This window comes from Phocoena sinus, chromosome 10 (genome assembly GCF_008692025.1).
Source record: "Phocoena sinus isolate mPhoSin1 chromosome 10, mPhoSin1.pri, whole genome shotgun sequence".
NCBI classification, from domain to species: Eukaryota; Metazoa; Chordata; class Mammalia; order Artiodactyla; family Phocoenidae; genus Phocoena; species Phocoena sinus.
Genome location: NC_045772.1, coordinates 60320646 through 60460580, shown reverse-complemented (window position 1 = coordinate 60460580; position 139935 = coordinate 60320646). Strand labels below are relative to the sequence as shown.

At 48.2% G+C, this 139935-nt stretch overlaps 5 protein-coding genes, 1 long non-coding RNA gene and 1 other non-coding gene across 30 annotated transcripts; 4 read left to right on the top strand and 3 right to left on the bottom strand.

Annotated features, from left to right (window-relative positions):
• Window positions 1-329: 329 nt before the first annotated feature.
• On the bottom strand, window positions 330-6721 carry SMUG1 (single-strand-selective monofunctional uracil-DNA glycosylase 1). 10 transcript variants are annotated; one of them, XM_032646119.1, is made up of 5 exons: window positions 6683-6716; window positions 5953-6028; window positions 4571-4809; window positions 2815-3113; window positions 330-1781 (listed from the first exon to the last, which is right to left on the bottom strand). In XM_032646119.1, the coding sequence occupies exons 4-5, from the start codon at window positions 3100-3102 to the stop codon at window positions 1254-1256; spliced, it is 816 nt and encodes a 271-aa protein (XP_032502010.1). In that variant the 5' UTR covers window positions 3103-3113; window positions 4571-4809; window positions 5953-6028; window positions 6683-6716; the 3' UTR covers window positions 330-1253. The 10 variants fall into 10 exon arrangements, with proteins under 10 accessions (XP_032502010.1, XP_032502011.1, XP_032502006.1 ...); XM_032646120.1 differs by lacking the exon at window positions 6683-6716 and adding an exon at window positions 6232-6676; XM_032646115.1 differs by having other exon boundaries at window positions 4571-6028; window positions 6683-6721.
• Window positions 6722-8764: 2043 nt separating this feature from the next.
• Window positions 8765-8837, top strand: TRNAE-UUC. The gene has a single exon. It is a non-coding gene; the product is annotated as a tRNA-Glu (tRNA).
• Window positions 8838-41678: 32841 nt separating this feature from the next.
• CBX5 (chromobox 5) lies at window positions 41679-77219 on the bottom strand. 9 transcript variants are annotated; one of them, XM_032646583.1, is made up of 6 exons: window positions 77077-77187; window positions 62040-62140; window positions 60287-60465; window positions 55442-55628; window positions 52045-52145; window positions 41679-50387 (listed from the first exon to the last, which is right to left on the bottom strand). In XM_032646583.1, the coding sequence occupies exons 3-6, from the start codon at window positions 60421-60423 to the stop codon at window positions 50237-50239; spliced, it is 576 nt and encodes a 191-aa protein (XP_032502474.1). In that variant the 5' UTR covers window positions 60424-60465; window positions 62040-62140; window positions 77077-77187; the 3' UTR covers window positions 41679-50236. The 9 variants fall into 9 exon arrangements, with proteins under 9 accessions (XP_032502474.1, XP_032502471.1, XP_032502473.1 ...); XM_032646580.1 differs by having other exon boundaries at window positions 62040-62144; window positions 77077-77182; XM_032646582.1 differs by lacking the exon at window positions 77077-77187 and adding an exon at window positions 62281-62345 and having other exon boundaries at window positions 62040-62144.
• Window positions 77220-77778: 559 nt separating this feature from the next.
• Window positions 77779-84251, top strand: HNRNPA1 (heterogeneous nuclear ribonucleoprotein A1). Of its 6 annotated transcripts, none has more exons than XR_004351895.1 (12): window positions 77779-77903; window positions 78463-78579; window positions 78848-78994; window positions 79140-79350; window positions 79448-79540; window positions 79627-79719; window positions 79974-80048; window positions 80252-80401; window positions 80940-81095; window positions 81367-81432; window positions 83832-83899; window positions 84110-84251. XR_004351895.1 is itself a non-coding variant. In XM_032646576.1 (12 exons), exons 4-11 carry the CDS (start codon window positions 78851-78853, stop codon window positions 81420-81422), a joined length of 978 nt encoding a protein of 325 aa, XP_032502467.1. In that variant the 5' UTR covers window positions 77801-77903; window positions 78167-78368; window positions 78463-78579; window positions 78848-78850; the 3' UTR covers window positions 81423-81432; window positions 81667-82376. The 6 variants fall into 6 exon arrangements, 4 of the variants coding, with proteins under 4 accessions (XP_032502465.1, XP_032502468.1, XP_032502467.1 ...); XM_032646576.1 differs by lacking the exons at window positions 83832-83899; window positions 84110-84251 and adding exons at window positions 78167-78368; window positions 81667-82376 and having other exon boundaries at window positions 77801-77903; XR_004351897.1 differs by lacking the exon at window positions 80252-80401.
• Window positions 81920-93778, bottom strand: NFE2 (nuclear factor, erythroid 2). 2 transcript variants are annotated; one of them, XM_032646573.1, is made up of 4 exons: window positions 93484-93778; window positions 89118-89224; window positions 88739-88907; window positions 81920-87577 (listed from the first exon to the last, which is right to left on the bottom strand). In XM_032646573.1, exons 3-4 carry the CDS (start codon window positions 88850-88852, stop codon window positions 86576-86578), a joined length of 1116 nt encoding a protein of 371 aa, XP_032502464.1. In that variant the 5' UTR covers window positions 88853-88907; window positions 89118-89224; window positions 93484-93778; the 3' UTR covers window positions 81920-86575. The 2 variants fall into 2 exon arrangements, with proteins under 2 accessions (XP_032502464.1, XP_032502463.1); XM_032646572.1 differs by lacking the exon at window positions 89118-89224 and having other exon boundaries at window positions 93484-93777.
• A 120-nt stretch (window positions 93779-93898) lies between these two features.
• Window positions 93899-94486, top strand: LOC116761356. The gene is made up of 3 exons (XR_004351949.1): window positions 93899-94103; window positions 94240-94278; window positions 94387-94486. It is a non-coding gene; the product is annotated as an uncharacterized LOC116761356 (long non-coding RNA).
• A 16585-nt stretch (window positions 94487-111071) lies between these two features.
• Window positions 111072-131366, top strand: COPZ1 (COPI coat complex subunit zeta 1). The gene is made up of 9 exons (XM_032646099.1): window positions 111072-111130; window positions 122436-122504; window positions 123795-123876; window positions 124504-124595; window positions 125777-125832; window positions 127348-127425; window positions 127582-127633; window positions 129095-129133; window positions 129946-131366. The coding sequence occupies exons 1-9, from the start codon at window positions 111113-111115 to the stop codon at window positions 129991-129993; spliced, it is 534 nt and encodes a 177-aa protein (XP_032501990.1). The 5' UTR covers window positions 111072-111112; the 3' UTR covers window positions 129994-131366.
• Window positions 131367-139935: the final 8569 nt, after the last annotated feature.

Below are 139935 nucleotides of genomic sequence, written 5' to 3'. Positions count from 1 at the left end.
ATGTGTTCCTTATTAAGCTGGTCTCTGCCCCCAACTGAATTCACTCTCCCAGTTCTTACTAAAGGGGCAGCCATTCAGCAGACGTAAGAAATGAGTCAGCTGGAGATACCAGGCTCCCATCCACCCATCACAGTGCCCCAAGTAGCAGACAAACCACTGGACAGGGCCCTAACAGAGACCCTGCAGCTTTGGTAAGGCAATTAGAGACTGTTCATACCACCCCGAGCTACCCAAGAGAACCCTTTGCAAACAGGAAGAGGTAAGAGATGGGAAAACATAAACCACCACCTTCTACACCTGACACGCAGGAGGGAAAAAGAGCCAACACAAAAGGGTTTAGGAGCTTTTAATGCTTAGACGGAAAAATCACAGGCTGGGTTTGTCATAAACTCATTAGTCCATCTCTGGTGGGGCAAGAATCTGCCCATCACTCAGGCTACAGGTGGAGGCCCAGACCCCTACCCCCACCCGGGTCTTTGGGTCAGAGGGGCTTCCTGTGTAGTGCAGTGCAGTGCCGTGCCTCCCCAGCGTGAGGGCAAGAAAGCTAGAAAAGGTGTAATGCGCACCCACGTGCCAGGCATTACGCAAGGCACTTTTAAGGGTTATCTCAGTCAATCCCCACACCAGCCCCACGAGGCAGGGACCCATTTTATAGATGAGGATCCTGAGGCTTGGAGAGGTCAAGCAACTTGTCCAAAGTCATAAAGTTCACAAGTCTCAAAGCTGGGATGGAAATCCAGGTCTTCTGGCCGTTCCCACGCTGCCACACTGAACTGTCTCTCTCTGACGCAGCCTCAGTCTCCCATCAGAAGTTGACTCTCAGCAGCCATGACCCACGCTTTGTCCTGGTCCCTGTGAGGCAAGGGGTGAGCTGAAGGAAGCCGTTCTAGGACGGGTGGGGATCCTGGCAGAATCTTTTCTCTAAAACGGCAAATATGACCTCGGAAGTCACTGTTCAGGTCACTCTCCGCCGAAGAGAGGCTCCAGGGAAACACTGAGGTGGAGCAGTTTGCAGGTGCTGGCTCTCTGTGGAGCTGGGTACCACAGACCAAAGAAGCAACTCTCAAAGGAAGGTGAGGCGGGCAGGAATCGGGAGGGCAAGCAGGAGTAGTGTCCGAACTGCCGCGGCAGGTCCCAGCAACCAGGGAGCCGAGGGGGACCTTGTCGCTCCAGTCCAGGAGGCACGCGGCCATCTGCTTGCCCCGAAGGACCCAGGGGACCTTGAACACATCCTGTGCAGGCCGCAGGGGCGCTCACTTCGTTAACAGCGGCAGCAGCCCCAGCTCGTTCAGTCTCTCCTTGGCCACCACCTCCCAGCCCTTGTTGGCCTGCGGGTTGCGAGGGGAGGGGTGCAGAAGCCCCTCCACCTGGACCTCGGGCATCAGGCCGGCCAGAGCTCGCCGCGCCCGCTGCTCGGCCAGGCGGCCCACGCCCACCACCAGCCTCACCCCCAGCAGCTGCACCTGCCGGCACAGGGCCGCATCACAGACCCCAAGGAGCTGTTCTCGCTGCTTGGCCGGCAGCTCGGCGGGGGTGAGGTTGCGGCCGCTGGGAGCCAGGAGGAGCAGAGGACACAGGTTGTGGACGAAACAGTGACGAAAGAAGACCTCGGGCTGTCCACAGAGGTTCCGGAAAAAGCCCCAGAACCGGGCACCACTCACCTCGGACTGAGGGCACTGCAGTCCCAGCACTGGTCGCTTGGGGTGCTCTTGGGGAGGGGTCTGCACAGGCCCCCCAACGCCCAACCAGTCCCGGACTACACTCACTTCCCCAAAGGGCACCTGTGGGGAAGGAGAGACACACCAGGGCTTCAGACTGGAGACCTGACGCCTGGGCTCTGAACCAACCAGCCCCTCTCCACCCTCCAAGAGGATCTAGCTGCACCCCACTCACCCCCCACTCCAACCACCTTCACCCAAGGGCCTGAGACAAGGATTCCTGGCCCTTGGTTTGAGCCTGTCCCTCTTTCTCCTATTGTTCGTGTGGCTTGCAGTCCAGGAGGATCTATTTGTTTGCCTCTACCCCACGAGCCTTTGGACCAGGTACAGGAAGCGCATGGGGGATATGTGGTCCCACACAGGGCGTGGTGGGTAGCAAGGGGGACAGACAGATGGCCCGAGACAGAAAGGCGGCCAGAGCTAGAGGAGGCACAAGGACAGGGCTGACCACTGCTCTCTGGGTGCCCTCTCAGCCCCAAGCCTCAAGCTGTCGTTTCCATCGATCATCATGGATCACCTTTCAGCCCCCAGTTGGGATCAATAAAAGCGATTGAGCCTCCTGCCCTGAAGCCTCTTCCCCTCCCCCACCTGCCGAGCACCCGCACGGAGGGGCAGTCACTCATCTGGAGGTCTGAAAGGGAAGCAGGCAGGCCCTGGAGTCTGCTCTGTTCCGAAGCTCTCCTCAAGCTAAGAAGCAGAACCCGGGTTGCCGGGAAGTCCTGCATCTCTTCCCTACCCACCCCGGTCAACCAGTCTCCCCACGGACCCCATAAGTCCCGGTCCCTCTCCTGAACTCAAGCACGCTCTAGGGAGAGGGGAGATCCGGCAGGGTAAGGAAAGGATGGGGCTGGCGGAAGGAAGGGCTCTCAGAGGCAATTAGTGGACAGCTCACAGGGGAAGCGGAACTACCATTAATGTGCTTGGTTAACTAGGGGCAGCGAGGCCGGGAGAGTGTCTGAGACCACAGGAGCCAGTGTGCGGGGCGGGGGGGCCCACACACGTCCACAGCAGCGCACAGGCTCCCCACAGCACGGGCAGCCAAGCACCCACCCTGAAGCCTCCCCCTCCACCCAGCAGAGGAAGCCGACCTCTTTACCCCAGTCTGGGCCATGCCAAAGGGTCCTGGGTTCATGCCCAAGAAGAGCACTTGCTTGGGCCCCCGGCAGTAGCGGGTCACGTAGCTGCGATGCGGCTCCCACGCATACTCCACAGGATTGTAGACGATGCCCACAGGCTCAGAAAACTGCAGCTGCTTCAGCTCAGCGTTAAGCCGGAGCTCCTCCTCCAAGAAGCCCTCGGCCGAGCTTCGAGGGGAGGGCTGGGGCTCCACCAGAGCACCCCCCTCATGGAGGGGCCCCGGCGGGAAAGCCTGGGGCACAGCCATGACACTGTCACCTGGAAAAGAGATGGACAGAGGCCCCAACAGCCCCAGTCATAGCGTGGGAGGGATCCAGGCTGGCCAGGGCCCCTACTACCACTTCCTGGGCTCAGAAGAGACTGTCGGGCTTCCCTGGTGGCGCAGTGGTTGGGAGTCCGCCTGCCGATGCAGGGGACACGGGTTCGTGCCGCAGTCCGGGAAGATCCCACGTGCCGCGGAGCGGCTGGGCCCGTGAGCCATGGCCACTGAGCCTGCGCGTCCGGAGCCTGTGCTCCACAACGGGAGAGGCCACAACAGTGAGAGGCCCGCGTACCGCAAAAAAAAACAAAAAAAAAGTAAAAAAAGAAGAGACTGTCAGTCACCCCCAACCTCCAGGCAAGCCCTCGCTCATCTCAGCTCCTGGCAATGAAGGGCCCTTCCTCTTCTGGATTCAAGTATCCTCCCTCTTTATATATTACCTGGTGAGCACAACCCATAACCGCCAACCACCCCCCACTGCAAACCTCCTTTCCATCAGGCACAGGTTTTGAGTCACTGGTTCCTAGGCCACACCTAGGTTTTCAATAAATATTTACATGGCAAACTTTCAGCACCTAAAACAAGCCCAGCCAGGAGGGGCTGTGTCCTGGAAACCAACGTGCTAAAGGGTGGGATACAGGTGCACAGCCACAGCCCAGAGACTAATTACGGAGCTGATTACAACAGCTTCCAGGTGGTGAGCAACTGCTCCGTGCCAGGTACCCCTCACTGATGTGCACAACAGCCCCACGAGGTGGGTATTACTGTTCCCACGTTACAGGCGAGAGAACTGAGGCTTAGCAAGGTCAAGCAACTTGCCCAGGGTCACGCACTCAGCAAATGAAGCCGGGATTTGAACCCAAACCATCTGACTCAAGGCTGTGCGCGTCACCATCCACACCCATCTCGCTTTCGACGGTTCGATCGGCCACCCTGCTAATTCTACAACCCCCCAACCCCAGCCCAGCTTCTTGCCCACGTTCAAGAATCCTCAGTGGTGAGTGAGACGATTACCAGATTCACACTAGACTCCTACAAGCTAGGTAACCCTGGCCAGAGCCTCAAGTCTCCTCACCCAAATACTAAGAAAAACAATATCCACTTAACAACATTGATATAAGAAATGGAATGAGATATTGTGTGTAAAGGGTGGCCTGGGGGAGGTAAATGGGGAAGGGAAGAGGACGAGAAAGAGGGAAGGGGGGAAGCAGGAAGAGGGAGCACCCCAGCGAGCTCTGTAACCCACAGAGGCCATTCCTTCCAATCTTCCTTCTAATCACTCCCATGCAAACCCAGTGGTCCAAACTGACCTTTCCATTCACACTTTCAAAACGCCCTTCCTACCTCAACTCCGCAAACCTTGCACATGCTATTTCTACAAACCCAATTTTTCACAGACTCCTTGAGTGAAGCACGACTGTGAGTCCCTTACCCCCCCCACACATCCAAATCATACCTCCCCTTCCAGATGCAGCTCGAACTATCCCTTTGGTAAAGCCGTCCCTCTTCAGGACGCTGCACCATTTGCTGTACCTTCCCAGCCTCGCCCAACCCAAGTGCGGCTGGTGTGAGGCCTGGGAATCTGTATTTTAAACAGGCTTCTTCAAGTGATGCTGATTGTTGGTGACGGCTGAGAACCACTGCACGTCACCATGGTTAGCTGCTTCTTCGTGAATTCACACCTGGCCTCTCAGACTAGATTTAAGGCAGATCAGAGAGGAGACCCTGTTTAATTTTCCTCCATAGCTCCAAGGTCCTAGCTTTTATTAGGCAGTCAACAAACACCTGCTCAGCTGTATCCATACCATCTTTTTTCAATCCTGTTTAAAACTACCTTCTGGGAGTTCCTGGTGGCCTAGTGGTTAGGATTCCGGGCTTTCATTGCCATGGACCAGGTTCAATCCCTGATTGGGGAACTGAGATCCTGCAAGCTGTGCAACACGGCCAAAATAAATTTAAAAATAAATAAAACTACCTTCTACCCAGGAGCCTTTCCTGATGGACTCCTCTCCACTTCTACATCCTGAGTCCACTCAAGGCTCAGCTGCCTGCTTTGCCCTCTGCTTGCTTCTGAGGGCTTGCCAGGCTCTGGCATGTTTCCATCATATCTGGGCCTCCCACAGGGCAGGGACCATGGTTCTTCTCCCTCTCAACCCCTTGCCCAGGTCAAGAGTAACCTCTTCCCCGAGATGGGACCTCAAGGTTGACACAACAGCTTGACCCATCAACCTGTTCTCTGACCCTAGCCTAGAGAAAGTGGGAGAGAGAAAAAAAAAAAAAATCTTAAATCAACTATACCCCAATATAAAATAAAAATTAAAAAAAAAATCAGGGCCAAACTTAGGAAATCCTTCCCTAGACTGATCTCAGAAGTCTTTAACTGATCTGTCTGGGTGGCTACCCACGGCCAATTGAACTCAAACAAAAGCTGAGAAGGGAGCTGCGGAGAACTCAATAGTCTCAGGGGCCCTTGATTTGCATCTCCCTACACAGTGCCAACAGTAGGAGGTTGGCTACTCCAAGTCTGGGACCTCTCTCAGGCCTTAAGTTGAGCCTACCTCTGATCTTTAGGGACCCATGCTGAAGACAGCAAGGCTGGGGGTACACAAAAGAGTGACAAGGTCTTATTTTCAGTGTTCCAGAATTTCAAAGCCTGACCGGACGGCAAGAGCTGCAGGCTATGTGTCAACTGACTCAAATTCTAGTCCTGGTTTTATCTCCTAAGGTTCTCTTAAGTCATTTACCTCTCTTCTCTATGAAATAAAAATCACAAATTCCATCCAACCTACCACCAGCTGTTAACTCATTTATACTTTTCAATATTTATGAGTCTCTTACATGAGAGGCACTGTGGTAGTCTCCTGGTGGGGAAGAAGTCCAAAATGAATAAAATGTAAGCCAGGTTCATAAATGACTGTGACAAGAGAGATAAACAATTGTTATACACTGTGATTCCAGCTTTAATGTCCTGAACAAAACACCATGAAAGCCCACCAAAGGAGAAACCTGGATGTCCTATCGAAAGTCACCCAGGGCCACAGACTTAAGAAAGGCAGATACTTTCTAAATGACAGTGTCATATTACATTAAGTGCGAAGGAAATGGAGGGTGACCCACCGATAAGTCTGGCCACCCAGGCTCTCTGACACTAAACCCAGCAAGTGCAGAAGGAATCCAAGACACTATCCACTCCCCTGTCCCTTGGGGGCACTCCAGGAATCCACAGGGACAATCAGCAAATCCTTAAACCAATAATGATAACAATAATAATAATGGAGCATGGACCCCGAAACAGTTCATCTCTTCTAGTTCCGAGGGGGCTGACGGCTAAGCTCCACAAGAAATCTCGACCTCCGCCCGTGGGCTCCGCCCGACGGGAAAGCCTCGTCTCCGCAGGCCTTCCGGGCGGCTCCATGGGCTCGGCTCTCCCTGCGCCGGGCGAGCCCCTGACGGAGCGAGGGGCCCCGAAACACAGACACCGCGACTCCCCGCCTGCCACCCACGTGGAGCCCGTTGGGCTCCCAGCCCGCCCCCAAAGCCCCAAGTTGCCAGACTCCCACTTCCCTACCTGGTCCAGCGCCCCATCCGGTTTCCGGTTCCTTTCCCCCGCCCCTGAGCGCGGAGGACTGTGGGAATTGTAGTCTAATTTGTTTAGGGAAGGCGATTGGCGTAGCTGCGGCCACTTCCGCCGGAAATACTAAAATTCCCGGAAGGTGTGCTAATTAGCCCTAAGTGACTCTGGGGATTGTAGTTTATTTATTTATTTATTTATTTATTTATTTTTTTTTTTTTTTTTTTTTTTTTTTTTTTTTTGCGGTACGCGGGCCTCTCACTGCTGTGGCCTCTCCCGCTGCGGAGCACAGGCTCCGGACACGCAGGTTCAGTGGCCATGGCTCACGGGCCCAGCCGCTCCGTGGCATGTGGGATCTTCCCGGACTAGGGCACGAACCCATGTCCCCTGCATCGGCAGGCGGACTCTCAACCACTGCGCCACCAGGGAAGGCCTGTAGTTTATTCTTTACAGCGGGGCTAAATCCTGCAGACTTAAGAAGTGAGAAGCCAAGCTCTGTAAGGATCTTGGAGATCCTGGATTCTAGCCGTAAAGGGCATCACCTTTCCAAAAGTTCATCCACAACACTTTTCCCAAAGGGATTGTCAATCAAGGAGCTTCAACTCTCCGCAGTCTCTCAACTCACCTGAGGGTATTAACAGTGGCTACAGACCATTTCTAGCCCTCCTTCTGCCCCAGGTATAAGAGACCTCTCCTTTGCAGCTCTCCAAGGACTGTATATAGAACATCCACGGAGGCACTTCTGGCATCTCTAACAACTCCTTAGTAATGACTTTGAGACTCTTGCATCCCCCATTACTGTCCAAACCCCTGTCTCCATGGCTTTACCATTTCAGTTCTCTCCCTACTCTGCTCTGCTGTCTACCCAGCTCTATGACCTCCCATCCTTCCCAATCCTCCCCCTCGAATACTCTGTCCAGCACACCTTCCTAGACCAATATCATGGCCTCATCTAACTTCATTCCATCCCACCTCCCCAACCCAATACTAATATTCAAAGCTGTCCCACTCCTAGCTTTGTTCTTGTCCTGTCTCTGGATCTGTTTCTGTGTCTTGACTATAATATTTTCATTAGACTGTAAACACCATAAGGCCTGTTATCTTGTAGATTCCTCCCATCCCCCTGCCCTGAATACTCCAGTACAGCCATGACTGAGACCAGGGAAAGTAGTCTTCCTGCAGGTGGAGACCAGTGAATCCCAGAACAGGAAGAGGTGAGAGAACAAGGATGCTACCCCTTTCCCTAGCCTCCCCTGCTCTCCTACCAGCAGACAAAAACTTAAAGGATGCAGGAGGAGCTTCAGGGAACTGTGAGCAGTGAGCCTCTGAACCACAGGTGAGAAACCACCCCTACCCTGGCAAGACTTCGGAAACTGAATTAATCATCCACCTCAACAAATTCCATTATTTCCTGAGCTTTCATTTGTGCCAGATTCTCCCTCTCTGTGTCTTTGACTCTCTCTGCCTATGTAAATGTATCTCTATCCCTAGTCTCTTGTATAGCTGTGTATCTGTGTGTCTCTCTCTCCCTCTGTGTACATCTACCTCCCTATCTCTGCTTTTTTCTCTGGAATGAGTGAAATAAGAATATCCTGGGGACTTCCCTCGTGGCGCAGCGGTAAAGAATCTGCCTGCCAATGCAGGGGACACAGGTTCGATCCCTGGTCTGGGAAGATCCCACATGCCGCGGAGGAGCCAAGCCCATGCGCCACAACAACTGAAGCCTGCGCTCTGGAGCCCGCACGCCGCAACTCCTGAGCCCGCGTACTGCAACTACTGAAGCCCGCGCGCCTAGAGCCCGTGCTTTGCAACAAGAGAAGCCACCGCAATGAGAAGCCTGTGCACCGCAACGAAGAGTAGCCCCCCGCTCGCTCGCCGCAACTAGAGAAAGCACGCGCACAGCAATGAAGACCCAACGCAGAAAAAAAATAAAAGAATATCCTGAACTAGCCAGGTCCCTGCTCAGGCTCCTCTATCTCCATAGATCTATGCGTTTGTGTGTTTCTAAACAAAAATTAGGAGGGAAGGGGAACCACACCGGTGGTGTTATCTCATTGCTTAGGAATTCTAGGAGGGAATTCCCTGGTGGTCCAGTGGTTAGGACTTGGCGCTTTCACTGCTGTGGTCCCAGGTTCAATCCCTGGTCAGGGAACTAAGATCCCTCAAGCTGTGTGGTGCAGCCAAAAAAAAAAAAAAAAAAAAAATTCTAGGAGCCTCACCAACCCTTTGACAACCCTCCTGCCACCCCAGCCTTTGTCCCTTGCTGCCAAGCATTATCAGGTTATCATCATGGCAGTCCCCCCCCCACACTCCAAGTCTGTTTACAGGACAGTAATGAGTGAAGTGAGTGACAGGCAAGCAGAGATCCCCAGGACCCCCACCCCCAATTCCAACTTCCTGGAAGTGTTGGATAAATGTTTCTGTCCCTGTAAGACAGGGACCCCAGAGATAGGGAGTCCCAACATGGGAGAAACTGAATCTTGGGCAACCCCCAGTGAGTGCCTGTAGCTGATCCCGCAGGGGCCTGGGGGCCTTCTCTGTCTCTAGTCCATGCTACTCCTCCCCACTTGGTGAGTCCCTCTCAGGGAAGATGGAGGTGAGGAGTTCTCCCGAAGTGGAGGTGATTAGAGAGAGATCCATAGACTTTCAAGAGATGGAGCCTGAGAGATGAAACTTTGGCTGGGATGGAGCCTCCCAGCCTGCCTTGTCCATGTCTTAGTCTCCTAGCCCTCTGGGAAGTCTCCAGGGGGCTGGCTGACTGGGATTTACAGATAAAGCTTGTGGGGAAGCGGCAGAAGCAGACCCAGGCTGTGGCCTGGACAGAGCCTAGAGAGTTGGGTCACTCCCTAGGGGCCAGCCAGGTCTGCGGCAGCGCCCTCAGCTGCCCACCAGCCTGCTTCTGGGGCTGGAGCCCAGGCGGGAAGGGGTTAACCTGCTGGCTTGTTTTCCTTTGGTTTCCTTGGGCTGCCTGGGCTGTATTGGGCCACGAGCGCCATCTATCGGCCTCTGGAGGTCCTAGCCCAGACTCCCAGATCACTTGGGCTTCTAGGCTGATCTGTAGCCCTTCCCCTGCCTCCAGGCTCCTAGGGGAGGGAAGGGGAGCTGTCTAGCACAGGGCTCCAGTGCAGAAAATAGATATGTGGATTGGAGAAGGTGAGGGCCATGTTTCCCACTCCCCAAGTAACAGGTATCACCCTGTTGGCTCCTGCCACCTTTGGACACCCCAAAGGGCTTCAGGTGTTTGTCTGTCAGTGTAGCCGTGTCCCTCTGCCCCACCACAGTGGGCGCTGTCTCACTTGTCCTCTCTCAGTCAGCCCAATAAACATTCAAAGAGCATTGGAGAGGAGAGGCGATGTAGCAGAGGCCTTTAGAGTGTGATCTCTGGACTCTGACCACCTGCATTTGAATCCCAGCTCTGCCATTTACTAGTGGTGACCTGAGGCAAGTTATTTAACTTCTCTGTGCCTCAGTTAACTCAACTGTAAAATGGGATAATCATCGTAATCCAAGTCTTCTTTTGTGATAATTAAGTGACTTAATTACGTAAGGTGCTTAGTACAGGATTGGTGCTCCGTAAAGGTTAATTGTATCGCTGTTATGGCCATGTGCCAGGGTCTCAGGCAGACGCTAGTCTGAGGACCCCAGATCCAGGCCATAGAGCCACATCAGACACACAAGCATGAGGACAAGACTGGGCAACTCGTCCCTGGAGATTTCCACAAAAACAGTGACCCATATGAGCTAGGTTTGGGGGCTGGAAGCTCAGGATTGCGAGGAAAGTGGTTTCAGGCCTCCAAGGTCAGCTGGAGATGGGATGAGGGGAAGCTGTAGGAAGGAAGGGCATTAAGGAAGAGACATTAACAAGCCCTTAAAAGGACCTTGAATTAGGGAAGTGGCGAGGAGTCCCTGATGCATGGGGCAAGCAAGAACCACTGCATCCCAAAGACATGTCCTCCTTGGTAAAGTCTCAGAAGTCTCAGATTTGATCAGGCTCCCCACGCCTCCAAAGATACATCATATCACAGCCGCAGCCCAGAGCTCCGTGGGGACTTAACCCTCAATGTCTCTCCCCCAGGCTGGTGGGGAGGGGATTCATAAATGGAGAAAGCTATCTGTAAGTCCTGCAGGTCCCGCTCCCACCTCCTTCCTATACCTGGAGAACCAGGGGAGGTAGGCTGTGAATTCATGCATTTGTTTCTTTCTTTTTTTAAAAAAAATAAATTTATTTATTTATCTATTTTTGGCTGCATTGGGTCTTCGTTACTGCGCGCGGGCTTTTCTCTAGTTGTGGCAAACGGGGGCTACTCTTTGTTGCGGTGTGCGGGATTCCCACTGCGGTGGCTTCTCTTGTTGCGGAGCACGGGCTCTAGGCGTGTGGGCTTCAGTAGTTGTGGCACGTGGGCTCCAGAGCACAGGCTCAGTAGTTGTGGTGCATGGGCTTAGTTGCTCCGCAGCATGTGGGATCTTCTCTGACCAGGGCTTGAACCCGTGTCCCCTGCATTGGCAGGCGGATTCTCAACCACCATGCCACCAGGGAAGCCCCATTCCATTTATTTCTTAACAGGTTCAGGCATCTCCCTGTCTCTGTCTTCTGTATCTCTGCCTTCATCTACCTTACCGGGAAATGGGTACGTAGGATTCTTCTCCAAGGGGCAAGAGTGAGGTGCAGAATGACGCCTTCTCAGTTAAGGCAGAAATGCAGAGCCAGCGGGGCCCCCGTCCCAGCCTTACCACCCCACTGCCGCCTCCTCAGCCCAGAGGCAGCACAGACCAGCTTTATGGATTGGTGGCCTTTACTTAGCTGGAGGCAGGCGACAGCTTCCAAAGTCTCTCCAACTCAGGTGTTCTCCCTCTCCTGGGGCCTGGACGCCTGGGTCCCCAGGAGAGGAGCGGGGACTGGCTGGATGGGCTGATTTGCATCGCTTGCTTGGGAAGCAATTATCGGAGGAGCTGTCAGCTCAGCGAAGCGCTCTCCTCGCTAATCGGATTTCACCAGAGCCTGGGGCTTGGGGGGGCTGAGTAATTTGGCTTGATGCAGTGGTGGGAGATGTCGGGGCCAGGAGGCCGGACAATCTGTCTGAGTGGTGTTAGAGTTGTCCAGAGCAATTATCCTGAAGGGACCACACAGATATCAGACAGACAGACAGCCAAGTGGACTCGTCTGATAGCTAGGTCCTGCAGCAGGAGGATGAAAGTTACACTTCGGGCCGAGTGGGAGGTGCATCTCCCACAGATGGAGCCAAGTTAAGCAACTGAAAAGTCAAGATGAGTCTGGAAGAGGGTCCAAGGAGCCAAGTGGGAAGAGGACCCAAGAACCCCAGCCTCCAGCCTACCCACCACCCAGGCCCTCCCCTTCCCTGCCCCGCTCTGCCAGCAAACCGGCCCCAGAGCAGGGACCTGACCAAGGCTGAGTCTTCCCAGCCCAGCTCCTCCCCCTACAGTGTTTCCAGACCACACTTTCCCTGCCCCTGCCTCTGCCTCTGGCTCTGTCACTTGTCTTCTCTGGTCCCTGCAGCCTTCTACCTGCCCCCTCCTTCCCACCCACGCTGCCACACTCCATCTCTCCCCACGTTTTGCAGTGGACTGCTGACCCCTCTACCTGCCTCTGTCCTCCATCCCATACCTTTCAGAGTAGCGACGAGGCTGATAACAAGAACGAACCTTTACTGAGCGTTCCTTCTAGATGAGACGGCACCCTAAGAACTTCATGTGGAGTCTCCCGTCTAATCTTCACACTAACACCGCGAGGGACATGCTCTCGTGTCTGCGTGTAGTGACGAGGACACTGCCGCTGACCCAACTTCCTAAAGGAGGGACCTCACCTGAGCTTGGCATCCCAAGCTACCAGGGCAGCCCTGGCATGTGGTTCATGTACAATAAATCTCTATTTACTGAATTCATGATTGAATGAATGATTTACCCTCTCCTCTACTTCCGGCTGACCTCCAGCCGGGTAACATCCACATCCCGGGAGTGGCCTCTCAGCTCTCTTGTGTCCTGACCCCCCCCTTCCCTCACCATCACAGCCTAACCTCCCTCACACCTCTCCACACATTCTGTGCTCCCACACGTCAGAGAGCTTGACTCCCTCATCCTCTCCTGCCTTTGCGCCATGGCCCATCTTGCCCCCCTCACCTGGAACATTCTTCCCTCCCCATCTCTGTCACTGAATACATTCTACCCATTCCCCAAGGCTCACATCAGATGCCACCTCCCCCTGCAAGCATTCCCTGATCCTCCCTTTGTTTGTACCTCCCTGGTGACCCTTGTCACCAGCTGTTCAGTTTCACTTATTGCTAAAATACTTATGAACCTTGCTAGACTGTATATTTTGAGAGATCAATCTTTAGTCTTCTCTCTTCTGAGCACAGGCCCACTGCCTTGTACCAAGTAAGTATTCAATAAATACCTACTGAAAAGATGAATATCTGTTCTCTATTTTTATCTCATTCAGAGATGCTCTTACGGTGGGCTGAAAGCATCACCAAGCTTTCAAAGAACCTCGGAGTTGAGGGTCTGGCACTTACCAGCAGTGTGACCTTAGGAAGTTCATCACCTCTCTGAACCTTGGGCCGGCCATTTCGTTCTTCACCTAGAAGAGAGGATGCCAATGCCTTACCTCGCAGGACGTGTGAGGCATCCTCATCTTATCCACGTACCTGTCTCTGAGCTGTGGGGATCTGTCTCTTTCCATCTTTCTGCCTCACTGCTGAGCCTCTGCCTCTCAGACTCCCATCAATTCGGGTGCATAGCCCAGGAGTCCTACCACTCAGCTCCCTCACTGTCACTCAGGCATGTCGATTTTCCTGATGCTACCATTCCCAACGGGGAGAGGGAGTGGTCTCGCCTTTTCCCAGGGAGCCCAGAGGGACCAGCCTCACCTTGGCTTCCTCTCCCGCTTAGCAAGCGAGACCTTGTGTTCTCCCTCTGAAAATATTAATAATAAAGAAACAAGGCACTGGGCATGGAACTGGATGCAAATTGGCCCCAATTCTCAGTCCAAGGAAGAGAATGCCAGAGCTATGGACTCAGAGAAATCCTGTGCTCATTTGCATGTCATTTGCATTGTATTTACATGTGATCAATTTCATGTTCAAATGCGCAATCCTCCCTCCCCAGTTTTCCCCACCCAGGGTCCCCTCAGCTGCTGCCCCCATCATTCCCCCCAGCCCCTGGCCCCTACCACAAACCTCTCCATCCTTTTCCTCCTTCCTACCGGGGTCCCCCGCTCCCCCACCTTTACCCCCTCAAGGACCCACTTGCCCAACACCCAAAATAGATTCCTCGGGTCTTATCCCCCAGTTCAGGAGGGCCATCCCTGCCTGTCCCCTCCCGCCCTGAGCCGGGCGGGCACAGCAGACAGCAAGCGCGCCTCTCAGCAAATCCCAGCCCCATTCAGCCTCGTGATTAATGGTGCTGCCCTCCCCATGAACCTGCCTTTAATACTGAGGAAGTTATGAAACCGCTATACATCAGCAGCTCCGGCCCCGCTGCCCCCGCCCGCCTCCTCCTCTCCTCCACCCCCCACCCTCCAGCTCCCTCTTCAAAATCTCATTTGGGCTCCTGCTGCCTGGGCCCACCCCTCCTCCGGCCTTTGCTGGGAGGAGGGGGTGTCTGCCCCTGCCGCCATCCTGGTGAAGACCCACATCTAATTTTCCCTTCCTCTCTCCCCCCTGCTCCGCCCTCTCTCCCTCCCCGCCCCCCAACCGCCCCCCACCCCCACCCCATGGCTGCATCTCCGGACCCATTTAGAATTGCTGACATTTTATCTGCATTACATACATCACTCCGTCCCCAGCAGCCATCTCTCATGGATTGTCGGGGGTGCTGGGGGTGGCGGGGGGCGGGGTGGTCCTGAGCTTGGGAAGATGGTGGGGAAACAGGGTAGAGGTGGGGAGATAGATAGATAGCACTTCCTCTATGCCACTTTCCCCTCGGGCCCTCTCCCCCGGCCACCTGGGAAGTTGCGCAGGTGGGACCCTAGGGTAAGTTGGTACCCTAGCCTCCTCGTGTGAGTGCCTGCTACGTCACAACAGCAAAAGACCTTTTCTTAGACTGCACAGACTAGGGAAGGCCATGTTGCCCAACACCCCCTCCCATGGGGCTCCTCCACAGGAGATTATGAAGGTGGTTGTTTAATCTCTTTTAGCTGACCTGTCATAATATTTCCCATACCTGTCTATTGGGAAGTCCCTCTGAATGTCTAACCACTGTGCCTCATGCTGCAATCGTTATTTTCTTCTTGCTTTGTCCTTAGAAGTTTGAAAAGCAGTATTACGTCTCAAGTGAATTAAACCTTTTGTTCCAGTGGCTGAGCAATCATAAATACAGTCACTGGCCCGCACCTCTGAGTCTTATAAGCAAAATAAGAGGCAGAGGGTGGGGCCGCCCTAGAAAGGAGGAAATTGAAACCCAAATTCAAGAAGAGGAAAGGCGAGAACCTGTCTGAGACCAGGAGGCAAGGACCCAGGGACAGTCCCAGTGAGCAGTTTTCTCTCCATAGAGAGATGGACGAGGCAGAGGACAGCAACAGATAGAGAGACAGACAGACCGACAGACAGACAGCAGAGGGGAAAAAAGGGGGAGCTGGGAGAGAGACAGGTAAAAAAAGAGACAAACAAAGAAAGAGCTAGACAGACAAAGGGGCCATCCGCCTGGAACAGGCAGACAGGTGAGAGGAAGCCAACAGAGGCACTGGTGCAGCGTGTCCCAGGCTGGATACATGAGAAGGGCTCTCTCCGTCTGCCTCTGTCAGTCAGGGTCTCTGGGGCTTTTCGCCCACTGGGTCCGCATCTATCCATTTTCCTAGGAATGTGTGTTCTTCTCAGGCCTCTCCACGCCCTGTCCCTTACCCTTCAGTCTCCCCAGCCGTGCTCCATCCCTGTCACTCCTTCTGTCCCAGGTCATCTCTCTGACCTGCCCTTCACTCACCCTCTCAGAGAGATTCAGACACTTCCTGTGGGCTTTGGGAGGCTCCCACAGGAACCAGGCCAATCCTCCAGGGATGGACAGGATGGGCAAGGGCTCCAGCTTGGCGGGGGACAGCTCCCAGGCCTGCAGAAGGGAAAGAACAGCATAGCATGTGTCCCCATGTCTGGCCAGGCTTAGCCAGTGAGGCAGGAGGAGCCCTGGCAGGGAAGGTGAAAAGACCCTCTGCCCCCACCACCTCCCGTGACTCAACCTCAGACCAAACAGACCTAAGGCAGTGGGTCTAGGGGAGAGTGGCTGATTTACATGCTGTTTGCATCGCGTTTGCGTGTCCCTGATTCCCAGTCATCCCGCAGACCCTGTCTCTCCAATTCAAGGCTGCCTCCAGCTCAGTCTGGTCCCTAGGAGGGCCGGGGGCAGAGAGAGTGTGGGCAGGAGTGAGGGTGGGGCTCACACGCTGGTGCCCGTGAGTCTTTCTCCAACACCCCCTGCCAGCACAAGTCACATTCCTGCCCTGCCAACAGGCAACTTCCCTCCTACCTTAGAGCTAGCCTCTCAACCCCATTCGCCAGCCACACATTGTCTTCCAGACATGACTTTCACTGTCCTGCCTCTGACCTTTGCCCCCACATTTCCCCCAGCCTTCCCACTCCTGTCTGTTTAGCTCAATATTAGCATCCTTTAAGAGCAGGCACTAAGCCCTCCTCTTCCATGAAGACCTCCCTGGTCACACAGCCCAGAGTGATCATAATACTACAGTTCTCCGTACTGGAAGGCACCTCAAGCAACCCCACTGATTGTCTTACCCGTCTTCAGGTAGATGATGTGTCACTATCCCCATTTTATAGATGAGGCAACTGAGGCCCAGAATCAGTTAAGTAGTTTCCCCAGGGTAGTATAGGCAGCAAGTAGGGAGGAAGTTCAAGCCCAGGACACTCTTCTCAATGTCCCTTGTGCTACCCTCTCCTTGTCATTCATTTATCGGGGAGCCACGCCCTGTTCTGGAAGAACCCCCCTGTCTGGCCGGTGAGCAAACCTTTAGATCTTGTTGCTTAACTTCTCCTGGATTGGGATTTTAGTCTCCCAAAAGCTCCCTGAGAACTACTACAACAGTCTCCTGAATTCTCCTTTCCCCTTCCTAGCAACATGTCTTTGCCCATGGTGGATCTCTCTGAAAGGTCTGTCTTTCTTCCCACCCCCTTATGAATGAGGAAGACTCCAGCTCATCCCTCAAAACCCAGCTCAACTATCACCTCCTCGGTGAAGCCTTCCCTGATTTTCCTCCATGGCTCCCCAGCACCACATTTAAGCCTTTGAGGAAACACTTGTCACCTGCTGCTGACGCCCCAGCCTCACTCCTTAACTGAGAGTCCTTCAGGGGCAGGGATCACCACACCTGTTCAGCTCTTTCCTTGTCACCTGCTGCTGACGCCCCAGCCTCACTCCTTAACTGAGAGTCCTTCAGGGCAGGGATCACCACACCTGTTCAGCTCTTTCCTCAGAGCACACATTGTTTAACTGGACCGGATTTCATTACCACCTTCCTTCCCCAGCCCAGCCCATGAACAGAAGCATCAACCTCTTGGGGAGGTCAAGAAAAAAACCCAAGAATTCGGAACCATATGCAAGAGAAGTCCCAGGAGATGGTCCAGGGGCACAGGATGTGCACTTCTTGGTTTTCTAAATAATCCCTTTCACCTAATTCAATGCTGCATGGAGAGATGAAGTTGGAAGAACAGAGGAATAGAGCTGAGGGGAAAAGGGGGAACAGGAAGAAAAGAGGTGGGGCAAGGGACAGAGGGAAGAAGGGTCAGAGAAGGGCAGTGAGGAAAGTGGGGAAGAGAAGCGGGGAGACCAAGCCTTTGAGCCTCAGGCACATCCAGCAGAGACCCCGAGCTTTGGGCCCTAGTATCATTTTGGGTCCCTTTCTCCCATCCGGGCACTCCTCTCCTTCTCCAAGAACAAGTGAGCCTGGAGTGGGGGTGCGGGTGGGGGATAGAAGCACTTGCTGTGCTGTGAACCCTGAGGCCCTTCACACACAGTCTCACAAATCTCGCCTGAGATGCAGGAGTGCTTTTTCTCACCCTACAGATGGAGGCACTGAGGCAGAGAGGTATGCCACTTGCCTCCATGCTCTGGGGTCAGACTCCAAAACTCTGCTTTCCCCACAACCCCAGGGCCCTCTTGGCATTGAAGACACACAAGAAAGAGGGGCAGGGCTTCTCTGGTGGCACAATGGTTGAGTGTCCGCCTGCCAATACAGGGGACACAGTTTCGATCCCTGGTCCGGGAAGATCCCACATGCTGCAGAGCAACTAAGCCCGTGCTCTAAAGCCCGTGAGCCACAACTCCTGAGCCCGCGTGCCGCAACTGTTGAAGCCTGTGCGCCTAGAGCCCATGCTCCACAGCAAGAGAAGCCACCACAATGAGAAGCCCGCCACACTGCAACAAAGAGTATCCCCCGCTCGCCACAACTAGAGAAAGCCCACGCGCAGCAACAAAGACCCAACACAGCCAAAAATAAATAAATAAAATAAATAAATGTTTTAAAAAATAAGAAAGAAAGAGGGGCAGATGACATTTCACACCCCATTTGGAAAGTCGAGGTGCTGAGGACAGAAGGGTACCAGTCACCTCCACACCCCACGGAGGAGTGTGAAGTGCAGGCCGTCTCCCACTCCAGGAAGGGCCCCCCCACCCCGCATCAATGGAGTCTTTGCCTAGTAGGTTGATGACGTTCAATCTGCTCTGTCATTTTATCCTTCCCTCTGCCAGTGATCACCAGCCAGTGGAAGGAGGGAGTCAGGTGTTTTCCTTTGAATGACCCCTCACAGGTCTCTTCCCATCCCCAAAGCCCAAGGATCCGGCAACATCCATGGTTCTCTGAGGCTCGGAGATGCCCAGGGGCAAGCAACTGTACCCAGCGCTCCTCTCTAACCCACACAAGGGAAGTAGAGCTGGGAATGTTGGATCACAGAGGACTCTCCCCAACCCCACAGAACCAGAGCCTCACCCCAGATGAACAGGCAACTTCCCTGTGTTTAGCCTGCCTCAGATACCAAGCCCAGTGGCTCTTGCCCCGCTTGGTTGGGAAGTCCCTCCTGATGTCTAGCTTACGTATTTCCTGCTGCTGCCTATCCTGTCCTTGGCTGTGACAGAGCAGAATCTGCACTCTGATGGTCAGGCGGTGTGGAAGAAAATAACTTCTTTACTTTAAGCCTGGCAAAGGGAAGAGTAGTAATGCAAAAAAAAGGAGAAGGAGGGGGGAAGGGTAGCTCACTCAGCCCCGTCTCTTCTCCCTAGTAGCAATAGAAATGGAGGGTAGACAGCTGAAGACTTCCTGACAGAATAGGATTATGAAGGCAAAGGCAGTGTCCCCCTCCGGTGGCCTCTCAGCCTGGCAGAGACCCTTTAGTGGCAGCTGCAGGAAGATGGCCCGCGCTCCCAGAAAAGCTCGGGGTGCCTGCCCTGCTGGGAATCGCTGCAGCTCCGGAGGAAAGGAGGAAAACTTGGTCCCAGAGCCCCCTTGTGGCCACATGCAGGCAGGACCGGCAGCTCTGCCTCCTGCTGCCCCAAAGGAGGGCGGGGTTGGAGACCCCGAGCCCTGATCCAGGGAAGCAGCCCCCAGTGCCCCACCTTTGGAGAGAGGCCCAATCTGCAGCCCTGAGCTCATCACACCCACCAGCTAACCCCAGGGACAAGGTGGGGACAGAGACCAAAGGGTCTCCACAGCTCTGGGACAAGGGCTGATGCAAAACCACAGGGGGACAGCCAGGCATACACACATATCCACGCACGGCCATGCGCACCCCTGGCTCCACAGATGTAACAGCACACACACACAGATCTCCTGAGAGGCAGCTCCTGCAGACTCTCCGTTGCTCCCATCCTGAGAAGGTGAGGGAGGTTGCAGTGGGTGGTGAGAGCACAGGTCCCAGAGCAGGGACGATGGCCAGGGCCAGGGTGGAAGTGTGCCCCAGCCCATCCTTCAGCATCAGTGGAGCCCTGAGGAGCGCATGACCACTTACCCCCCGACACACCAGTGTCCATTAAGAGGTCAGAGGATGGGTACACAGTCACCCCAACAGGGGCTTGGGGGTGTGCAGAAGAGGGAGTGGGGAGAGGGAGAGGGTCATAAGCCCAGATAGAGACCAGGCTTCCCCCATGGATCCACGGCCTCCTTTCAGGACTGTTCCCTTTAGCTAGCTGGAAGTCCTTCCAAGCATCTGACCTCGATCCTTCCTTCTGGGATCAAAGAGGATTCCTTCCTGAGGATTACTCTGGCTTTTTGCCCCTGTTACGAACGAAACAAACACTTCTGAAACCTGAAGAGGAAGCGGGGCGGGGGGCGGGGGCACTGGCAATGGACGAGAGGGAGGGCGCAGGAGGCCAGGGGGAGTCAGGTGGGGCAGGTGACGGTCAGGACGGTGATGTTTAGGACTCTCTCTCCTCCCCATCCGTGAGGAAGGAATGGGAATTATGAGCTTCCCTTGGAGGAGGGACTCGGGGCAGATGACAGGGAGGACTTCCGAGAAAAGGATTGATGAAGTTATTTTAGATTATTACAAACTGGAGATGACAGGGAGAGAGAGGAAAGATAGAGGAAGGGAAGAGGTGAGGAGATGGAAAAGGGAAGCATCTCTTCCATAAAAAAGAAGAGAAACCAACACGGAGTGGAGACGAGTGCCACAGCCCTGCAGTGATGGGGACGTATGATAGGACTGTTGCCCTTAACCACTCTGGGCTTCCGTCTACTCCCCTCTCACCAAGATGGGAGCAACAGTACCTGCCTGTGCTCTAAATGAACGCAGCCCAGTGCCTGGCACGGTGGCTTCCTCCCAAGTGCAGGCTGGCGACTGGATCAGAGCAGGAGACAGGAGGGGGCCCTGGGAGGCCCCGCCGCCTTCCAGCTCCACTCCCATCACCTGGCCATCAAACCATGGCGAGCTCAGGGGAGCAACGTAGGTCCTGACCCAGAGCTCCTGGGTCAGAGGGACTCAGGAATGTGAATTCTAACCAGCCCACAGGTGATTCTGAGTTGGCACCTGAGAACCATTGACTTAGCCTCAGGCTGTCATTTTTCAGGGGAGGGAAATGAGGCCCGGAGAGACGGAGCAAACTGTCCAGGTCGCCATCTGCACACCGGTCCCCCACACGTTCAGGCAGGGAGAGCTTCTCTCTTCTGTTCAGGCTGCAGACTCCAGGAAAGGTCTTCCTGGCCTTGCCTCTCAGTCCTGATGCATGGGGTCCTCCGTCCCTCTCTCTGGTCCGTGGCCAGGGCCTCTTGCTTCACCAGGACCTGAGCTGGGCCCGAGTCTCTGATGTCCACCCCAGCACCTAACACATGGGAAGTGTTCAGTAGACATCTGTAGAATGAATGACTCCATCAGTTAGCCCCTCCCGGCCTCCACCCGGGGGTCAGGAATTTCCTTGGAGTCCCTGGGAAAAGGCCAGGAGGAAAGCTGCTGGCATCTCTTGCCTCCAGTCTAAGTCCTGGAGGGAGGTGGGACCAGCTCCCTCGACCCCCAGTCCTTTCTCAGCCAGCCCCACCTGGGGCAGGGAGCAGCTGGTCTACTCATCCTCTAGCTAAACACGTGAGGTCAGGAGACCGCTCGGGAGACCAGGCCGGGCTGGTGGCATGAAAAGACCAAGGGTTATGCGTGCTCCACCACCCCCCGAGCCAAAGGCCAAGAGAGAGACCAACCTGAATGCCACCGCTCGGGGCAGGGGTGAGGTGCCGGCGGCCCTGTTCAGCCAGCCTCTGCAGGAGGTCCACCCGCAGCCAGGAGGGGACCACCTTCTTGTTCTAGCCGCCCCCTCAGATAGGCAGGTCCCGCACTGTCAACCTCAGGGGGTCTGTCCACCCCAAAAGTCTCCTGCTGCAGAAGGCCAGGTGGGCACAGACCGTGGGAAGATCCGACTGAGCAGGAGAAACAGAGTGGGGCGGTCCAGGCCAATGGTCAGAGCCATCCACAGTCACCCCTGTAACCACGTGCTGGCAGGCTGGGAACAGGTGGGAGAGAGTCAACTAGAGATAGGGTGAGCTTAGGGACACCCAGGGCTTAGCAACAGCAAAAACAACAAGGGACAGAGACGGGGAGAGAGGAGAGAAAAAGCAAAAGAGACGTGACGGCACCAATGCAAGGAGGGCAATCTGCTTCCAGCTGCCTCAGTTTCCCCTTTGACGCCATTACCCGTAACAAGGACTCATCACGCAGCCTTGCAAGGGACCCCCCAGCCCTGCCAGTGTCCAGTGGCTGGGCCTCCCTGTGGATTCCTAGAGCACCCAACACCCTTTCCAGGAAGAGTACAGGCCACCTGACAGAGGCAGGAATATGGGTTCTAGTTCAGGATCTGCCATGAATGTGCTTTGTGACTTTGAGAAAGAACCCACCCCCACAAGGGCCTTAGTTTTCCCAGCTGTTAAAAAGCAGGGAGGGACTTCCCTGGTGGCGCAGTGGTTAAGAATCCGCTTGCAAATGCAGTGGACATGGGTTTGAGCCCTGGTGCAGGAAGATCCCACATGCCGCAGAGCAACTAAGCCCGTGCGCCACAACTACCGAGCCTGTGCTCTAGAGCCTGCGAGCCACAGCTATTGAGCCCAGGTGCCACAACTACGGAAGCCCGCGTGCCTAGAGCCCGTGCTCCACAACGAGAGAAGCCACTGCAGTGAGAAGCCCACGCACCACAACGAAGAGTAGGCCCCGCTCAACGCAACGAGAGAAAGCCTGTGTGCAGCAACGAAGACCCTATGCACCCCAAAATAAATAATAAATAAATAAATATTTTTTTAAAAAGACTGGGCTTCCCTGGTAGTGCAGTGGCTAAGAATCCACCTGCCAATGCAGGGGACACGGGTTTGAGCCCTGGTCCGGGAAGATCCCACTTGCCGCGGAGCAACTGAGCCCGTGTGCCACAACTACTGAGCCCACGTGCCACAACTACTGAAGCCTGCGTGCCTAGAGCCCGTGCTCCGCAACAAGAGAAGCCACTGCAATGAGAAGCCCGCGCACAGCAACAAAGAGTGGCCCCCACTCGCCGCAACTAGAGAAAACCCGTGTGCATCAACAAAGACCCAACGCAGCCCAAAATAACTAAATTAATTAATTAAATAATTTTTTTTAAAAAAGACTGATTTAAAAAAAATAGCGGGCACACCAGGAGGTCTTTAAGATCACCTCCACCGCCACTCCAAGAGACAGTGATGCCAAGTGCTTAGAGATGGTATAATGCAGTGGTGAGGGAGAGAAAGAGCCTAAACTGAGAATCCAGATTCATACAAGCCTCTTCTTCTCAGATGGCGACACTGAGGTCCAGAGAAAGTCCATCATGCCAGGACCAGGCCTAGCCATAGACCCTCAGTGATCGACGTACGATCTGTGCACCACTGTAAAGAGCTTATAGACTTGCAGCATCTCAGGCCTGGCCCCAGACCGACTGGACCAGAATCTGCATTTTTTTTTTTTTTGGCCGTGCCAAGTGGCTTGTGGGATCTTTTGTTCCCCAACCAGGGATTGAACCTGGGCCCTCGGCAGTGAAAACGTGGGGTCCTAACCACTGGACAGCCAGGGAATTCCCTAGAATCTGCATTTTAACAAGATCCCCAGGTGATATAAAGTTTGAGAGCACTGCACCAGCGGATGGCCAAGTGCATGGGTTTCATGGAGCCACACAGGCCTGGCTCCTCTGCTTACTGACTGAGCTTCCATTCCCTCCTCTGCAAAGTGATGATAAAACCTGCTTCGCAGGGTCATCGTGAGGACTGGAGCCCACCTGGAATGAGAAGTGTTTGGCACGGTGCTTGGCCCATGGTGAGCCCTCAGTAAGCAGTCGGGTTACTGGAACTTGGGCTCGCACCATCATATGACACATTATCCTTAGCGCTTGGAGCTTCCTTGGGACAGCTTGGTTACCTGCTGGCTGTGTCATCTCAGGCAAGGCACTCAACCTTTCTGTGCCTCCGTTGCCGCACGTGTAGATTGAAAGCAGTCAGAGTGCTTCCCTTGTAAAGTTATTGAAGGATTAAGTAATTGAATGATCTGACGCATGTGGCAATAACTACTCAACGATTTTTTTTCATTTTTTTATTCGATAATTCTTTTTTTGGCCACCGTACGGCATGCAGGATCTTAGTTCCCCAACCAGGATTTGAACCCGTGGGCCCTGCACTGAGAGCGCAATGTCTTAACCACTGGACCGCTAGGAAAGTCCCTTGACATATTTTTACTGTTATTATTGCGAGAGCTCTGATGTCCAGAAACCTAGCTTTCTTCACCCAGCTGGGTCATGAGGAAGAGGCTGGGGCAGAACCTCTTGGAAGGGGAGCCAGGAAGAGGAGGACAGGACCACTTCCAGCAGGCAGCCACCGTGCCTGGGGACCGAGCAGGCACTTGTTCTGAAGCCCCGTTTCTGAATGAGACTGTATGTGCACCTAGATCACGCTGGTACACCCACTAGTAATAGCAATGGGGTAAGAGTCCGAAAGCTCTGCAGCAAACTTGCTGCGCAAACCTTAACAAGCAGCTTGCTCTCTCTGTGCCTTAAGCCTCCTCATCTGAAGAAGAGGATTGGACCATTACACAATCTCTGAGTCCCTTTTGATTGTAACATTCTGATTCGGTGGTTCTGGTACATTGAAAAACATACACCTGCCCCTGTGCGATGTCACAACATGGGTAACCACAGAGCAGGACACTGCCCTCCCCACCTCACTCTCACACACACACAGAGGACCAGGGGCGCGAAGGAGACACTCTGGAATCAGCCTGGCGGTGCCACAGACACACAACCTCTGGGCTCTCCTCGTGGCCCTCCTTGGCCCCTGCCCTCAGCAGGGCCAGGTGAGCTGGGCACACCCCTTCCCAGGCAGCACAGTCAAGCGTCTGCTGCCCCCTGCTGGCTAGAGAAGGTATGGCTGCCTGGCCCGCAGAGCCGCCCTGGGGGCCTGCAGGAAGGGGAGATAGAACGTCCAGCAGGCACCCTTCCTTTAGAGTCAACTCCCCCTCAGTTGCTTCCATTCCAGGATCCAGGTGAAGGCTGTGAGAAAAGATGAGGACAAGAAAACCCACTGGCTAATTCGGATCCCTCGGCAGGGAACAGAAATAGGAAATAAATACCAGACACACTAATATTTATTATATTAACAGACAATTAGATAACACTTCATATGAGCCAGGCACTGTCCTAAGAGCTTTACAGATATTACCTCATCTAGTTTCTGAGATAGGCACTAGCGTGATTCCCCATTTTACAGATGGGGTATCAAGGCAAAGGAGTCCCATGGTTACACAGCCACCAGGCTCACACAGAGGTTGAACCACCCCTCAGAGGAAGGAGCTGAGGAGCAAGTCGAGGTAAAGACACATGGACACAGCTACAGAAACGTAGGCGAGGAGGCGGGGAGGGGAAAGGAAAGAGCAGCAGGATGGCCGGGAGAGGGAGGGGAGGGAGGCGGGCTCCCTTTGACCCCAGGGCCCCAAAGATGCTATCAGGTCAGACCAGGCCGGAAAATCCTTCCTGGATCCCTCCACATTCCAGCCTCTGCGGGCTGGTTTTACAGCCTTGCGGTGCTGCCGGACACTGTTTATGGCAGCCCCATTCTCCAGCCCTTGTCTCCAGGCCCCAAAGGCATCTGGCCAGGCTGAGGGAGGCTCGTGGGGGCAGGGGTCCCCCCCCCCGCCCCCGCCCAGCCTCCCAACCCCTCCTTTGAACCCTGCTGGGCGCCGGAAGGAGGGGACTGGGTGGGCGCCACAAGGGCCCCTTCCAGGCCCCTTCCAAGCTCCTTACTGAGTGTCTGGGGGGAGGATGCAGACTCCCAGGCATGGGCCACCCCACAGGGACCGAATCCCAGGACCGAATCCCAGCTCTGCCCAGTTCCTCCCTGTGTGACCTTGGGCACATGATTTAACATGATTTAACCTTCCCCAGCCTCAGTTTACCATTATGTAAAATGAAAATAATAGTACCTCACGGTTATTTTGAGAATTTGACATATTATATATAAAGTGTCTGCCCCAAATTGTAGCTATTATTAGCTATTACAGAATTTGTAAATAAGGCAAAGAACTAGAGATTCCCACTCCATTTAGTGGTCCTAGAAATTTTCCACTAATTCTACCCTCAAGCCAGTCCCTATGCTACAAGCTGCCTCTGTCCCACCTCTCACCGAGGTGGGCCCCACCCCAGACCCTTCAGCCTCCACACCCTCTGCCTGGGCTTGGGTGTGTTGCCCTTGCCCTCTGCTGGCAGTGGGCAGAACTGCAGCCTCCTCTCCCCTCTGGGGCCTAGAAACCTGAGGCTTAGGAATGAAAGAGCCAGGGAGGTGCAGAGGTTCTCCCCAGTGCTCCAAGTATCAGGGAAAACGTCTGTGGAACCCAGAAAAGGACCAAGAGCAATAGGGCTCAGAGAGGTTTCTCAGTACGAGTCAAGGACTAGAACGTCTGTGTTCTAGGGAAAAGTTTGGGTAGATGAAACTGAATGGAAGAGGAGGGAGGAAGGAAAGTCTTCTAGAAGGGCTTCCCAGTGATGCAGGGAGAGAGGGTTTAGGGGAAGGGAATGAGAGAAAATGTAAGACAGCTCCTTTCCAGCGACGCGCCCACCTGACAAAGACAGGGCCGGTGGGGGGGGACATGGATTGGGAGGGATGTATGATGCCCCCAGAGACGCTAGGAAAGGCGGGCACTAGGGTTGGGAGGAGGACGCCCTCGCGCACTCTCCAAGGATGGGAAGAGGTTAATTGAGTCTGTCTGCAGACAAGATAAAGACACCGGCAGAGCTGGAGCTGGTTCCCTGGAGTGTCTTCCAGATAACGCTCAGAACCTGGCCGAAGATGAACAACTCCCGGGGAGGGTTGGGAGAGAAGAGCCAGGAACTTGGCCTCCTCCACTCTCCCTCCCCCCTCACCACGCCCCCCAGTCCCCTACCGAGGGAAACGAGGAAGTCGGACAAGAGGAAAAACTTGTAACCTCGGCTGATCGCGCTGCATTTCCCTTCCTGGCCCCCAGGCACTGCGAATCCACGGATCTCCCCATCCTCTGCTCACCCACCCGTGCCCACCACTGGGCAATTTCATAAGAAGGGAGGTCAACCTTCGGGGACTCTAAGTGCTAGACCTTTCCTCAAAGTCATCAGCAACGAATCCTTGAGCAATGTCAAGGGCTGCAGGGCCGCAGTCCCTTTGGTCTGCATCCCCAGACCCTCCAGGAGGTCTGCTCTCCCCCCTCCAATTCCTTTCCCGCCAACTAGCCCCTCCCCACCCCACCACCATCCCAGCTGTCAAGAATTCCAAACAAGAGGCTGGGTGCCAGGCCCTGTGTTTGTGTTTATCTCAGGACAGGCTCTGTCTTGTCAGAAGCTGTCCCTGTGGCTGACCTCCTGCCCTGCCCCCACAGCCCTGCTAAGAGGATACACTGAACAGGGATGCCCCGCAGGCAGGCCCTCCCCGGGCCGGGGCCTCAAGAGTGTGGGGCTCATATCCTCACAGCAGCCTGAGCCCCAAACAGGTGGAGCTGGACCTGTGAGAGGCCCCGCCTCACCCCTTTCAGAGGAGGGTCTTGAGGAAGGGCCTACAAAGAGGGCAGGCGTCAAGAACGGGAATAAACACAGTGCATGGGAGAGAAACTGGAGATACAGAACCGAAACTGACCCTAAGCAGGTCATAAACAAAGCAGGACTATGGCAAATAAAGAGTGAAATTCACCATAAACAGAAGGTGAAATGGACAATGACAGAGGGGCCTGGGGTAGCTAAAAACATGATCACTGACCCCTTCCCAAGTGAGCCATGATGGGAAGGGGACCCGAGACCACCTGGCCCAGGGAGAAGGAGGCCCAGAGAAGGGACAGCACGAGGGATGAAAGCTTACTGCTACCTGACGGGGCACCACACAAGGATGTGAGATGATGGAGCAAGAAGGATGGAGGTGAGACTTACAGAATGATTTCCTGGTGTCAAGGGCAAGAGTCATCTGCCACCACTTCACCTTTTCTGTTTGTCCTCACATCTCCCTTCCCTCCAACCCCACAGGGCAGTGGGCAGAGTCCCAGGAAGTAGCCAAGGGGAAAGATTCAGAAGCTGAGGCCTACTCCAAACCTCAGGAGACACAAGGTCCTGAGTAGGGTGGGTGGTATGGAAAGGAAGGTACAAAAGGAATCATCAGACACCCCGGCAAGAACAAAACACGGACTGCTGGAGCCAGCAGAGTTCCAAAGCCAAAGGTAAAGAACCAGCCATTCACCTTCCCTTCCTCCCTCCTCCCTTCTCCTGACTGTCTCACCTTCCCTTCCTCCCTCCTCTGGTCTCTACCTCCTCTACTTCTCCTCCTCTCCGGTGGCATCCACCCCGTTCCAAAGCATCAGGTTCAAAGGCAAAACTCTGAGTCCATCCCAGCATCGTTCTTCTATATCAACTGACCAGTCAGACTGAGATTGTGGGGACATCTGGCACATTTAGGACTTGCCTCTGTCTCTCTGTGTCTCCACGCCAGGTCCCTCTCTCTTTTCACCCTGTCCCCCCTCCACACACACACACACACACACACACACACACACAAAGTGCAAGTTGTCTTCATTTTCCTTTCACCTCTGTGTGCATATCCCCAGCAGCCAAGTCCTGCATCCATCTGAACTCTGGAAATCAGGAAGAGAAGGATGAAGTTGGTACCTGCCCTTGGAAAGGCATCCAGGTAGACCCCATTTGGTTCCTAATCTCTAAGCATGAGTCTGAGGGTGGGGGGAATGATGGGGCCTTATAAACCTTCCCAAATCTTCCTAGGACCAGGAGAAGGTCCAGACACTGCCAGACCTTAGAGCCATAACCTGCTCCACTGCTGCTCCCACCACCAGGGCACAATTACTATTCATAGTGCACAGCTGGGTGATTAATGACCTGATTAATAATTACTCAGGCTAATAAAATAATTAATTAATTTGGCAAGCCATTATTTATCTGTTCATCCTCAACCTGAAACTCTGCAACTAGGAGTTTGGGAATCTCCCCTCCAGGCTCTTTCAGAAATGTGATCATTAATGTGAGTAAGGAAGGATGGGGGATGGGACATCTCCATCCTGAGACCCTCCCAAGGTAGAAGAGAAGAGAGCCTGAGGGCTTTCTGAGAATGCAGATGGAAAGGGCTGAAAGGAACCGACCTGGCAACTTCAAGCCCTGGAAGGAGCTGATGGGGTGGGGGGGGAGCACATTTTTTGCGGGGAGGAGAGGAAACCGTAACCGGGAATTGGGGGTGGGTAGCTGAACACCCAGCTTTGGGGAAATCTTGGATGTGTTCTCTCCAGCACATGACTGATGACACCATTTTCAACAAATGATCTTTATCTCGCCTCTTGTCTCCCAAATTTATGATTTCGCCCCCAAGCCCCAGGCTAAACAAGCAAGGACCAGGTGAGTCCTGGGGTGGGGAGGGGGCTGACTTGGGGTGGGGTCCAAGAATCAGTGGGGTGTCTCCAGGACTCTGCAGAGGGGAGAAGCCTCCCCCTATCATCTGTTTCTGGGCTCTTGAGAAATAAATCTCTGCACAGGACTTAGAATTGAGTTTCTAGAACCTACAGGGTCTGGACCACACCCCTCCCAATAGGGAGGGGAGCAAATAACAGAGAGAAAAGGGGGACAGCTGATCTCCTAGGGGCTGGGAAGGGAGGCAGAATCCAGCCCCAGGGCTGAGGGAGGGAGACGATTGGCATATCCAGCCAGTCTGTAAACGGGCAGGGTACCTCTGCTACATTTAGGCAGCGGGGCAGACACGAGACAGGGATTCTCCATGTCTGGGGCTGAGCTACGGGTCGGCCGTTCACTGTAAGTTCGGACCTATATTAGACTGCCAGTGTGTGCGAGGACAAATAACCAAACCTTGCCCTGGAGGAGCTCAAGTTCCTGTTGGGGGAAAACAGGCTTGTAAATAGATAATTCCCCCCCATAAGTGCCATAAAAAAGAGGTGTCTATAAAACCCACAGGAGCACAGAAACTTCCCACCTGGGGGTATCGGAGAAAAACAATCCGAAGAGGGGACATTTGAACTGGGCCTTGAGGAATGAGTAGGAATTTGCCAAGTGTAGATGGAAAGTATGTGCAAAGACATGGAAGACCAATATGTGCTTGGAGAGTTATGAGTAGGGAGGCAAGGAGGCAACCTATGATGAGACTGGAGGCCAGATCATCAAGGATGGAGGTGGCTTGAGCAGGAGTCTGGACCTTTTCTTGCAGGCAGTGGGGAGCTAGGAGAGTGACCTGCCCTGATTTGTGTTTTGGAAAGAGAAAATGGAAGGTGCGGAGGAGAGACGGTAGGCAGGGGGGTCCAGTCAGAAGCCTGAAGCATGTCCCGGCTGAGAGATCTCGAAGGTGGCCCGGGAGCTGGGAGCAGGCAGGTTAGGTTTCAAGCCTCCATGAGTCTGGATATAGATACTCTTAAGCCTCGAGCTGCGGCGATTTTCCTCACCACCCACAGCCATCGGACCAGCGTGGGAGCGGAGATGGGCAGGAAACCTGGGCTGAGGGATGGGGATGAACCGGACCCTCCTCCACAGAGCTGGGGAACAGGGGGATTTAGAGCCAGCCCTGGCTGGAGGGTCGGACTTCTGAGTTCAGTCCGGCTTCAGCAGGGGGCGTGGCCATGAGAACAGAGACAAGCAGAAACCCGCCCAATGGGTGGGCACAGGGGAGGGGCCGCGCGGCGGTGCCCCCAGTCGCCAGCAGAGGGCGCACGGGAGGCAGGCCGTATCTGGAGAGGACAGTATTGAGGTGGCCGCGCGGGCCGGGGCGCCCTCTGCTGGGGGTCTGTCCCGGAGGCCCGGACTCGCGGCTCCCACAGTGGGGTCTCCCATCTCTGGTTTCCGGGGCCGCGCCCGCTGGGTTACACCCAGAATCCCTCAGGGAACTGGGGTCCTGCCCTAGAATATTGGATCCTAGATCTAAGACAGCCAGTTCTGGCTTGAACTCCCATATTTACGTAAAATAATACTTTCTCATCCATTTTTCTTTCCAACCGCCTGGAAGGTGAACAAGACGGGGGTACATCGCCATTTCACAGATGGGGAAATGGAGGCTTCAAACCGAGGTCACACAGTTAGTAAGAACAAAATTTTAAAACCAGGCCTCCACCCCAAGGCTATATTTGATGTCCCTACTATGTGCTTATCAAGGTGTGGTCACTGTTCGCAGATGAAGGGTCACAAGGCAACCTAGAGTGCGAAGCGGAATACCGGCCCGGCTGGCGCTAGCAAGGCAAGCTTCCCGAAGGAGCCCTTTCCCAAGGGTACAGAGAGGACATTTAAGGAAGTGCTCTGAACGCGCCAAAGGAGGGGGTGCGGGGGGCCGAGGTGCAGCGGGAGCCAGTGTGCAGACCTTCGTGGAGATCTGTGCGGCCAGCGTGCGGTCCGAGACTCGAAACCTGAGCTCATCCAGACACAGCTCGCCGCATCCGGCTGGGGATGGGCCCCCAGCAAGCCCTAGGTGGGGACGGGTCGCAGGACCACCCTGAGTCTGTCCCAGTGGGTAGTCAGAGTGAGAGCACCTGGTCGGACGCCGCCTACCCTTCGGATCCTGCTGCCTCTTCCGTCGGGGAAGGTTGGCCACCTCCACCTAGGCTTCTGCCAACTGTGTCTCTTAAACTATATTACCTCTCGCATGCCAACAACCCCTGACGGGCTTCCATGATTTCGGGTAACTTGCCTCCAGCCCCTGGGTACGGGGTATCATCATCCCCTTACACCATACAGCACAGGTCTGACTCCAACAGGGAAGTCCTTCCTGGTGTCTGACCACCATTCCTCCTGCTGCAGCTAAACCTAACAAGTTAAAGTGGGTGCTTTAACTTTCCTTCTTTTAGCTAAACAATCCAAGCCTCCAGCCCCTTTTCCACATCCTATTTCCCCATCCTGACGAGGCCTCCCTTTAGCGATCGTCGCGATCTTCGTTTCTCCTGCCTTTCGTGGTCAAAGTAATCCAAGGTGTTTTCTGATTGGTTGCCCCTCCCTTCTAATATCCCGTCTCAGTACAGGACCTCCCCAGCTGTACTGATATCCAAGTCCCCACTCGCCAGGGTCCATAGATGGCCTCAGTTTCCCCGGTAGGGAGTTGCGCTGCCTCTGTGGCGCCCTCGTGTTTTGTGAGGGTCCCTCCGCCAGCTTCTGAACAGGACACCGCCACGTTCTTTCGTTCATCTCGAAAGCATTTATTGAGCGCCTACTCTGTGTCCGGCCCGAGTTCCTCGCCTCGACTCACTTGCAGCCCTCCGCTGCTCCTTAGGCTTAGAGGAAGGAGCGGGAGATCCAAGAGTGCCCATCTCCAGTCTGGAGCTCGAGGTGAGAGAGCTGGAGGTTATCTTCAGCCGAGTGAAGCCACCGGGGTAGGGCGGGGCTGGTCGGACGCCTGCGGGTCTGAGTGCTCCGGGACCGCAGAGAAGACACTGCGCCAGGCGCCCCAGCCGCTGGATTTCCCATTCTTAGCGCAAGGAAGACCCCATGTGGCTGCTGTGGGAAGAGCGGCTGTTCCCAGCAATCCTTCATCCCATTTCCACACCGTAAAGACTCAACAACTGGCACTTCGGGAATAGTTTTCTTACCAAATCACAGGAAAGATAAGACAGAAACAGTAGCACGTGTGACCGTGGTTAGACTTCTGGAAGGACTTCTCTAGAAGCGGTTGGGAGGACATCGCAATGAAAGGATGAAAGGAAACATGCCTTCCGACCTTCCCCTTCCCAGGCGTTGAGGACAGAAACATTTAGGAGGCTGGGGCGGGTGTGGGATTATCAGCCCCTGCCCCGCGGCTGCTTCCGCACTAAGGAAGCTCTCTCCAGCAAGGAAGCTCTGATAGCGTCGCCTCCGGGGACGGTCCCTCTGCCCACGCCCTAGGGGTGGGGGGGCACAAGGTCGTCGGGGACAGGGAGGGGACTCCACGTTCGTCACAATAGATTGTCACGGCCCTGAGGGGGGACCGTCAGGGCAGGGAAGATGCACCCCGCACACACCCTCTCTGAATTCCTTTAGAGAGCGGAAGAGCACTCACAAGGCTGCGCCTCTCCCCCCCCATGGACGCTGCTGGCGACCAAACCCGGGTCCGGGCAGTGTTAATTTGCATACATTTGCATACCCAGCTGCGCACAGCTGCATCCGGTTTTGGGCCATAAATTCGTGGCGGGTGGCTCCGGGCGAGCGGGCCCCACGCTGGGCGGGCCCTCTCTCCTTGCATCTCGGCCGTGCCGGTTCACGCCTCGGGCGCTAGCGGGTTCTCACGCCTCCCCGAGCCACCTCCCCCAGTTCGCGCCACCTTCCGGGCATCTGTCTGCCCCCGCCAGGCGCAGGCCAGGCCTAAAACCCCAAATCCCCGTTCTTCGTCTCTCTGGGACGCGACCCGGTCAAGCAACGAATTCACGTTGCTCTGATGCCTCGGGCCAGGGGCTTCTGGGCGGATTTTCCTGCCAGGACTAGTGCGTAGCCTCCTAGGTGGTAGTCCGGCCTCCTGAGGCACCTTGCCAAAAAACAGGTCTAATCATGGTCAGCAGCTTAAAACTCTGTGGACTCCCTAGGCTTGCAAAATAAAGCGTATATTGTTTCCTCTCACCAAGGAAAGCCCCTCACATCCTACCGGCATCTCTCTTCTTTACCTTTAGCCTTGTCTCCTGCATCGTAACCAGACCCAGGCACACAACAGCGTGTGCTTCGGTTACACAAAACCGCAGGAGAGTCATTCAACTCCTCAGGAGCTCTCCTCCTCTGCCTGGCCTTTACCTGCTCCTCGTTTCCACCTAGACTGCCCCTCCCTCTTGTCTGCTTGACTAACACATCCTTAAATCGGTGCTAAAACGTCCCCTCGTCTGGGAGAAATCAGTTCCCTCCCTAATTTCTCTCACCTTTGGCAATTTGTAATGACATCTGTTAACACTTACAGTATAAACGTTTGGTCACTTGCACCCACCAGATTGCTAAGACACGGACTATGTTCGTTGCTGTGTCCCAGTTCCCACGTTCCTGGCCCTCCTGCCCAGGAGATGTTCAGAAATACTGAATGAATGAATGAAGCTGCAATTGCCCCAGGCACTCAGAGTAGGACACAGCTGAGACACTGTGCTGGTCCCAAGCATCCTTTACATGACATCTGTGAGCCCACAGGAGAGCTCCTGCTCCCACCCCATCCCCTTTTGGTCCAAGCACCTCTCCAAGCAACAGAAAGATTGTGGGGAGTGAGAAACCAGGATTATGAGAGGAGAGCCAGTGCAGTGAAAGAGCAGTGGACTCAGAGTCATGGGGCCTAGGGTCAAACTCTAGGGCTGCAAGGCCTCAGCAAAGTAACTTCCTCCCACTGAGGCTGTTTCCTTAACTGGGAATAATAGGAATAATATTGACCACTTAATAGAGACTTCATAATGATTGAATGAAATAGTTCATGAAATGCTTACTCTGTGTTAAAAAGTGTTGGATTCCTTGATATTCCAGGCAGATGACGCGAGGATCCATCTTGTCCCTTCCCTGGAGAAGAGAGCACATCCGCTAACAATCCAAGCCAAGAAGCTTAAGGGATTGAGGTTTCCAGAGCCTCTGATTTCACCAGTGTGCATTCTGCAGGAACGTTTGGGACAGCAAGACATTCCGCGAAGTAGGGTGGAGGTCATACCAACGTGTCTGATGAGGGCCGTCCTCACTGCTGTTCCCCTAATGGCTACCAGGGGGCAGCACAAACCCCCAAATCACATCAGGCTGCCTGACCGCTAGAGGCAAGTACCCTCCCTGGCTATCCTCAGAACTGAGTCCTGGTCCCTGACTCTCTTGTCTGTTCTTACCATCCCCTCTCCTGTCTCCCCCACCCCTCTCCCGGTGCCTCCTGTCTTTTTTGGTGGTTTCATGCTCTCTTGGTCAACTTACAGCAGGCTCCCAGGCCCCCTAATTGCCCGGCCTCCCCTTGATCATGGCCAATCTTGCCCTAAGTAGGCATCCCAGGACTGGGGAGGGCACAACTAAAAGCTCTGGGAACAAAACACAGCATGAAGTACTGGGGAAGACAGACCTGGGTTCCAGGCCTGACTCTATCACTAATCAACTGTGACACCTCAGGCAATTCACAAAGGGCTTGGTCTCCTCTCAGAGTTGTGAGGTGTCAATGCATTTGTTGCGTGGAAAGCTCTACTTTGCTCTGTGGGTATCTTGTTCAACATTGATCCTTCTGACTCTGCCCAGGGTTCACCCTACCCCTGCTCAGGCCAGAGCCTCCCTCATACCAGCCCTATTTCCTGTCTGGTCTCAACTTCCTTGAACTGGTGACAAGACCCATCATCTTTCTGACATCGTCTTGGATACACATACCCCTCCCCCACCCCATTCCACAGACAGGACATTTGGTGAAGTTGTCCCCATCAAGACTCTCATCAACTTTCTTTTATGGCGATGGTGTCCAGGAGGTGTCCAGGAGGGGCACAACTCATGTGCCCCTCCCTCATGTGGTGCCTTTCCTTCGCTCTCCACCGTACCTCATCCTTCTCACCTTTCTTTTTACTCTTTTCTTTTCCTCTCCTTTTATACACCCACTTTTCTATTTCCTCTCTCCTCTTTCTTCTGGGACTCAGTTTCGACTTAGTTTCTTCCCATCCTCTCATCCTCTAGAAAGCCTATCCTCTCTCCATCCCAGTGTTTCCCCTGCTCTCCTAGGGGAGCTCTCCATTGTCTCCCTCCAATACCCACCTCTGTCCTCTGTGCTTCCCTCCCAGGCCTGAGACACCACCAGGGCACTAAGGATTTAGGAGCCATTTTTGGAGACCCAAACTCAGAAACCAACATTTTCTGGTGCTTCAAGGGACATAATGTGCAATCTCACTGCTGGGACAGCATCACTGATAAGGGTATTGAGACCGAGTCAGTCCCATGCAGAAAGCAGCAGGGCAGGAAGGAGGACTGGAGCTGGGGCCAGACAGTCCAGGCAGTGAGGGTCTTGCAAACCACGCTGGTGTTCTTGGTGAGTTTCACACTTGCTGGTGATGATGGAGACAAATCCAACCCACCTCAATGTCATATCATGTCATTCGTTAAATTATGTTCACATCCTGTTCACTGTCCATCTTTCAGAAAGTCAGTGTGTGATGACCATCCTCCAGCACCAGCTGTGTCCTGGACTGTGAAGTCAGAAGGCAGGGACGACATGTACTCCACCCGTAGAGCTCTTTGCTTTGAGAAGCCTCCAGGATACTCAGGAGGAGGCAGCAGGAGGCACGTGGACACAGAGGGGACAGAGAAACAGTTGAGGCCCAGACTTATAGGTCTGGGACTCACGAGCCTTGTCATAAGTAATGGTTGAAATTATGAGAGTGCTTGAGCTCTCTCAGGAGGAGGAAACAGATGAGAACAAGTATTGAGGGTGGAACACGGGAACCACCACTAGTTCGAAGGTACGAAGCTGAGTTGAAGCAGCCAGAGAGGTAGAAAGGGGCCTTCCAGACCCCAGGTCCTGATAGAATTCATATGTAATACATTCATAATCATTTTATTTTTATTTATTTTTAATTAATTTATTTATTTTTGGCTGAGTTGGGTCTTCGTTGCTGCATGCGGGCTTTCCCTAGTTGCGGCGAGTGGGGGCTACTCTTTGTGGCAGCGCGCGGGCTTCTCATTGTGCTGGTTTCTCTTGTTGCAGAGCACGGGCTTTAGGTGCACGGGATTCAGTAGTTGTGGCATGTGGGCTTCAGTAGTTGTGGCTCGCAGGCTCAGTAGTTGTGGCGCACGGGCTTAGTTTCTCTCATAATAATTTTAAACAATAATTGTTAAGAATACATAGTGCTATTTGCATCCCACCTGGGCTACCGAAAACAAAAAAGAAAAAGAAAGAATACATAGTGCTATGGAACTATTTTATGATAAGTGAAAACATACAAAATGGTACACAATGTAAAAATAGGAATTTGTCTCCTATGGACAAAAATCTGATCAAGCGCACAAACACAGAAATATGTATTGTATTAACGTGATAGGATTATGCTTTTTCCACTTTTTTCTTTTATCAACTTTCTGTTATGATTATAAGAAAAGATAAACTATTTAGTGAAAAATGAAATAATTATTCAACATTTCAGCTGACTCTTCTCAGGAAACTGACACCTAGAAGGGAAAATTAACTTAACCAATATCACACAGCCTGTGAAAGACAAAGCCTGATAGAACTCTCACCTAATGATTTTTTTCCAGTGCCCGGGGTGTTCCTAGGCTGGTGCTTTGGCCCCAGAGCAAGGTCAGTTGTGAGCTTCTATTTGCTTCCTAACCTCTCTCAATCCACACTTTATCCTGCCACTCTCTGTGCCCTTACTGGCCTCCTTGCCTTTCCACCTGAACAGACTCAGTGCCTGCCATTTTCTGCCTCTGATCTGTATGGCTGTCCTGGTGCAGAGCTAAAAGCAGCTTTCCTTTGCCGCGATTAATGACTTCCTCCTCTTGGCCCACGAGGCACCTTCCAAAGCCCATCCCTAGCACAGTCCAAAGCACATTTCAATCATATTCATAAATGGTTTGGGGGTTATCTGTTGCCTGGAATTACCTAGGCCATTGCTTCCCCGCCGTTAGAGTGACTGAAGTTGGACGCCATGGAATTTAACACCTTCAGATGAGCAAAAACATATATTCAGAGAGTTATAATCAAATTAACACATCCCTCCAACTCTCATACACACACAAACCTGCCATTTCCTTGGGGGCAAAATTGGAGCTGTTTGCCCCATCCCTTCTTTGGAGGTGATAGCAATAGCTATTCAGTTCTGAATCTCTAATGAACATTAGTGCACCCCTATCTGCGGCCAATGGGGCCCCTGTGTGGCCAACCCCCGCCCCCCCACCAGCGCACTCTCCTCTCAGACCCTTCCTGGGACCGTCTGAAGCAGGATCGGGGATTGAAGGGAGGAATACCAGGATTGCAGGCCCTCCACCTCCCATGCCAGTGTGGAAACAGAAGTCATTCGGGGTGCAGAAGGGCCTTCCGAAGTAACTGAAAACATTTCTTAGATTTTCTGGGTGGTCATCCAGTCTAGAGCAAAGACTGTTCTAACTCAGAACACATGAGGGTAAACACTACATTGATTCACTGCCCAGAGCTCTTCAGAAGTGAAGTTCCAGCCAGCTGCGTCAGAGCGAAGAAGACAATATGCCTGGACACAGGAGATGCAGCTTCGGAGGGCCTTGCAGGCCCCTCTGTGAGCGTCCACATTCCTCGCATCTGTTCTGGCACATGGCACATGCGCCCCCTGCACATCATGTTTTTCCAAGCCTCTCATCTCCCATCCTTCCTCATTTCATTCCAGTCTCCCAGTTTTTCACGAGGACAGCCTTGTACCCGCTTCTCTCCCTCCCTCCCTCTCTCTCTCCCACCTCCTCCATCCAAGCTTGCAATTTCACCCCCAACCATCCCTCCTAGCCCAGCTCCTTAATCCAAACCAGAAACCCTCTTCTCTGATCCAAACCCTCAAATTCTCAATGACTGAAAGAAGCGTGGGTTGAAGTAAAGGGAGGGGATGAGAGGTCAGATCACTGTTCCTCACCTCCCTCTACAGGCAGACTGGGCTGCCTTTTAGGGTGAGGAAGGGAAACTGGGAACCGATCTGGGTTTGACCTGCCCCATGATCCCCTAGGCTGAGGAATGGGGCAACGGGAGTCCCCCAGGAAGAAAGTTTTCACTCCCATGCTGAAAGGCTGCAACAAATTCACACAGAAATAAGGATCCAATTGGCTTAGCTGGACACTAAAAATCAGTGACTTCCTGCCTCTTTACAACACCCCAGATTCCAATCATCTCAACAGGGTTATGAAATTCTCAAAAGTGATCATCTTAAACATTCTAACGGAAACATATCACACAGGGAACTGACTTTGTAAGGATGGCAAGGTTTTCGCTCATCTACAAAATCATAAAGAAACAAATAAAAATAGAGACTGTTTTTCAAGGTTAGGAATCCCTGTTTTAGACATCATTGCTGAGAAAATCTTAAGGGCTGAGGGTGGAGAGATGCTTCAATGCCCAGAAAGAGAAAAATGGGCGATATTCCTCATCCCCACACCTCCAAAGGGGAAGTGGAAAAAAAAACCCTGTGTCCTTTTCTTTCCCTCTCAACCCCTTTCCTGAAGCCCCCTTACTTACTTCTACTCTTAGTAACATGGAAGTAAAAAACAGAGAAAAAAGGGAAAAGGAACTGATGATAAAAAAAGGGAAAAACAGGAACAGAGAAAGGATGAACAGGAGAAAAAGTCAGAGAGAGGCAGGTAGTTGGGGAGGGGAGAGAAGGGTAGAGAACACATGGAAAAAGAGAGTGTCCTGGTCTAGGAGCCGATGTGCCTGCACCCTCCCCATCCCCTTTGAGGAACAGGTAGCCCCAGCCCTGCTCTCTCCCAGGGCTCAAAGCAGCAGCTCCCTCCCCTCTGCCACCCAGCTTCTCCTGCAGACGGGACTGGAGTGGTAAGGCAGGAACTAGAGAAAGGGTGTGTGTGACAGAGGACAAAGGAGCACAGTCAGGCTCAGGTCTCTGAGAGCTGGCTCTCCAGGCTTTTGCCCGGAAGAGTTGAAACAGAAAGGAGCAGAGGGTTACAGCAGGGGTGAGAAGTTATGGCGGAAACAGGCTGCATAGAGAGGTGCTGCATGGTATTGGAAGTAGCAGGAAGGAGGGTCCATGCCGTTCCCACACAGCACAGGCAAGGGGCTTGGCGCCCCTGCCCTCCTCCCCTTCCCTGCAGAGCTCACCTGCCCCCACTCCCACCCTTGCCGCAGGTGTAGAAGCAGAATTTCATAAGCTGCAGCAGCTGTGGCCAATACCTCGGCTCCCCACCAGCTTCCTTCCGCAGAAGACAGCAGCGGCAGGAAGGGGGAGGGAGAGGAAAGGGTGCAATAATAACCCCAAAAACCTTTTCATCTCAGCAGCCCCCATATTTACCAGCAAGCTCAATTCTCGGCAGCTCTCTCTCTCCTTGGCTCATAACCAAATGATCGCACAAGGCTCTGCTGAGAAGGGGCGTGAGGCCGCTGAGCCAGCCTCACCTCCCCCAGTCTGGGAGGGGGCATCACATTATACGGAGAAAGAGATGCACCTGTTTCCAGAGGCGGTGTGGGGTAGAAAGAGCTCGTAGAGTCCCAGGTTGTTGCAAGAAAGATAATAATTTGATGGGGTTGAAATTAAATGTCCAAATTGAGGCTGCTTATGGACTTTGAAGGGGGTGGAGAGAACATGGGGTGCGGAGACCAGAAATGAGAAGAAAAAAAAGACAAAGGAAGAGAAAAACACACACGATGGAGTAGACAAAGGGGAGGAACCGTAAAAAGAATACAGACGCACAAATAAAGACAGAAGCTGAGAGAGGAGGGAGCTGGCACCTGGAAAGCAAGATGTTACAGCTGCAGAGGCGGTGGGGGAAGCAGGAGAGCAAGGGGGAGGATAAAACAAAGGCTGAGGAGCCACGGAGCTGAGAGCCAGACCCTTCTATTCACGTGTCTTCACCGTGTCCACGACTTTAAGCGGGGGAGTCCGTGAGGGTTCTCTCTCATCCTTTAACCCCCAGCTCTGCTGGAGTAGCAGAGGGCACCGTACCGTGTGGCACGCTCGAACACCAGTTGGCCCAGGTTTGCTTTGTTTATCCCCCATCCACCCCGCAGGTCACACCCCAGGCTCAGGGATCAGCTCGGCGTATCCACAGGCTGTAATGGGCTCCCCTCTGTGTAGCCGCTCTCAACAGTGGGGCTCTCAGCCCCCAGCTCACACTTCCTTCCAAAGGGCGGAGGCTGCCTGGGGGGCTGCTTCCTCCTAGCAGGGCGATTTCAAGCCGTGCGCTAAGCGCAGACTCCCACACTGCAGCCCTCCATTTAGGCTGTCTGGGCCTGCCTGGACTTCCATGAGCTCTGCGGCCCTTTAGCGGAGACAAAAGGGAAGGCACAACTGGACGGCGGGGGCCTGGCCCAGCACACAGAGGCAGGGTTCCCGGGAGAAGATGAACGGTGCAGAGCTCGTCTGAGTGACGGCCAGGCAGGCATACCCCCTGACACGTCAGAGGGAAACAAAAACCAAGACACAGTTGCTTAGGAGTGGGAGTGGGTGTCAAAACCCCAGAGTCGTGCTTCCTGATGAGCCCAACGCAAAATGGCACAATGGTGAGAGGACTAGAAAAAGATGGAAAGGGAAGGGGGTGAGCAGTCCCAGGCTGCAGTGTTAGGAAATAAATAACATTCTGAAAGGTCTGGCTCTGAAGTGGACCAAATGGCTCTCCTGTCCCATGTTTATGGGGTCATGGACCATTAAACTAGCCAACCTACAGATGTCTTCATAAGACTTTACGAGATTAGACTGGGGAGACCCTATAACTCAGCAGCAAGAAGGGAAAACAAGAGGGAGAATTGCAGATAAGAGATGGTGGAAAACGAGCGGAGGTGCCTCCCGGGAGGATGTCTGGGTTCTCGGATCCCTCCGTCTTCACTTCTCACTCCTCTGTGAGTTTTTGCCCACGTATCCATTAGATTCAGAATGGCATCAGGCTTGTATCACCCAATAAATGCTTGACTATCCACACACTCTTTTTCCTTCCTAATCCAACCTCCAACTGCCCCCACCATGACCCACAGTCATTAGACCCTCAGTTTCTTTGGTATTTGTGAAATCAAAATCAAATCAAAAGCGTAACAGCTCATAAATATAATTCACATGTATTGGGATTTTCAAACCTGATTCAGATTGTTTGTCCATGTGGTTTTCCACAAATTCTAATAACCAGGGGCTGACTTTTCTAGGGGTCCCCTGGGTTCCTAAGGGTTAATGTTTACTCTCTGAGCCATTTCAAGGAGACACCAGCTCCAAGACCAGGAAGGCATACAGTCTGAAGGGGTTACCGGAAGGAGCAGGGAACAGGATACACGTTCTCTTATTCCCTCAGGCTTGCGCCACCCTGTGGCTATCTGCACAAAGTCAGAGACCGACAATCCTTAGAAAAAAGCCCTTGCTCTCTAAGCCTCCCAGCTCTATCACAAACGCATGCGCAGCCACTGGATGACATTTGGGGCCCAAATTAACGAAGGAGTGTAAGACCCAGATTTTGGAAACCACCACTCAGGATCCGTATTTGAAAAGCAACCATTTATTAGAACCAATACAAGAGTATGAAAAGAGGGAAAAGAGGAGAGTGGAAGAGGGGGAGAGAATGAGGTCTGCATCAGATGTCAGTTGTGGAAACACATAAATTGCCTACTTTTAAACATTTACATTTAAAAGGCGAACATATATATATATATATATATATATCATCCTAAAAAAAAAAAAAATCAAAAGCAGACATGTTTGGCTGAAATAAAACCCAGAAACACAACCAAAACTCCCCCACAAACCAAAAAGGTCCATAGAGAATTCAATTTCCCATTTTTCCATTCAGAAATCTGGCTACAAAGTGTGATTTGTTTTGCTACTCAGGATGGTACCGACTGCTGAAAGAAACCCAGCCTCTGGAATCTCTCAGATCCCATCCTGTGGGAAGGGGTGAGAAGGCCTGTGGCCGTGGGCAAATCAACTCCTGGCTACTTGGCAGGATGGCAGACCGTGCTCTCTCCATCCTCCAGGACTCCACAGAACCGCCTGGTGCCGCCAGTGCAGTCAACAGAGGAGCAGAGTCCACTAAACACTGAGAACCAGAATGTGACTGCGGCAAGGGGCCAGGACCTTGTGCTTTTTCAGGCGTTACACATCTAGGGCCAAGGAGAGGGAAAGGAGAAAGAGCCCTGTTGGGGAGAGGAGCCAGCCGAGCCCCTGAACTGAGACGGAGAGCAAGGCTCTTGCGCCCACACCTGGGCAAATACAAAGTGTCCAAAGCTTTCCCAAACCAGAGGGAAGAAAGGTCAAAGTCAGGTTCAGACAGTGGACACCGAGAAAGAGATGACAGGTGCTGAACCCAGTGAACTGGATGAAGCTTTCAGGAGCATCACTGCCCAATTCTGAGTGTTAAGCTTATCTCTAGAAAAAAAAATTTTCCAAGATGTGGCCCTTTTTTGGTAGGGGATGGAAGAAGTGGTTATGCTTATTGAACCAGCTGGTTCCTATGGGGAGGCAAAGGCTCGGGTACAGATACCACGAAGGGCTGAAGTGACCCAGCCGTCCTGGGATCGGTTCAGGGAGCAGCAAGCCAAGATATAAATCAAACCCACTGTGTGTGCTCTGCTCCCGAGACAACCCAAGTCTGTTCCAAGCCCATGGGGTATGGGACCTTAATTCCCAACCAGCAGAGAAAGCAGCAGCAGCATCCCTGATTCCCTAATCCAATGCTCTTGGGTCTCAAACAGCCTCTCTTTGTGGATGCAAGACATAAAATATACTAAGTGCTTTCCCCCGTAACATCCTAAGTTAAGTCTGGACTATTAGGACTTCAACATTCATGGAAACACTGTCAACATCTGAACTAGCAGCTTTGATGAGGGGTGGGGGGCAGAGAATTTGCCAAGGTCACTAAGTAGTTCCAACCTTGGGACAGCTCAGTGAGGACAAAAGCCTATGGCAGGCCTAGACCTCGGCTCAGGGCATCCTCCATCGAGGACCCTAAAGTATTCTAGCAACTTTGATTTACAATGCCTCACAACACCCCTGTGAGGTAGGTCAGTATTATTATCCCCATTTGACAGATGGGGAACTGAGGCATTGAAAGGAGTGACTTGCCCAAGGTCAGCCATTATGAATCAGTTGAGGAGGTTGGCACCATAGTCAGCATCCACTCAATTCTTGTCCATCCCCGGAGCATTTTACATCTTAAGAGTGCACTTGGGAGCAAAAGGAAGCCGGTAGCACACCTCACCCTGCAAACCAGATGAACTCAATCAACCCACAAGTATTAACTGATGGCCCATTATTTATCTAGCACAATGCAAGGAACCTTGAAGGAAGAAGTTGCTTCTGAAAGTCATGTGTTAATGGGTGTCTGGAAAATAAAATTACAGTTTAAACATTAAGGACATGAATTTTTTTTTTTTTTTTGCGGTACGCGGGCCTCTCACTGCTGCGGCCCCTCCCGTCGCAGAGCACAGGCTCCAGACGCGCAGGCTCAGCGGCCATGGCCCACGGGCCCAGCCGCTCCGCGGTATGTGGGATCCTCCCAGACCGGGGCACGAACCTGCGTCCCCTGCATCGGCAGGCGGACTCCCAACCACTGCGCCACCAGGGAAGCCCAGGGCATGAAGTCTTTTGTAAAGAAATGCTCACTTTACCTTAAGAGGTGAAGGACTAAGTCACACCAATTTCTTGAAGTTCTATACTGAGTAACCCAAATTCCTAAAATTCAGAGCGAAGCAAGACCACACTCAAGCAGAAAGCTAAGAACAACTTCCTCAGTGGTGGTCTGGGTAGTGCTCTGAGCTCCAAGGTTGGTGGGGAAAGGCCAGCCACTGCGGTGGCAGCAGCAGCATTCTCTACAGGCTAAGCTAGGAACCCTAGAACCACCAAACACCCCCTGCTGCTACTCATCCCTCCCCGCAATACCCAGGGCCAGCATCTTTCCAATCTTTCTGCCTCAGCTCAACCTCAGGAATTGCAGTATCTTCAAAAACAGTTAAGGATATAGGTGGTGACACTTACTTTTCCATTCAGGGAGAGGGTATAAAGTGATCTCTATAACTAGTCAGAAGACACTTGTCATATTCTTACCTCCTGCCAGAGGCATAAATCGTTAACAAAAGAAAAAACATGTTCCCCCCTCCTTTGGATTTACACTGGATTCTGGGAGAAATCACTATGACCCTTACCCTAAAACGAAGGGGAAAAAAACTTAAAACCACAGCCAGTCCTGGTTTAGAATCAAATCCTAAAGCTCCTGGAAACTGCAAAACAGTGACTCGAGCCTTAAAAGGGCCGTGACATGATGAAACTCTATCTTCTAAGGTCTTCTGGAAGGATCTCTAGGCAGGAAGCCCCTCCTTTCCTCCATACCTACTTGCAGTAGCCAGAGCAACAGGACCCTACATACCTCAGGAGCTCGAAGAATGATTTATCAACACACACAGTATAATGTTCACCAGGGATGCTCTAGTTCCAGGAAGGACCAACCGTTCCAAGACCTAAATATAAACCTTTTTTCATTGATGGCTGATCGCATTGGGTGAGACCAGGTGATGAGAAAGTTCAAGACTGATTAAAGCAGCAGTGACAGTTCAGGTTCAGTCTGTGTTGGAATTTCTCAGAAATCATGACAAACTGGCCACTGGGGCCTGGTCAACTGTGAGGGTCACACCTGCCAATGCCAGGGGACATCGTCAAATTAAAAAAAAAAGAAAAAAGAAAAAAAGGAGAGGAGAGAGAATGGCAAGAAGTTCATTGCATTCAAGTTGGCCTAATTTCTTGATAATAGTTTCCTATTAGATTTTCTGATTAATACTGATGGCTCTTACCTAGGCAGTGATAATTAGGTTTTGATCTATTGTGACATTAATGATCACAATCAGTTGACTCTGAAATTGTTTTAATTAATGGTTCTTCCCCTGTCAGCTGCCTCCAGTGCAGGTTCTGTCCCTTCCCCCACCACCTTGCTTTAACTCCTTCTCTCACTGACCTCAGAGACAAATATAGCATTGGAGGGTCTCTTTCTTCCCATGAACCAAGATTTTAAACTATCTTAAACTATTTCTCTGACAGAGGACCAACATGTGATGATGTTAGGTGAAATGAGGACCAGGATAAAAGGCAAGAAAACACGCTCTCAACAAATAGGAAACATTCCATCTTAGAAAACCACCACAGTCAAGCATGATGTTAAAGTGGCAACAACAAACTGAAGTAACTCTAAGAAGACGAGATGAGGTAGTTTAAAATCCAAGAAATCCAGCGCAAGCAAAAAGAAACTAGAATTTTTATGAAGCTATCCAAGGAACCTTCACTCTTGAGTCAACTTTCAATTATCCAACTCTCAATTATGCAGGCAGAGAAAAGTAGCATTTTTCCTGTGGTCACATGGTCAGAACTAGGACATTTCTTAAGGTCAGACTGTTTCTTCACAGGGCTAGGCCTCACCCTGGACCCCCCTAGGCTAATTAAATCCGAAACTCTGGGTCATGTGTATTTCTGGGAGAGGTTTCCACATAAGTGCCACAAGTCTCTGCTTAGAAATCCCCATCTTGAGGGGTTAAATAAAACTACACTGCCCAGAATAGATGCCCAGGTGTTACCAGATGTGCCCCAAGCCTTTTTTTTCTTCTTGGCAAATCTTCTGTCATTGGAAAGTATGTCCCTGTTTTAGGCTTCAGGCCAGCCTCATGTTAATTCCTTCAAAAGGGATGAGAAACTGAAAAAGGTATGAGCAACACTGATGAAGTATCCATAAGGAATACATTTTACAGAACCCACAATAAAGCAACAACACGTAACTGGATCTGCAACATAGCTAATACCTTCCACAAGCAAGGATTAACTACCTTTAATTACTTTGGCAAAGAGCCTCGAATAGGGACCGAAGCCAGGGGTTCTCAACCTCCACTCACCTTTCTCTTGTAGTAGCATTTCTAACCAAACCTGTTATCTTTATTTTCTGGAATAAAACAACCCCTTGTTGTGGTCCATCTATGGCCAGTTAGTTCAATTCACCCAAGATCACGTCTTTTCTACACACGAACCAGTTGTCACCCTCCTACTTTAGGGCCACAAACTATACCAACCAGTCAGTTGTCTCTGCCCTCAAGTATAAAATGTGTGCCCATTTGTAGCATTTATTACAATGAACTGGTAGTAGTTCATCCCACACCTGTATGAAAATTCTTTGAGGTCAGGGACTGCATCTTTTTGAACTTGGTATTCCCAGGGCCAAAAAATGTCCGTTGAATGAAATGCATGTTGATGTTCACTAAGGGGGCTGGAATGTGGATGGCGCGATAGAAATCCACCATGATTAATCTGGGGGGCGGGCAATTCCGAGCATGTGTTCTTGGGGGCAAGGCTGGTAACATCTCTATTTTTGAAAACATAACTTTTATGATTAGTGGTAAAGCCAAAATGAAACAAATACACTGGGTCCAGACCTTTCCTCTCTCTGACCTGACACAGGTATGCTTGCTTGGTGGTCTAATTACAAAGGTACAGATCTCAACACTCTAAAAACCTAAACCAAAAGGATGGAGTCATGGGTGCAAAATGAGCTTTTCCTTTGACCTAATTTGTGAGAAACCATTTCCACATTTCAAATCTAATGATATAACCCTTCCTGAAGTTCTCAGGTCACTGCAAACTTATTTTAGGCCCTCAAATTTGAACCCTAAAGGCAAAAACAATCACTCCCCAGCCCAAACAGGGATCCGTCACTGTACCTTAGGTAAGCTGGGCTACACACAGATCAGACAAAACCACAAGATGAAAATCACAGGCACCCTCCCTGAGGCCAAAGGATGTGGCCTGAAGATAAGGAAATTGGATTGCAGGGAGGCTACAGCACAAGTACGAAGAGTTAAGAAGAATCTAAAACTGCAGGAACTACAGGAAAAAGACCAACTTTTCTTCAACAAAAAAAAGTAGTACGGATATACGGCTGGGGGCCAGCCAAGGACCATAGACTTTCGAGCATTAAGGAACACCACAGGTCCAAATGCTCCCTTGAGCAGATGAAAACTGGACTGCAGGAGGAAAAATGATACGGCTCTCTCCAGGTTAAAAATGGGTGCTTCCATCAGGGCTGACGTTCTCTAACAGCTGATCTTAATGTGAGGGGATCCGCCCAGCCCAGGGCTCAGAAAAGCAGCTATGCTGACCTTGGTAGACTCTGCTGGTCAAAGCTCTGCTACATTCTCTGGAAAGAGAAATCCTTGAATGCTGATTTCAAGAAAAAATTCAGCATTAGAAAGATGTTTTGAAAGAGGACTTAACATAAGAAAAATATACTTTGAGCACCTGAGACCGAGATGTTTAAGAGTGCTTAACCCAGGGCCACTGACTCTTCTGAGAGGAGAAAGCCCCAGGAAAGCAGGTTTCTCTTTGAGGCTGCAATCCTCCAAGGGCCTGGACGGCTACTCAGCACTAACAAATGCCAGAAGAACAGGCAAGCATCCGTCTCCTTTCTGCTGAGGGCTGAGATCAGTATTGGCCTCTGGCTCCCTCCGTTCCTAAAGAAGTAGCGGTGGGTAGGCAGGGAGAGAGCAAGTTGTTTGGGCAGCCCTCAGTACAAGACCATGATTCAGTAAACTGTGGACAGAAAAAGATGAATGGAGCGAAGACTGAAGTATTAAAGGGGTGATGAGTAGTAGACGATACTGGGGGTTTTTTGTTAAAAGAAATCAGATTTTGATGAATGCCTTACGTATTACCTACAACCCTGGCAACCATGTGTCCCACGTTTCTCAAGACCAGTCTTAGTACCAAATAATTCGGTTGTGTTCTTTGTCCACAGGCTAGATTTGGGCTCTAAAAATATGGTCACTGTACTTTGCTTACATACCCACTGCTCCTGGGAGACACACTCTGGCTACATGGATAAGCTGTCATTTTCTCCACCTGCCAACTTAAGAGACCCGGATCACCTCCTCAGTGGCTCTGGCCTACTTCTGTCCTATTCTGGTACACACTAATTGATATCCTTAGTTACTTGCATGAAAAATCTCTTTTCTGACTATCCTTTCTTTCAGATGCCCATCAGATTAAATACTAACAACTGTCAACTATCCAGCACTTGACCTAGGCCTTTAATTCCTTCAGAGTTAAGGAAGATGGAGATAAAACCCCTACCCACCTGAGGTACGGGTTATGCGTTCTCACCCAATCACATTACCATTCAGAAGGGTTTTCCTGGATGGCTGAAACCAAAAGCTTCATTGTTCCAGTCTGTCATGTCACTGCAGCAACAGCTGTCTTCTCAACCGTGCAGTATAATTTTTGACATAATTTATACAACCACACAGAATTCAATCAGCAGCTGAGCAGGGAAGCAATGTTAACAAATGCTATGAATGGGTATATGATTTGCATATTATTTGGCTCATCTGTGGACTGGAGCAATCTCTCCATTCCCCTCGTTACTCTGAATAATCTAGAAATGGTTGAATGCTCCTTGCCAGACAGCTATATATGTTTTAAAAATCAAAAGCAACCACAAAAACCTCAATGGCTGGTGAACTCTAGAGTTAAGGCTATTTCAAGCATTTATTCTTATCTCCTCAGCTTCGGGCTGGGACAAGGATGCTCAAAACCCTGCTATTTCTTTACTTTTAGTCTTGATTCTCTAGCCCCCTTCAACTACAAGAAAAAAAGGGTAACGGGAAGTAGGGTGTTTCTTGGGGAACAAAGGCAGAGGATATAATCAGAAAAATAATCTCTCAATATAATGGTAAAGCAGGAAGAAGCCAAAAGGGAAGTATTTTGCTGAGTAGGGAGAGGTTGTGTCAACATGCGACTGCCGGGGCCTGTCACTCTCTGAGGTTGATAGTCTTCCATGGAAATGCATTTAAAAAAAAAAAAAAGATACAACTAAGAGTCTGAGGGTGGAGAAAGGGAAGAGCATTAATACTTTGGGGACTCTTGGTGGCAAATCAAAGCAGGAGTCATCAAAGCAGGACATTTATGATTACAAACACTATGAATGCTTAAAATTGATACTGTGGCCAATGGCTCCCCTCTAAGAATTCCCCACTGAAAATAATAGCATGGAGGGAAACTTGGGTCCACTGAGAAGTGAGGGTGAGGTTTGAAGCCTCTTTGGTAACAGGAATGCTTTGGGAGGCCACAAAAGTTGGCAGGGCTGGAGGGTGCCTAGCACCTTGGCACAAGCAAGCACCAGGCAGTCACTCACACCTACATAAATAGATAATCCAAATGGGAGGGATGGAAGGAAATAATACATATATACCGTATGTGATCGTAAAGACAATTGTATCCTACCCCGTCATCCTCATGTACTAACAGCTACAAATCTCCACAGTCAATAATCTTGTCATTTTATGACAGACTACACGAACTTGCAGAAGCAGAATCAGGGATTGCTAAGAGATGAGGCCAAAAGTCCTGGGGCTAAAAGGAGTGCCTTGACAAATCGGAATGTAAAATTTCAAGCCCTCCAAAGGATGGAGCTATTCTGGGAGGATAGGTGAGGATGAACAACAGAGGGTGGTCCAGAAGACCACACGAGGAACCCTGTATTCTCCTGGGTACAGCTGAATGAGGCTGGGGAAGCCCCAACACGTAGGCAGTTGCTATTGGCTTTTTAAAAAGATGGGCAACATCTTTTCCAACCCAACATCTCAAAACAAAGCCTAGCTGATCATCAACATGTTCCAACAGCCAAAGAAAGAAACCAAAATTCATCATCATTATAGCAAAATCCCCCACTAAAAAGCGACCAACCCTGAAAAGATCAAGACTCTAAGGTGATTAAAAAGTTATAACTCATCTTGAGGTCACAGGGGAGCAGAAGGAAGAGAGCAGGGCAAAGGAAAAACTGGTGAGAATTACACACAGTATGTAAATGCCTGGTCTTCACAGAGAGACACCTATCATGAATCAGACCGTCAGTTATGTTACAAGAGAACCAATACCGACATTTCTCCTGTGGAGCACAGTGATAAGCACATTTTTTATGGATGTGTTCAGGATAGAAGGGGGTGGGTAGAGGGAGAGGAGGCAGGGAGGTGAATGTATTATGTACAAAGAGAAATGGCAGAGACCACCCCCTCCTTTAGCTTTTTGCTGTTTCTTTCTCTTTGTTTTCCGCATCCTCAGGATATGCATGCCACGTCAGTCTCTCTTCATAAAATGCTATCACAATTTGTGGACATTTAACATTAGCTTCTTTTGCAAGAACCAGGTCTGCTTCATCTGTGTCTTTCCTGGAGAGAAAGAATATGAGACTTCAGAACGAGAGGAAGAGCGAGAGTCTGTCCAAACATAGATTTATGTTATTAAATTATGATTTAGCTGACTTGATTTCCTCTCCATCTTGATTTCAAAGGGAAAAGGATCCTAACAGTTCCACACTTTCAAGGAGAAATTTAAGTAAATGAATCAAATTGTCAGTAAATATCATTTAACCACTACATCAGAAAGAAACAGAAGTCTGCAGCTAGAATAGACTGAAAACAGCAGGTTCAACAAAAGGCTGAAAACTAAACTACTATATAAATTCTGCTCCCGTAACTTTTATTTGTGTGTATGAGCATGTGAGCGCACACACAATCAAGCCTACATTCAGCCCTATTGATTATGCATAAATTGCTCAATCCAGTTTCTGGATCATCTGGATCGTGAAACGGTCCTAACCCCCATCTTGTGGCCTTTTTAAACACTCATCCTTTTGGTCAGAACTGTGGATTGGAACAATAAGAAAACAGAAATTTAAGTCATCAAAGAATGTAAAATCTAGTCACTAAAATGAAATGTAGGCATTAGCTGCAAATTTCAAGTACCCAAGTTACACATGCTCTACTCTCCGGTATAACAAAAAAATCTAGCAAATTCCTTAACTAACCAGGATTCCAAAACAAGAAAAAAAAATATTTTAAATTAAAATTCCACTGAGATGTGAGCAAAGACAACTAACTCCTTCTCTAGAAAACGGAGATGTTGAATTCATAGAGGTGAGCATTATGGATGAGAAGAGATGGGGGAAAACACACAGCTCAGAGCAGCTACCCAAATTTGGGCAGTGGTCGAAAAAGCTAGTTAATATGTGAATGTAAGTCATAAGTCCCATATATGGCTGAGCGGGAAAAGCAGTCAATACAGCTCCTTACTTCAGAGACAGTATAGTGATTCTTCAACTATAGACTTCTGGGTAATTTACCAGCAAAATTTCGATCAGATAAAATATTGAACCTCTTGACTATACAACTTTTAATGTAATTAGCTTCCTTTGTGGCACTGTAGCACGAACCCTCTATTTAGAGACCAAACTTAAATCACAAGCCCAGAACACTTGGAAACAGAGAGGTAGTGAGGGCCACACCATAAATCACTTTGTCTTTAAGAAACCAAACTGAAGGGAAGTAACCACACTTTCCTTTAAGAGCCATTCCCTCTACCGGATGAAATAACTTGTGCTTTGGCTAGTGTTATTCTTAATGCTTTTTTTTAAGATTATTTTTCTCTTTTAGACGTTATTCAGTGGTCTTGGTCTTCAACGATGGCAGAAAGCCTCACTCAACTCCTATCCCAGGGCCACAGGCTCATGGTGTGACGGTAAATGATTCAGAACTGTGTAAATAAACGGTTAGGTCACGTTTATATTGCTTCCTACCTCAATTCTACCATTCTCTGGTATGTGGGCTAATATAATTTGGCTTCATACCAAAGCTTTACAATGTCTTAAATCCATTCTGAACCATAATTCCCATTTAATACTGACAGTTGGTATCAGTTAACAATTTAGATCACTGACGATCAAAATTCTTAGTTGGGGAATACTCAGTCTTCCCTCCCTATCTTCCATACGAATTCAAGCCACTGGTAAAGAAACACAATCGCAGAGTGAGGTCCAATCTCTCTCACCATTTCATTAGGAACATTAAATCGCCACAGGAATCTGTCGCCCCAATGATCTTTTCTGGTTCCAATCCTCTCTCAAAGCCCCGAGCGATATCATTGCTCTGCTATAAACAGAAGATGAAGAAAGGTTACAGCTTGGAGATAAAGAGTAAAAAACCTCCCCATTCCTCAGCTCAACAAAGCACAACCTAAGTTAGTATCACCGGACACCATTTTTGTCACCCAATTCATAAAGTTCTTAGAACTTAAATACAATACTGGGTCAGCCAGTGACAATGATGCTAAGAGATATTTTTGCAGGAAGATGCAGTTGTCCTTCAAGTATTCCTTCAAAGGGTTAGGAGTGGTCCCTAAAACTGCATAATATCCCTTAAAATATTCTGGAGTCATCATCTAGTAACTTCTCTAATCCCCTAATCTAATCTTGATATGATAAACAGACTAGCCCTAAACTGTTGCTTCTGAGATGATAAACAAGCCCACCTGAACTAAATCCTTTTTCATTTTATAAACTTCAAATATACCACCTCTCAATCTTTATTTATTTATTTATTTATTTTTTTTGCGGTACGCGGGCCTCTCACTGCTGTGGCCTCTCCCGTTGCGGAGCACAGGCTCCGGACGCGCAGGCTCAGCGGCCATGGCTCACGGGCCCAGCCGCTCCGCGGCATGTGGGATCTTCCCTGACCGGGGCACGAACCCGTGTCCCCCCCATCGGCAGGCGGACTCTCAACCACTGCGCCACCAGGGAAGCCCCCAGGTTATTTATTTATTTATTTATTTATTTTGCGTCAATCTTTATTTTCTAGACTTTTAGTTCACCTAACACTGACAAACATTTTTAATACTTGTTTTCACATAGTCATCTATATTTATGAAAGAACAGAAATAAGAATGATTCAAGGCACTACCATAAAATAGAAAATTTCTTTCAGAGCTCACATACTGTAATACCCACACACTTGGGGAAGAGGCCCTGATCTGTGCCTATCCCCTCCTGATGGAGATAGGTCATCAGCTTTAGAGAGCAGAACCAGATAGTGATTTAAAACAAACTGATAATTCCGTAGGGGATTATCCAAACTTGGTCAAACTGCAATCTAGATAAGGAGCAGAGGGTCTGATTCAGGTGTGATGGTACTGGTGAGAGCAAAATGGTGAAATTTTATACAAACCAGGTAATTTTAAAAACCTCATTATGGAGGATAATGCCACTTATCTAGTGGCAACACAAAAAAAGATTTAGAAAGACTGCCCAAGTGAACGAAATCTCTGTCTGATTTTCATGATAAAATCTCTTTGATCTGACATTCACCTTGCTTTCTTCTGAGAGGCACATTCAGCATCCAGGTGGTCCCCAAAGATACCAGAACCCACACTGGGAAGGAAATTCCATGCATGAATCAGGGGACATACAGACGCAAAAGCATAGCCTCTTTTGGAGGGTGCTGAAAGGGAGGAGGTTCCCAGATGTGCACACAGCTGCTCACAGCTGGAATGCTGGTGCACAAACCAAGTCGTAAATCGTAGCTGGCGGCTGAAAACAGTTTGCCACGTAGGGAGGGAAGGGAAGAAAACTGTTCAAGCTGCTGAAAGGGAGCCAAGGTGAGGGAAGTGCTAAAATCATTACACAGGGGGTAATCTTACATCAGGCATAATGCCGGCTAACAAAGTTCTTCTGCAGGGGTCTGAAGAAAGAAACGAAACCCCCTCCTGCACCTTTAAGATACACAATCACCTATCTTCCCAGCTGCCTACCTAACAGCCTCCAGCACTGCTGAGAATGCTATGGGCCCCCAGATGAACATTACAATGTAAGGGACACGTGGGGTGGGTCTCAAGGTCAGCAGCAACAGAACCTGGCCTAGGAAAAAAACTCTCTGCACTGGCCAGCGTCTAAAAGCCAGGTCGCTTCTTTTGAAAAGGACAGAAGCCTTAGGTTGAGCCAATACACACTATACAATATGTCTGTATGTCATAGTTACAGAAGTCTTATGCTACGTTATTTTTTGGTCTTTTTACTTAGCTAGAAAATGAATCAAATGACAAGAGCCAGAATACAAAGGGCTAAAAAAAAAAGAAAGAAACAAGTCTTAGCTCCTTAGAGAAGGGAAGGCATTCTCAAATTATTTACTAGTACACTGTATCACAATGATATACACACCTCTCCAGAATAGGGCAGTTTTGAAAATAAGACTGTAAAACATAAAATTAACTAGGGAAACAAATAAGGAGACAAACAAAAACCTAGAGTCCACTTCCACTGGCAGCCTCCAATCTTTCACTCTTTTTTCAATTCTTTTTGGAAAGCTGGTCTCCCATTTTCTTTCCTCGGGAGACCAGGAATCACTTGTGTTAAGTCTCTAGAAAATACTGATGCCTAGGTCTGACCCACAGAAATCTGAATTTAATTGGTCTGGGGTGCATCTTGGGCACTGGAGGTTTCTGAAGCAACCCCCCAGTACCCTGCCATGATCCTAATGTGCAGCCAGGGCTGAGAACTGATGCTCTAGAAAGATGGGTATCCAAGGAGAATGAAGATAAATAAGGATGCTTACGGCAGTGATGCTAGAAGATTCAGAAGCAGACTTACGCTTTTATTTTATTAAACTTTAAGGGTACAGTACATCCTTCACCACAAAAGGCTTCACAACCTTGAAATAAATGAAAGGAGTGGAAGCTGAGGGGTGGGGTATGTGTATATGTGTGCCCAGAGGGAAAAGATAAAGACGAAAAAAGGAGAGAGGCAATAACTGCTTATGGCTAGTTACTTGAGAGCTAAAATTCAGAAGAATTAAGGCAACTGAATCAAACCAAAATTTCATAAACACACTTTTCCAAACTGAACAATAAAAAGAGTCAAAAGGAAGATGAAAATTAATTTATTTGGAGTATGTAAAAATATAATAGGATAAAAAGAGAATATACATGCCACTGAACTGTTCACTTTAAAATGGTTAATTGTATTTTATGTGGATTTCACCTTAATTAAAAAAAGAAAATATAAAAGAAGTAAGTGCTACCTTTGGAACAAAAGAAAAGTGAAGCTTTTTAAAAGCTCCTTTATATCCTTAAAAATATTCACCAAAGACTCTCCCTCTCTAAGATAATTAGCCACTTATTCATGGATAAGGCACAGAGTAGCTGAACGTTTTATGGGATTTATTTTTGCCACCCTAACGCAATTCAGCAAACACATATTACGTTTCTCACTCATCCAGGAGGGGGCGCTGTGGTCGATCAACATGTCTCCCTGGAAGCTCTTTTGTTCAACAATTTACCTTGCAGGCCATCCTTAGAACAGAAATAACCAAAAGAATGCCCTTGTTTTGGAAGGAGGGGGATTGGGGGAGGCAGAATAATAGTTTGCCGGGGGGGAAAAAGGAGAAATAAAGCTTACCTCTCTCTTTTTTTTGGATTTGATATCATCAGCACTGTTTGAGAAATTGGATTTCCTCTTGTTACCTTCTGACTTCTCCCTGGGTTTGTTATTTTCACTCTCCTTCATCTTCTTATACTTTTTCATAAACTCAGAAATTAGCTCAGGGCAATCCAAGTTTTTCTCGGGTTCCCAAGTATTGTGCTCCCTGGGCAAAAAGAATGGAGAAAAAAGGAAAGAAATGAGGGGGGCGGGGAGGAGAGGGAATCCAATGCCTTTATTTTAAAGACAACAAGTAGGCAAAAAGGAAAGAACCTTGGCTTAAAGGAGATAACAAATTTGATCCTAGGAACCTAACCAGCAGAAAAAATATATCCACAAAAAAAACTTGCACACAATTACTTATAGCAGCATTTTAACAGCCAAAGACAGAAAACAATTCAAATGTCTATCAATTGGTGAATAGATAAACAAAATGTGGTATATCCAGACAATGGAATACTATTTAGCAACAAAAAGAAACACAGTATTAATATATGCTAAAACATGGAAGAACCTCAAGAACATGCTAAGTGGGCTTCCCTAGTGGCGCAGTGGTTAGGAATATGCCTGCCAATGCAGGGGACACAGGCTAGAGCCCTGGTCTGGGAAGATCCCACATGCTGTGGAGCAACTAAGCCCGTGCGCCACAACTACTGAGCCCGCACTCTACAGCCCGTGAGTCACAACTACTGAGCCTGCGTGCCACAACTACTGAAGCCTGCACGCCTAGAGCCTGTGCTCCGCAACGAGAAGCCACAGCAATGAGAGGCCTGCGCACCACAAGGAAGAGTAGCCCCCCCTCACCGCAACTAGAGAAAGCCTGCGCATAGCAACGAAGATCCAACGCAGCCAAAAATAAATAAATTTATATATATATATGTATATATATAAAGAACATGCTAAGTGAAAGAAAACAGATGCAAAAGACTATACATTGTCTGATTCCATTTAAATGAAACCTCTAGGAAAAAGACAAATTTAAAAACAGAAAGCAGAACAGTGGTTCCCTGTAGCTAGGGCTTGAGATTACATACAAATATTTAGGTTCAAGGGAATTCTGGGAGGTTACAGAAATGTTCTAAAACTGGCGCATGCTGATGGTTGCATACTCTGTAAATTTACTAAAAATCACTGAATTTTATACTTTCAATAAATAAATCCTATGGTATATAACTTATACCTCAATAAAGCTGTTAAACACTCAAATATAAGTTCTGCTTTGTAAGTGGCAAAATAATGTGATTTCATACATATAATCATCTATGCAAATGCTGAAGAGAAGACAACCTAATTCTAAATGCACTCCAGTTTATACTGTCTTAAATATGTTACTTGTATTTTGAAGAAATGCCAACAAGTTATTAGAAGATTAAAATAATCAGAAAAGAGGTAGTAAGGGCTTAAATCATTAGAATACAGACGAACTATAAAAAGGAAAAGACTCAAAACTGGAATTTGGAGTGCATTAATTCAACGCTCTGGATTCAACCTATCGTTACTAGGTATACATTTTTCAAAATACATTTTTATATTAATAAGCAAAAACAATCCAAATTAAAAAAAATTGTGTCTAATTAAACTTGGATCGAGGGAGTCCTACTATGAGGAAAACAAATAGTTGGTATTCACAAAGCTGTTCTCTGGATCCCCAGCATAGGTTTTAGAAAAGCAAACCACCAACTACCAACTACAGTTTATGGAATCAAAGCAAGAGATGTCTCTACACGGGAGAAACTAGACCAGGCATCGTCCTCACTCCTAGCCAGCGGCAGAGGTTCTTTTGGTTATATAGTAAGAATTAGCTACATTGAGATATATCTGTAAATATATCATAGCAGTTTCTATAATCCCTTCATTGACTGAGGAAAATTTTTTTACATTTATGCACCATTCATTTTAGATCCTTCATTGTTTTTGTTTTTTGAATAAGGTATCTTTTTTTTTTTTTTTTGAATAAGGTATCTTTAAATTGGAATGGTTTGAACACATGCCATAATAACTAGGTAGCAGAATGATGGGAAAATCTGAGATATTTACTCTAGACTTCAACTTTCCACAAAAACAGCTTAAGAATGAAACAAAATTTATTTCTAAAACATTTGAGCCAAAACCGGAAAAGCCTCTTCCTCATAGCTCTTCTTTCAGCAAAAAAAAAAAAAAAAAAAAAAAAAAAAAAAACCAAAACAATTTCCTCATACAATAACTTTCTCCTAAATCCACAATATATGTAAGTTTACTATCCCAGGAGAAATTAAGGCACGGAAATCAAGAGACATGCCAACACTGTAGCATAATAAGCAAGCAGATGCAGAGGTAGGAGAGAATCTCTGTTGCTAGCAAGGAAAGCCAGTCTTCTAATGAGATTATCCCTTTTCCTACCATATTGGTATTGTTGTTTCTACATCAATCAATTTTCACCCAAAAGATAGCACGGTATTAATTTATAAAGAATCTGGGTTTTAGTGCCAAAGAAATCTGATGCTGGGTCCTTGTTTCAGCACGTACCAGTTCTGTTATCTTTGGCAAACAACTAATTTCCTCATATGTAAACTGAAAATACCTCTAAAGGCTGTTATGAGAATTAAAGAGAACACATGAAGTAGAATATAACCACTGCCTAGTAAACAGTAGGTACTTAGTTGTAGACAATGCTGAAGGGGCACAATCTGTTCCGGTCTTTAATGATAAACTCTGGATATTTCTGACAAAGTAAGGACAAATGTTTAATCTGGGACTTCCTTGGTGGTCCAGTGGTAAAGAATCTGCCTTCCAATGCAGGGACGCGTGTTCGACCCGTGGTGGTTGGGGAACTAAGATCCCACATGCTGCGGGGCAACTAAGCCCGTGCGCCACAACTACTGAGCTCGCACGCCTCAACAAGAGAGCCCACATTGCTCTGGAGCCCACGCGCCACAGCTACAGAGAAGCCCACGCACCCCAATGAAAGACCCGCATGCCCCAACTAAGACCCGACACAGCCAAAAAAAAAAAAACTAAAAAAAAAGGTTTAATCCATCTACCCTAAACCTTTTCTTTTCCTCTTTTATGTATGTAAGGTACCAGTAGCTCAATTATATAGTCTTGAAATTCTTCAAAATGCCCAACAATTTCCAGTGGTGATTCACTGGGCCAAATAAACACCCTCAAAGTCTTTAGGTGTATTTTAATTCCTTTCTCATGGTGCTCTAGGACTCTCCAATTTATAGTTCACACCTCTAGAAGATGTTGTGATGCCACGCCTCTTTAGAAATATGGAGGGAACATTCTGATTGCTGTGCTACCCACATTTAGTGCTGTGTGTGTGCTACAGATGCTAAGCATCGTGCAGTGCATACACTGCCCCACCTAAAACACCAACAGTGCTCCAGATGAGAAACTTGATTCATGTAGTAAAATAACCTTAAATATATTCTTAAGGCTCCTGTTCATAACTTTCTCCAAAGGTACTGGCAAAACATTCCATCTTTTATCGTATTTAAGTCTCACGCTTCAAAGTTGTGATGTTCAGTATGGTAACTACTAGCCACATGTGGCTAACGAGCATATGAAATGTGGCTACTATGAACTGAGACGTGCTACAAAATGTAAAATATACATCAGATCTTGAATTCTTAAGCATGAAAATGTAAAATTTTATCAATAACTTTTGTATTAATTAATTTTGAAATAGCATTTTGATGTAGTGTGCTTAATAAAATATATTATTAAAATTAATTCCACTTTTCCTTAATGTAGCCACCATAAAATTTGAAATTACGTATGTGGCTTGCATGACATTTTTATTGGACAGCGCCACTCTGAGGAGCCTAAACCAGTTCCTAAAAGCTCACTGGGGTCACAGAAACCCATTCTTTGTTATCAGGCATCCTGAGAAGAGAATTAGTGAGAAATTGAGGCAAAATGCCTAATGATCACACAGCTTCATGGATTTCACTTTTCAAGCTACCTCGCCTATGCCTGTGTGTCTAGTTCTACTTATTCCAAAGGAAAGAATAACCTACTTTAGCACTTCAACATAAAGTCAGTTACTGCCTAATTCTGAATAGTCAACACTTCAATACCATTCTTAAAGCTCATTGACCTAAAAAGAGGGGTTTTATAATAATAAAAGATAAATTGAGAGATAAAGGGATAGATTATATTAAAATGTTAACTGTAGAAACTAGGTGGTATCTGAGTGTTCACTCAATTTCTTTTGCCTCCGCTGTATGTATATTTGAAATTTTTAAAAATAAATATTGGGGGGAAAATGAGGTCTCAGATTTAAGTCTCTCATTAAGATGAGTGTTTCATCCTAGGACAATCTTGAAGTCCAAGGATCATTATCGAAAGCTATGGGCTATGGGATCAACTACGACTTCTTCTGCTTAAATGTATGTGTTTTAGCTTAGTTACATCCAAAGAATAGTAACAGCAGCAGTTTATACTTACATTGAGCTTATGTGTCAGGCTCTACACATCTCCCCAGTATCTCTATGATATATACTATTCCTAATCCCTATTTTATTGAGGAAGAAAAAAGATTAAGGAACTTCACCAAGGTCACCCAGCTCATATCATAAGTGGTAGGGCAAGAATCTGGACCCAGGCAATCTGGTCCCCAGTCTATGCTCCTAACCAGTTCATTATACTGCTTCTCAAAAGCATTCTCATTACAACATCAGCTCCAAGAAGGGGGAGATTTTGCTTAGTTTACTGCTGTGTCTTCTGACTCTTAGAAAGGAGTGCAGGTGGTGAAAGAAAAAGATGGTGATGGTTCGCAGGGAAATGTCTGTGTCTGCGTCCACCTGCGCAGAGTTCCAAAGCCTGAGAGAAGGCACTTACTCGGAAAAGCCTTTCCACTTCAGTAGATACTCCACTTGCCCCTTAACCACACGCCTGTCTAGCACCTTCTCCACGACATACTCCTCCTCATCCTCTGAAGAAGAACTGTCAGCTGTCCGCTTGGTTTTCTTTCCCATGTCTCACGCTGTTCCACCTGAAGGACTAAGGCCACCGGGTTCCTGCAAATGGGAAGGACAAAAATGGTCAGAATCCATGTAAGCAGTTAAAACTCTGTCTCTTCTGGATGGGATGCAGGGGGTATAACACAAAGTTGCCATGTACCTTTTTCTTGCATCTTAAAGCATCCTACAGATGAGGCCTAAGAGTTTAATCAAAAATGGGCAGATCCCCACTTTCCCAATTACCACTTTCTCTTCAGCTAACAAGATCAAAATTATTAGATGGCACAATTATCTAACTCCTCTAATTTCAGATTCCATAAGACAAGTAATGTGTGGGATTTTACTCCTAGCTAATTCTATAACTGTTTACAAGTCATAAACTCAAAGACAAGTATGGAAAACCTTCAGTTAAAAGAACCGTGATAGAATTAACACATTTCCCTCAAAAGTTAATAAGGTTTTTTATAAAAATGGAAAAAAAAAAAGTAATAAGAAAAGCCACCAAAATCTAACTTTCCTCTGCTCTGAGCATCCTGAACAGTCTCTTAGCAGCACAAAAAAAGTCCTGCTCAGGCATCTTTCGCCACATTTTCAGTGACTCAGTACATTTCCCTTAAACAAACTGAGCTTGTCCCTTCTGAGCATCCATCAGCTCACAAAAGCAAGGCTGACATCTCAAACACATTAAGCCTCCCCTTTCATTTGGGGATGGGAGGGAGGCAGGAAGGAGAAAAAGATTTTTTAGTCCTAAAAATCAAAATTAGTCATTGAGTTGTTCAATAATTCTTAAGGCTCAACTAATCCAACTATTAAGGAGGTACATCTCTCCTCTTAACTGGAGTTGACTTTGGGCCAAAGGAAGAGGAGGAGGAAAAAGAAGTCTGGTCCCAGACTCACATCAACATGAAGCCTCAAAACACAGAGGAACCATTCATAGGCCCAAGGAAAGCTGAAGCAAGGCAACACAAATGGAAATTGAGTTAAGCTCAGAAATATGCACAACCAGGGGTACTCAACAGAGAATCTAGTTTTTTAAATTCCCACAATCATTTTTAAGAATTCTTCCTTAACCATGTTAAATGGTGCCTAGAGTCTGGATTACAGAGTAGCAGGAATTGTTTTCTTAGCTGAACTCTATTTTTATTTTGCTGTAACCTTTAAAGCTTTCTTTCAGCGCTAAAAATATTTCCATCCTGATCAGAAGACCACCCCAGGAATAGGGAAGGTCGCTACTGATCTCAGAATTTTGTTTGAGTAGCATAAAAAGTTGCATTTATCAATTTACTTCAAATTAGCAAATTTTAGGGAATTATTCCCAGAATACATAGTTGGAAACCATACCTCCAGAACTTACTAGCAATAGGTCTGCCCACCCAAAAAACTGTTTGTACCCATTACTGCCTCGTAATAAAACTATGTCTTCATTAACATACTTTATTTGGAAGAGGGGGTGGGAGGATGGGGTAATGTAGGTGAGGGGTTTCAAAATAATTTTTCCATGAATTCAGGGGAAAGTCCTAAGCTTCGAGAAAAAAAATCTGATTTATTTAAAATAAAAGCAGCCTCCAACCTCACCAGAGACAGGAAATGTCATATTCCAAGGAGAGTAACCCACCCCCGCCCCCACTCACCTTGGAATTTCCGGGAGCTGAGCAGCTTAGGTCAGAGCGCCAGGGTTAAAACCAGCCCCGGGTTAGATGCATGCAGTGAAGCATTGTGGCTATGGCCTCCCCTGCCTCACAAGGAAAAACAAGGATTTACATATGTGCTCTTCAGTTTGAGGGAGAAAAGAGGAAAATCTACCTTTACACCTTCATGCAGAAGAGGAGCCCCAGAGGCAGCAGATGAATGGGGGTTCCCTCCTTTACCTACCGGATCGCCCCAGTTCTTTCTTTCCCTCTGGGCTAACAGAAGGGGCCTCCCCTCCCAGGTCTGGGGCTTGGCGGGCTGGCAGCTCCCCCGCCCCCACCCAGCTGCCTAGGCGCCACTGCGCAGCTGTCCCAGTCCGTTGCCATGGCAACTGGCAGCCTTACTAGACTAAGGGAGGGGCGGGGGGAGAGGCAAACGGAAAAGTTAAAAGGCTTAACTTTTCTTTTCAGTGAAGACTGGGTGGAGAAGTTGGAAGGTACCTCCCTTGGCCTCAAGGCTAAGGCATTCAGAGCTCTAGGGAATTGGCGCTTGGATTTTAAACCCAAAACTTGTGCTTATTCCTCTAAGAGCACTGGGAATTAATCAATAGCATTTTAAGATCTAACAGGATTATAGCTCAACTGGGGGGGGGGGGGGCGGGAGGCGGGGAAAGGCTAGCTCCTTCTTCAAGATCAGTACAAACTACCCACCCCCTAATCCAGCCCACCAGAAGCACTTTAGACAAGGCCTTTTCTACCATCTGTCACTGAACAGTTAATTAAGATTGCTGGGGTGGGGGTGGGGTGCAGGGACTAACTGGAGAGGGGGAAGGGAAGGATTTCAAAGATGCTATACAACTTTCCCTTTGGGGGGAATCACTGGATACAGAAACAGAATGTAGCGACTTGAAGCACTACCAAAGAACCTTTCAGCTGAAATTATAGATAGAAAAAAATTTAATTCTTAAGTAGTTTTAAAAAAGAGAAGGGAGGGAGCAGTCCAGTCACAACCATTACTATTAAAACCACTTCTCATTAGTTGTTCCTGTAATGTTATAAAACAAATTTTCAAATAATTACCCACCTGGAACATTAATTATACAGTATAGTAATTTAAAACTTTGTATATTAAGAATCCCTAATACTTGAAAAAAGGAAGACTGAAATAAAGAAAAGAGAATTAAGACTCACAGTCCCATGAATTCCTTTCTCCTGGCCCTAAGAACATTTTAGAGAGCTCCAAATCTCTGCTCTCTGCTTTACAGATATGGGTCTTTTAGAGATAGAGGCTGCTGCCATAGGAGATTAAGAAAAAGGGACAATCAAAAGCAAAGAACCCGACTGAGGAAAAAAAAAGAATGGTGATTCTTTTACAGTTTAAGGGCTAGAGCCTGGGCCAGATAAAGCATCAAGACTGGTTATTATTTTGGTTATCAAACAGAAAAAACTGTAGGGTATGAGGGCAAAGTGGACAGTTTTCAACTATGAGGATTTCTTCAACCTTGAATAGACCCATCAGGAAATCTGAGTAAAAACTGCCTTTCTCGATTCTTCCTAACTTTTTAAAACTTTTTGTAGTTAAGGGATATGAAAACAATGCCAAAGGAATTAGATCAGGGTTGTGATTCTGTGATTAACTTGCCATGTGTGATCTTGAGTAAATAAATTTTAGCTCTAACCCCAGAATCACTAAAGTGGGCCAAATAAATCCCCACTGCCTACCACCTAGGGAAAGAGTGAGTTTACGTTGAAACCAAAGGGCTGTTAAGTCTCCCAACGAGAAGCTTTTGTAAAAATATTACAGGGCCTAATACAACAGCAGCAGGAAATATGTGACCTTCCAAATTCCTAAGCCATTAAACCATATCCCATGCAGTAACTCCTGCAGTTCAACATGTTAGAGAGCAAGAAAGGAGGAACTGTGTCTTTGTTAACCAGGTGCTGGTAAACTAATAAACCTTCAGAGAAAAGGCAGGTAACCCTTTCTCTCAAGGGCAAAATTCTTACTCCTTAAAATTCAGGAAAGCATTGGAGATGGCAGAATGAAAAGACTTAACAGCAATTCTGTAAAGGGATAAAGGACAGGAAAGGAGGACAGCAATGCTAACATTTTAGCGAAACCTTTCAGGCGAAACAAGGGAATTCAAGGAGAAAAGGGACAAAAACATTCAGGTGTCTATCCTTCTCCTTAAAACATCAGGAAATAAAGAGCCAGATCAATTCCCTCCTTCCCACTCTTTTAAGAACTGCCTAAAAGGCACATGGCTAAGATCCCTTTCTCTTTGGGAAATGGGTTTTGTAACAGCTGACAAATCAAATTGGGCCTTATGCCAGGAGTCAGAGTCCAACCATAATATTCTGTAAAGAATGGCATGCAATTGTCTTGTAAATCTCCTGGACAGTCACAGACCAGAAGCTGGCAAGGATGACGACATAGTTCTGATGGAATGTGTCTTATCTTAACCTTGAAGTTACAGATCTGCTCAGGAGCAGCAGTAAATGAGAAATGCACTCAGACACTGGAGGGGACGTAATTCTCTTTTAGACAGTGCGACCCAGTGTATTAGGGTCAAATGAAACACAGAGTCAGACGGACAATTTAAGGGCTAGAGCCTGGACCAGATAAAGCATCAAGACTGGTGGTTCACACTGAGCTTGGACGGAGGGAGCATTCCAGTGTGAGAAATGAGACATGGCTGGCAGGATGATGGCTTGATTAAGGTAGAATCCTGATACCATGACAGAGAAAGAGAGGCTAAGCCTCTGAGCACAACCTTATTATCCTTATGGAAATCTCCATGGGAAGGGGTGAGCTTCTCAAGTTTCTAGAGTCTTTCAGACATAACAGCTCTCAGCCTTTTCTTGAACATACACAGGAACTCTCTGGTAAAGACATCACCAACCACAGAATCCAGCAATTTAATGGCCCATCGGATCACGAGAAAGAGCAGGCCCACCAACTCTTCATATCAACGATACAAGGCAAATTCACCTTACAGGCCTCTGAGTGCTGGGGGAAAAACACCTAAACCAGGGATCTGGTGAAAATTCAGCCTTGGACAAACATCAAAGAGCTTTGCGGTCAGGTGCAGTCAGAACCCACATTCCAAGTCGATGACAGGAAACTTCTTTAACACATGAATCTTCCAGAAAAAAGAAGTGGGGGGGGGAAGAGGTGAGGAGGTGAAGCAGAAAGAGAGGGACAAACGGGTAAAAGAAAAAAAAAAAAAAAGGTAAAAACTGCCAGTGCCCAGAAATTACAGAGAAGGCATTACTGAGAGCCGGAGCAATTCAGAAGAACAAGGGATGTAATGATTAGCTGTTTGCATCAACCAATCAATCCTGGAAACAGAGAACCACCCACGTGAGATCCCTGGTATCTGTCTACTCTGTCTAGTTCAGGCTCTGCTCTAGTCCCTCCAGTAACTACTTTTCAATGTCAACGGTCCTGGTGGCTTTTCTTAGATCTCGGTGTAGCACACTGTATTTTCATCACGACTTAAGAGCAAAAGCATATATATGTATTATATATATTCTAAGTTTTTCTCTAAGTTTTCTTTGTATTGTTTAAAAAGTAATGAAACCGACGGCTAAGCTGCCTCACTGAACTACCTACTAAACTGACATTAGTGAAACCAAATGTCAAAATGCATAATCAATGAGCTCTTTATTTTAGAGTTTCAATATAAATTTTATAAGCCCACTAAAAAGGCAAAATCTTCTATAAAGAAAGTCATTCTAAAGAGTAGGAAAGGGCGAGGGCATATGCAAAGGTCCCTATCACATGTATTAATATGCCACTGATGGGTGACTTCAGTTGGTCTAGGCTTGAGAAACTCCCATTTCTCCCCTAAGGCCCTTGGGGAAAGCTGGTGGCTTATGCGAAGATTAAACTGTCAGCTACAACATTGTCTTCAAGGCATCCTCTTTATAGCTTTATTGCAGCAAATAAAACAGATGAAAAGCAACCAAATTTACAGAACCATTTTAATCTGGTTTGTGTTCTTGGTTTTAGGTTTTAGGTTTGTAACACATACAGCATAAAACTAAAATACCCTCTATAAAGATGTTTTCTTCCACTAGATTTATGATTTCCAAAGTATAAGCCATGTGACATTTTAACAAAAACACAGCATAAGGATGGCACATTACAGCTGTCCCGGCTGTCTCAGGTTTTGTTAAATGGGCTGCTAACTATCACTCAACCTCCACCAAAAGCCTATGAGCACCCAACTCAAGAGGAGTTAAAAGCTTTCTAAATGTCTATTTAAGAGACTGGATTAGGAAAGAGTTGAGGAGGAAGATTAACTGTGGTCGTTAACACCCCTGTCATTAACAAGCCACATACAGAGAACACAAACTTTATTAATAGAGAGGAGTGTGGAAAGAGGAAATGGTTCTCCCTTGGCTAGCACAAGCTCCAGTTCATGATCCTTCAAAAATCAGGCCAAGGCAGTGCTTCAACCAGTCACAGAATTATTCTGGGGGCAAAGTATCCTATTTGTTGATTATCTAAGCCTCCCGCTCCAGCGAGCAAGGGAGTAAAGAGACTTTTGTTCTTTTAGATTAAAACATCTACATTATAAATGGAGATAAAGGGTGCCTTATAAATTTCATTTGACTGTACTGTCCTCCAAGCTCTGAATGCCATTAAAAAATATAAATGAATGTGTACTATAACAATTCTCAGAACTGCTCAAAGCGTTAAGTCTGGTTCATTGGTATATTTACCACTAACACACAAATTCTTGATAACTCATTACCAGATCACAATTCCACAAAATAATAATTTTACATGAGATTTTTCTTTTTCCTTTATTCAAATCTACCGAATTTCTTCTCCCAAGTGTCCATCTTCTCTAAATTTAGCTAGGGCACACCTAAACCCATCGCTGGGCAAGAGGTTAGATAGTCAATTGTTCCAAGATTCATGAGAAAGTAGAATTTGTATCACTATGGGCAAATGTCTTCCAGATGGTGCTTCCAACAACTCTATCCTTGGAATGTACTGAATTCATCTCAAAGCACCACAGTCTCTAGTGAGTGTTAATCTCACACCCACTCCTCTCTATTAATTAAATGTGATGAAGCATGAACTAGTAGATCTTGTCACCTTTCATGAAGAACCTAGCAATTTCATCATAAATCTTAAGAAAAATGAGTAAGAGCAACGTTTGAGTAGATTACCACGAATCTTAGATTTTTACATACCACTTTGGCAATTCATGTTCACAAAATATGGAAGGGTTAAAAGAGAACTAAAGTATCCACCACCAAATAAAATTATGGTCATAGAGCAGTTTCTAAACAGCCATAAAATTAAGACTCACACTTATCTAGCTTGTACAGATTTTGGCCATCAGCAGTTTAAGGGTTACAAGGGCCCCTTCAGGTCATTTCAACAAAACCTCTATGTGAAGGAAGAGCTTCTACTATGGCAAACAATTTACATTCTAACGTAGTCTTAGTTTTGCAAAGACATTCAAGAGTCATAAAAATTAATTTGCATAACCAAACTAAAATCTCTAACTGTTGAGATGGTATTAGACTTTAAATCAATATGCTAAAACCTGATTAATACATCCTGACAAAAAAAGTAGTTTTTATATAATTAGAATAAGAAAGATATCTCAGACTGTACAACTTCAGGAGTAAAGAGAGCATTCCTTCAACATATGGCATAGTTTTGTGCTCTGCCATTACCTTGGTGTATTAGCAACATGAATTATATTGAAGTCACAGCCTACAATTTAGATAAATAAAATCAAGCCAGTATTGAACTTTCTCCCATCCCATACAACGGTATCCTTGGCAGCTCCTTGGCCATCTATTATGATCCTGACCAGTTTCTCTCTGTGGCAATTTAAAAGCTGTAAAAAAAATACATAATGGGTGGTGACAGGAGAAACAAACCTACACCAGAAATTATTGAACCTTGTACGTCTCTGCAAGCGTCTCTATTGACATTTAAGTGTGAGTTACTATGCCACAATATCATAAAAGTGTGCTCTACACTTCAGATATCTTGATAGTTAAATGCAAAGAAAGGCCATCAGATAAACAGCTAAAGGGATGGCCAATCTCAGACCACCCAGCTCTTCCACTGAGCACTGTGACACATTGCTTATGCCAAATAAGATGTTTCTCTCTTTTTGTCTAGCTTCCAACCATCATCCCAATTCAGATCCTATGCCAAAAGGATGATGCAGTAATACTGATCCTTGCTCTAAAATTGGTTATGGGACATTTATTGAGGGCCAAGTAGGTGTCAAGCATTGTATAAGCAGTGAGTCTAGCCCAGTCTTCAACTTAAGGACTAAGGATTTTAAGATTCTCCTTAGTTAAGTCAGCACTGGTTAGCACCATCCCCAAAGGTTATTACAAAAAAGCTACTAAAGGGGTAACTAGTTAACAGTGGCAATATCAGGACTAGGAATAAGGAGATGTGGGTCCTATCCCAACTAGATCACTGAAAAGTTGAACTGGACAGTTCACTTAACTTTAAGGGTGTTAGCTATTTGCCCTACTTATCTCATAGGTCTGCTGTGGGGGTAAAAAAAACTAAACACTTTAAAAAATATAAAGCAGGGGCTTCCCTGGTGGTGCAGTGGTTAAGAATCTGCCTGCCAATGCAGGGGACACAGGTTCGAGCCCTGCTCCGGGAAGATCCAACATGCCGCAGAGCAACTAAGCCCATGCACCATAACTACTAAGCCGGCGCTCTAGAGCCTGTGAGCCACAACTACTGAATCCCGTGCACCCTAGAACTCATGCTCTGCAGCAAGAGAAGCCACTGCAATGAGAAGCCCGTGCACCGCAACGAAGAGTAGTCCCCGCTCGTCACTAGAGAGAAAAGCCCGCGCGCAGCAACAAAGACCCAACACAGCCATAAATAAATTATTTATTTATTTAAAAAAAAAAAGACTATATATATATATAAAGTAGGGAAGTTAATAGTAGATGAAGTTAAAAATAATGAACATGTAGTTAAAAATAATGAACACGTTGGTGTTTCCTCCTCTTCTATTTTCTGGAACAGTTTGTGTAGAATTTGATATTATTTCTTCCATAGAAGTTGGGAAAATTCAACTGTGAAGTCATCTAGACCTGGAGTTTTCTTTGTGGGGAGGGTGTTAACTACAAATTCCATTATCCTTGATACACATACGGCTAGTGAGGTTCTGAATTTTTTCTGAAGTGAGCTTTGGTCGTTTGTCTTTCAAGGAAGCCATTTATTTTACCTTAGACATTGAATGTATTGGCATAGTTGTTCATAATACTCCCTTATTACCCTTCCACTGTCTGTAGGATCAGTAGTGATAGCCCTTCTCTTATTCCTGATATTAGTAATTTGTGACGTTTTCCCAGATCAGACTTGCTCGTTAATTTTATTTATCATCTCAAAAAACCAACTTTCAGTTTCATTGATTTTTCTCTACTGGTTTTTCTTATACTTCATCAACTACTTACTGCTTTTACCTTCACTACTTCCTTTCTTCTGCTTACTTTGGGTTTAATTTGCTGCTTCTTTTTTTAATTCAATAAATTTGACACGTAACACTGTAAGTTTAAGGTGTACAGTGTGTTACTTTGATACATTTGTGTATTGTAATATGGTGGACAATGTAGTGATATTTATGTTACATAATTGCCGTACAACATTATTGTCCATATTCACTATACCATGCATTAGGTCTTTAGGGTTATTTACTACTTGTTACAAGTTTGTACCCTTAAACACCATCACTCTTATCCCTTCTTTTTCTAGGTTCTTAAGATAGAAACAGACTCTAGATCTTTCTGCCTTTTTAATTAAAGCATTTAATACTATAAATTTTCATCTAAGCACCGCCTTGGCTATATCCACAAATTTTGACGTTATCATTTTTTTTTGATGTTATCATTTTTATTCAGTTCAAAATATTTTCTGTGTGTGATCTCTTCTTTGATCCATGGGTTACTTAGAAGTGTGTTTAGTTCAAATACCTGGGGATCTTCCAGATGTCTTTCAGTTACTGATTTCTAATTTAATTCCATTATGGCCAGAAAACATACTTGTATGATCAAATCCTTTTAATTTTGAGATTTGTTTTATGACAGAAGATGGTCTGTCTTGGTAAATGTTCCCGTGCACTTGAAAAAAAATGTGTACTCTGCTACTGTTGGATGGAATATCCTATGAATGTCAATTACATCAGACTGGTTGATAGTGTTGTTCAAGTCTATTCTGTACTGACTTTCTGTCTACTTGTTCTGTTAATTACTGAAAAGGGGTATTGAAATCTTCAATATAATTGCAGATATCTACTATTTCAGTTCTATTGTTTTTTTAATTAAAAGAGGGTGTTGAAGTTTCCAGCATAATTGCAGATGTCTATTATTTAGTTCTATTGTTTTTTTCTTTCTTGTACTTTGACACTTATTATTAGTTGTGTAGGATTATTGTGTCTTTTTTTTTTTTTTATTGTGTCCTCTTGATGAGTTGATCCTTTTATCCTCTAACCTAGTGTTAGCTATTTGCCCTACCTACCTCATGTCTATTATGGAAAAAGAACAAGAAAACGAGAATATACAGGAAACAGAAGGTAAAATGTTGGATGTTAAAAATAACTTTAATGAATTTGCTGAACTATCTGTAAGTTTCACCTATGCTTGTCTCTAACTACACATATGAGGTTTGCCTATGTTTCATCAGATTCCTAGATATAATTTATTGTTGTGAAATACTGAACAAATTAGCAGTATATTACCCTCCACAACTCCCTGTGAGGTAGTAAGTGAGTCTTACTGATTTAGGGATGAGAAACAAGGCACAAGGATTTGCCTCAGAAACCAAACTTAAGATAGATTTCCCAGCCTATTGGCTGACCTCTTTAGCAGAGGGCATTTTATTCCAACATAATTATGCCTGCTGGCTCAGATATGAACTTGCTTTATTCTAAGAATTGTAGATTACAATCAGAGAAATACTTGAATTCAATTTGATTCCTCCTCTCCATGGAAGAAATAAATAATGAGTGTGTTATGAAACTTGATCTTAAAGTAGTCCTTTCAGTGACACCATCTCAATCCTATGCTTTCTGGTGTCCTTCCTAGCAATGAAACACAATGCAACAGGCACTTAATAAGTCTGAAGAATAAGACTGCATGTTGGGACTTCCCTGGTGGTCCAGTGGTTAAGAATCCGCACTTCTACTGCAGGGGGCACGGGTTCGATCCCTGGTCAGGAAACTAAGATCCGGCATGACAATTGGTTTAAAAAAAAAAAAGGACTGCATGTGAAAAATTTTTAAACTAGGTCCATGACCTATTTTCAGTTAGAAAAATCTGTCAGTGCTATTTTCTTTTCTTAAAATTCTGCTTACTCCCCTCTCTTTAAAAATAATTTTAAATTGAGGTATAATTGATTGTAAGTGTTTAAATTTGATGAACTATTCTTACTGGATAGGAAATCCAGACTACACAGTCCACAGCCTCATTAGAAAGAGTGAAAAGTGGCCCAGCTAGTCCATTACATTCTTTTTAGAAAATCACACACAATTAACAAGTACAGTTTGTTATCCTGTGTTAACATCCTGAGAAGTTGACAAGCAGCCAACGAAGTCTTCTGTCCCTCAAGTCCTAGGCAAAACCACCAGTGGACTACATTGGCCCAAAATATAAGAATGAGTTCTTGATTTGCATTTAAAATTAACTTCAAAAATAAACTCCAAGACAATTTAGGAGTCACTTCATAAAAGTCCTAGGTCCAGAAGGCTATTAGTTCTCACCTATCCAATTTCTTCCATATAAGAAACTAAGGACTGGGACTTCCCTGGTGGCACAGTGGTTAAGAATCCACTTGCCAATGCAGGGGACACGGGTTTGAGCCCTGGTCCGGGAAGATCCCACATGCCACAGAGCGTCTAAGCCCATGCGCCACAACTACTGAGCCTGTGCTCTAGAGCCTGAGAACCACAAGTACTGAAGCCCGCGCACCGGAACGAGAAGCCACCGCAATGAGAAGCCCACGCACCGCAACAGAGTAGCCCCCGCTCACAACTAGAGAAAGCCCATGTGCAGCAACAAAGACCCAACACAGCCAAAAAAAAAAGAAAGAAAAAAAAAAGAAACTAAGGACTGAAGAGGGCAATTGGCTCACCTGGGTTTCCTGAGCCTTCCCCCGCCCCCCAGCTGCCCCTCATTTTAAAAAATAACCTTTCCTTTTTGAATTAGGTAAAATTTATTTGGATAGGGGTTAGAGAACCAGGGTATAACAGTCTGAATGATGGCCCTCCAAAAGTTATCCATGACCTAATCCCTCAAACCTGTGAATATTACTTTACATGGCAAAATATGTGATTTAAAGATGTGAAAGGAGAAATTTATCCTGGATTATCAGTGGGTCTTAAGTGCAATCACATGTATCTTTTTAAGAGAGGCAGGAGTTCTGAGACAGACACGCAGAGAAGGCAACATTAAGACAGAGCAGGGAGAGATGAGGCCATAAGCCAAGGAAAACTGACAACCACCAGAGGCTGGGAAGGCAAGAAAGGGACTCTCCCCTAGGGCCTCCAGAATGGGCTCAACACCTTGATTGCAGACTTCTGGCCTCCAGAATTGTGAGAGAATAAATTCCTGTTGTTTGAAGCCACCAGGTTTGTGGTAATTGCAGCCACAGGAAACCAAGACACAGGGGAAATAAAATTTTAAAAATCATAAACCGGACATATATAAAACCAATTACTGATGCAAAAAGAATTGTGCTTTAAATGACCCAAAGAATGCCTAAACCCTTCAATCTTTCATTTCAAAGGGTAAGTTGAGGCAATCACAGGATGCAATTTATCTAAAATTATGGCAGATCTGAGAAGATAAATTCAGAAAGATCTAATATTTACACAGCTTCCAACAAGAACAGTATAGGTCTTCTCCCAAACATGCTAACTGGTAGAGCTCCCGAACAGACTAAACATGGGCAACAGTTGTCACTGTGGGTGTTCTGCCAACACAAGTGTAAAGTTGTCATCAGAAATGAACACGTGGTTTCGAGTGGCTTACAGAAATCCAACAAATCTGCGTCCTGGACTCTGCACAAGCCAACTCTTCTCAGGATGACCTGGACTCCTTCCCATTAGTACGATGATCAGCTAAAGCCATCCTCTACAAGGAGGGAAGGAAAATCAAAGTTTATGTCAGGGAAAAAAAGACAACTGCCCAGAGTCCAAGTTCATAGATAACAATGTGTAAATATCAGCCATACTAAGTCAGTTGTGATATCTCACACTGTAATTTATTGCTTTTTAAATCAACATCCAGAGCATTTAGGCCCAGTTTCATATAAGGTAAACAGAAATAAAAATAGACCAAGTAAAAGGACAAGAAAAAATGCTTTACCAGGGGATGTTAAATGGGCTATTTCAATAAGATATATAAATCATGCTATATGGTTAAATAAAATACCTTGATAAAAGCAAAAAATAGTAGTCTTCCTTGGAAACCTTTGTACCCTGGATACCTTTCTCTCTTTTCCAGAGGTACTGTCAAGGGCAGTGAAAATCACCAGAACTTCCCTAGATAATATAAAAATCCAGTCACTTCAGAGGTATGGTCTTTCTTTCTCTTTCCCTAGTTATCATCTTGCTCACCTCCCGCCCAGACAGAAGCTTTCTACTTACTGTATTTCAGAAAGACCAGTGAAGATGTGTTATTTTCCCTTTTAGTGAATAATATTTCATGTTTGGATGCAATAATATGCTTCTAAATTCTAAGTGCAAGTGCCTGAAATTTAATTTTTGTAACAAAGGCTCAGCATTTTATATTGTTAACAGAGAGGAACAAATTAACAACCAAACCAGGTTCTCCAAAGGCAAGAAATAAGTCTAAACTTAGGATTTTCAATGTGATAGTCTCAGAATTTCAATGAAAAATTACCCACCAGAAAGAAATGCTTATCAGACCTATTAACTGTGACACTGTAAGGGAAGCTACAATAAAACAAACAACTTTTATTTGCACACCACAGTAAACCAAAAAGTCTAGCTTCAAGTCCTGAAATTTTTCAGATTAAAAAATACCATTAAAAACATCAAATAAGGGGTCACTGATTACAGCCAAGTAGGTAGGGCTGGAAATGAGATGAATCTACTCGGAGTAATCTAGGGTGGCATGATTTGGTTACCTATTTTTCAGTCAGTATTTCTTTTCCCCCAGTGTACAGGTCTCTACACAGCTGAAAAATCAGATCAGCAGAAATCGACCTGTGTTTTTAAGAAAATGAAATAGAGTACTATAGATGAGAAAATGTCAGAGAGGGGCTTCCCTGGTGGTGCAGTGGTTGAGAATCCGCCTGCCTATGCAGGGGACATGGGTTCGATCCCTGGTCCGGGAAGATCCCACATGCCCAGAGCAACTAAGCCCGTGTGCCACAACTACTGAGCCTGTGCTCTAGAGCCCATGAGCCACCACTACTGAAGCCCGCGTGCCTATAGCTCATGCTACGCAACAAGAGAAGCCACCACAATGAGAAGCCCACGCACCGCAACGAAGAGTAGCCTCCGCTCGCCGCAACTACAGAAAGCCCGCGTGCAGCAACAAAGACCCAACACAGCCAAAAATAAATAAATAAATAAATTTTATTAAAAAAAAAGAAAATGTCAGAGTGCTTTGCACATTTATTTGCATAATGAAACTTTAAAGGAAACAGGATTAAGTCAAATGAGAATGTATAAGCACCTGAAGCAAAGTCTACCTTCTTCAAGAACATATTTGCCATTATTTTAGGAAGCCAAACGAACACAAGATGTAATCAACGTTCAAACTGCAAGAAATGGTAAAAACCTTAATGAAATTTTCCTTTTATCCAATCAAACAATGATCATGCTATATCTGAAGACATAATCATGAGGATTTAGTGATCCATTTACCAAAGGACACTTCCTAAACACTTCACCCATCTTCTCCCTCTAAATTCCAATTGGCAAAATAAGATTTTGTCAAGATAATCAACTCTACCATCTGTCATTTCAGTCAATGGTTTTCAAGTGGAGATTTTGCACCCCTCCCTCCCAGGACATTTGGTGACATTTTGATTGTCACAAGTGGGGGTGTGGGGGGAGGTGAGATGCATTTATCAGGCTCAAAATATCAATAGTGCTGAGCTTGAGAAACCCTGTAGTAGATCAAGATTGTATTCCTTTCAGACCTAAATAAATTAGGGACAGATACCCTTAATCTATTTCACTTTAGTTCTTATAAACTAAGTAGCTGCATTATTAGCATACCTACGAATAGTTTAGAAGCAAATACAAAATAGGTTTTCCTTTTGCAAGTGCCAGAGAACATGAAAATCTCTCCTCTGGTTCACGATAAGCTCATCTAAAATCATCTTCCTTTTGTACAATGTCAGAAAGGTCTCTACTCATAAGAGAACTTCATATGTATTTGAACTTATTACAGTATTTTAAAATTTTCCCTTGACACTAAATAAATCAGTAAATATTAGAGCAGTATAGACTCTGATATAGCCAATCTGCAATGAAAATTTCTGTTTTACTAAAATACACTCGACTGATACGAATGGGCATTACTAACAAGATATGAACTGCATATAAAATACTTTGAAGGAAATATAATCAAAAGGCAAAAATATAACCCAGGTGATGGATGAGTCCTCCTGTCTCCAACACCCTAAGTATCATCCTCCTTAAGCAACTTCCTTTTTATCCAAATCCAGATATCCTCAATGGAACAGCAGAAAGGGCTTAGGAGATCTGTAATGGTGTAAAGAAAGAGATATATATGGAGAGAAAAGTTCCACAGAGAAGAGCCTAAGATAAAGGCACTGGGGACATGGACAATACTTGCAAAGCATTTAGCATAATGCCTAGCAGGTATCAATACTAAGTACTCAAAAAAAGCTACCTTTTTAAAATTTGTATTTTTAAACAGAGGATCACCTTAGTTCTTAACTGAAAAATAGAACTTTTTTGAGGTGTAAGGGGGTGTTGAGAAGTACTTGCTTATAACTGAAAACACAAAAACAATTGGCTTTTAAATTTAACTTGAATCACAAATTATTATCCCTGAAAAGATTTAAACGTTGGAAATCGGACCTGTCTCCATCCCACTGTATCCCTAGAGGTAACACGCTCTGGTATGTAGCTTTCCAAAACTTTTTCTGTGGATTTACAAATCTCTTTGTCCGTGAAAGTATGCATTATTACAATTATGTTGATTTTTCTTGGGTACCTTTCCACAACAATACAAAGAGATTTATCCTATTCGCTCTAACATTTCAAGTCCGTCTTCCTAAAGAAGCGAGTTCTCAAAGTCAAAAGACCTCCCTTGCTGCCCCCCCCCGCAAAACCTAAACATTGCTGGATGGTGCGATGTACCTACATGGGGAAATAAAGCCAAACTCGAGAACTATAGGAGCAAACGTACAGGTTCCCTACCAGAGAAGTGTGTGGCCTAGAGACCCAAAGGCCTCGTTCAAGTCATTGTAAATAAAATACCCACCCCCTCGCGCCATCGCAGGCAGTGACTCCCCATCCTTGCATCCACAAATCTAAGACCTCCCTCTTTTGGAGCGCTGATTGGACGGCCAGCCCGAGCGCTTTCCGTAAGCTGTCCGCCTACTGGCTCCAGATTTGGTCCATCCATTTAACCGCCCGACTGCCGCATCCCCCATTGGAGTCAAACCGCTGCCTCTTGGAGGAGCCCAACCTACCGCGCGCTTCGTGCTCATTGGCTCAGTGAGCCGCTGCTCAGGAAGAGAAAGCCCGCCTCCCACATGCCGATGGCCCAAGGACCGGTCAGTCGGCAGCTAAAGGAGGACCCAATTGGCCTATTCACTCGCCAGTCAAACTCTTCGGCTGCAAAGCTCCACAGAAACTACGGGAATAAAACATCCCGCCCCTGTTCTTCCATTGGTTGCGTGGACCCACCGCTCCCCCTTCACTAGCCCCCACCCCGCGGTCCATTCATTTCACACAATAACGGGGCCAACTGGAGTCGGTTCAAGACCTCGTATGCGTAGGCAAGACTGTCCGCCACTTACCCGGGATCGAGACCGATCACTCACGCTAACGTCTCCCCTGTTCCTCGGTGGTGAGGCCGGACCACAGGCCGCCGCTGCCGCCGCGTTCTGCGTAACGCCAACCGCCCGCCAAAACGGATCCTTCCCTGCGCCTGCGCGACCAATCCTGGGACTGGACCCTTTCCCCGCCCATTACGCCTGCGCAAAAAGGGGCCCAACTCCCGCCACTACGCAGGCGCCTTAGGTTCGCCGCTGTCTCCTGCCCGCCATTTCACGTGTTCCAAGCGCCAGGCGGAACTTCTTAACGCGCCTGCGTAAACTCGCCATTTTACTACACATGCGCTCAGCAGGCAGTCGCTGCCAAAAAAAAAAATTGCTACATGCTAACTACTTTTCTGATACATAGTATCAATCATGGTTTGGCAGATGAGCTGATCGTAAAATTCGTAACGTAGAGAATTAAAAAGTTACCTAAATAGCCTAAGTGCATTCAAACATGAATGATTGGTTGACTAGCCTATCAGACTAGTTAATAATATTACTCGGGAACCCATAGACCCCCGTCGAGGGGTGGAGACTGCGTAGAACGCCCAAACGGATGACGTTACACAGCACTGCAGTACCAGAGGCCAATAGTAGGGGGCGAGCAATTTCAAATATCCAATCAGAGCTACTCAGGGGCGGAGTCTACCAATGCTGAAAGCGAGGAGGCGGGATAAAAGAGCGAGGCCGAAGGTAGGCTGGCAGATGCGTTCGGTAGATTACTCCTTTCTGCTCGTGGACGCCGCCGAGTAAGCATCGTTGACGTCTGCCCCCCACCCTCCACTGCCGTTATGTCTAAGTCAGAGGTGAGTAGGACGCTCTCTCCACCTAAATTTTCTTTTTCGCGCCTTCCTGAGTTCAGTAGGGTTCGGCCTGGTTTGGCTGCTTGCCCCAGCCGGTTCAGCAGTTCTTCGGTCTCTGCCAGGGCCTACCCCTCCCTAAGTTGAGGTCGCCATTTTGTCCTCTTCGCCATGAGGCTGCCGTCCTGCAACCCTTAGCTATCACGCAGGCTCGGTCCACCTTGCAAAACTCTTAAGTACATTCAATATGTTTTTTTACCTTGTCTCAGTGGGCGATTTTCTTAAAGAGCATTTACAGTCGATATTGGCGATGTACTCCTCCCTCCTAGTCCTTTTGTTGCGCGTGCGTCGAAGGGAGTGAGGGACGCATGCGCTCGGCGCCTCCCGGCCCACCCAGCACCCAACAAACCGCCTCCCCCAGTGCGGAGAAGCACGTGGCTTGCTGCGACCAGAAGGAACAATAAGTGTTTCGTACGTTGCTATCTAGTTTTAGTTTTGGTTCTTGTAGCTGGAAGGTGTTTTGCGTTATAGCCCCACTTACCGCTTTTTTTTCCCCTACTCATAGTCACCCAAAGAGCCCGAACAGCTGCGGAAGCTCTTCATCGGAGGTTTGAGCTTTGAAACAACCGATGAGAGTCTGAGGAGCCATTTTGAGCAGTGGGGAACGCTCACAGATTGTGTGGTAAGACTTGAAAGAGACAAAGGACCGTAGAACTCGTTGATTTCTTTGGCTTCGCTTGCTGTAGTTACCGTCTGAATGTTAATGGGATTATAGTTTCAAGTAAGGTGTGGCTTTAACTGATTAAAAAGCTCCCAATTGATTAGCTTTAGATGGTTAGTGGGAAATTGAAGGGCTTCAGACAAAGGGTTGGTATAAAGTCTCCTATTGTCTTACTTAAGGTGGAAAAGGCAATAGTTTCTGGGGGCTTACCACGTATTAAACATTAAAGGTAATGAGGGATCCAAACACCAAACGCTCCAGAGGCTTCGGGTTTGTCACATACGCCACTGTGGAGGAGGTGGATGCGGCCATGAATGCAAGGCCACACAAGGTGGATGGAAGAGTTGTGGAACCAAAGAGGGCGGTCTCAAGAGAAGTAAGTGATTTTCCCCCCCCTTCCTTTAGTCATTTGGAAGTGTGCCACTAGGGGGACTTAACATTTAGGGGTGTAACAAACTTGAAATTCTTAACTTGGGGATAGGTTTTGTTAATATAAGTTAACTTAATTTTTTTCATGTTAGGATTCTCAAAGACCTGGTGCCCACTTAACTGTGAAAAAGATTTTTGTTGGTGGCATTAAAGAAGACACTGAAGAACATCATCTAAGAGATTATTTTGAACAGTATGGGAAAATTGAAGTGATTGAAATCATGACTGACCGAGGCAGTGGCAAAAAGAGAGGCTTTGCTTTTGTAACCTTTGATGACCATGACTCTGTAGACAAGATTGTCAGTAAGTATCAGGTGGCTGGCATTTGCTAAGGGTTTTGAAATCCATGCTGTATTCTAAATGCTGTGTTGGTGTTTTCTTTATCTCCAAATTTTTTCAGTTCAGAAATACCACACTGTGAATGGCCACAACTGTGAAGTAAGGAAAGCCCTATCTAAGCAAGAGATGGCTAGTGCTTCATCCAGCCAAAGAGGTCAGTTTGTTACTTACTTAAACCTTAAACATAATTTTGAGCAATTCCAGTTTGTACAGCCTAACACTTAAAACTCGTCTCTTCAGGTCGAAGTGGTTCTGGAAACTTTGGTGGTGGTCGTGGAGGTGGTTTTGGTGGGAATGACAACTTTGGTCGTGGAGGAAACTTCAGCGGTCGAGGTTTGTGTGGTTATAGTTTACTAATGAGAGTTTATGGTAAAATTATAATTACCCCCAGATGTCTTATTCGAAGTTACATTTTAATCCAGGTGTAGTTCTGGCTTCTCACTAACCGGTAGTTAGTCTTGCATACGGAAGTAATTTACTGATTTAACGCTTCCTAAAATTTAGACTTAGAAGGGGGTGACTTGTAGGCGATCCACATACTTCAAACCTGGTTTTTGTTTGTTTGTTTTAATTCTGCTTTTCTCCAGGTGGCTTTGGTGGCAGCCGCGGTGGTGGTGGATATGGTGGCAGTGGGGATGGCTATAATGGATTTGGTAATGATGGTAAGTTTTGTTTTATTTAAGGAACCACAGATTAAAAGTTTTGGCAACCTTTAGAATAGGCTAATAGAGATTAAAACTCTAGTGCATGATAAGCTCAATTCTGACCTAATAGCATGTTGTGAGCAGGCCTTTAGCTGTCATGCTATCACAGAATTTGACTGTTGAATACTTTTGTCTTATTGAGAAGAATTGTATTCTTGTAGGTGGTTATGGAGGAGGCGGCCCTGGTTACTCTGGAGGAAGCAGAGGCTATGGAAGTGGTGGACAGGGTTATGGAAACCAGGGCAGTGGCTATGGCGGGAGTGACAGCTATAACAACGGAGGAGGCGGAGGCGGCTTTGGCGGTGGTAGTGGTAGGTATCCAGTGATCCAAGTACTGGTGCAATAGCTAGATTAGCCTTTTAGTATGGGGACTTGATGCTTTTGTGTGTTAACGCTGCATGGTACTTTTTTAATTAACGGGCTTGCAATGCTACCTCCTCCTAGCTTTAAGCTGGGGCCGCCTCACTCCCAAATAGATAGATGGATAAGTGGATAGTGGTGTCTTCAGATGGAATTAGATTAGATTCGAGCAGGATTTAGTGTCTTAACTCTTGGGGTCTTAGGTACTTAGTTGACGTATCCAGCATGTGTTTGCTGTGCCCCTAAATGAGTAAAGGTCTTCAAGGCAAGGGAATATATTATTTGCTATACCGTCGTGAGTTGGGTAAATTTTTTTAAATTATTGGATTATTCAACTGAATGCCTTGCCCAGGAGGGATAAAATACAAAGATAAACATTGGAGCCACCAGTTTTGGGAGCAAGGCAGATCAAGCAACTTTTTTACTTTGAACACCAGAATTTATCATTTTCCCCGAGTAACAGATAAAGGTCCTCTTTTCCATTCTTAGGAAGCAATTTTGGAGGTGGTGGAAGCTACAATGATTTTGGCAGTTACAACAATCAGTCTTCAAATTTTGGACCCATGAAAGGAGGAAACTTTGGAGGCAGAAGTTCTGGCCCCTATGGTGGTGGAGGCCAATACTTTGCCAAACCCCGAAACCAAGGTATGGTGTATATGTGGTATGGGAGGGCTAAACTAGTACAGTTGAGGAAAATATTAGACATTTAGTCAGGGTAGGTACAGGAAAACGGACAATTTAAAATCTTGAGGAAATTTTAAGTGACTGGTAACTTGTTCAGTTAGGAAAATCATGTGAGCCCAAACTTGTGAATTTGAACTTATTTATATAATACAAATATGAAAGCCCCAAATATAAAAAGTATTACCGTTATTACTCATACTCCTAAAGCTTAAGGGAACAAATTTGTTCTTAGGTGGCTATGGTGGTTCCAGCAGCAGCAGTAGCTATGGCAGTGGCAGAAGGTTTTGATTACTGCCAGGTAAGTGAAGAGCTTTTTTTGTTTTCACTTAATTTTCTTGTAATTGATAATGAACACAGTAACCCTAATGTAGCTGAGCAGTGAAACATAGTTAACATTATAATTACAGTAAAATTGTGGATATTAAGTTAATATTCAGATCAGCAAAATTTGTGGGAAACAACTTGCTATTGGATTGTAGCTTTGAGTCTTAATATGTTTAGATTAACAACTTTATTCCATATTGTTCAACAGGAAACAAAGCTTAGCAGGAGAGGAGAGCCAGAGAAGTGACAGGGAAGCTACAGGTTACAACAGATTTGTGAACTCAGCCAAGCACAGTGGTGGCAGGGCCTAGCTGCTACAAAGAAGACATGTTTTAGACAATACTCATGTGTATGGGCAAAAAAACTCGAGGACTGTATTTGTGACTAATTGTATAACAGGTTATTTTAGTTTCTGTTCTGTGGAAAGTGTAAAGCATTCCAACAAAGGGTTTTAATGTAGATTTTTTTTTTTTTTTTTTTTGCACCCATGCTGTTGATTGCTAAATGTAATAGTCTGATCGTGACGCTGAATAAATGTGTCTTTTTTTTAAATGTGCTGTGTAAAGTTAGTCTACTCTGAAGCCATTTTGGTAAACCACCCCAGCAGTGTGAAGTTAGTATTCCTTCAGGGTGATGCCAGGTTCCATTCAAAATTTATTTACAACCTGCTTTGGTGGAGAAGCTACTGTCTTCTGAAACCTTGGTGTAGTTGAACTGACAGTTACTGCGTTGTGACCTTGGAGTTCACCGTGAAAAAGGGTCACCCAAGCCAAGTCATGGAGTTTTTTGATTATTAATATATGATTGTTGGCACATCCTATGCAATATATCTAAATTGGATTATGGTACCAGATATAGATGGGAATGAAGCTTGTGTATCATCCATTATCATGTGTAATAAATAAACAATTTAATACCCTCTTGAATGGAATGACAACTGTATGGATTTGGGACTGGCAGAGCTTTGGACCTTCCCTACCCACTACCCCTGATAATGTTGAATGCTTCTATCACAATTCAAGTTCAAAACTCTGCCAGGGAATAGAGACCAGATGCTGGCTAATGCCACCCCATAAATCCACAAATTAGAAGTTTTGGGGAGACCTTTTTAAACTGACCAGTACCAGTAAGGAATTTACTCTTGACACAAAAACAGGTTTACATTAAAGGAAAACTGCAGTTTTTGTTCGGTTGGGTGGGTATATATAGGTTTATGGATTGACACACTAGTAATTATCTGTATGGAGATAAAAATTTGTTATGGTGAGGAGGCATTTTACTTTAATTCATGCTAACTGCAGTTTTCCTTTAAATATGGCACAAGATGACACAAACATTCTAAAATGTTGATTGTATAGAAAATGACTTCTAAACCTTTATAACAGTTTACTTAATATTCAATCATTGTTATTTGTACATAGCTTCCTTTGAGCCCTCCCTTTGGTACCCTCAATTTCAGTGCCATTGTACTTAGTAGAATAGAGATTTGTTTATCACTAGGACTGTGTATTCCATCCCATGGGTGTGTTACTTGGAAGTTTGGGGAGGGGGTTGGGTGGGGTTGGGTGGGAGGTGGAGGTGGGTGGGAAAGCGTGGGTAATAGTTCCATGGCTTGATACTGGCTGAGTTTGCATATGGCAGGTGGAACCTTAACTATTGAGGGAGTTTGCAGATACCTCAGGATTCGTGACAATGCCTTTAAAGATCCAGGAGAGATGTTCAGCTACTAGGAACTGCTAGCAAGTATAGCGCGAATGGCTCCGAGGCCAGACACTCTACAGCTGAGAGTAGACACTTGTGGTATGTGGAGTACAGATAAGCCAGGGGCAGGCCACGGCACGCTCCATGAAAGCTAGGAGGGAGTGAAGTTTCAGTGACCATCGCAAGGAAGGAGGCAGACAAGAGTAAGGCACACCTGACTCTTAGGACTAGCAGTCAGAACCAGGAGAAAAGGTTTTATTGCTATGCTGGTAGGTAAGAACAGATTTTACTTACATCCATATAGCTCTCTAAAATCCAGCTTTCTCTTATATTTTCTTTAATATATTGAGCCAAAACTAGTCCAGTTAAGCTGAACTTGGTTTTTCTGGAAATGAATTGCTTAAGTTGACACCCTACTCTTGGCGGCTCCCAACTGAAGGAAGTCAGCACTTTAATTACTTCTACAGTGATACATTTTTACCCTTTAATTTCAATACTTCCTGTCTTTTGACCTATTAACTTAAAACAATGGCTCAAAGTAATATATTAGAATCTTCCCCAGAATGCCGGTGGGAGGGTGGGCGGACCATTAGTGGGGGGTGGGAGGGTTTAGCCTGAGATGGAACTTGTCTCTGAGAAAAGCTAGTTCTTAAAGGCTGTTTACTTTTCTAGGGAGGAGTGTGCTACCACAGGCTTAGCAACTCTTAAACAAAATTCCAGTTCAAGCTCATGGCTAAAAGGTAGGTTTTTATAAAGTAACTGCTTAGTATTCCTAAAGTAAAATGCCAGGCTGTGCCTCAGAACTAAAAAAAGTAAGATCTATTGTTCTATTACCTAACAGGCTGTAGCCAGCAAGAAGCTATTAAAGCAATTGGATTCTCAGTAAAGAGAATGGATGTAGTTGTAGAATCTTTCACCTGCTTAAGTATATGCTTTTTTCTTTTTTGCAGGACCATCCTTACGAGGACCTTTATCTGAGCCACTGTGCACTCATTTTCACTGCCATGCAGTAGTCATTAGCTGCTGCGCAGCTTGAATTAATCATTCAGTTTTGTGAATGGACTTTTTAAAAATAAAATGCATTTGACTTGGTTTTGGTTCTTGTTTTCTATGTCTTCTTCATGACGTTTATGGTAAATAACGTGAGATCGTGCATGTTCTTTACTAGGTCAAGTTTGAGAACGGGAAATGCAGGAGTTAATGGTAAACCAGAAGAATTTTACCCTCGTTCCTTACCAGTGTTTCCATGTAGTCACTGTAAGCTGTTTAAAGAAAACTGCATTATAAATGTTTCAAGCATAGCCACGTGTTAATTCAGATGGAGGAAGTACTGGGTTTGTTGGAAGTGATTCTAATACTATGTATTACTATTTTTTAAAGTTTGTCCCGTCAGCATCCATGGTTTAGTGAAATCAGAGAAACTGGTTTAATTTCACTGCAGGAGTAAATCTTGACCCAGAAGTGAGCTGTTCGCTACTGCTCCTCTTGAACGGGTCTTTTTTGTAGCTCTGGCAAGGGAAAATGGAGTTGTAGTGAAGGCTGGCAGATGCTGTTGAGTTTGAGTCTCTTCTGGAACTGTGCTTATCTGTTCAGTTCCTGAGGGGCATAGTGGATCTCATCTTGGGTGAATAAACATTTAATTGGTCTGCTATTTCAGGCTTCAAAAATACTGAGCCAAGGGTAAGAAGGTAAAGGAAGTCCATACAACAATGGTTTGGAGGGATAGAACAACTGAGACTACCAGTTTGCTAAAAAGTAAATTCCCTATTTAAATGAGGAAATAGCCTGTAGGAAGATTAATACCTTGTTCAAATTCTTGTGACCACCCTTCCATCTTTTGGCCTTAGGTACTGTTAAATATGTGTATCTGAGAGTCTTGCCTGCTGTGGTGTACTCCATGAGAAGTGTCTCCTGTTGACTATCAAGTGCCTAGAATGATACCTAAGCTTATTGGGTGCCCAGTAAATATTGGTTGAATGAATGTTTAAATTTGCCTCTGAATTAACCATCTTTGTGAGTTTGGTTAGAATGAAAAACTTCATTCTGATATCCCTTAAGCAAACTAGTCAAATTGAACAACTAATCTCATTACCACTTGATCCCACATGTTAAGGTTTTTGGAAAGTTGACAGGTTGGACCGTCTTCAGACCTATTGGGAAACTTTCATTTCCTAGAGAACACTTTTTTTCTGAATCTGTAGGCATGAAGATTCCAGTTTGATCCCATCTGTCTGCTTTTTTGTCTCAACTAATGAATATCAGAACTTGGAAGTAAGGTTTCTCTATTGAAATGGAGCCAGTAAAATTGAATAGAAGTAAAGAAGCAAAATGTAATTTATATAATTCAGTGATTGGGAAGAGTGGGAACCACCGCAATTCCAAGCAAGGAGATGAAGGTGTGTGGAGGTTTGACTGGACTTTGATCCATGTGGCTAAGAATTCTGAAACTTAGTCGTGTTCAAAGGAAAAATATACTAATAAAAGGCCCTAGATCTTCAAGGATCTAGAGAGGGGGGCGGAGGCACCAAAACAAGAATTGGGTAACTTCTATCTAATGTAACCAGGGAGATGGAAGATCTCACTGAAACGCATACTGTGCTCCACTGTGGAGCAGACTTGGTACCCAGACCTGGGTGTGAAATCCCCTGAAACTTGGGTGTCCAATCAAATTCTCTCATTCCAATCAAGAGCAGCTCACTCAGTCTTCTGAGAGAGCTCTGGCATCAGGGCCCAGGCTGAGGGAGTCCTGTAGAAGTAGGCATGAGGAGGGGAAAATGGCCTCTGGGCGTTCTAGGATTTCCAGTGCCCCAAAGTTTGTAAAAGGAGTGGCCTAACCCTCAGGGACCTCTCACAGAGGATCTAGCCGGCTCTGGCAACAATCCCAGCTCTATAAATAGGGGGCCACCCGAGAAGGTGTGGTTCCTCAAATCATCCATGGCCCCTGGCTGTGAGAAAGGGAGTGAAGGTGGTAGATATCACACTGCTCAGGCCCAAGTGTCATGTGTCCACATGTCCTCATACAGAGCCATAGGGGAAAGAAGCAAGCTCAGCAGAGCTACCTCCCTGCCAGCAGCAGGCAGTGAGCTCTGAGGGCACCCCCTTCATCACCCTCCCTCGAGAAGGAAGACACAGCGGAAAGCTGTTTCTGTAGAGTGCTTTATATACCAAAGCTCAGACAAGAGATTGGAGACCTGGGAAACTGATTCACGGAAGAGAGATGCAAGCCCCTCCCCTCACGTCCTCGCCTCCGGGCAAGCCTCACTGAGCACACCTTGGACTTTCCAAATGCCAGGTTTCCCACTGTGGTCCCTCCTGGTCTACAGAACTCAGCTCCTTCTGGGCCTCACGGTTGGGGAGCACCTTTATCAGAAGAGAATGAAGGAAACCTCCATCACCAGCCCCACCCTCCGGCCAGCTCAGTCTGTGGCCTCCATCTTGGTCCCCCGGGGCACCAGGAAGATGGCGCCATCAGCAGCCTGGTGCAATGCATACTCTTCAGGGGAGTAGCTGTTGCCTGCCTCATCCCGCAGGTGCTGGAAAATGTCACGATACAGCTCCGTCAGCTGTTGGCGCATGACCTCCAGGGTCCGGTCGGCCTCGCCTCGGGCCCGGAGGAGGCGCTCCCGCTCACTGCCCAGCCGCTCCAGTTCCCGCTCCAGCTGCACGATGGTCTCCAGCTTTCTCTTGCGACAGTTCTGGGCGGCCACCTTGTTCTTGCCCCGCCTTCGGATGTCCCGGACTAGTGCCAGCTGGCTCTCCGTCAGCGGGTACCGTGCCAACAGCTCGTTGAAGTCATCTACTGGCAAGTTGACGATCTTGTCCGTAGGGAAGGGGATCTTCATGGCCAGGGCTCGACGCTCATCCCGACTCCCCGCCTCCCCCCGTGCAGTGGGCTTGGCCCGCACGGGGCCCGAGGAGGGCTCTAAGGCTAAGGGGGTCTCGGCAGGTGGCAAGGCATAGTTGGGGTGGGCCAAGGAGTTGGGCATTAGTGAGTAGGGGTACTCCACTGGGTACATCTCTACGTACTCGCTGCGACGCCGACCAGCCTCCGTCCCCTCCAGCTCAAGAGATTCAGCGTCACTGTAGTTGAGGGATAATCCTGAGTCGGACTCTGGGTCTTCTTGGGGCTTGGATGGCCCCGCTGACAGCCCAATGTCCAGGAGGGCCAAGGGGTCTGGGAGGGGCTCACTGAGCAGGCCCGAGAGGGTCAGCGGCTTGGAGGCTGGTACGGTCATGTTGCCATAGGCGTATGGGGGGTCTGGGACGTGAGATGTGGGTGCTGGGAGCTCATAAGGTGGTGAAGAAAGGGGAAAGCCAGCCTCCAGGTGGATTGAACAGGGGCAGTAACTTGGAGGCGGCGGGGGCCCAGGGTATGGGGCTGGGGGCTCGAAGGATGTCTCACTTGGAGCGTTTAGGCCCTGCAAGAAAAGACACCAAAAGGTTTGGAGACAGGCTGAGGAAGAGAAGAAACCAGCTGTCTCTCAGAACCAAGCTGGGTCCAGCTGAAAGACCCAGTGAGATAATCACGAGGGAAGAGAACGGTGCTGAGTATCATTGAAAGCTGGCAAAGTTGTGATACTGTTCGTTCACGAGGAAAGCGGCTTAAACAAGAAGGGAAGTCACGCAACAATTATGGAATCCCCTCCTCTTCAGGAGAAGTTCTTACTGTATTGAAATGGCTCATGTCCCTTTATTTCCTTCAGGAAGACAAGGAGTGTCTCCAGCTGCCACTATCTAGGGTCAAAGGGTCAAGTTCAGACCCTGGCCATGCCCTGGGTGCCCAGCAGAGGGAGCTGCTGCGTGGGAAGAGGGCTTAGGGCAGATCCTGAGGGCCCAGGCATGGTGGCAGGGAAGAGAAGGGGGTGGGCACAGAGCCAGGTCTGGGGCTGAGAGTTACCTTGGGGAGCCGGCACAAGCTCTGCCCTCTCCCCTTCAGTCCCTCTGTCCCTGCCCAGGTGCAGAGAGGAGGAGAGAACGTGCTGGAAAAGGGCCCCCAACCCACATCGGGGAGCCACCCTGCTCCAGCCCAGCTGGGCACAAAGGCATTATTGTTAGGCCAACAGACACCCCTTTGTCCAACTAGCAGGAGGAGAGGACCCCGGCATAGTCTGACCCCCCTTCCCAAGGTCAGAACTACAGCTCTGCTACCTGAGGGAAAGGGGACCCACCCCCCCCACCCCCGCCCCGCCGGCTGCTGAGGGCAGTGGGAGGAAATGAGGGAAGAAGATGGGCAGGATTGGAGGAGGTCAGAACAGAAGAAGGTGAGGAAGGGAAGGCGGGACAGGAGGTGGGGCAGAGAGACGTAAGCAGAGTGACTGCCAAGAGAGATTACACCCCCAATCAGATCCTTCCTTCCCCACCACTCCTATCTCCTGCTCATCCACACTCCCTCCCCTTCAATGCTCTGGTCTTCCATCCAGATTGCCCTCTGACTCCAGCCCTTCCTTTCACAGTGCCTGGAACATTTCCATCTTGAGACCCTGGGCTCTGCTTGCTCCAGCCCCCGGCCTCAGTCCCAGCCAGACTCCCTGTTTCTCTGCTTTTCCCTCCCCCCACCCCTGCCCCCTAACCCCACTCACCTGCAGCTCAGTGATGGACATGATCTCTTGCCAAGTCAATTCCATCTCACCCAGCTCCAGAGTGGGCAACTGTGTCACCCTGTTCCTGCTCTGCTGGGGAGGACACGGGGGCATCCTACTGGGCCAGGGCCTGGTCCAAGGTCCCGAAAGCCCAAATGGTCCCAGCAATCTGTGTCAAAGGAGAAACAGGAGTTAGGGCCCCTCTTGCCACAGGTCAGCAATTTTGTCCTCCTCCATGGAGAGGCTCCCTCCAGCCTCACCTGAGGGAAGGAGATGCCTCATTCCCCGCCCTACCCACCCCCATTCATCGGGCAAACTCATCATCGGACAAACTCCTTAAGCTAGAAAGCCTTTTTCTGCTGTGTTGTCTCTATCTCACCTGCTATGGCTGTAGGCAGTTCGTTTGGGAGCACAGTAGGTTTTTATCTTCTTTTCAGACAAGATGCCTTCACTTTCCCCTACTTCTTACTCCTCAAAACTGTATCACTGGCCAGGACAAAAGTCACATCATCCAGTGTTTTTTATTTTTCCTGTTTCCTGCAGCAACATCAGGGATCACTCCTGCTCTCCTCCTCTGCCCTCACTTTTAGGATCTCAGGCTTTTCTTTCCAAGATGAGACCGAGTGCTTGGGGATCCCCAAGGAGTGTGTTGTGGGAAGAGCCAAGCAAACAGCCCCTCCCCTTCTCTAAGATATGGCCCAGGCCTGGTGACTGATAGCAGCCCTGCCCTCTCCTCCTATCCTGGCCCTGGGCTCCCCTGCCTGGGCCAGATAAGAGGTTTATCAGCCAGCAGGCAGCAGAGGAGGAATGGTCTCTGGAGACACTGGACCTCTGCCCTGTGTCCCACAGGGTCATCTTGGCTATACCCCACTCCACACAACCAGGGGTCTTTTCTCTCCTGAGGTCATATAATAACCACGGCAAAGACTTATTTGGCATTTGTTGAGAACCGAGCTGGTGGTTTATAAGCACTCGTTTATGAGATTGCTTTCCACAAAGATCCTGTAAGTTCCATTCAGAAGTTGAGACTCAGGCTGATAAGTAGCAGAGTCAGGTCTGGTACCTAGAGTCGCCGACTCCACTAGCCTATCCCACCTTCCAGGCGCCTTCCCAATCCTGCTCCCACGTCTCCTCCATACGCCGAGACTCTATTGGCGGTCGATATCAATCAACTCTTTCTGTGGAATCTCAGACTCTTTTTTTTTTTTTTTAATTTATTTTTGGCTGCACTGGGTCTTCGTTGCTGCGCACGGGCTTTCTTTAGTTGCGGCGAGCGGGGCCTACTCTTCGTTGGCACTGCACGGGCTTCTCACTGCAGTGGCTTCTTTTGTTGCGGAGCACGGGCTCTAGGCGCACGGGCTTAGGTGCTCCGCAGCATGTGGGATCTTCCCCGATCAGGGCTACGAACCCACGTCCCCCGCATTGGCAGGTGGATTCTTAGCCACTGCGCCACCAGGGAAGTCCTGAATCTCAGTCTCTTTTCTCTTCTAAGGAATATTTCTTTAGAGGCTTGAACACACACTTCCCTCCAGCCCCCTTTCTTTGGATCTGGGCTCTAGCTGCAGCTCTGCCACAGGGCAACAGCATGATGTTGGGCAAGCCATCGCATTTCTCTGAGCCTCTGTTTCCTCATTTGTAAAACCAGGGAGTGAGACAAGTTGAACTTGGAGGTCCCTCTCTGCTTGGATAGCTCAACATTCTCGGTAACCCCTCACCCCACCTTCATCTTCTCCTCTCTGTCAACCTCTCTCCTCATCCCACCTCCCTATTCCCTGACACCCATCTCACCCTCATCTGTTCTCCCTGCCTTCGGCAAGAGGCTTCAAGTAGATGTGACAGGGACCTCCTGATCTCTTAGGGCCAGACACCACACCCTACCTTTGCCATGTAAGTGAGGGCAGGCAGGCTGGGTGGGTGAGGGAGACTCATAGAGGGACAGAGCATAGGACTGGATGACCTTAGATCACCACAAGGTTGGCCTATCACAGCTATTTAATATGGGCTCCACTCTTTGACTCACCACAAAATTGGTGAGAACTTTAAATTGTCCTTTCGAAGGAGGATCTCCCCTAGCCCCTGCCCCCTAACCCTAACCCTAACCCTAACCCTTGTTATATTGCCATCCCCAGAGCTGGGAGTTGGTATAGGCACAGGCCCTTGGCAAGTGGGCAGAGGGTGGGGTGTTTATGTCTGTCCAGGATGCCATTTCAACACCGGAACCCCACCTTCCCCCACCCAGGTTCTGGCGGAAATTGCCCAAAGGCAAAGTGAATGAAGAAGGGGTTTAGGGGGCAGGGACGATGACTCTTGCCTCACAGTCCTTCACACACACACACACACACACACACACACACACACACACACACACACACACATCCCATTTTGTCCCTCCTAGTTTCCCGGATCTGACTCTTAGGTGCAGTACAAAGATCCTTTCCTAGGAGGCAGGAGACCAGGTTCTCTAGCCTTCCAGATGCATGATCTGGGGCAAATCGCTTCTTATTCATACTCTCCTATTAAATGGGGACAGACTTGGAGAACCTCCTCGCAGTAGATTGCATCTGGCTCAGGCAGTCACAAACTTTACTGTGGCCTGCCTTTACCTGGGGTGCTTGTGAAAATACAGAATTCTGAAAGCCACCCTGGACCTATCGAATTGAATTCATAGGCACAGGTACCCAGCAATCAGCATTTTAACGAGTGGCCTCGTGTTTTTGATGCCAGAGGCCCACCCTACTTTGAAAACTACTAAACTGGTCCAACAATATGGACTTAAAAGAATGCAAGGGCAGAAGAGCACCTGGCAAGTAATCTCCAGACTTCTCCTAGCTTCACACCCTTGACCCAGGCGAGGCTGGGTTCTAGGCTGCCCTAGTCTCTGAGACTAGATATCAGCCCCTCCTCATAAAGACCAGGAATTGAATCTTCCCCTCACCCTGGGACAGGGAAATGAGAATCCAGAAGGGCTGCTGGGGGAGGTGGGAGGTTAGGAAAGAGGCAGTTAAGTAGAACCTCAGGATCAAATCCAACCAGCTCTCTGGTGAAGTGGCAAGTTTGCACCAGGCCAAAAAGGCGTAGTCTGTTTTTCCCTAGACACTCAGAGATGGGTGGTGGTCTATACAACAGGCAAGGTCAGGAAGTCTACCTTCAACAGGTCTTAGGAGTCTCCCTTCCTGAAGACGGGCCAGGGGGCTGGCAGCCAGAGGTATGAGGGTATAGTCAGAATTGGATCAAATAGAACATCACAGAGGGTACAGAAGCTGGAGAGATACTGGGAAAGTGGAACATGCCTCCCTGTGTCCCTTTTCTTTTACAACAGACGGTTCCCACTTTCCAGTTTAGCCCACACTTTGAGGTCACACAGACATCTTGCTCCCCAACATTGCACATCAGGTAGGACGGACACCATCTCCAGAGACTATAACCCATGCTCTTTACTCTCATCCTGATGGGATTACCCGGAAAGATCTTATCACAATCCCTGAGTACACACAGAATGACGTGGAGCTTTATGTTTCAGGATACAGAATGAGGGCCATTTGGGGAGGGATGCTGGGGAAAGGAAGATATTTGGCCCCATCTGCAGCCCAGGGCTCTGTAACACCTTGACAAGGGGGAGAGACAGAGAAAGGGCTCGCCTCTGGGACGCTGTTGTTGTTGTTTGTCTGGGACCGTGTACTGGGGCTTACTAGACAACCCCTCCTCTCCAGGTGTCAATAGAGGCAGGGAAAGGATGGGGAGGGATCAGTAAAACTTGGGGTGTGTTATGGCAGATAAGCAGCCTATTTAGAAAGATTAGGAAGAATCCCCAAGGAGGGAGAGGCACACAGAAGTGAGAGAAAGAAATAGCCTGGAGGGAAAAGGGGCTGGGGAGAGAGGTGGGGAGGGAGAGTGAACGGGGTAGGGGGGGGCAGTTTTGATCACAGTAAGGTTCAGTCTCCTGGGGGCATACATGACTCAAACAGGTGCATGGAACAAGGGAGAGACGGACAAGTTTCTGCCATCCTGTCACTTGGTCACTAGACCCCCCAACTCCAGTCCTTCGGGGGCCAGTGACTAGAGAATCTCAGCCCCAGCAGATGTGATACCTGACCTCTTCTCTTCCACTGTTTCCCAGCCCTCTACCTCCCAAGCCGCCAAGATTTCCAGTCAGGAGAAACTATGCTGGGGTGGGATGCCTTCCTCTCCCTTCCAGTTCCAGCTACTGCCCTAGGCCCAGAAAAGAGAACGGGCAAAGGGAGGCGAGAACTCAGCACCCTCTACCCCTAGCAGCCCATCCTGCTGCAACGACACCTCCCAGCAATCCAGGCATCCACTGCCTCGGATTCCTTAGCATTCCCCAAACCTCCCAGATGGCTGGACAGGGCAGTGGGATAGGACGGAGTAGGGGAAAGGATGGTACCATATACCTGAGAGTCTATTGGCTGCCCCAGGGCAGCCAGCCTGCTGAAGGGTTACTCAGTGTCACTCCCCAGCCCCTCAGGCGTGCCTCAGGGGACCACTGTCTGGTCCCCATCCATAGCCTTTCACCCCCAGAATCCCAGAGGGCTCAAAAAGCCATCTAGGTCTTCTCCCAGAGAAATTCCCAAAGATGTCAAATTCCTAAACCAGGGGCAGCCTGGAAAGGTCTGAGATCTCCGAGGAATGCACGGCAAGTTGCTTATTTTCTCCCGCTGCCTCCTTCACCTCCCCAGCTTGCCCCTGGGTCCCCCTGGAATCCTCCTCCCACCCTGCCCCTCAGGCACCTGTGGCAGGGTCCAAGCAGGGTGAGGAGGTGGCTCCGGGTGCTGTCTCTGGGGAGGCTGGGCCTGGGCTGACACCTTCTGGGTGAGGATCCCTGCTACCTCTGAGAACCGGGGAGGGCCGAGCCCTGCCCCCAGGCCATCGCTGAGCGCCCAGTGTGTAGGCTTGGGCCCGAGTGAGGGGACCTCAGGGGCCGGCACACCAGCCTCCTCTCTGAAGCCCTCAGCCTGAGTTCTCCGTCCTTCCTCCAACCCTCCCCTTTCCCCGTGGCCCTCCTCTCCTCCTGCCCCTTCTGGCCAAGAGAGGAAACTTGAGCCCGGTGTGGTTTCTGCCCGCACCCCACCCCCACCTTGCTCCCAGCCAGCGGGGGCACACATGGCTCCAAGCCTCTCCCAGCCCTCCTTTTGAGCCCAGGAGTCCAGCCAGCTCTGCGTTTCTCCCATGCATCTGATGGATTCCAACCTGATGATCCGTGGCAGAGTGACCTCTAGACTTTATACAAGTTGTAACCTCCTTCTCTTTGCCCCCTTGACTCTCTGAGGGGCAGGGAAACTGAGTCCTGGCAAGGTGGAGGGCAGCTGAAGAAAAGGACCAGATGTCTAGCATCCCAGCTGTTAGGCAGGTGGGCATTCAGGGCACTGCTTTAATTTCAGGAAAGCCTGGGCTCTGGGCAAGGGGTAGGGGAGCTTTTGGGGGGAGGAGGGGCCGGCTGCTTTGATGTGTCCTTTCACCTGTAGCCTTCTCCCCTCCCCCTGCAGCCTCAGATGTCCTAGGACAAAGGCCTCTTTCTTGGACAGGTTTGTTGTCAGTGTGTGAGGGGAGTTGGGGGTGGGGGAGGCTACCGGCAGGGACATTATTCACCTCCCTTAAAGGGGACCCTAGATGCCCTCTGTCCTTTATTCCAGGCAAGGCACCCCAGCCACATGGCAGCCACATACACTGGACAAACCAGGACACGTGTGTAGGATATCAGGTCCATCCCCCAGCACCCAGGGCAGCTCTGGGGCAGGCCAGTAAGTACACCCCAGAAGTCACTCATTCATCCATTTGCCTCAAACTCACAACCCAAGTCCCAGGCCAAACGGATCTCTCTGCAGAGACTAGGAGAAAAGCCTTGCTTCCTCTTAGCTTTTAGTGGTTTTCAGCTCTAAGGAAAGTCCTTCCTATGTCTAGCTTCACTCCTTATAGCTGCAGCTTACACTTTTTTCCTATTTTTTCTTCTTATGATGTTCAAGTTAAATTGGAAACAGTTAAAGACAGGGGAGGCAGGCAGGTGCCACCCTAAGGCAGAGCTGGCATTCAGCCAGCATTCTCTTATAGGGTTGCGTTCACTATTAAAATAATGAAAATATTCTGTCCCTGTTGGTGAAGAATAGCTTCTGGGAGTCTTCCAAGTGTCCCCACCATTCCACCACTATGTCAGCCACCCCGATTCTCTCTCAGGACCACCCCCACAACCCAATGACCCAACCAAGCAACTCAAGAGGCAATGTGATACCCTCCTCTTTGCAGCCTCCTTGCAGCCTGTGTGTGGGGGTTTGATCAACACCCATGCCAAACCCATGGTTCAGTGTTTTGAATTCCATCCCCATCCCAGGAGATCATAATTCTACAGGCATGATCTGTGTAGGGCAGGAGGTGACCCCTGGCTTCATTGCATGTTACAAGTGGGTTCAGAATCTCTTGATGACCCAGGTATGAATCTGGGTCACATACATGAGCATTCAGATAGCTTTCTCATTTATATACTTATTTGGGCCCCTCAGAGGGGATGAGGGGTGGAGACAGTCACACTTGTGACTGATTCAGTAATGATACCGGGTTACAGCTAGTCGACAAACATTTACTGAATGAAAGCTACCAGTTCAGGACGTTATTTGTGGCATTGCAGATACAACTATGGATAACACAAGTTGTTCAATGAATGAATGGATATTTACTGAGTGTCTACTCGTTCATTCATTCATTCAACAAATATTCATTGTGTATCTACCATGTTTCCTACTCCAGGAACACAAAGATGAATAAGACATAGTCTGCGTCCTCATTAACAGTCTAGGCAGGGAATTCCAGTAATAAAGGTCTATATAAAGTGCTATGGAGCTGAACTGCTGCTGGTGAAATTCACAGCCGGCTTCACAGAGAAGATGACAATTGAGTTGGGCTGTGGAGAATGACTCAGGGTTCACCAGGAAAAGAAGGGGAGAAGCGTATTCCAAACAAAGGTGTGAAGACATAGAAGCATCAAACACAGAGGAGTATTTTGGGTTTCCTAGGATGGGGTGTGGGGTAGCAAGTAGTAAAAGGTAAGCCTGGGAACTTTGACTGGGGCTAGATAGTAAAGTCCTGAAAGTTAAACTAGGGAGGTTGTATTTCATCCCGTACACGGGTCATAGATGTGTTTGAAGCAGTTTTCTTGTTTGCGGGGACAGGCATGGTCGTGCAGGCTGAGCTAAGTGAACAGACAGCCCTCATTTAGGCGACGGGCCAGAGTGTCTCTCCCACCTCACTCCACTCCCCTCCCATAGGAAGAGGCTGTTACTGCGGTTCCCGGGCTCTGTCCTGCCTCCAGAACGCTCTTTATAGCCCTCGGGGGTGCGGATGATTCCTTTAGCTCCCTCCTCTCAGATCCCTGAGGTCCAGAGTCAACCTCCTTCTATCTTAAATCTCTTTCGCTTGATGTAAGATGAGCAGGGGATTAGGAGCCTGAATGGGTTGGATAGTGTCTGCGGCTGGGCGAGCCAGGATACCTAAGATTTTCCTATCCCTAAGATGGGATACCTAAGATTCTCCTGCTTCTGTCTCTGGCAGAGACAGAACATGGAGAAAAACATGACCACGTATCTTCACTGTTATACCATTCTCCATCTGTGCTGCTCAGGCACCCCCAAAAGGCTGACTTGTCATCACCCCCCGTCAATCCACCCCACCCTCACCCCAGCGCGTGTGCACACATCACCACCACCACCATCAGGGCAAGCCACAAGCAGTGTTGCCAAACACCCCGCTGGGTTATGCAACCAGCTTCCCGAGTAGGGCGGGGTGGCTAGAGGTGGAACCTGGGGAGGGCCACAGGTCCCGGAGGGAGCTGGCTGCCTAGCCTGCTTGCCTGCTGGGCTGACCGCAGTGGCCCCAGGGGGCGGGGGCAGGGCTGCCCTTTTATCAGTGCCCTGCAGGGTTGCACCCGCCACCCCCTGGCTTCCTCTCTCAACAGACGGAAAGGGAGGCAGCCACAGGGTGCAAGGGAGGGCTGGGCGTTATCCTAGGCTGCAGAGCCCGGCGGTTACCCCGGATGGCTGGGGGAGGTGTTGGAGGGGGTCTGGGACCAGGGAATAGTGAGGCCCCTCTTACTAAAGTAAGAAAAGGGAGATAAAAACTGAGGCCCAGATGGTGGAGACAGATCTCCTAAGCCATCCACTGGTTTTTCCTTGTGTTCTGGTTTGGGTGAGGATAGAATAAAAAAGTCTTTGAAGAGGTTCCTTTCCACAGATAAGAATTCTTAGAGGATTGACTCAGGAGTTGAGGACACTGAGCCCCACTCTCAGGCCAAAAGGGTCCAGAGAGTTGGGTAGGACTGAGGTTCCCAGACCTGGGCGACTATGAGTTATGCCCTGCTAGCAGAGCCCCGCACTGAATCCGAAACAGATGAAGGCTGATAAATGAGTCCAGAATAGTCCAGAAGAAAAAACCCCTGGAGCTTAATTCTAAATCTAGAGAGAGGAGCAGGTTGCACGGTGCAGAGGAGAATGAGGGAGGGTCAGATCTTGAACCTTAAAACCTGGACTTGAGTCCCTGCATTCACGGTCACGGGTTACGTGGCTTTGGGCAGCTCAACCTTTCTGAGCCTTGCTTCCTCACCAGGGAAATGGAGATAATGGAGTTTTGGGGAAGATAAAGGGAGTTTTGGGGAAGCTAAAAAGAGATCAATAAGGAAGTGAGTCTGTTATTATTAGGAGATAGAAGCTTAGAAACCTGGAGCCCAGAGTGCCTCAGGGGCTTGGGAATTGAGAACAGTCTATCTGGAAGCCAGACTCTGGTGGAGAGATACCTGGGCCAGAGCTGAAGCCGGTAGGCAGCCTGGTTCTGGGAGAGAACCAGGACCAGGATGCGGCAGTGTTTGGGGGGGAGGGGTGGTACACTTCCAGGAACTAGCTCTGGGACCATGGCTCTCCCACCCCAGCACTACTGGGCGGGGCCAGTTGTAGCCACACCATGGGCATGGTGCCAGCCTTACAGGCTTCAGTCACCTTCCAGGAACCCCAAAACCCCCACCCCCACCCCACCCTGTTGCAATCCTCTGCAGTGGGCGGAGCTGCCTAGGAAGTCCCACCCTCTGCTCCTTAGAGGATGGAAGGCTTGATGCCTGACTGTTTCCTGCTTTAAACAGGCAGCCTGCTCATTCCAGCCTCCTGTCTTTGCTCTTCCTGCCCCCTTGCACCAGAATGCTCTCCTTGGCCCTTTTTACCAAGCAGGGGGCAGTACAGAGTGGAAACGAGATCTGGGTTTGAGTCTCAGCTCACACTTAGCAGTGTGGACTTGGGCAAATTATATAGCTTCCTTGAGCCTCGGTTTCCCCTTGGTAACTGGGGAGAACAGAGCTTCTTGTTAGGGATCAGATGAGACAATGTACACATCGTGCTTATACACAAAGGACATTAATGTTGGATCCCTTCCTCTGATCTACTCTCCAAGACCCAGCTCAGTTCAAGTTCTGTCTCCACAACATTTTCTCTGGCTACCTCAACACTTACACATATTTCTCTTGTCTAACTCCTTTTGCAATTATTATATGTACCAGAGAATTAATAACCTCATTTAAATATTTTCTTTTCTGGGACTTCCCTGGTGGCACAGTGGTTAAGAATCCGCCTGCCAACGCAGGGGACATGGGTTTGAGCCCTGGTCCGGGAAGATCCCACATGCCCCAGAGCAACTAAGCCCGTGCACCACAACTACTGAGCCTGTGCTCTAGAGCCCATGAGCCACAACTACTGAGCCCACGTGCCACAACTACTGAAGCCCGCGTGCCTAGAGCCCATGCTCCACAACAAGAGAAGACACCTCAATGAGAAGCCTGCACACCACAACGAAGAGTGGCCCCCACTCACCGCAACTAGAGAAAACCTGCATGCAGCAATGAAGACCCAATGCAGCCAAATAAATAAAATAAAAAATATGAATAAATTTATTTAAAAATTTGTTTCTGGGCTTCCCTGGTGGCGCAGTGGTTGAGAGTCCGCCTGCCAATGCAGGGGACACGGGTTCGTGCCCCGGTCTGGGAAGATCCCACATGCCGCGGAGCGGCTGGGCCCGTGAGCCATGGCCGCTGAGCCTGCGCGTCCGGAGCCTGTGCTCCGCAACAGGAGAGGCCACAACAGTGAGAGGCCCGCGTACCGCAAAAAAAAAAAAAAAAAAATTTGTTTCTTTTCCAATTGAACCATATGATTTTGTGTTTTGTTGCATCGTCTTGTAATAGTGATGACATAAACAGTATTATACACAACTTATCATGAGCACCATAGTTTAATGGTGAAGAGCACAAGTTTTAGAATCAGAAATGCCTGCATTCAAATCTTGGCTCTGACAGTCACTTTGAGATCTCAAGCAAATTCTTTAATCTCTCTGAGCCTAATTTTACCCATCTGTAATTTAGGGATAGTAACAATACTTACCTTACATGTTATTGTGAGAAGTTAACAACTGGGTATGTATGTTTAATTTAGTGATTCAGTGTCTGGGATATAGTAAGCACTATTAAATGGCACATATATGGTACATCTATTATTATCAAATAAATATATTAAATTAACTTATTGTTAACTAATGGGTAAATTTCTTGTGAGGGGTTGCATTTTATGTTTTGTCTTTTTTATATATACCTCAAGGTGTCTAGTTCTGAGTACAATATACGTCACTCACTCAACAAATATTTATAGAGTATTTAACAGATTGCTAAATTTGGAGGATACCAAGATGACTAAAGAGGGAGCTTTGGGGGCTTCCCTGGTGGCACAGTGGTTGAGAGTCCGCCTGCCGATGCAGGGGACACGGGTTCATGCCCCGGTCCGGGAAGATCCCACATGCCGCGGAGCAGCTGGGCCTGTGAGCTGTGGCCGCTGAGCCTGCGCGTCGGGAGCCTGTGCTCTGCAAGGGTAAGAGGCCACAGCAGTGAGAGGCCCGCCTACCGCAAAAAAAAAAAAAAAAAAAGAGTGAGCTTTGGGACTCCCTGCTGGTCCACTGGTTAAGAATCCGCCTTCCAATGCAAGGGACACGGGTTCGATCCCTGGTTGGGGAACTAAGATCCCACATGCCGGGGCGGGAGCAGCTAAGCCCGCGTGCCACAACTAAAGAGCTTGCGCGCCTCAACGAGAGGGCCCACGCGGTTCAAAATACAGAGCCCGTGCACTCTGGAGCCCGCTCCACACCTAGGGAGAAACCCGAGTGGACCGCTTGCTGTAAGGAAAAGACCCCGCATGCCTCAACAAAGATCCCGTATGCCGCAACTAAGACCCTACGCAGCCAAATAATAATAATAATAATAGGGAAAATAAATAAGTAAAATAAATGCCACACCAACTAAAATGAATAAAGTGCTAAATTGGTTCAAATAAATAATATTAAAAAAAAAGAGTGAGCCTTGCCTTTGGGCAGACTCATGTATAAACATGTGATGTGATATGAGAATGAATAAGTTACATTCCGGGAAACAGAGAAAAAGGAGCGACTAACTTTCTCAATGAAGGCCTCAGGGAGGAGGTAACCTTTCAACTAGTCTTGAAAAAAGAAGAATCTGAATTTTCTAGGGAGAAAAATGGGGGACAGAATTCTGGGAAGAAGAAACAATATGTGTAAATACATAGCTGTGAGGGGAAAGTCTATAAAGGTTTGATCAGTTACAGAGTCTGGAAGTCCAGGGGTATAAAAGGAGGTTTGGGTGGAGGGGAAGTTTCCCACACTTTCCTGGGACAGTAGGGTAGGTCATGGTGACCAGGCTCAGGGCCCACTCCCTGCCAGGAGCCTAGTTGCCTATCAAAGTTCTCAGATAGTCCTTTCCTTCCAAGGACCCTGGGGCAGGTTGGTCTGGCCCTCCCTGGGAAGACTCAGGGCTTTCCTGAGGTGCTTCCAGTCTCTTGGAGTGACCATCTGGGCCAAACCAACAAGAAGGGAGCATCCTGGGATTGTCTTCACTGTGTGAGCCCGGGTCCCTTTGATTCCCCAAGTCTCATGTATGGTGATGGAGAGCCAGGATGAGGGTTGTCTAATTTGCTCAGTGTCTCTGGGCCACTGCTCAAATTCTCTGGTGTTGAAAGTTCTTCCCCTGAAGGCTATCTCCACACCAGGGCCTCCCAATCTCCCTGGTTCTTGTCTGTGCTCTTTCTGGTTGCAGCTGAAACCACGTTCCTAGCCTGGTTGCTGCTATCTCTGGCCTTGTTTTCCCCAAAGAGATCATTTGCCAGAGAATGAGATACCCACGGGGAGGAAGGTCAAGGGCTCCTGGGCCACATCATCCCCCAAATATCAGCTTCCCTTTTCCAGAATGGAGAGAGAGAAAAAGAGAGATCCATCTGAGGATTGGTGGAGAGCCAGCCTCTCAGTCGTCCAGACAGGAAATGAAAAGCAGACTTCATTGCCTCTCTCTCTCTGGTGGGAGGAGAGATGGAAAGAAGGAAGAAGGGAAAACAAAGGGTTGGAAAAGAAGAGTGAGCTGGAGCAATTCAATCCAGATAAAATCCTCTGAAACTGAAAGTATGTATTCCCTTGTTGTCCAGTGTTTAGGACGCGGCACTTTCACTGCCAGGGTCTGGGTTTGAACTAAGATCCTGCAAGCTGTGAGGCATGGCCAAAAAAACCCATTCTCTGTTTACCATCTGCCTTTCCTTCTCATACCCTAACACCCCTCCTCCATCCTAATACCTTCCTGCCTCAAGGACCTCTAAACCATTTGTACTACTTTTAATTTTATTTTTAAAATAATCCATCCACTCCCCTTCATAGCCAGAACTACAAACTTGTAGACACTGTAAATTTCCTTGCCCCTCTCCGTCTCCACTGAACTTTCCTGGAAAGCATAACAAAACCAAACAAAACATTTCTGGTTAAGTCCAACAATTCAGCTTCTCCACATCTATACCTGGGCAGCTAAATATTGATGGAGGAAATCTCAGAATCTTGCTGACTAGTATACTTCAAATTTATGCCCCCCAAACTCAACATTGCCAAATCATTCTATAGTTCCCTAGTAAATTCTTTTTTCTACTCTGCTCAATAACTATTTCACACTTTCTCTCTTCTAAAATCTCCAAAACCCCCTCCACTTCCCTCTCAGCAGATGACCTTGCCCATATTTCATTGATAAAATAGATGCGATTAGATGAGACTGTCCTATCTTTCCAATACCAAATCTACCAGCTTACTTGCATCTACATGCTTGACCTTCTACCTTATTAAGATGAAAGTAGTATCCCTGTTCCTAGCCATACCCTCTCAGCTCTGTGAAGAGCTGAGAAAATTAGATTCCTCTGAGTGCACAGCTAACATTCAATTCTGCACCGCAGCAAAGTGATGTCGACTGCATGGATTCGGTCATGAGGAAGAATGATAAAATAATTCAGAGGTACGGCTGAATCACAAGGTGGCAGTCTTAAGAGTTCATCCAGGTAGAACTCCCCACCCATTCCCTCGGATGAAAACAGCAGCTATATAATCCCAGGAAGCTTCCTCTTTACGTCTTAAGTTCCATCATAGCTGTATGTTGGGGAGACACTTCCTACACCTCTGAGACAAAGCCAGACTGTTATTAGGTCAGAAAGATGCTACCTTCTTCTGTTTCCTTAAGACCTGCTTCACTGTCAGGGAGTGCCCCACTGAGCACCCAAGACTTGAGGGAGGTGTCCTCACCAGTCATCCTGTAGAGGGCATATGCCCACATCTCCAGGCCATAAGCTGTAGCTGCCAACACTGCTGTCTGTGATTACCGCTGTTTGTGCTGTTTCCCATTCTGCAGTGGCTGGAGTAGAAGCAATCTATGATTGCTTTAGCAAGAGGCAGAGCAAGCCCTGGGCTAGGAGTTAGAGTGCTCAGCTAATAGAAATGCATTCAACTCCTTTGGCTTTTTGTTGTTTTTTGTTTTTGGCTGCAGAAGGCTTGAGAGATCTTAGTTCCCCAACCAGGGATTGACCCCGGGCCATGGCAGTGAAAGCGCCGAGTCCTAACCACTGGACCACCAGGGAATTCGCTTATTTTTATTGAGTAGAGTTCCCTGTGCTATACAGCAGGTCCTTGTTGGTTATCTATTTTATATAGAGTAGTGTGTATATGCTAATCCCAAACTCCTAATTTATCCCTTCCCCCACTCCTTTCCGCTTTGGTAACCATAAGTTTGTTTTCTGTGTCTCTGGGTCCATTTCTGTTTTGTACATAAGTTCATTTGTATCATTTTTTTTTTTAGATTCCACATATAAGCGATATCATATATTTGTCTTTCTTGGTCTGATTTACTTCACTTAGTATGATAATCTCTAGGTCCATCCATGTCGCTACAATGGCATTATTTCATCCTTTTTTATGGCTGAGTAATATTGCATTGTATTTATATACCACATCTTTTATTATTATTATTAGCTGTGTTGGTTCTTTGTTGCTGCACGTGGGCTTTCTCTAGTTGCAGTGAGCAGGGGCTACTCTGTTGCGGTGCGTGGGCTTCTCATTGCAGTGGCTTCTCTTGTTGCGGAGCACGGGCTCTAGGCACGCGGGCTTCAGTAGTTGTGGCGCACGGGCTTAATTGCTCCGCGGCATGTGGGATCTTCCCAGATCAGGGAACAAAGCCGTGTCCCCTGCATTGGCAGGCGTAGTCTTATACACTGCGCCACCAGGGAAGCCCTATACCACATTTTTTTATCCCTTTATCTGTCGATGGACATTTAGGTTGCTTCCATATCTTGGCTTTTACAAATAGTGCTTCAATGAACATTGGGGTGCATGTATCTTTTTTATTATTATTATATATTTATTAATTTTTGGCTGCGTTGGGTCTTAGTTGCAGCACTCGGGCTCTTCGTTGTGGTGCGTGGACTCCTCTCTAGTTGTGGCGCGTGGGCTCCAGAGCGTGTGGGTTCTGTAGTTGCTGTGCGCGGGCTTAGTTACCCTGTGGCATGTGGGATCTTAGTTCCTTGACCAGGGATTGAACCAGCGTCCTCTGCATTGCAAGACGGATTCCTAACCACCGGACCACCAGGGAAGCCCCTATCTTTTTAATTTATTTATTTACTTTTTGCGGTATGCAGGCCTCTCACTGTTGTGGCCTCTCCCGTTGCGGAGCACAGGCTCCGGACGCACATGCTCAGCGGCCATGGCTCACGGGCCCAGCCGCTCCGCGGCACGTGGGATCTTCCTGGACCGGGGCATGAACCCGCGTCCCCTGCATCGGCAGGCAGACCCTCAACCACTGCGCCACCAGGGAAGCCGCCCTATCTTTTCGAATTATAGTTTTCTTTGGATATTTGCCCAGGAATAGGATTGCAGGATTATATGGTAACTCCGTTTTTAGTTTTTTAAGGAACCTCCATACTGTTCTCCATAGTGGATGTACCAATTTACATTCCCACCAACAGTGTAGGAGGGTTGCCTTTTCTCCACACCCTCTCCAGCATTTATTATTTGTAGACTTTTTGATGATAGCCACTCTGACTGGTGTGAGGTGATACCTCATTATAGTTTTGATTTGCATTTCTCTAATAATTAGTGATTATTATTAGTTGAACATCTTTTCATGTGCCAAACAGAGAATCTTCTTTCCTAAACATCACTGGAGAAATATTGACAACTTTTTGTTGTTGTTGTTGTTGAGGAGGGGAATTCTTTTCTTTTAATTTTTAATTTATTTAATTTATTTATTTTTGGCTGAATTGGGTCTTCATTGCTGCGCGCGGGCTTTCTCTAGTTGCAGCGAGTGGGAGCTACTCTTCGTTGCGGTGCGCGGGCTTCTCACTGCAGTGGCTTCTTTTGTTGTGGAGCACAGGCTCTAGGCGCACAGGCTTCAGTAGTTGTGACTCGCGGACTCAGTAGTTGTGGCTCGCGGGCTCTAGAGTGCAGGCTCAGTAGTTGTGGCGCACGGGCTTAGTTGCTCCGCGGCATGTGGGATCTTCCCAGACCAGGGATCGAACCCGTGTCCCCTGCACTGGCAGGCGGATTCTTAACCACTGCGCCACCAAGAAAGCCGAGGAGGGGAATTCTATGCAGACTATCTCCTTCTATGAAGACAAAGTATAATTCAAATAACTAGGTTTCAGCTTCAGTCATTCTTGTGAACTGCGTATGGCCCTAGGCAATTTGAGTCACTTTTCTGAGTCTCTGGTTCCATTCTAGAATGGAAAAACAGAACAACAAAAACTCCTCTCACTATCTCTCTCTGAGGACATGAAATATGGCTCCTTCCACACTTAGGTTTATGTTAGAGTGGCAAGAGATAGAAACATAGTTGTTTTTTGTTTTTGTTTTTTTCTTTAAGTGAATCCGAACCTCAGCGTGAACTCCCAGAAGCTGATTTTGGTCAATTAATTCATCTTGGGAGAGCCCACTTATGATGACTAAACTTAAAAGAGCATGATATATAAGCCATACAGTTCATTTACATAGTTCGACATAAAACTTACAGTAGCCTAGGCAATTCTATTGACTGATCGAAATAGTTGGCAATTTTGGAAGTCAAATATTATAATTAGAAGGTTGTTTAGTGAACCAAGTGATTCAAATTAGCTGGATAATTTTAATGTCTAATAGAACTGCATCCCTCACCTTTGTAAATATATAAGATATTCACTTGGCCAAACGGAATGCTCTTCCCTAAACATCGCAGGAGACATAGTGACAAAAAAAAATTTTTTTTTTTTTTGGTTGGAGAGGGAGAATTCTATGCAGATTATCTCTCCCATCTATGAAGACAAGGTACAATTCAATTGATTGGGTTTCAGCTCCAGCCAAGTTAATATAACTGATTCTGTTTGTGTTCACTTCAGCCATTTTATTATAATTGATCGGGTTAGAGTCTGATTGTGTTAGGGCTTCAGCCATTTTACTTTAAGTGATTAGGCTGCTAGAGCTTTAGATATGTTGATAGTATTATGCTTTCCTGGCCTTCCGTGGTGGTGCAGTGGTTAAGAATCCGCCTGCCAATGCAGGGAACACGGGTTCGAGCCCTGGTCCGGGACGATCCCACATGCCGCGAGCAGCTGGGCCCATGTGCCACAATTACTGAGGCCCAGGCACCTAGAGCCCATGCTCCGCAACAAGAGAAGCCACCACAGTGAGAAGCTTGCGCACCACAACGAAGAGTAGCCCCTGCTCGCTGCAGCTAGAGGAAGCCTGATGCAGGAACGAAGACCCAAAGCAGCCAAAAATAAATAAATTAAATAAATTAAAAAAAAAAAAAAAAGGGCTTCCCTGGTGGCGCAGTGGTTGAGAGTCCGCCTGCCGATGCAGGGGACACGGCTTCGTGCCCCGGTCCGGGAGGATCCCACATGCCGCGGAGCGGCTGGGCCCGTGAGCCATGGCCGCTGAGCCTGCGCGTCTGGAGCCTGTGCTCCGCAAAGGGAGAGGCCGCAGCAGTGAGAGGACCGCGTACCCCCCCCAGAAAAACAAAAAAGTGAGGGCACTTCTCCACAATGTGAGTGGTAGCACTCCAAATTGTGCAACATAGTGGAATTGCCCCCAGCCTCCTTTTCAGTTTTCATTTTCTCCATGACACCTATCACTACCTAACCTTCTATAGAGTTTACTTATTTCTTTGGTTATTGTCTGCTTCTGCTACTCAACTAGAATGCAAATTTCACGATACTTGTTTGTTTTGTATCCCAGAATGAAAGGCTGGCCCACTGACGGCATTCAATAAATATTTGTTGAATGAATAGAAAGAAACATTTACTCATGATTAGAGTCTTACTTTTTTAATGAATAAAATGGAATCATACCACATAAATTCCTCTGCAACTTTTCTTTTTCTTTTTTTTTTTTTTTTTGACTCACTGCTAGGCATGTGGGATCCCCCAACCAGGGATTGAATCTGTGCCCCCTGTAGTGGAAGGGCAGGGTCTTAATCACTGGACCACCAGGGAAGTTCCCCTCTGCAACTTATTTTTGTCATTTAGAATGCCATTGCCATTTCTCCAGGTAAATGCAACAGCTCTAACATACATTTTTTATAAACTGCATATTATTCTACAGTCCGGGTGTACAATAATTTATTCAGCTATTCCCCTATTGATAGACAATAATTTTTTTTTACCATTATAAACAATGTTGCAATATGTGTTCTTATGTATGTATCATTATGTGCTGGCTGTGTTTTTAATTCTCTAGGAGAGGATGTGTCCACGTTTAATTTTACAGGATATTGCCATAATACTTCCCAAGAGAGCATAACAGTTCCAACTCCCACAATCATCTGGTCCCACTACCGCAGCTACCTAAGTTTGCATTCAAGGTGTTTCACAATCTGGCTACCTTTCCAGTTTCCTCTCCAGCTTCTTTCCCATTTCTTTATTTGAATCCTCTGTCCCATGAAATCAATCCCTCAAAGATTTACACAACCATGAAGACATTATATTAAGTGAAATAAGCCAGACACACAAGGACAAATATTATATGATTTCACTTACGTAAGGTACTAGAATAGTCAAATTCGTAGAGACAGAAGTAGAATAGTGGTCACCAAAGTCTGGGGAAGGGGAGGGAGAATGAAGGGTCATTGCTTATGGGTTCAGAGCTTCAGTTTGTGATAATAAAAAGTTCTGGAGATGGAGAGTGGTGATGGTTGTGTAACAATATGAATATACTTAATGCCACTGAACTTTACACTTAAAAATGGTTAAAATGGCAAATTTTATGTTATTAATAAAAAATAAATGAAAATATTTTAATTAATTTTACAATTTAAAAAGTGAAAAAAAATGTCTTACACATCCCAGCCTCTATCCCTTTGTTCATACCAAACCCTACCTATCATTCCATCAATGCGTGGATGAATCAAGTCCTAACTCAACACCTCCTTTTCTCCTGAACTTTGACATCTCCACCCCCAGATCCCCAGGGATCACTTCCTTCTCAATATCTGTGCCCCTTATCTGGCATTTAATCCTAAACTCCCCTTTGATTTGCTCATTCTTCTTTATATTTTGCATTTTCACAAATATTCATTCCATTCAGTAAACACTGTTTGAGTATTTACGAATTGAGGGCTAGGTGCTAAGGAAATAAAATGAATGGGACAAAGCACTGCCCCAGATGGCAAGTCTGATGACTTAGATTGATGTATTACAACATGACTATGACCAGAGCCATGGATGGCAGCAAGGAGGAAGTGTCCAACTCCACCTGGGGATATCATGGAAGGCTTCATGGGAGAGGATATTGATTGATTTTATCCTTTAAAAAAATAGCTTATTTTTCTCCTTTTGAAATAGCACCCACACATTTTTTTTTTTTGCGGTACGCGGGCCTCTCACTGTTGTGGCCTCTCCCGTTGCGGGGCACAGGCTCCGGACGCACAGGCTCAGCGGCCATGGCTCACGGGCCCAGCCACTCCGCGGCATGTGCGATCTTCCCGGACCGGGGCACGAACCCGTGTCCCCTACATTGGCAGGCGGACGCTCAATCACTGCGCCACCAGGGAAGCCCTACCCACACATTTAAAAAATTTTATCTATTTATGTATTTATTTTTTGCTGCATTGGATCTTCATTGCTGCGCGCAGGCTTTCTCTAGTTGCGTCGAGCGGGGTCTGATCTTCATTGTGGTGCGAGGGCTTCCAGGGAATCCCCCAGCATCCACACATTTTAGGACACCTGTAAAACATGGAAACAGGCTCTCCTGGTGGCGCAGTGGTTAAGAATCTGCCTGCCAATGCAAGGGACATGGGTTCGAGTCCTGGTCCGGGAAGATCCCACATGCCACAGAGCAGCTAAGCCCGTGCACCACAACTACTGAGGCTGCGCTCTAGAGCCTGTGAGCCACAACTACTGAGCCCACACGCCACAACTACTGAAGCCCGTGAGCCTAGACCCAGTGCTCCGCAACAAGAGAAGCCACCAAAATGAGAAGCCCTTGCACCGCAACGAAGAGCAGCCCCCGCTTGCTGCAACTAGAGAAAGCCACTCACGGCAATGAAGAAATAAATAAATAAATTAATTAAAAAAAAAGAAAATATGGAAACATTGAAAAAAGTCCTAGCACTTCAAAACAGCCACTGGTTACATTTTGGTGTATTTACTTCCAGTCTTCTCCTCCACATATTTTTAATAAACTGCTTGTAACCATATATACATGATTTTATCCTATGTGGGTATATAGAGACAGTAGGGGGAGGGCAACATGCATTTTCCATTTGATTGGTTCTTAAAGGTTTTCCAGGTGAAGAGGAGAGGGAAGCAGGAACAGCAATGACCGTAGAGCTTTAACGCTAGGTAGGACCCGAAAAAACTGTCGTTTGGGGTTTCCCTGGTGGTGCAGTGGTTGAGAGTCCGTCTGCCGGTGCAGGGGACACGGGTTTGTGCCCCGGACTGGGAAGATCCCACATGCCGCGGAGCGGCTGGGCCCGTGAGCCATGGCTGCTGAGCACACGCGTCCGGAGCCTGTGCTCCGCAAGGGGAGAGGCCACAACAGTGAGAGGAGGCCTGCGTACTGCAAAAAAATAACAACAAAAAAAAAAAACAAAAAACAACTCTGGTCTGAGCCTCTCCATTTTCCAAAAGTGGCAGCTGTAGTCCAGAGAGGGTACAAGGACTTTATTAAGGCAAAGTCACAACAAGAACTAATGTCTCTTATCCAGCCAGTTGTCTTCCCTCCACAGCACATTTACTCAAGAGGCTGGAGAGCTAAGAATCAGCCATCTTCTGGAACAATGTCTGACTGTTAAAATTTGTCAGTTACTCCACAAAGAAAGAGGAGCCAAGCCCCTCCCCCAAACAAACCACATTACATATTTTTCCTCCTCGTGGTCCCTATAGAACATCTGGCACTGGTATAGGGTATTTAAGGTAGGACTGGGATACAGGGAGGCTGTATTACAGGTCAGAGGAGTGGATTGTGGGTTAGAGCATGGTTTTAGAACCAGACCTCCTATGCCCAAATGTATAGCTGTCAATTAATAGTTGTATGGCCTAAGTAAATTATTTAACTGCTCTGAGCTCCACTTTTCTCATTTGTAAAATGGGAGTAATAACCATCTACTTCATAAGTTTTTTAAAAAATATATTAAATAATGTATTCAAAGATTTAGCATGTGCCTGGTACATAGTAAGTGGTCAATAAATGTTGGTATTATCATTAAACTGCCAAGCCAAGGACTATCTTGTGATTCCAGGCACAATGCTAAATGTTTGAATGACTCCTCATGGGAATAGATAAAGGATATACCCTTGCTTGTTCCAGATTTGGGGCTTGTCACCTGGAACTTTACCAGAAAATCATATATCTTCCTTCATAGCGTATATTAGCTCTGTAGTTTGTTTTGTATTGTTCTATACTTTTCTCTTAGGCACTCTGACTCTGCTCTGAAATTATTAGAAAGACTCCTGGGTTTGGATGCTCTTCTTGGAGAGTTCCTAAAGACATAATTTTTAGAGATGGAAGAAAAAAAACCCCACAAAAACCTTTGGGGGACAATAACGCAATAGAAGGTGTCGCTGACCTAAGCGGGGGTCAGGGGCCAAAGAACTGAGGGGTGGGGGAAAGCTAAACTTCATCAAAATTCTTCCCTATTGTGAAATCTCTGCATTCAGTAAACTTCTCTTTTCTCATTTTGCAACGGTTTGTCCCTACTGGAAAACCGCAGGCCTTGTTCCCTATACCCTTCCTTATCCTGGACTCTTTATCCCTTTGTCCTTCCTACTCTCCCCTCTCTAGTCTCCAAGGCTCTAACATCCCGTTTCACGTCCGGCCAAAGAAAATCTGCTTTTAGAAACTCCCTGGGTCAAGCAAAGTCTAGGCCTCCACCTCAGGAAGATTGTTACTGTTAGCAATCAACCTCTAGAGGCCTTGGTTTATCTAAATAACACGCTGGGCATCTTGTGCCTTTACTCTATGGCTGTGCAGACTTTCTGCGAGTATGCTGAAGGGACCTGAGCGAGTCTGAAGGAAGAGCTAGCAGTGTTTCCCAAAGCAACCGTGGACATCAGGGACCTAATGGAGGCTCTGGAATGGGGATTAGGGTAGGATTCCGTCGAGAGCTGCCTGTGTTAAGGGCTAAAGAGACACAGCGCTCCCTAAAGGGAGTGCGAATTAAAGTTGCTAAATCCGGCCGACGATATCATGTGCCCTCAGCCCGGCCAATTGAAAATTAATAATCGCTTCCTCTGTTCCCCATGGAAACAACCCCGCCCCACTGACCCTCCCGCCCCATTTATTAGTGAGGTTTTGTTGTTTTATTGAGTGTTTAAACTGACAATCAAATATCTGCACCTTCTGGCTGGACACCTTGCTTCCGCTAAGTAAGCTAGTACACTGATTGGTTAATACAGTAATAGCTGACACCTGGGAGCCCAATAACCCTCATTGTGGGCGGGATCTAATGAGGATTTAGGGCCAATCAGCGGCGGCGTTGTCTCTGCGGCTCCACGTCGGCACCAGCTGCGGGGCAAGATGGAGGCGCTGATTTTGGTAGGAGCTGGAGGGGTGGCCGAGATGCTGCGAGTCCAGAGGGGCCGGGAGTCGGGGTTCAGCCTGAGTGGGAGGGGGGTAGAAGGGGAGTTCCGGGTAATCCTCGGGGTCCGAACGTTCTGCCGGTCCCTGGAATAAGCCTGTGGCCTAGTGCAGGAGCTAAAGCCTCGGTTTAGAGTAGGAAGCTCTGCCGGGGAGAGGGCCGAGTCAGTGGAAAGTTGAAGGGAGCACATGGAGTCCTTAGGACACATAGGATCATGAGCGTACTGGATTGGGGTCCTTCAGATTCCCTCTGATTATGATCATTGTGGATGATATCCTGATTTGAGTTCCCCCCAAACTCCAAACTCGCCTCAAATTGTCAGAGTAGGGTGCAGGTGTTTGTCATCACAGGCTCCTCCTGGCAGTTGTCACAGTGTGACTCTCCGTTGATAATTCCCTGTCATATTCCTTCAAAAAACACGATTTTCTTCTTCGGCTTCCTACTATGTAGATTTGGCATCATGAGGAATCAGTATTCCATCAGAGTTCTGGAATACCTGGTAGAGTCAGCATGGATTGTGGAATATTTTTCCTTATTCTCGACTCCTTATTCTGTTCTCCTTTCTCTCTTCATTTAAACTTTGGGAATTCTTATTGTAGGATCTGGGATGCCCACTATTCCTCTGGTTATATAAGAATTTTGGGGGCTAAAGGGTGCCTTTTCGCTCCCCTGTCCATGTGACCCTTTTCTCTTGTTCAAAAAAATAAAATACTATTACCCTTTCTTTAGAACTGAACCAGAGCGTTTCTCTCAAAACTGCGCCCCCCCCCCCGCTTTTTCAATTTGGGGATTTTAACATATATATATGTGGGTGTAGGAGTTTTGCTCCCAGCTCCTTCCTTAATTGAGTTGAACTCTAGGCCTTTTTTTTTTTCCTTCAGCTCTTCACATGTACACACCCAGATCCTCATCAGGTAAAAGAGAATAACAGGTTTCAATTCCCCTCTTTCAAAATGGCAAAGATAGGGATAATTCCTTCCCATCATATGGGTTGGTTAAGTCTAGGTAGAAAGCTTTAAAATCTTATTAAAGACATTTTCTGTACCAAGCGGTTAACCAGTATTCTTTTTTTTTTTTTGCACATGAATATTTATAGCAGCTTTATCACAATAGCTAAGCAGTGGAAACAACTCAAATGTCCATCTCCTTCTGAATGGATAAACAAAGTGTGGCATATCCATACAATGGAATACAATTTGGCAATAAAAAGAAATAAAGCTCTGATACACGCTGCAACATGGATAACCTTGAAAACATGCTAAGTGAAAGAAGCCAGTTACAAAAGACCACACAGTATATGATTTCATTTATATCAAATGTCTAGAATAGGCAAATGTGTAGAGACAGAAAACAGATTAGTAATTGCCTAGCGCTAGTGGGAGGAGAAGAGTGATGGGGAGTGATTGCTAGTGGGTATGGGGTTTCCTTGGGGTGATAAAAATGTTCTAAACTTAGATTATGGTGAGAGTTGCATAACTTTATGAATATACTAAATACAGTTGAATTGTACGTTTTAAATGAGTAAATGGTATGTGAATTATATCTTTTTTTAATTTTTGAATTTGATTTATTTTTTTATACAGCAGGTTCTTATTAGTTATCTATTTCATACATATTAGTGTATATATGTCAATCCCAGTCTCCCAATTCATCCCACCACCCCCCACACCCCCCTCCCCCGCCATTAACCAGTATTCTTAACCAGTTAACAGACTGGGATAAATTCTAGGGAATTAGTTTCTTTGGAAGTTTAAGAAATTTTTAGACTGCCCCCTAGATCTGTTTAGAAGGGAGCCTGCCTAGAGGTAAAGGAGTGAGGGCGATATTACTTGAGGAGCCCTTTTAAAAAGGGATTTGTGTGTAGTGCTGAACCGAGGGAGTTACATGTGAAAGTCTCTCTCACATTTTCTCTTACCTCAATTCTTGTCTCTGCTTCCTCAGCGAAGTCTGTTTCAACCTGCTTCTTCCTTATATCCATTTTAATCTATACCTAAGATGCTGCATTTACAGATCCTTGCTGACCTGGTCAGGTACCTCTGAAGTTTGCTCTAGAAACCTTACTGATTCTTTGTCATGAGGAACCTGTTCGATGGGGTAAGGGGAAACGAAGGTTTAGGGCAAAGGGCTTCCTCAAGGAAGCACAATCAAGACTAGGATTAGTTTTCGACTCCTAAGCCTCCCAGACCAAGTGTCTCTCTGATGTTATCTCATCATGGGCTTTCCACGTCTTCAATATGCCAAATTGTACTTTCAGCTATCAGTTACATAAAGCTTTTGTTGGGGACAAAGTACCAATAGGTATCATTTCTTGTGCTGGTCACCAGAGTTCTTAGGATATTAAATTAGTATTTTCCTTCCTCTGTGTCAGCCCTTCCCAACGTGTGTGTGTGTGTGTGTGTGTGTGTGTGTGTGTGTGCTGTTTACTATTTTCAGTATATTTTAGGCCCCCAATTAAGAATTTATGTACCTTTCTCACCATTCCAGCCCTTCTCAACTGGAGTTCCTGGGGAGAATTAAGCCCTAATGCCCTAAGGCATCATTGTATGTAATGGATCAGCTTCTCTGTTTACACAGTGACACTAGTTTTGTACTATCCTTGGGAGAAGTGACAAAATAGTACTTAAATAATTTTCAGTATTCAGTGGTTCAGATGAGGAACCGTGGTTGAGAATCAGGTGGTATTTCCTAAATTTTTATTTCTCTTCTCACTACTCTCACCTACTGGCCCACGAAATTTAGCTCCATCTGGTTCACAATCACCCTTCCTTACTGTTCCTTTTTTTTTTTTTTTTTTTTTTTTTTGGGGTACGTGGGCCTTTCACTGTTGTGGCCTCTCCCGTTGCGGAGCACAGGCTCCAGACGTGCAGGCTCAGCGGTCATGGCTCGCGGGCCCAGCCGTTCCGCGGCATGTGGGATCTTCCCGGACCGGGGCACGAACCCCTGTCCCCTGCATCGGCAGGCGGACTCTCAACCACTGCGCCACCAGGGAAGCCCCTTACTGTTCCTTTTTATCTCATCCGCTCTGTGTGCTCAGCGGCATCCCCTAATTCTTAGGTCACCATCTTTGTTATGAAAAGTATAACGAATTCCCTGGATTTTACCTTAGCTCTCCGCTGAGCTAAAGAGTTTACTGTGCCTGGATAGTATTTAACAAAACACTCCTTAGAGAGGGCAGATACCTTCTAAAGTTCCTTTAGGCTTCCTCCTCTCACATTTCTGTTTCCTGGTTTGGCTGGCCCTCTGGGGAAACCTGATCAAAGCATGTTCTTGTCTCCTCACCTCTACAAGACACGTAGCCACAGGATGTTTAGAAGAAGGGAAGAGTAAGCTAGAGGGGGGCAAGAAGAGCCATCATTTGAAATTTGATCTGATTATGGGAATTTCTAAATGCCAATAGGTTCCCTTCATTTAGGTACTTTACAGTGGGTGGAGTTTCTTGCTTGAATTAGGTAATCCAGCCCTACCTTTCAAGCAGATTTGTCTGATCTTTCTCAGGTCTCTTTTCATCTCCTTCCATTCCCAGTGCTTGATAATAATGCCCCCAGCCCGCATCTTTGGACTCAGCTTTCCTGCTGTCTTCGTACTCTCTTAGTTGTGAATAGAGAGGGATCTCTGCAGGTCACATTCTCCATTAATAACCTATGGAATCTTAAAGATAATGACTTATCCCCTTCCTCCTTCCCCTCTTTACGCTTTTTTTCCTCAAAACTGAATTACTCTAGCAGTCTAGATCCTTACATCTTTCCTCATAGGTTTCACTTTTCCTAATCCTCTCTGGATTCACTTTCTGAGTGCTTTTCCAGTGCTTTCCGGACTAGACTTCTTAATTTTATTCTTACTCTCCCCTTAATAAATTTCTATCCTAAAACAATGACCAGATCCTGAATTCTAAGCCTCATTCAAAAATCAGGGCATCCAGAGTGCACAAGAGTATGTGTATGTATGGAGGAAGAAACTGCAGAATACATCAATGACTCTTAAAGGTTCGTATTGCTCTGTGGCCTTTGCTTCCTGAATCATCTTAATGGGGCTTTTGTTAAATTCTTTTGGCACTAACAGTAGAGGTACTTGGCCTAACTGCCCCCTCCCCCTGCTCTGGGCAAAGGTATCAATTACATTAAGCCCCCAAAGCACTCCCATCTCGTTCCTGGCAGTCCCCTGTGCCCCTCTCCCAGCTGCGTCCTTGCCGGTGCCTGGCCCGTCCATTTCGTTAGGAGAAGCAATCTCCTCGTTCCTGCACTGTGGAGATATATTTCTCAGCTAGGGCGCGAGCAGTGCCAGCACTGCCCCCGGTGAGGTCCCTGGCAACCATAAAAATTTTTATTGTGATTATGTTGGTGTCGGGGTGTCCATCTGGGTTATTGCACACCTAGTTTAATTGATTGAAGTTTAATTTATTGACACTTCAAATTAAATGATCAGAATAAACTGTGCTGTTACTCTGGCCGGCTTGTTTTAATGGTTGATTGCTGGAAGCAGACCTCGGCTTGAACTAAAACCCCTAAAGAGCAATTGATGCTGCTTCTAACTCTCCCCATGTCCTGCCCTCCAAGAAGACCTCGTTATAGATTTCCGACGTATTTATATATATTTTTTCCCTCTCCTTCACAGTGGTGGGAAAGAGTTGGTCCCCGGCAAGGTATAAATTATATCAGAGGTCTGGGGGAGCTGTCACACAGTCAAAAGAGGAGGAGGGGGCCTCCATGTGAAGAAAGCCAGACCCTTGAGAAGCCAGGTCTTCCCTGGGAGGCAGAGGATGAATGCAATTATCCAGATATTTGAGGGAGCCTAGCGGCAGATTTAGGGTCTTTTTCAGCTAGATACTTGCTACTGTTTTTTTTTTTTTTTTTTTTGCGTTACGCGGGCCTCTCACTGCTGTTACCTCTCCCGTTGCGGAGCACGGGCTCCGGACGCGCAGGCTCAGCGGCCATGGCTCACGGGCCCAGCCGCTCCGCGGCATGTGGGATCCTCCCGGACCGGGGCACGAACCCGTGTCCCCTGCATCGGCAGGCAGACTCTCAACCACTGCGCCACCAGGGAAGCCCTACTGTTTTTTACTTTAGTCCATCACTGTGCCCTGGTTAGAGTCAGGATACTGACAAGAAAACTGGTTATGGAAAGGGGAGCTAGAGAAGCAAGTAAAGGTTGGAATGGGTAAAGAATTAGTGCCTACCTACCCACTTCTGCTAGAGTAATTAGGAAGATGGAAGGCAGAGCGCCCATGGGCATCTGATGAAGCTGGATGAGGAGGTTGGGTCCATGCACATTATAAGAGATCCGTACTGGCAAGGGCCCTCTCACATTCTGCCTCAGCTGATTCTGCACAGAATAGGCTTTTCCTCAGATCAGGTTATTAGAGGAGTTCTCCTGTCCTTAGATTCCCTGGCCTGTGTCACCTCTTCCGGTGTTTGACTACCCTCACCTCTTCAGGAAGTCTTTCCTGTTGTGTAACCTAAGTCTTACATGCTGCAGATGAAGCCTGCATCTCCTGTTTTGGCTTTTTAGTATTCCCACTATTAAGGCAGATATCCCCATCCACAGCCAGTTGGCCTGGACAGCTCTGTCTACCAATTTTCTCCAACTCCTTTTCTACTATTTGTGTAGTTTTTAGAGGGAGGCTGAAACTAGGGGAGAGGAGAGCAGTTCTGTCTCGGGGGTTGATTTGGGGGAGCAAGTAGACTGAAAGATGAACACAGAGGCTGTCAATTCAGTCTTTCAGAGACTACCTTTTTGTTTTCAGAAGCAGATGGAGGTTGGGGTGGGGAGTAAATTATGATACAGATCACGAGCAAGGACTCATCAGAAATAGATCTAGCCCCATTTGATTTTTCCCTTTGCTGCATGATATTTAAATGAGAGCTCTTGGATTATCGAACTGGGCGGGCAGGAAGTTCTAATGTTGCTCTCAGGCCTCAGGTGTGGAGTACTGTGATTTCCGCTTGTTCAGTTCATCTCTTCCCAGGAGTGCTCCTCGCTTTGTCCCCTCATTTCTGTAATTCTCTCATTTCCAGAATAGTTGAAGAATTAGGGACTGTGTGACCCCCTGGGCAAAAAATTCTCTAGCAGACAAGCTTTTGGAATTTTAAGAAAGGACCTGAGACTTTGCATTCCTGAAGAGCTTGGGGCCTGGTTATCTTTGTCCTGCCTGTCCCACGGCCGCGAAATTTAATAGTGAAAGCTTTAGGGGTGTGGTGCTGACCTTAGCTCCCCCTGCCGGCTGTGTTAGTTTTCTCAATCATTTATTAATTTATGAAGGCCACACACATACTTCTTGAAGTCATTATTTGGTGCCTGGCAGAGGAGAGGGGGTGATTTACAAAAGTATCACTCATTTCCCCCTTTTCTCCTCCCCTCCCTGCACTGTGTTTTTGTCTTCAGAGAGAATCTCATTTAATTCTAAACCTAGGTCTATGAACTCCTTGAAATCATAAAAATTTGTAAATGTGTATTTTTTCTGGTAACAAGGTCCATAGATTTCGTCAGCTTATCAAAGGGGGTCTGCTGTAACTCAGAAAAGCTATTAACTTATCTAGCTCAGGCCTCTCATTTCACTGATGAGAAAGCTGAGTCCCAGAGAAAGGTGGAACTTGAGTTAATGGCTGATGCAGACTATAATACAGGATTTTAGGAATTTAGAGACATTTTTTCCTGTAGTGGCAGACTTCTGGTGACCGTGCTTTCATGGTTTGTATCTGTGTCAGATAGGAAGATTCTTTCTAGGTGGCTCTTCCTGCCAACAGTTCTTCCTTCCTAAGACTTGTGTTCAGTTTCCTCTTGACCAATATTTGGTCTCAGGTCAGATGGGTAATGTTCTGTGGTACCTGTGGCTCCTGTTCTTTCCTGAGCTGTGCTGCCTCAATCTAAGCAAACCCCTGGGTAGTATGTGAAAACTGTCCTCCTCTGGCGAAACCTTTGCCTAATTCTTCTTTTCTTTTCATCTGAAGTCCCCAGGCTTGTGGCTGGCAAATTGGAGCCCTCAATCGCAGAGGAGCTTTTCATTTTAAAGAAATTGGCACAGAATTAGGGAGCAAAATACCTGCTTAGCCATGTGGGGCTGGGAGTGGTATCTAGAAATTTCTCTTGGTTTTGGTTTTGTCTTGGTTTTACTTTATAAATCGGGTTGAGGGAAGAGCATCTTGTTTCTAGTTGATGGAGACCCATTGCCAAGCCAGGGTACTACTTTTTGGCATGGCCATAAAGATTTCTTTACAAGTGGGGAATGAACTTTCTAGGAATCTCAACCAGATTCTTACTTGTGTCCTTTCAGCTTTGTGGATAGCATCCTCTAACTCCACAAAGACTTCTTGGCTCCCTCCCTCCTCCTCCTCCATCCCCCACAAAGGATCAAATAAAATAATTAATCATAGGCCTCAAATATCCTGTCTACCTGCTCCAAACACTACCCTAGTCCTCTTCTGGTGGCGTATCATGATCTTACCCCAGAGTGTCCTCTTACTATATACATTGTGGATAGACTTAATTCAGTGCTTCTTCAGGGCCCATCTCTCCTAGATTGACTTACAAGACACACAAATAGAGAGCTTTTCTCCAGAGCTGCCTTTTTAATGTTTTTGCTAATGACTATAATCCTGAGGAAGCTGCAGGTCATCCGAAGGCCCACAGCGGGCAGCACGAGGAATGACTCTTCCCTTCTAGTCCTCTGTGTGCTGGGGTAGGGGATGCTGGGAGATGTTGATGTTTTTCACCAGGCTTCAGAAGCCCGTGATTGAGATAAAAGACTTGTTTGCAGCAGGCTCGTTGCTCATTCGGTGTTGTTTCAGCTCTCCTGAGGAGTCCAGTCTAGTTTTCTTGATAATAAAAATGGACATGAAAATCTATCCGAGCCACCCACCGTCCCAAACACCAGTCTGCCTGCACATCATTTCCAGGCACCATTAGCATTTGAGGTGAAGTTCTGTTATACACTCAGGCTGTGGCTCTCTGAAAGTCAGTGCATCACAGAACTTTGTCTCGAAAGCTTTCTAGCAGCTACCCATTTGGGAATGGGAGGGAAGAACAGACCTTTTAAATCCTTTGAACATGGTCCTGAGCTTGTGGTGTCTTTCTCAATAATCAGCGTTTAATGTGTTACAAGGTTAAGCCTAGTCCATTGTCCAGGAAGCCCATTTCTCAAGAGCTGGGAGTTATTTATAAACTTGCCCTTTGTGAAAAACTTAAAATGAAATTACATTATCAGTAATGGCTTCTCGGCCCTTTAAACTGGCTGGTTATGATATGAGAGGAACTCCAGGCCCTCCCCACTCCTGAGAGGTAAAGGCCCCAGGCTGAAGTGGAACCAGCTGCAGTCAGGAGGTGGCAGGAGAAGTAAAGGAGAAGCTGCCAGTTCTGGCTGTAGCAGAGTGGAGAATTAAAGCAGCATTTAAGCTCTTGCCTAAGTTCTCAGCTTTATTTAGTGTGGTCATTTCTTTGGAAGTTTGAAATGACCAGCCTTTTCTCTAGTGCCATCTTACCCTTTTCATACTTACGGTCCCTTCTGGTCTTCTCCTTGCCTGCCTTTGCCTGTATTTTGTCCTTCCCAGGAAGATCCAGGTTTCTATTTTGGGGGTTTCCTTGATTGCGTCTTCTAGGAAGCCAGTGAAAAGAGCCAGGAGCAGGACCTAGGAATCTGTCTCTCTCTTTGCTGGCTGTTTTAGGCACTCTCTCACCCTGTTGGCCACAGAGGACTGTCTGACTGTCCTAGTTGGCTGGCGGCCATGAGGTTTTTTTTTTTTTTTTTTTAATTTTTTGGCTGTGTTGGGTCTTCATTGCTGCGCGCGGGCTTTCTCTAGTTGCAGTGAGCAGGGGCTACTCTTTGTTGCAGTACGCGTGCTTCTCATTGCGGTGGCTTCTTTTGTTGCAGAGCATGGGCTCTGGGCGCACAGGCTTCAGCAGTTGTGGCACACGGGCTCAGTAGTTGTGGCTCGCGGGCTCTGGAGCACAGGCTCAGTAGTTGTGGCGCACAGGCTTAGTTGCTCCGTGGCATGTGGGATCTTCCTGGACCAGGGCTCGAACCCATGTCCCCTGCATTGGCAGGTGGATTCTTAACCACTGCACCACCAGGGAAGTCCTGCAATAAGGGTTTTTCTTTGCTCTGGGATCCCATCCTTTCTAGAGATGCCAGACTTTGTGGCTGCAGGCACGAGTTACCTGCGCCAGATCAATGCCCGGCTTCAACCATTGGGAAGCTCTCTAAGGTTGCTGTGAATGCGGATAGCGAAACAGAGCCAAAGATTTCTAGGGAAAATGTTGTGGGAAAAATGATTTCTTCTAAATTTCCTTCCTTATGGACTGCTTTTCCTCTATTAAGAAAATTCATTCCCATGACTGTCTCCCTGTTGGTGAATCGAGGATCCAAGTTGCTATAGAACTGAGCCTGCTTTATGGGAAGATCTTTCTGTGGCGAATTAGGAGTTAGGAAAGCTGCTTTATTTGTGACTTTTCAGATGAGACTCTAGAGGACGTGCTTCTGCTAGACAGAGTCCCTTAGTTTGAGAGAGTGTTCCATAGAGGAATGCGTGTAGCATGGGCATCTTTAAGGAATGCCTGTCAGAGGATGACGACTTGGTAGTAATATCACCCAAAATGGCCACACCAAAAAACCTGCCTGTACGTGGATGTCTAATTATAAGAGAATCCCCTGCATGCTTACTGCATCAATAAATTTCTACTTTACTCTCAAACTTCATTTATTCTCATAATCATTCAATAAATATTGAGAGTTTAGTATATGTCAGGCATTGTTCTGGACGCTTGTAATAAATCAGTGAAAGAAACAAAAATTTCTGTCCTCAAGAATCCAAGTGGGGAAAGCTTACCTGCTTTATCACCCTGTTCTCAAAAGACTGGGTTCCCTTTACTCTCATTCTTAACTCCTTGAGCTAAGGTTGGTTCTTTGCATGGAACCATAAAGCTCCTGGAGCCTTATGGGATAGTTTACCTTTGTAGAGCCTGCAGATCCTTGGCAGTGAATCTTTCCTGATCACCTTTGGGTCTTCGTTAAACATACGCTCGGAGAATATGTTTGGCCCTGTGAAGGCTGTGGGTTTCCTAAGTAGGGCCAGGAAACGGAGGTAGCAAAGCAACACTCTTGTCTCAAAGCACGGGAGAAGGATATCCACGGTAAGTAACGCTGATGAGAAAGTCAAGGGATGTGAGCCTGCAGACACCTTCCGTACACATCCCACGGGCTCCCTTCCCTCCCTCTTCTTCCTTTCCTGTTAGCTGGTTCCCTGGAAGTTGCCGGAGTGAAGGAGCTTTTGCAAAGTGATATGCTTTGAGTTTTAGTGTAACTGTTAAGGCTGAGACTCTGATTTCTTTTTCTTTTCTTTTTCTTTTTTTTTGTGGCTATGCCACACAGCATGCAGAGTCTTATTTCCCCGACCAAGGATCAAACCCGTGCCCCCTGCAGTGGAGGCATGGAGTCTTAACCACTGGACCGCCAGGGAAGCCCCTGATTTCTTTATGGAGCCAGTTTCCTCAAAGGTTGCTTTTTGGTTGTGAAAGAACACTCCACCCCTGCTTCCTTATCTCCAGGCTCCAGAGTGTTTCTTAGACGGAGCCTCTTCTTACTGCTTCTTAACTACCACAAATTCAGATTGCTTTTTGTCTTGGCAAGTTACGTGGTGGTCGTCAGGGTATAGTAGAGGAGTTGAGCTCCTAGGGGAAGTCTTGGAAGATGGATGTCTCGCTGGGCTGCATTCAGAACTGGTGTGTCTGTGTGTGAGTGTGTGCGTGCACGCGTGCTTGTTTCCTTCTGCTCAGTGTGTGGGTGGTTTAGGGAAGGCTTTCTTTATACCTCTGCATTGCTACTGCATCGGGACTGCAGGAACTTCCAAGTACACTAGGGCAGTCAACGCTATTTTCAAAAAGTCTCGTGCAGTGCCTATTAATTAATCTGGTTACATTCCACATTCCATACCCACCTGTGCCTGGGAGACCAGGGAGGGAGAGTAATTTGGAAAATAACTGTAGCATAATATTTGGAAATAACAAATATTAAGCCCTCTGTGAGTCTGGCTCATAGAAATTGTTTCTCTGGTGCTGCTTTGGGTCCTTTGTTGAAATGTCCCCTCCCTCAATTCAGTTCATTTACCACTTGGTCATTCTCAGCGGGAAATGTCTAACTCTAACCAGGTTGGGATAGGGGACCTACAGAGGCACCTCTGTATCCCCTTGCAGCCCCAGTGGGGCCAGGGGAAGGTATCTGGTTTGCTAATGGTGGCAAGAGCCTTCAGGACTGAAGGTATGTTCATATCTCTTCAGGAACCCTCCCTGTATACTGTCAAAGCCATCCTGATTCTGGACAATGACGGAGATCGACTTTTTGCCAAGGTGAGATTCCCTTTCAGATTAGTTTAGGAGCAAAGACAGACTTTTTCTGAGCTTTGGATCTTGGGACTGGCCCAATTAACTCATATTCACCCACACATAATTTTGAGAATTCTTCCATCTACCTCTGACTACTCCAGATAAAACCTAAACTGCTCCTGTCTCTTAGTTGCCCTGCTTCCCTACTTGCCATCCTTAGACTTTGTCATCAACATCAGAACAGGAAAAAACTTTGGAACCTTGGTTTCTGAACAAAGCAGTGTCTAGATGTGAGAAGCAGCCTGCCCATGCCCATCACTCCTGTCCCTTTCTCTTCTACCTCATCATCCTGCCTGGGTTTTTCCAGGGAATTCTCTTGCAGCTCCAGGGTTCCAGTCCTAGGTCTCCAGTCACCACCAAGCTTGTTACCTGCTGTGTTCCCCAGTGGGATGTTCCTAACTTTGGATCTATTGAAAGAGAGGAGAAAGGACACCCGTCTCCTCTCCCTCCATATTCTCCCCCTCCTGGAGAAATTTTTTCTGTCCCTGGTGGATTAACTCCGGGTGAGCATAGCATAAATCAATCAGCAGGTAGAGATTAGTTCAGAATTCACCAGCTGTTCCTCCCTGTAATTGGATGTAACTATGCAGGACACCTTTTGAAACAGTTATCCAGTTACTAAATGCCAGGCCTGTTATAGGTCTTCAGCTGACTGCAGCGGATTAGCCCCTAAAGAGCAGAGCAAGTTAGCAGCCTGCATCTCCACCCCCTTGCCAGGGAGAGCTTGCGAGTGGGCTCCACAGTGTGTTAGCTTGCCTCCCACTTCTTTCAGTTTACTGGAAAGGAAGCTAAGATACAGGAGATCAGAGAGCACAGGCAGGGCTTGCCCTTCTTTAGAGGAGGCTTTTGCAGGCCTTCCCCATTCCTCAGCTCTGCACAGTGAGGGCCTGGTGCCTTTTGTGTTCTCTAGCAGTGTTCCCTGACCTGGGGTGGCACCTGGGAATGGCCTCGGGGTTGCTGCCCTAGAATGTAGATGGGGCAGAGCCTCATCACAGGGCTTCTAGGCCTCTTGCCCTTACAGTCTGAGAACCGTGAGGCGGGGTGGCTTGTAGCAGGGTCCTTAAAAACCTTGTTTTGTATCCGATTACTCACGGCCCATTCCCTGCCTCTGTAGTTCTCCCTTCTTCGTGTCAGTATTTCTCCCTCACCCCACGCCTTGAAGGAGAGAAATCCAAGATCCAGGGCAAAACAGTCGCTAGTCATTCTGGGCTCCCAGCTCTAATGACCCAACCCATCTCCTTTCCCTCTGACCAGTACTATGACGACACCTACCCCAGTGTCAAGGAGCAAAAGGCCTTTGAGAAGAACATTTTCAACAAGACCCACCGGACTGACAGTAGGTCGTCTTCCTTTCACTACTCCCTGCAGTGGGAGAGCCACAGCGGGAAGGGGGCGGCGGCGGGCGGCGGAGAAAGGGCGAAATGACTCTGCCTCTTCCTTCTCTTTCTTCCTCCTCCCCTCATGTAATAAACTCTTCAGAAATGTAATGGGGAGGTGAGCGTACCCCACGCGGGAATACCGTGCTAGAAGGTTGGCTGTTAGCTACCTGTCTAGTCCCCGGATTTATGAGCCTCACTTGACAAATTTAACTGCAGCTCTGCTTGTTGTACCGCGTCCATTAGGGCAGGGAAATGGAAGTCTGTAAAGGTGACCGCTCTGCATCTCCTCCTCCGAAGGATTGACTAGTATCCTGTCTCGTACACGAGGAGGGAAATAAGGCTACTGGTGGCTGGGGGGCAGGAGCAGTTAGAGGAGAAGATACTTAGACTCCCCCAAGTGTACCCTTGCCGCGCTCTGCTACCACCCAAAAAGAAAAAGCAGGTCCGCTTCAGTCTTTGGGGGTCATTAAGACCTGCCTCACCTCAGCCCCACACAGCTGGGTACCAGGAGTTCATGGTAACGCCCTCTTTCCTACTTCTTTGTCTCAGGCCACCCACCGTTTCCACCTTTGTCCCCCCAACAGGTGAGATTGCCCTCTTGGAAGGCCTGACAGTGGTATACAAAAGCAGCATCGATCTCTATTTCTATGTGATCGGCAGCTCCTATGAAAATGAGGTGAGAATCCCCACCCCTCTTTGCTGTCTCTGCTCTCCCTTCCTGAACCTCCGGCAGGACCTCCTGACTGGTTCTGGGCCCTAGGACTGCCGCGTCCCTGTGTCCCTCTGGCGTCGACTGGCTAACGCAGTTGTCGGAGATCCCTGTCAGCCTCACAGACACGGCTGAGCACCGGAATCAACCTAGAGTGGAAGCTTTCCCAGATTCCTGTGTCCATGTAGGACACACCGTCTGTGTTTTGATCCATACTAACGTATAACGTCAGTGGCCTTCCCCGGATAGGGTTTTTGAGATGGATTTCTGAGGTGTGGTCAGGGCTCAGGGGATGCTTGCTCCTGCTGTGAAGGGTCCACACCTGACTGAGTTTGGGTCAGTTAGGCAACATTGTGGGTCACGTCAAAGCCATACGTTCTGAGTGGCTCTCTGAAGACTGTGGGTGTAGTCCTAACCTGCTTCCTAAACTCAGGAAAAGCTATTTACCTCAGGTCACAACTTCTAGGAGAGTAGATAGGTAAAAATAAGCCCCTGCATGATTGGAGGCAAAAGTCAAAGTTGGCGAGAACCAACTTCTCCTGAGTTCTTATTGCTGTCAGTGCTTTGTAGAATACATTACAGCACTTCTGTGAGTTTGGGGCATTAGTGCCCTTGTTTTATAGGTGAGGAAACTAAACCTTGAGGAACCATATGAAATTACTTACATCTGACCACTGTTGGACTACAAAAGTGGCAGTTTCATGTGGTTCAAACTGACAGCTTTCCCAGGGTCACACATCTAGAAATGGCTCGGCTGGGATTTAAGCCCAGATCTGCCTGACTCCAAAGTCCATTCTCTTTTGACAGCAGTCTGACCTCAGCTATTGCTTGGTTAATGATTTTTCTACCAAAGACATAGGGTAACACATATACAGTTGGTTAAGACATGAAGAAGACTGCGACAGGAAAGTTCTGTTTGAACAGTCTGGTCAGAGAGAGACCTAAAATTATGGGGTCATGAAGCAGAATTTACTTCTGTGGGAAGCCACGGGTCGTGTTCCTGTGTTGCTGTCACTTCCACCTTATGCTGTTGGTCCTTCGTGAAGGCCTGTGTCTTTTGATGCTTAATGAGTTCGAGGGCTTTGTTTTCAGGTAGCAGCTTTCAGGGCCTTAAACCTTATCCTCCTGCTTCTTCTGTCTCCAAACAGCTGATGCTCATGGCTGTTCTGAATTGCCTCTTCGACTCACTGAGCCAGATGCTGAGGTGAGCAGGCCGTTCTTGACATCTGTTTGCGAGAGACAGTCACTGTTCTTCAGGTCCAGGGATTTGTGGGGGATGAGCAGAGGCTCTGGGGAGTTGATTTACCTTGAGAAGTCGGGCTTATTATTTCAGAGTAATTTGCACTGATGGGGAGGACTGGATGGGAGAGTGTGTTACTCCTGTAGAATAGTTCTTCTGAGAAAAGGGACTGGGAGGGAGCAGAATCTTTGCCTCTGTGTCTACTCTCGCATCCCCCAGTGGCTCTGTCGGAGTTCCAAGCACGCTCAAGGTGCCTTCCCGGGCTTCATTCTTTACATTCGAGGTAGAGAAAGGGCAAGCATTGGGAAATGTCCCAGATGCAACACCAGCACCCTGGGAACGGAGGCAGCACTCACAGTTTTTCACGTCCGGCCCTTAGTTTTTCCTTCTAGAGAGCAGGAAGAATGTGCCTTTTACCGTCTCCTCCCCGTCCACCTCCCCTCCAGCCCTCTGTTCCCCATGCAGGTGGGCAATAGAAGAGAGACGAGATACTTTTCCTGAAAACATCCAGGGCTCCCAAGTGAACCCAGTACGGACAGCCATCCGGACAGAGCAGAACAGCAGGCACTCCCAGCCCCACAGAATCAGCAGGGTGAATGGCTCAGATTTCCTCAGGAAGGGGATGATTTATTTCTTAGCCAGGTGATAGAATAGACTTCATTTTGGTGATCTAGTGAAAGAGTCAAACTGACGGATGTGACTGGCCATATGCACCAACCACCAGATCTGAGGCTGGTGGATGCCGGGCCCTGGCAGTTCCCAGCCCCCTAGCTGGGCTTCTTTTCAAGGCCTGAGCAGAGCTGGGGGAGCTGGTGGTAGGAGCAGAGAGAAGCTTGGAAGGCTTATCAGAGCTTGAGTGCAAACAGTTTGCACTCAGCCCCTCCTCACCTCCCGCCACCTCCAGATTGAGTTTTAGCTCTGTGTGTTCCCTCTTTTCCACCCACTGATGTCAGTGTTCATGAGCAATGTCGTGAGCAGCGTCCTGGCAGGTAGGAAAGAAACAATAGCTCTGGAAATCAGCCCTTGAATAGTCAGAAGTTGACTGTATGTATATTTTGAATCTCTTTCCTGGCATCCCTGATCGTTACTCAGCAAATAAGAGTAGGAAGGGGGGATCTTCCCTGGTGGCACAGTGGTTGAGAGTCCGCCTGCCGATGCAGGGGACACGGGTTCGTGCCCCGGTCCGGGAAGGTCCCACATGCCGCGGAGCGGCTGGGCCCGTGAGCCGTGGCCGCTGAGCCTGCGTGTCCGGAGCCTGTGCTCCGCAACGGGAGAGGCCACAACAGTGAGAGGCCCGCGTACTGCAAAAAAAAAAAGAGTAGAAAGGGAGTTAGAATGGGTTAGTCAGAAAGTGCTTATTTACTTCTTTGTGTGGTTCGTGGAGACACATATTGGTCTAATTTAGGCTCCCCAGCTCAGACAATGTCCTAGGATCCCTTTCACACTCAGGCTGGGTTTTCTCTTCTCTCGGGGACTCAGGAAAAATGTAGAAAAGCGAGCTCTGCTGGAGAACATGGAGGGGCTCTTCTTGGCTGTGGATGAAATCGTAGACGGAGGGTGAGTGCTCTGACCTCCCTGGACCTCCCTGGATCTGGGATGAGGGGTGGGGCCACTGCCCCTGTCCGAAGGCAAGGGGGCCGAGTGACCAGTTTCCCCACACTAAGTTGGTTCTTCAGGACAGAGTGAACAATGGTCTCTTCTTTGTCTTTTCAGGGTGATTCTGGAGAGCGATCCCCAGCAAGTGGTACACCGGGTGGCGTTAAGGGTAAGCAGGACTGTCTCCCCCCTACATCCCCCATCTACTTACCCTCCAGGGCCAGACCTGCTAAATGATCTAAGGGTTGGGGCTTGTAGAATACATACTTGTGGAATACTGTCTCCTTCCCTTTCAAATTCTCATTGTCTCAAAGAAGGGAAGCAGGAGGAATATATTTCTGCCCCTCGCCTGGTACCTAGCATCTCATACAGTCTGCACAGAGTGGACATTTAATACATACTTATTAAATCAAAGATGAAATAAAGGGAACTTTAATATTGATGGTTCTGAAACGATAAAGGAATTTGAGGTTGGCTTCTTCTTCCTGTGGGGATGAACCCCAATTATCTGAGGCAGAGGAATGTCTTCCTTGTCTTTTAAAGTCTTTTAGGACTGAGAACAGTACCTCTCCATCAGGAAGTACTTATTTGCCAGAACCTCTGTCCTCTTTGGTGCTAGTGATAGCAGAAAGAGGCCTCTGAGTTAACCAGAGAAAGCTCCAAGTCAGCTGGGTGCAGAGAGAGCCTGCCAGCAAATTGTAGGGGTGCAGAGATGCCTGAGCAAAGCCAGTCTCTCCATTCACAGAACGTCTCGGCTCTGACCTCCACAGAGTGAAGGCTGACAGTGCCGGGTAATGGGAAATCTTCTCCCTTAACTGCCGTGGGCTCCATTTGCATAGTTTAATCTTCTCCTCTAACATACGTCTCTATGTGGCAAGAGAGAAGGTCCCCCCCCCACCCCACCCCCGCCTTCACCAACTCCCTCCTTCCGCTTCTCAGGCTGCTGTTGCAGCAGTTTATTTCTTCAAATTAACATGCTGTCGTTACCCATCAGGCCTTGCGGGATCCATTAAACTACCCTGGGCTCCCCCTTATCCTCTCCCTAGCGATATTGATACTCGGGGAAGGTCTTCTCTGACTAGGGAATCTGGTCTCCCATCCCCAAGTTGAGGATCAGACAACCTGCTGATTACCTGGAATGGAAGAAATCTTTTAAGAAGTCCTCCTGCCTTAAAACAGAAGATGGATGAAATGACCCTTTTTTGCTCAACAGTCCCTCTGGCCAAGTAAAACTGTGGCTGTACTAACTAGTCCCTAGGAGGGACTGAGAAGGTTAGGGCATGTGCCCTTTGCTTCAGTTTAAAGGACCACCTCTGGGCTTCCCTGGTGGTGCAGTGGTTGAGAGTCCGCCTGCCGATGCAGGGGACACGTGTTCGTGCCCCGGTCCGGGAAGATCCCACATGCCGCGGAGCGGCTGGGCCCGTGAGCCATGGCCGCTGAGCCTGCGCGTCCGGAGCCTGTGCTCTGCAATGGGAGAGGCCACAACAGTGAGAGGCCTGCGTACCGCAAAAAATACATAAATAAATAAAATGACATTAAAGGACCACCTCTTCCTTCTCCATTGTCCCACCTCAGTCAGGTCTTACTCCAGCTTTCTTCCACGCTGAATGCTTGTCTCTCTGTGCCGTAGGGAGAAGATGTCCCCCTTACGGAGCAGACCGTGTCTCAGGTATGACTTTCTTCCTTTGTCCTCTCCAGATGGACTGGGTCACTAAAGAGGCTAGCGTAGTATTCCACCCCAACCCACCAAGCCTGAATTCAGGAGACTAGAGACTGAAGACGTATCTTCTCGGGCTCCCTCCTAGTCCAGAAAACTGGGGCTCATATAGCCCGCTGCTCCCTACCCCACTCCAACTCCTATCCATTTCCTGTGAGCAGTAGGCTGTCAGCCTTGCTCTGTGCCCTTCAAACCCTCCCTGCCTGATGCCTCATTCAGTGATTTATTCCCCAGCAGAGGCTTGCCTTAAGCAGACGATCTGTGTGCGTGCACACACACTCTCTGTCTTTCTCTTATTATTCAAATGAGGGCTAAGCTGGAAGTGCACATTCTAGAACATGCAGCTTTTGCAGATCGATCTTGCTACTTTGCAGAGAGATTGTCTACCTGATGCGGAGGGGGGCCAGGGAGGGATTCTGTTTTCTACCCACTTGGAATTCTTACCAAGAGGTCCATCTGGATGTGGTAAAACTCTCCCCCTACCACCCCGCTTCAGCATATGTCCGGTAACCCCCAGTTTTTTTTCTCTCCTCCCAGGTATACCTCTTCTCTCTTCATCCCCCCAGTGGACTTGAATTTTTTTGGAATTTCCCAAACTGATAGTCCTCTAGGGCCTTAGAGAGCTTCTTCCCATCCCTCTACCCTTGGGGATTTTCTATTTGCCAGTCTTCTAAGGACAGGGGAGGCAAGTGAGGGGAAGGAGAGCCCCGTCCCCCCACCCCCACCCCCCAGCAAGCCCCTCAATGCCACCCTTGTCCCTGCAGGTGCTGCAGTCAGCCAAAGAACAGATCAAGTGGTCACTCCTTCGGTGAAGACCCCACTGTTCCTGGCTCCTCACCCACTCAAAAAATCCACATGTCTGCTGTGACTTCTCATCCAGCCCCCCAACTGATGCTCTCAGGGTCATCTCGGGGATAACAGGGATCCTTAAATCTCCATCCTGTCTGTGGTTGCCCCCTCGCAAACCCGTATACGCTTCCTGTTCCTTCTCACTCCTTTTTGCAGTCCTGGGAGTAAAGCTCTCAGCAGATTTGGACACAGGGCAGGGGGAGCACCCTCTTCCTTGCTCGACTGGATTATGCTCCCATGCTCTCCTATCCCCCATATTTTCTCCTCCGCTTCTGTGCCCTTTGCTGCAGCTACACTTCAGATCAAAGCAGGAGAAAGAATGTGCTGAGTGTTTTCCTCCCTTTGCCTTTACCTGGCCTTCATCCCAACAGTCCATATGTCCAGCAAGGGGAGGGAGAGAGAATTCTTTTCTATAGAAGGAGTGCGGGTGGGGAGAGGCAGATTAAGTCTCAGCCACAGCCCCGCTTGCTGGACTCGGTATTTTCTCCCATTCCTTCTTACTGCCCAGGCCCCCAGCCTTGGAAAAAAGATTGGGAACAGCTCGTAGTCAGGGGACAGAGTGGAAGGAGCAGTGATTAAATTTTGTTGGACAGGGCTTATAAAATTCTGTATTTCAGACACAGCTGCATTTTTTACCCTGATCCTGGCTTATAGCTTCAAAACTGCTGTGGTCTGTGAGTGCTCGGTGTGGGAGTGTCCGTCTCTCAGTTTGATACCTTAACTTTCCACCTTCACTCCCCGTGCGAGCTCTGCCTGGCTTGCCCTGTCTGTGCTCTGGAGCAAAGCCAGTCCGTGATCTAAAACTCCATTCCAGTCTTGGGAAGAAGAGTTTCTGCTCAGAACTGGGGACAGGGTGGAATTTATGACTTGGGCCTCTGGGCTCTCGCAGTCCCCTTCTCTCTCCCACATGCACCTCACTCCTCTGCCTTGGGTCTGCGATCTCTGCTGCTTAACCCTGTCCTCTCTCTGCCTCAGCCTTACATCCGGGCAGTAGGTCTGGGCGCCTCCCTTCCCTAGGTCGCTGAGAGAGGTGCCTTTCTTCAGAAGACCTTTGGGATTTGGATTTCCCCAGGAAGACGGAGGATGGGACACCCACTGTTGGGTCATCTCTCCCCTTGACCCAAAACTTCCCACAAAAATGTCTCAAGAAACCTTCCTGAGACTTAGCGTCCTGCCCGCACCCACTAAGTGCCCGTTCTCCAAGTGGGCGGGTAACTGGGCATCCTGGACCTGGAGGGGGCATTTTTGTGTAAGAGATGTGCGGAGTCAGCATGATAGCCACCTTCATATACCGCTCTGTGCAGAGAGGAATAAAACATTTCTTTTTCCAAACTGCCTTTGTGTGATGTTTCCATTCCTCTTCCTCTCTTCTTGGCAGCTGCTCCGATTCCTCTAAACAGCTCCCCCCACGCCGGCTCCCCCTCTTGTAATATTCCTTCCCTCCCACCTCAGAGAATCCCCAGCATTCTGCCCCCCGCCCCCCATCCCTAATTTACGGGGCTCTTTGCCTCCTTGGCATCTCCCCGGCCACTCGCCTGGAAATCGGCGCCAGGGGTGGGGTAGGGATGGTATTTTCTCAGTGGGAGTCCCAGGGAACTGAGTGCTACCCCACCACCCCCGAAGCCAGCTGCCTGCGCCGGCCTCAGCCATTAGTAACCTGGAGACGCGCACCTGCGTGGGGGCCGCCTGCAGCCCCGGCGCCCTCCCTGCACCTCCCTCTCCCGCTCCGAAATGGCGCTGAGCGGGTTATTTATCGGAGCCAGTGGTGCTCCAGAAGGTCAGGACAGTGGTGTAAATAACCTCTCCTCGCCATTTCCCCGTCCTTCCAGAGCCTGCTCCCCTCCCCCTCCTCCACCTTTCTTCGCACAAATGAATGTGGCTGGGCTGGCGCGGAGCCTGGCCCTGCATCTTAATGGGGCGGTGAGCTCACAAGATGGATTTAGCTGGGGGTTTTATGGTTGCCGCGGCGACAGGAGAATGCTTTGGTTTTCTTTACCCCTTCCCCTGCAGGATTTGAAGCAGAGGGGGAGCGTGGGGAGCCCTTCTCTGCACTGCAATCTGAAGGGTCTCTGTCACCTCTACTGCTCGTGAGGTAGGCCTGTTAATTCTGGGGTTAGGCAAGAGGGACTGCATTAGGACCTTAGATAGGAAAGGATGAGGGAAGAAAGGCAACCAGAGGGGGAAGCCTCTCCAGCATCAAGGCATGAAACCTACAGTTGTCCAGTCTTGCCTGCCCTTTGAGAACCTAGCAATTCAGTTCAGCAACTGTGGGGCAACTGGGCCCAGGGTCACCCTCAGCAGGTAGAAGAAGAAAAATGCTTGGGTATAGCACCCTGCAGTGCTGCATTGAGAGTTAGGGTACAGAGGGCTGGATGAGGGCTAGGGATTTTTGTCTTTGCCCCCCTGAGGTGGGGGGAAAGCAGTGTTCAGTAATTAAGATCGCTGTCCTAACCTTCCTACTCATCACCCAGCATTGGCCCTGCTGGGGGGGTGGGCCGTGTCAGTTTGAGAGGTGAGGGCTGCTGATCAGTGACGGGTGTGGAGAATGGTGTTCTATCCAGTTCTCACACTTGGAATTCTCTGAGCTTGTTTCCCCAGCCTGGCCTGGTTTGAACTTTTCCTGCCTTCTCCGTTTCCCACTAGGAATGGAACTCTAGTTCCCCGGCCTACCCAGTCCTCTGGCCAACAATTTCCTTTCAGGACTGTGAGCAAAGCCATTCCCAGCCCTGACTGAAGCAGAGACTGGGGAGTAGGGTCGGACTGTCTCCCTCCTTTGGTCTCTTTCTGTCTGGTTCTGGGCCGCTGTCTCTGTTTGTGAGCCTTTCCCTCTTCCCCAGGGGATCCTGGGAACCCCTCCTCCCCCATCCCCCTCCCTCCCCTTTGGCTGGGAAAGTGACTACAGCCTGAATAGTGCCAGACACCTGCCTGCCAGATGTGGCGATTTCCCATTCTTCTCTCCCTCCTCCCCAAACGTCTATCCTCTCCCCACCCCACTGAGCAGAGGGAGCCCCCTCAACAGAATGATTTAGTGCTGCAGCCCCTCTTCCTCAGTACCCCTCTCCAGTTCCTCTCCCTGGTGCCCATGCCCCCCCTTTTTTCCCGGTACAGCCTCCTCCCACCCCGGGGTGCTGGCTTGTGTAAGCCCCAGCTCCTGGACTGGAGAATGAATGGGTGGGGCAGAGGTGATTGGCCTCTGTTTCGCCCATGAGAGAGTACGTCAGCAGGGCTGAGGACAGTGGCAGCCAGAGCTCATGTCATTCCCACTGGTGGGGCAGGGAGCGGGTAGGCGAGGAGGAGGTGAGTGGAGAGGGAACTGGCTCTCCAGGACTGTCTGCAGAGGAGAAAGGTCTGTGAGACCTTCCCAGGTAGGTGAGAGAGCTCGAATTGTTTGGCTGCCTGGTGGACATCGCATCTGTGTTCCTCTGGCTGGGCCTCCAGATCTTGTCTCTGGATCTGTGTCTCAGTATGACTCAGTAGATGCCCCTCAGCTCCTACCCTTCAGACTGACCCAAAACACACACTTAAATGGAACCCTTAGTCCTTACCCATCTCTCTTTAGTGTTTGCCCTTCTGTGTCTTCTCTCTATCAACCTCTCTTCCCTCCCATTTTACCCTCCTCAATTTGTTGAACTTGTCTCACAGTCACCTGGCCTCCCCCACCTCCATCCATCCCATGTCATAACACAGTATGATCCCAGACCTCCCATCAAAGCAGAGACTCTGATTCAGAGTCACTCATTTCTCCTTGCCATCCCTCTTTGCAATCTGACTGTCCCCCTGGGCCAGACAGAGGGCTCTGGGGTGGCAGTGGGCTAGAGGATGGCTGGGCTGAAGAGCAGCAGAGGCTGAACAGGCCGATGGAGAGTCCAAGGAAGTAGGAGAGGTGGGAGGAGTGGGACAGGAAGATGGAAAGAGAAAAACTGACTGAGAGACGAGGAGGGCAGGGGCTGAGGGTTAGCAGAAAGCCAGCATAGCAAACTGGAAGAGTGAGCGAAACCCACACAAAGAGAGCAAGGCTGGGAGCAGAGAGAAAGAATGGAGGTGGAGACAGGAAAGTCAAAGCAAGAGAAGGCAGTTGGAGAGGGGCCGGGCAAGGGGCAGGCTGGCCCTCCTGGGCCCCCTCGTGCTGCTGGGCCAGAAATCTTGCGTGTATGCACATGTGTGTGTCAGTCTGTCCGTCTATACACGTGCATGCAGGGCACAGGCGTGGAGGGGTGTCTGGTGGGGATAGAGATGATCCCCACAATATTCTCATTCTCCCATTTCTTTCAGCAGCCTCCTTCCTTGAGGCACCCCATACCAACCCCCCCCACCCCAGTATTCCTGATGCTCCAGGGGCCATCCCCAAGGTATTTCCAAGATTCCAAGGAATCCTGGCTTTTTCACTTGGAATGCAGGCCTGCTGGAATGTGCAGTCAGGATCTGCAGCATCAAGAGGCCCCATCCCCTCACTGCCCACCCCCATGCCTGCTCACCAGCTGCTCTTGTCCGTCTTCTCCTCCCACTCTCCTTGTATCTCTCCCCTCTCCACACTGACCCCTCCCCCAGCCTCTGACCCCCAGCCGCCTGGGGCCTGGGTTGGAGGGAAGACAAAGACAGGATTTATCACCAGGATTGAGAAGCATCCACGAGACTAGGGCTTGAGGGCAATGGCTGACCTCCCTGGTTGGGAGGGAGTGCTTGGCCAGATGCTGGGAGGCAGGAAGCCTGGGTTCCAATGGCTCCTGCTCACAAACCTCACCCCCCGCCCCTTCCCACTATACCCTTGCTCTCTCCTTTGTCCCTGAAGACTGAGGAAACAGAGACGATGGCCTCGACGTGGCTTTAGGCCTCTGAAGGAAAACCTGGGCGGAGGGAAGAGATGAGATTAGTGTTTTAGGGTCGTTCTCTTATGGATACTGGGGAGGATTTGGAAACCAGGTAGAATCAGGTGCCAGTTATTTCCAGGACTAGAAAGGAGTTCAGGTTTAGCCCTGCAACAGGCAAAACGAGATGAACTTCCCCTAATCTAGAAGGACTTCTCCAGAACAGGCCCTGATTGCCAATAAAGAGGGAGATAAAGGTGATTATGGGTCCTGAAAGATGGAAGATACCGTCTCACCTGGAAGCGGAGAAAGAAATGGAATTCCCCAAGGGTTACTAGCTCCAGGCCCCGTGAGAAGGCCTTCCTCGGGCTTCCCTGGTGGCGAAGTGGTTAAGAATCCGCCTGCCAACCCGGGAGACCCGGGTTCGAGCCCGGGTCCAGGAAGATCCCACATGCTGCGAAGCAACTAAGCCCGTGCACCACAACTAGTGAGCCTGCGCTCTAGAGCCCACAAGCCACAGCTACGGAGCCCAAGTGCCACAAATACTGAAGCCTGCGTGCCTATAGCCCGTGCTCTGCAACAAGAGAAGCCACGACAATGAGAAGCCTGCGCACAGCGACGAAAAGTAGCCCCCGCTCATCACAACTAGAGAAAGCCTGCGCACAGCAACAAAGACCTAACAGAGCCATAAATAAATAAATACATTTATTTATTTATTTTTTTTTTTATAAAGGGCGGTGGCGCAGTGGTTGAGAGTCTGCCTGCCGATGCAGGGGACACGGGTTCGTGCCCCGGTCCGGGAAGATCCCACACGCCGCAGAGCGGCTGGGCCCGTGATCCATGGCCGCTGAGCATGCGTGTCCGGAGCCTGTGCTCCGCAACGGGAGAGGCCACAACAGTGAGAGGCCCGCGTACCGCAAAAAACAAAACAAAAAAACCTTCAGATTGGATTTTTAAAAAAAAAAGTAGGTCTTCCTCCCTGAGACCTCCAACTGCCTCCTGAGAAGATGAGAAGCAGCTGGACCCTGCCTTTACAGTAAATAGATTATTGGCCCGAAATTGTCTCTACTCAGCAGGCAGGGTGTGTGCTCAAGGAGAGGGAACGGTATGATCCAGGAATTTCCGAGAAACCAGACCATATATCTTTCAGTGGACAGCTCCTGCAGTTTCCCGAGCCACCCCTGGAGGCCCACTAGCCCCTCCAGAATCTCAGTGTGTCAGGGGCCTCTGCAAACCCAACTCTGAAGCTGCACCCCTTCCTGCTCCTGGCACCCAACATCCTGCTTGCCGCCTTCCCCCTACTGTCCCAGGAGAAGGCTGCTCAAGTTATCTCCAAGTGAAAAGAGGATGGAGGGAAGAGAAACCGAGGCAAGTGGGAGCTTCCTGTCTATCAGCTTCTCACCACAATCCCACCAACCCATTCCCACCCAGGGGCTGATGAGGGAGACCTTCTCATGGTTCCTTTTTAGGCTCTTCTGCAAGCTGAAACCATTCCCTCAATTCTTGATGGAAAGCCAAAAATTGGAAATTTCAGTGGGAAGCATTCACGGGTTGGGAGGAGAGACTGGGAGAGGACAAAAGAACTGGGGGTGGGGTGGGGGTTTGCACAGGGTAAGGAAAAAAACAGGAAAAGGGAGAAGTGAGCATCTCGTTTTTCCTCGCTCCCTCTTCCCCCAATTGAGAAGGCAGATTTACAGCACTGGTTTGGGGAGGGGGTGAGCATGAGGAAGACAGATCTGCAGTTCTGCCCTCTGCGTGTCTGGGTACTTAGCTTTAACTCCCCCATTAGCATCAATCCCCATCTTGCTGCCCATCCGTCTTCTGACATCAGCTCCTTCCCCTCTCTGTAGCCCAGGCTCTCTGACCCTAAGTGGCTCTTAAAGCGCCAGTCTAGACCTTTCTCTCCCTCCCTTCTCCCACTCCAGGAAGCACAGTCCGGCGTGTGTGCTGTGGCCATCGTTGCTGAGGCCACAGTGGATGGGAGGCACAGTGTGCGTGTGGACGGAGGGGGCAGCTCTTCCCCACCTCCCTCTGTTCTCTTTAGGTCCCCCTATATCATGGACCCCCTCTTTGTTCACTACCTCCCCAAGCCAGAGCAAGCCCTCTGGTTGGGCTGGGAGTCACAGACACGGCTCCTGGAGCTGAAGGCTGGAGAAGTCATGTGGACTCACAGGACAGATCCTCTCTCCCTCCCTCATTTCCTGGAGGCCCAGGGGTATCCTGAACTACTGGCTGTTTTTAATTCCCAGCCAGCAGTGGGGGTGGACAGGTTGGGGGCTTAGACTCCTAGGAGATGCCCTGAGCCCTGCATTCCCAGCCTCCTTTCCCAGGGACCCAGGCTGTGGTCTGTGGGGCGGTGGAGGATTTCAAATCTTCCTCTCCCCGTGAGCAAGGTGACAAGCCAGAGAAACCTGCCTCTTCTCCCTTATTCCTCAGCAACTGAGTTTAGGGGGGCAGAGGGGAAACTGGCTTCTCCCCATTTCTCTCCATGTTCTGCAGAAATGCTGTAACTGCACTCAAGGAGGGGTGATAAGAATGCCAGGATGATTGGAAAGTTCCTCCCCCATCTGCCTTCAATCCTTTCTGCTGCAAAGCTCTGCAGTCCTCTGAGGGGCTCTCCAGGATAGTCAAAGGCCCTTTCTGATATCTGAAAGCCATTTGCCACCTCACTCAGTGCTCCTTTCTCTGGCTCAGAATGAGAGGGAACTGGTGGGTGGGGGCCTTGGGAAAGCGTCCGTGCTAAAAATAGGAGCCCAGCGCTGCAGCCCCTCCATGGCCCCTTATTTATATCACCTTCCAAACCTCACTCTCAAAGAAGCATAAATATTCCTAATTCCTGAAGGCCAGCCCTGAACTCATAAATTTAAGCGGGAGGAGTGAGGTGTAGGAAGGGGAGCCTACTGCAGCCTTGAGGAAGTAGAACATCTCCTGGGGGTGGTGTCTGACTTGTCCCCGGGCAGACGCCTATGGGTCCTCACTGAGAGGAGGAGTTGTGGCTCTCAATCGTTCCTCTAGGGATTAGCCTTTTCTCACGCCCCCAAATAAAAACCAAACTTAGTTCTGTCTTCTCCATTAGTTTCCATCCTTCTCCCTCTCTCTTTTCTTGCTATTACCTTCTAGTTCTTTCCTGCGCCCCTCTCCCCTCTCTGCTGCGCTTTTCTCTACGTGTTTGCTCCTCCAAATCTCCCCCTTTTCAGAACCGTTGTCTGAAGAGGAAATTTCCATCTCGTTCGGTCTGGATAGTGAGGTTTGAAAAGAAAGGTCTCTCTCGGTGCCCGGAGCTCCCCGCTTCTGCCCATTTGCCCCCCTCATACACGCCCTTTCTTTTCAGTCTCTCCCGTCTTCTCCTCAGAGCCCCCCACCCTTTCTCTCCCTCAGTCTTCCTTTTCTCCTCAGCCTTCCTATTCCTCGGTCACCCCCTTCGCCCCCTCAGTTTCCCCTTCGCTCTTCAACTCAGGATTCTCTCTCCCTCTCCAATCTCCTCTTCTCTCCCTACTCTACCCCATCCTACCCCTCAGATTCCTCAGCTCCTGTTTACCCCTTCAGACCTCCTCGTCTGCTTCAGTTCCTACCACCACCACGCCCCATTTTCCCGTCCCAATGGATGAAAGAGGAGGAGAGGTCTTGAGGAACAGGTAGAGGGAGTGCGGTTCCTTGAGGGGAGGGAGAGCAAGGGGAGAAAAAGCAGGGGATAGGAAGACGGAAGCGGTGCAGAGGGGAGGGGCAACCTCATTCCCCAGCGGCGCCCCACCCTCCTCCGCCACCGAGCCATAAATCAGGGCCAAGGCGTTTTGGCCAATGACAGAGTGACTCGTAAATCGGCCTGTCAAGCTCAGCCAATGAGAGGCAGCGTTAAATCAAGTCCTGTCAGCGCTTGGCCAATGAAAGGCCCTGGGCTGACCATAAATCTGCCTGTAAGAGACAGCGAAAGAGAGAGAGTGTGCGGACGAGCGACAGCGGGGTGAGGGACCGGGGAGGGGGCGCGGGGAGAGCGGGCGGGGGGCAGGCGGGAGAGAACAAGCTCGGGAGAAAAAAGGCGATAACGGAGGTACAAACGATGAAGACAACCTACAGGAGAGACGGACAGATGGAGAGAGACAAAGAGAAGCCTCGAGAGATAGCGTCAGAAAGTCCGCGATAGAGCCCGAGACTGACAGAGATAAAGAGAAAAGAGAGACAGACACTGACACCCTCAGGAGGGCCCCCGTGACCCACTTCCCCAAGACAAATGCATACACTTCCCCGAGACACGCGTGAGCTCCGCACCACGAGGGACACGCGCGCAGTGCAGCCTGAGAGATCATCTTCCTCTTCTTTAACCTCACTCAGCGCCTATCGAGATTAGGGGTGGGGTATGGGTGTGTGGGCTGTGGAGGGTGAGAGAGGAGGGCGCATCTTTCTCGCTATGATCTGTCCTCTCTGGTCTCAGACTCCAGGGTTTCCTTCCGTGTTCCCTGAGTCAATTTTTCCCAGCGACTGATGATCGGGAAGTCCCTCCTGAGGTCTAACCTCAATCCCTATTGCTGCTCCTTTCTACTTGCCAAAGCTTTTGAATCGCCTTCAAGGAATATGAAAAGTGAAGCTTTTTACAACCCTTCAGAGAACTCTCAACTTTCAGAATCTTAGGTCTGAGCAGGAAGGATTTTTAGGGATCATCTGGTCACTTGATTCTAGTTATAAAAAGGCTGCTGTGGGCTTCCCTGGTGGCGGAGTGGTTGAGAGTCCGCCTGCCGATGCAGGGGACACGGGTTCGTGCCCCGGTCCGGGAAGATCCCACATGCCGCGGAGCAGCTGGGCCCGTGAGCCCTGGCCGCTGAGCCTGCGCATACGGAGCTTGTGCTCCGCAACGGGAGAGGCCACAACAGTGAGAGGCCCGCGTACCGCAAAAAAAAAAAAAAAAAAAAAAGGCTGCTGTCCTATAGTGGTTAGACATGTGGGCTGGTACTAAGGTCAGACTTTCGGCCCTCAAGTCATGATCATATCACTAGCTCTTGGACTTCAGACAAATTGCTTACCCTATTTGTGCTTCATTTTTTTCATTTGTAAGCAAGAGATTATAATAGATACTTTTTGGTAAATTTTGTAAGGATTACACAGAAT

Bases quoted from the DNA above. Each gene is read 5' to 3' on its own strand.
- SMUG1 (XM_032646113.1), bottom strand. From the start codon at position 6,022: ATGAACCTGGCTTACATTTTATTCATTTTGGACTTCTTCCCCACCAGG. The intron at 3,114-5,952 runs GTAAGAGACTCA...TCTCTTTTCCAG, and splicing joins ACTACCACAGTGCCTCTCAT to GTGACAGTGTCATGGCTGTG. The intron at 1,782-2,814 runs GTAAAGAGGTCG...CCTTCCCCACAG, and splicing joins TTGGCATGGCCCAGACTGGG to GTGCCCTTTGGGGAAGTGAG.
- CBX5 (XM_032646578.1), bottom strand. From the start codon at position 60,423: ATGGGAAAGAAAACCAAGCGGACAGCTGACAGTTCTTCTTCAGAGGAT. The intron at 52,146-55,441 runs GTAAGCTTTATT...TTCTGTTTATAG, and splicing joins AATCCAAAAAAAAGAGAGAG to CAGAGCAATGATATCGCTCG. The intron at 50,388-52,044 runs GTGAGAGAGATT...CTTTCTCTCCAG, and splicing joins TTAATGTTCCTAATGAAATG to GAAAGACACAGATGAAGCAG.
- HNRNPA1 (XM_032646574.1), top strand. The intron at 78,995-79,139 runs GTAAGTGATTTT...TTTTCATGTTAG, and splicing joins AGAGGGCGGTCTCAAGAGAA to GATTCTCAAAGACCTGGTGC. The intron at 81,096-81,366 runs GTATGGTGTATA...ATTTGTTCTTAG, and splicing joins TGCCAAACCCCGAAACCAAG to GTGGCTATGGTGGTTCCAGC.
- NFE2 (XM_032646573.1), bottom strand. From the start codon at position 88,852: ATGCCCCCGTGTCCTCCCCAGCAGAGCAGGAACAGGGTGACACAGTTG. The intron at 87,578-88,738 runs GTGAGTGGGGTT...CTTTTCTTGCAG, and splicing joins TGTCCATCACTGAGCTGCAG to GGCCTAAACGCTCCAAGTGA.
- COPZ1 (XM_032646099.1), top strand. The intron at 127,426-127,581 runs GTGAGTGCTCTG...TTGTCTTTTCAG, and splicing joins GATGAAATCGTAGACGGAGG to GGTGATTCTGGAGAGCGATC. The intron at 129,134-129,945 runs GTATGACTTTCT...TTGTCCCTGCAG, and splicing joins CGGAGCAGACCGTGTCTCAG to GTGCTGCAGTCAGCCAAAGA.